Raw genomic sequence first — 144179 nt, forward strand, 5'->3', positions numbered from 1 at the left:
CATTACCAGATTCGTCGATACAAAAGGGGTGCTCGTGATTACTTTCATACCATATGTTCGGAATAAATTTCCTTTTTATTTTCCGCAATGTCTCTCGGAAACTCGTGATTATTCCCTACTAACGAACACACCGAGGAAAATTATAGAACTAAGGGATCGCGCCAAACACCACACTATTGTTGGCGCGAGAAACACAAAACACACTGCAACAATACATAAAACGTATAGTACTTACGTCAGAAATGAATAATCCTTTCTGAACGTAAATGTCGGTTAAATTTTCAGCATTAGGATAGACAGCACATATCACATATTAAGTTTCTTTCCTTTTATCATAACTTGACACTATTTCTTCCATATAGAAATCAGGGAACGAATACGTCCCTTTTTCACTTAACACCAAACAAATACACACCACAAATATTAGTTGTACAGATCGGGTCATACATTTTTGGCGAGCTGCGGTAAAAGTGCAGTAAGGCAGTTGGCGCAAGGCAACTCAAATACCCGGCGCCGAAGACACCAATTATATTACGGAGGCCCGTAACAGTAAGATAAAAAAAATTAATGTGTCGTGGTGACACGTGGCGTAGCTTCTTTAATGCCTGGGTCAAGAAACGCCCGGTATATCTCGATTTTAGCCGAAAGCTTGGCTGAACTCAAGCGGTCGAAATGTATGGGATCTTTTACTGGCCCCGCGTTTATTATTCACCATCGAAACCCAGAAATGGTAGAGCATTAAAGTTAATTACTAAACTTGGCACTTACGAGAGGTGGGTGTTTGAAACACTGGTATTTGAGGATAGCACTTTTATATAGCATGTCTTCCAGCATAGGAAATAAATTGACCTCCCTACTACACGTCATTTCCTAAGGATTTTTCTAGAAATTAAATTTATTTTCTCAATTAAATAGCTTTATTAAAGAATTTGAAAAAGAAAAAAAATACAAAAATGTATAAACAACATACCACTCGGCTACGACTGAGAATGATCCTTTCGATTTTAAATTTCCGGTTTACTTACGATTAGGTTTTTACATAACGTTTGTGCTGGTCATGAGTTTCCCAGGAACACTGGAAATAATCACAGAACAAGTTGTTTAGTCTTTTCGTCGATCTCGGGCCACGGTTCACAAAGTATTTAGAGAATTTTAGAGAAATGTTAATAATCACCGTGGGTGGTTATTGCTCCCAATAGTCTCCTATTGATGAGAATTACCTTGAATTGAGATCAGTTGATCACGATCCAGTGTAATTCTCCGGGGGAAGGATTGCTACTCGAAAAACCTAAGTTTAAAAAAAAAAAAACTGGAAAAATTGAAATAAATATCCAAAGGAACCAAATTTGCTCGGAACAACACGGTAATTATATGCTTGTTGGGTGTTATTAGTATTGGTGCTAATAGTTTTAATTTAAGCTGTCAACAAGGGACGAATACGTTTCAGCTCGTTCCGAGACTATTGCATTAAAACAGAATGAAAATTTATAAAGTTGTCAAAGTTATTTTTAACTTCTTAGGTTTTTGAGAAATTTAATTTAAAAAATATTACAACATTAAGTTAGACTATTTCTGCCTAGTTCGCTTTGAGTCCAGAGTGCATGGACTTTTATACCATGCCTAGCTCGGATAGGTTCAGTTTATGCTTGCTGACACAACCGACCAACGCGGCCAATTAAGAGGGGAATAGTTTAGATTTTTTTAGTCTGCCATGGGCAAACAGACACTAAATTCGCTTTTGCAATCGCCTAACTGTTAAAAATTTCTAACTTGGACAAAGTTCACATTAGAACTGCCGTTTTTGGGACGAAGGACGAGGTTATTTATTCTCGGTCTTGTTCCTAAGCTGGCTAACATGGGTATATGCGACTACCTTACTGTACTTAACATCCGCGCGCGAACTTTTATTTTCCTTACATGCTTGCTAGTGTTCTACTCACCGTGTGGATTCAGAGTAACTTTTAAACAGCGCGTATTGAGTTTAGATATACACAGTGAAAAAGCTCCTGTCGAACCACGCGGGGCTCTGAACTCGCGTTTGTACACCGTATACTCGGGAAGTAAGGTAACCATAACCTTGGGTCGGCCCATAAAAGGAGGGATAGGATTTTTGAACCTTGGACACACCTCTTTAAAGTGAGATGCAAGAAGAAATAATAATAGAGAGAGAATATATTATTTCCGTATTTGTCTGAATACCCGAAATCGTATTTTTTTATGAATTCCTGCAAAATCCCATTTTTTTCTTAACACAAAGATTTATATGAGAAAACAGATGGAATTTCTTGAAGAGAACAACGATTTAGCAGAATGCATTAAAGTAAATTTAATAGGGGAGAATATTCTCCATATCGTCCAGATCAGGTACTTATTGTTCCCAACAGCGTTTTTCCTCCTTATCGCCGTTAATTCTGCCTGCCATCAGAAACATACCAATCTCTCTTTACCTAACACGCCATTGTATTGCGTTTATTACACTCCTAACGCAAAAGCCAGGAATCCAGATTCAAAACAAGTTTACGGCCTTTTACGGCTTCGACAGTGACTTACTTTGGACCCAGGATAGAACGTTTACACATTAGGTATGATCATGCATACAGTCGGCCAGGATTCCTGTTGCGTTCAGCCAACCAAGTACAACTCAATTAATGTTATACTTCGTTTTCCTATTGTTTAATTACATAATCGTCTAATGTGTACCGAACTCGACAGGAAATCGAACCAGGATACCTCTCATTTGTGTTTCAACCCAGCAGAGAAACGCTGTTTTTTTTTATCATGGTGTTACTGAGATTTTAAGGTGAATATAAAATTTATTTGCATTATTGACTCCTTATTATGTTTTAAATTTTTATTCATATTTATCATTCTTTTCTTTGCATATAAGCACTGCTTATACTTAAAAAGAAATAAATTTCTTGTTTGTCCGCGCTTCCGGTGCTAAACTCGACTACAATTTCGCCAACATTCTATGTTAATGTTTATCGTTTGTAGTTTCCTGAAGTTCACTTATCCATGGTACGTGTGTTTGGTGTCTATTCACGAATCTAGGCAGGGCCTATCCTAAAAGTATGAGGGCTTAAAACTTGTATCGTAACAAGAGAACAATATCGTCGCAAACGATACGTAATCTGTTTTGTAAGTCCCTTGTACTTAAAACTTGCTAGATGTTATCTTCCAGAGAGTCGGGAGAACAAAGAGATCACTAATAGCGCTAGAGATACTCAAGATGCGAGGCAACCAACGGCCTTCCACATTTCCGAGTAGTGACGCTTCAGATCACGGGTTGATTCACAGCGGGGGTATTAGCTCTAGACACAAATCAGAATAGTAGTTCGGATTCCAGTTTAAACAATAAGTTTTGCCTTATAAATCCTCACTGCTAAAAGTTAATGTTAAATTCTGATAAGGCCAATTTAATTTATATTTCTAATAACTTTTGTACTTCCAGTTAGATTCCTAGTAGGGGTACTCAGTCGAAAATGTGTAAAATACTTTTCAGGCCAACAATCCAGAATGAGGTTTTCCTCATTTCCACCAGGCAAATATTGGGATGGTACACTCATGTCTAAAATTACTGTCGCATGTCTATAAATATGTTGTTATAGGAATATATTTTGATAACCAATTCGCCCGGTATTTCTAATAATGTTAGTATGTGTATAATCGGCAAAGACATGTATGTGACAAATTTCAGTAGCAGTAAATACAAACAATAAAATGAAAATAAAACTTTCTTATCGTTTTAACATTTTGTTTTACTCATTCTAATTTTTGTATTTATAATTCTTTTTCTATAAATTTACCACAAATATACATTTCTCGATTATACACGTAGTATCAGTTTTAAGAGAACCCTGCAAAATCAGTATCAAATTATATTCTTACAGGAAAGCTGTTATAGATATGCGACAATCATTTTGGACATGAGTGTACCTAACATATTCGTCCCAGGCCACTTCTTTCCTCCCTCATTCCTTTCTTTCTCCCCTATTTATCCCAACAGTCTGATCATAGTAAAATGTCATCCCTCATACGTCGCGGGCTAATAAATCCATGGATGCAAACAACTTAGAAATTTTATTCCTAATTCAAATTCTTACTAGTTTGTAATATAATCGGCTGTGTATTCCGGTTCAAATCATAGTCCTCCATCTTTCTATTACTTGTCCTTGCTGTACAATCAGACACGATTATATGAGTTAATTAATACGTAGTTATTTTTAGCTATTTGTGTTCACATATAACAAGTCGGTAAGTAGCACATGCGTACCTCACAAGAATATTCGTCTGACTATTAAGAGTGTGAGTGTCAACCGTTAGAAGACAATCGAAAGTAGATTCACTTTCCTTCAGGGAACAAAAACTCTCATTGCATAATGGCAATGAACGACATACATTATAAAAATTCGTTTTGTGTTATTTTCTTAAAAAATATTCAAGAGAATTTGGTCTCAGATATGTCATTTCCTATATTTTATTAATTGATAAAAAACAGCTATCAAATAGTAGAAATAGCAAGAGCTGTGACTGTGCTACATGTATAAGTTGGCTACGTTCAAGCGGCGACCAGAGCGTCGGGCTGTTGTTGGTGGTGTTTTCGAAAAAACTCAGTACTATGTGAGGAGCAGCAGAACGGTTCCATGCATTCAACTGAGCAGTCGATGATAGTCTAACTTTGTGACTTCTTTCATTTCCAAAGAGGGCAAAGTTTTGCACTCAGTTACATGGTGCGAGTGGTTTAGGTAGGCAGCAACGAACAGTGTCCAAGATGATAACAGTCTACGAAACCACATCTGTAAGAAGGAACGGCGATCAGAGGATAACACATAGTGGCAGGTCCCACCGAGCACTGAAGCAGATTGTCACTCAGAACTGTCGTGCGCCTGTAGTGCAAGTGATGTAAAACTCAATGAGTGCATCCTATAGCCTTTGTAGACAATCATAGTCTGTCACGAAAAATGAAATGAAATCTTTCGTTTTTTCGTCTCACGATTATGTCGGCTAGGCTAAAGGAGACTGTGATGATGAGAAATGAATGCGATGGTAGAATGAATAAAGAGGAGAAACGGGAGAAACCCACACTCACGGTGTTTGTCCACCACAAAGTCCTCTTGGCTCCAGCTCGGATTGAACCAGGGACCTCTAGATGAATGGTCTAATACTGAGCCACTTGTGGCCCCATTCTGTAGTGAGTTATATGATATAAACATACGGGTGAAATTGTATAAGGAATCATAATGCTCCAGCATGTCGCCATTGGTAATGCAACCATGCAAGATGGATCGGAGATGACTGGGAACGTGTCATATGGTCGCATGAATCATCGTTCACCTTATGTTAAACTACGAATAGTCTGGTTTACTGTGGGCCCTATGCCGATGTTTTTAAATCACGTCGCTACCTCTGCTTATGTCACCATTTTAGGGAACCATGTACATTCTATGATCCAGACGTTGCTTTGCTGCAATGATATCACATTACAGGATGATAATGTGCTCATTCATACTACAAGGGTTATTGTGGCGTGGTTTGAATGAAGTTGAACATTCTTCTGACCCTCCCAATACCTCAATCTGAATATAGCTGAATATCTGTGGCATATTTTGGGGACACGAAACAATTAAAAAGTTCCATCTTCATTCTCTCTCACGAACTTGAGTGATGCATTGCGCGTGGAATAGTGAAATATTAAACTTTCTATCATTCATGACCTCAGTGACTCCAATCCCCCTCGCATCACAACTATTTTTAGGTTGAAAAATTTCTAATACCATATTAATCTGGTAAGTTGTAGTTTTCTTTAGATGTTTACATTACCTTGATAAGTACTTTAATGTACACTTCCCTTTATGAAAATCGCATCACTCAGAACGAATGGCCCGAATGAATCCAAACATTTAATATGTGTAATGATGCAGTAGGAGGAAGTGATTAAAATTTTACACACACGGCGTCCACGTATGGCCGGGTGCCCTCTCGTTTGTGATCGGAGTGATACCACACAAGGTGAGTGTATGTCGCAGGGAGGCAATGACTAATGATCAATCAAAGAGGAAACACTTAGGCAAGTGCCGTATGCCTTGTCGACACCAAAGGGCGCAATATACGCAGTGGAGTAAGTTCGACCAGGGCAGAATGATCAGTCAGTGGAAGCGGGTTTGTCGTACCGCGAAATTGCTACTTGCACAGGACATTTAGCAACGACAGTGATGCGTGTGTTGTAGCGAGGGTATTACAAAGCCACGAGTAGGGACTGGAGCACGCAATGTGACCACAGCATGGGATGACAAACATCTTGTTTGGATGACCATAACGGACAGGCCAGCAGAATACAAAGTGTTGGCTCAAAGCTGGAGCACTGTCTTGGGTACTTCCATGCCTGCGTCGACTGCTCGACGTTGTTTGCTGAAGGCTAGACTGGTAGCTCGATTATCGTTACCTTGGCTCAACTTGACCAGAAACCACAACCGTATTGGACTGAGATGGGCTCGTAAACACTGTTACTTGCGTGCTTAATGACAAAATGTGGTGTTTTCGGACGAGTCCCTTCTCAGAGCTTCAGGTATCAGTACTTTCTGGGCCTGCCGCGTCGTCTGACATAAAGCTCATTCAGAATGTCTGGAATATTGTTGGGCGCAAACTTCTACGTTACGATTCGTCACCGGCAATAGTGGATGCCTTGTGGACCCGTGTACATACCGCGTGGCAGAATTTTTCCCAGAAAGATATCCAGCATCTTCTTGATTCCATGCCAGGAAGTATATAGGCACTGATCTCAGCACGTGGTGGATTCATATAATTCTGATCTTTCAAGGTCACTAGTGATGCACAGTTATGTAATTCTGATCATTTTGTATCTTATCATGTACTTAGTCTCTGGAATAAACATTGTTTTAGCATAGGTCCCTCTGGGTGTTACAATTTTCATATTAGTAGTGTATTAGCTTTGAAGAGCATTTTAATAAAACAGAATTGAAAATTTTTGGGGTACTTATAGTTTTGGTCTATGTTTCAATAACCCGACCTCTTGTTAGTTTCATATAGAAACAGCTTGATGATAGTGTATATCAACATCAGTCTTACCTCAATAACTGGTATAGCTCTTGTACACACGGAAAAGAAAATATTTGACAGTTGACAAATTTTCTTTTGTCAATAACTCGGAAATAAATGAATTAGATTCAATCATTTTGTTGTTATTCATAGAGTGGTTATAATTTGATAGCTTGCCATAATCAGTACTGTAATAAGTTAATTTATTCTTGAGTTATTAGGAAAAGAATTTTGTCAAACTGAAGAATACTTTCTTTCGTGACTGTACGATGGCAGTTTTAAGTTCACCAATTAACTGTTTTTTCTCCATTATCTCGGTAACGACGCATGAATTTTTACACTGATGTATACCGTTTTGTTAAGGTCAATAGGATCCATCGTTTTTTACTTTTTCCCCATTTGATTATTAACAAGCTTTTCTCATCGCTATTTGTTAACTTATGTACAAAACTCATGCGCTGATTTCTTTTTTATTTAATTTCGTCTGGAAGTTACACCAATCTTTCCACCTCATGAGAGGTTCACGGAAGGTGTGATATAAAAACATTCAAACGCTATTTATTATCGCAGTATATTGTTCAATGACTTACGTATTTTTAAATGCTGATAAATGTTTTTCCTATATTCGTACTATCACTTTATCAATTTATAAGTGTTTTACTACGAATCATGTAACATTAAAACAGTATTTGAGATATAAGACTTTGGTGGGCCAGTGTTACTCTCGACACTCGAACATTTTTTCGTTCCGTCTTGATTCTAGTCTCAAGAATAGGACGATAATGGTCATATGTCTTTACTCTTGTCGAATTGGAGAACGTACTCACCGTCTTGACTCTAGTCTCATTTTGGAAGAAAGAATCGAGAAAAGACTTCTTGTCTGATTTATGAGTATACAGTTGAGACAATATTTCTCCTGCAATTTACGAGAAAAGTATCGAGACCAAATTTGTCGTCTCATTTACAAAGAAAAAAAATCAAGACAAGATTTCTCGTTTCGTGGCCACAGTAACCAATTGGTATGTGTCTTATATACTTTGGGTGTTTTTTTCTTTCGTTAAGTGCTTATGATATTGTAGAATTTGTTTTCTTTTAAATTTACTTTGTCAGTTCCAAAGTATTATTTTGTCGCAAATGTTCACTTACGAGTACAAATTCAACTTCACTTTACCAATGTAACATTCAATCGGTGCCAATCCAAACAACCACGTATTTATGAACATAATTACAAATAGGAAGTTTACTGATTAGTACTTATGTGCTTTGTGAGCAGCGAAGCTACATATTGTCAAAACTTTGAATTTAAAATGGACTCTGAAGCACTGAAGTGCATTCGATGCTTCCCAAGGGGTAACCGAGCCCGGGACGTTGTGCACTAAAGACAAGTGCGCTCAGTGCTGTGCCGTTGAAAATCACCGCCCGGGGTGAGAGTATACGACGATGCCCCAGTACATATGAGTCAGGTTGACAGACCAGCCACGAAGCCCCAAGAATGACGCGAAGTATAAGAAATTTTTTAAAAATAAAACCTACTTTTCTTTGATTTTGAGCAGTTTATATTGCTTTTTCCTTTCTATTTTATACATGTGCACATGCATTTTCCTAACATGAGACATTTTTCCCTTTTCTTCTTTCCTTTTCTTTTTTCCTCACGAATTTTGCGCTCCTTCCTTCAGCATCCGGGGCCGTCTCCTCGCTCGCCTCCTCCCTCTCACGATACGGTACTGAGTTCTTTAGCTAATAAACCAACAAGAAGGGTTAAATACAAAATGATGATATCCTTATTTTCATTTGAATTCATGTCGACCATTTTTCAAAGCCAAAAGTTGAAATATTTATTAACCATAAGGATTGAACATAAAATTCCCAGATTGTTCTCCTCAGAAAGCATTAATTGTAGCTTGGATTCCTCACTATAGGTATAGTGTCACAGTATTATCACTATCTGACCCCAGCAAATATTGAGCGATACGTGCCTACTTCGACAAATGCATCATAGTCCTCTGTGTCACACTTGAGAAATGTTGTCCGACTACTTCAATAAAGGCAGCATAGCCCTCAAACACCATACCTCTACTCACCGAATATTTGTTCGTGTGACATTTTGTTTTCTCTGCAGAAATTTTACTTTAAAAGATTATGCACCAGTATTCTTTTAAAATCAGGGAATCATATGTTGGTCGAGATCATTAACCACTATTAATTTACTTCTTAGTTACATCGTCTTTTTTTTCTTCCACCACCTTTACTCGCCACTGGTTGTAGAGTTAGTGTTTTCTTTCGAGCTAGATTTTTATCATGTTACTTTTACTAAAGGCCATATTGCAAGGAAGGTGGCAAATTAAAAATTTATGCCAGAAGTAGAATATCTGAGAAGCTCCTCAAGTTAGGAAGATACAACTCTTCATGACAAATAAGTGGCAACTTATCCCACTGTTTTTCTTAATTCCGAATTTAGGGGGAAAAAGGGGGCAATTTCAATACATTCTCTTCATATTAAAACCAACGTTAACTGTAGTTAATGAATGCATCGTGAGAAAATGGTTGACCAGTTTGAAACGAAATTTGGAATAAAGCTAGTGCCTACATCACGCTAGCTTTTTAAGATGTCTAAATATCGCAGTTTTATGCAGATGCATATTTTGTTTGCTTATATGCATTTCTATTAAACTTGCTAGGGCTTTTAGTGCACGTAAATGAATATTTCAAAGGTTAATGCATATATTAGTGCTTAGGAACATACTCATCATATTCTATATTTTTTTTATTTCAAATGTATGCTTGTATTCTATATTTTTTTTATTTCAAATGTATGCTTGTATTTCAAATGTAGCATGCAATTAAATACAGTTTAATTTGTACGTTTAATGTATTTACAGTATATCTTTATGCAACGGAATGACTTTTGCATGGGAGGACGAAAGAATGCCTAGTTGATGGAGAACCAATAGTCCTAGCAGCCAATCAAGAGAGCAAAGACACTTATGATTGCAATACTTCAAGAGAAATCTAAAGATTTATTGTAATATCATGTTGACATCAATTCAGAAACAAGAGATGCAAGGAATGATGTTCAGTGAATGCTTAGCTCTACGTAGCTAATGAAGTTAAGCAGAACTCCAAACAGTTTTTGGAAAATTCTGGCTTGCTGTCGAAAAGAAATTGAAGGTGTTCTTGCCAGAAACTCAGTCTACAAAACAATTGAAATCATGAGAAGATACATTTAAGAGTTAGATTTCAACTTGCCAGAAAATATAAATACTTAAACTTTCTCCTCTTTATAAATATTACACCAGTAATTCTCAAAGTGGGGTCCGCGGCCCCTCGTGGTGCGCGGCACGTAGCCAATGTGTCCGCGACGCCTAAAAATTGAAATGTGTTGTAATAAAATGGAACTCACAGCTTTTTAGAAGAAGTATTTTTTTCAATTATGAAAAAGAAAGCAATTAGAAATTATACCTACGTTTGTAAATTTAAATATTCTCCTACTTTACTAAATTTCTGCTCTGAAGCCGGTCAACCGTTATATAGGACTACTTCAAGTGAGAGAAATTCTTTCTTTGTTAGGACACTTTTTCAAAAGCAGTTGTAACTGCACGACGCATCGGAATTTCATGGATTTCATCTTCAATTTCCAGAAAGCTCCCACCACTACAACTAATTCCGGACTTTCTTTCTTTCTTTCTTTCTTTTTTTTTTTTTTTAGAAAAAAGAGAGAAGTTAATATTAGTCAGTCATTTGCTTATAAACATCAAGCCTCCCACTAGGAAACAATCATGTATCCTTTGAACAAATTACTTATTGCATTATTTCTCTTGATAGTGGTAATTTTAATTAATATATTTTTAATATCTGTGAAATTTCAGATAGCATTGCAAAAGGTCCTAAGATCATTTTCCGAATGAACAGAGGTTCCGCGTTATCGGAAAGTTTGAGAACCACTGCATGGTACAATGACATATGTTGATATAGAGCGGTTATTTTTTAGCTGCAGACGAAACAAAGTGACACCAAAAAGTTTAAGGGAACATCTCTGGTATACTGTAAAGCTAATTATGGGAAAGTGTAAATCTTTAAAAACGAAAACAATTTCTCTTTTCTTTTTTGTTTATTTATTTTTGTGCAGTGAAACACTCGAAGGTACAAATATGAAGGGAAAAACTAGAGATCGTGTTCTCATATCACTCTGTTCATTTTAATTACAAAACTTGTATGTTTTGAAATGTTAGAAGTATATAAACTGTTACTACCATAAAAATAAATTGTAAAGAGAAATCCCTGAAAGATAAAGTACATTTTCCATGTTATATTTCATTTACAAAACTTCATCACAATTGTGCTGCATGATTGAAAATGCTATTATTTATTGCATGGTTAGTACATATTAAGTGCATATTTTAACATATTTAACAGCACACTTGCATGCATATTTCATGAATTTGAACTGCATAAAAATCTGATGTCTAAATCATGTCACTTTAGTTAAAGAGAACATCCTAGGGGAGGTTAGGGGAATTAAAATTATCTGCAAAAGATAATATATTTCATAAGTTTTTCAAGTTATACTTTCATTGAAATTCATAAAGAAACTAAGTCTACCTGACGGATAACAATAAGAAAAATATAAAAAGCAATGAGTACGGGATTGTATACCTACTATTGGGCCATCCTGTATATTTTTCAACACATTAAAACCAATGTTCTCTGTAGTTTCTGATCACATCGCGTGGAAAAGGATGAAAGGTTTGAAATGAATTTGGAGTAGTCAGTTCCTACCCAACTGCAGAAAATAAATCAGCCTTTGAGCAAACTTTGAATATATATATATAAACTAGATTGATACTTGAAACTAGAGTGTCCAAAAGAGTCCTGAAGTTTATCAAGATGTAGCTGCATGTGTCCAATAAGCACACGGACAAAAAGGACTTTCCAATATACTTATAAAACACTTTACACATTATCGCTACTATTTGCACAATGCCATACACTTATTCACTTTCCTTTTTTTAAAGATATTACTGGGCTCCTAATTAGACATGTAAATCAAAGTTTTTGTTTTGGGTAGGGACAATTGTTTAAAAATGAATGTTATCGTTTTGTCATTATATATGAAAAACTGACAAGAGGTGAGAGCTATGATTCGAACGAACGACTCCAAACACAAAAGTTGGGTACTCCAATACCTTATTTATGTGGCTCGTGAATAAAAGTAAAGATTATAATCATGGATGTTGTGCTGTATGGTTTGAAACATGGTCGCTTACCCTGATGGAAGAACACAGATTGAAAGCATTTGAGAATAAGATCCTAAAACGAATATTCGGACCCAAGAGGAACGGGAATGGGGAATGGTGGAAACTTCATAACGAGGAAATGCATAATTTATACCGTTTACAAAATATTGTCAAGTTCATCAAGTCTAGGAGGAGGTAGGCAGGTCATATAGCCAGGATGAATAAAAGTAGCTTTTTGGACTGAATGGAATGGAAGGAAGTTTTCACTTGAAATCCAATCGGAAAACATGCATTAAGATCAGAAATAAGAACTCAAGTGAAACTGATTCAGTTGGCTAAGAGCAGAAGTCAAGGCAGGGCTTTTGCGAATGCAGCATTTAACCTCCAGGTTCCGTAGGCCATAGAGTTAGTTAGTTAGTACTTGAATCTAGATGGAATTTTATGTCACTTTTAATAAAGTGTATATTCTGAGAAAGTAGGGAAATTCAAAATATAATCTAAAAATAGAGTATTTTATGGAATTTTACACTTTCACTGAAGTATGCAGGGTTAGTATAAATGATTAAAGCGATTTCATAAATTCAATATAGCTCTAGTAAATGGGATATTGTAACAAACTCAACAATAACGTAGAAAAACTCAAAATGTCTTGTTGTTCCCACGAGAGTGCAGCAGTGAGCAGTGAGGCAAGATGGCGATAGGCGCCAACAAATCATTTCATGTCATGGCCTCCACGCGCTTCAGACATAACCCCATGTGTAGACCTTTGTTTTTTGTGTGGAATTACGTGAAAAACTCAGTGTCCATATCTCGTCTATTGACAAACCTGCCAGAACTGCTAGCCTGCCTACCTAAACCGCATCAACAATGCTTTTGAACTCATTGATAGGGACATGTTGCGCCGTGCGCCGGGAAGAACTTGGTTTTCAGCTTGATGTCTGTCGAATCACTAAGGAGGCACATATCGAACATTTGCAATTGTTAACAAAAACTTTCTGAGTTTATCTTTGTGTGTTAAAAAATATCGCAATGTATAGTAATGCAGTTATTGTTATTATAAACTCCAATCGTTTGTAATAACAATGTATATCCTACAATACGATGGAGAAGGGGCCAAATATAATCTATTCTATCCGTGGAAAGGGCGGAATTTCAGTTACTGTATTAACAAATGCTATCCTACTTCTGTTTCTTATACCACAGCCAAACGGTTGAATCAATCGACATGAATGTTTAATGGTATCAAATTAAGTTTAATCACATCATTGATTAAAACGTATATAGTAATGGAACTATTGGAGCTTCAAAGTTTATACCGAAACAGAATTTTCTCATTGTATTATTGGATTAATTATTTCATTGAAATGTTATCCGCTTTTCACTGTTAAATGTCATAAAATATTTTCCATTCTCCCTAATTTAGAATTTGATAATAATCCAATGCAATGCCACCAAAAAATGAACAAATTTAGGAAAGAAAACCAGACTTGCTAAATCCAACGACTAAATTAGAACACCATAGGAATAGGTAATCACAGGGAGCGGTTACTCAACAAGCGAAACAAATGAATAAAATCATCACTCACATCAAACTCTCATCATTGAATTTCGATTGTAATTCTCATTCTAACGAGGGAAGGGTTCATATATGCCTTTCAAATATTTCCTGTAAACTTATTTCTCCCGTGCATAGAATGGGTATTTAGATAGTATATGTGTTTACATCTATAATGCATTTTAATTGACATTTAATTACATTTAGTACGTCTTGCACTAAATAGTAGTATGCAATTTCGCAATTCAGTTGCTGTACGTTTTCCTTTGCAAAATTGCCAAAAAGAAGGGAAATGTCTTGCACGTGCCTTTATGGAAGTTCAGTGCCTTTTACACTACACTTGGAAGGATTTGATCTGAGGTCTCTGCTGTAAGAGATAAAATATATGTGAAGGAAATTACATTTCCTGTTGGTTTTATTGTATACATCTAGTGAAAGGATGTTGTAGATAAGCATCCTATGAAGACTTTCTTCATAGGATGCTCATTTAATAACCGTTTGACTAATTCCTAAGACATTGGCACGGATTTTCCTTCTTCTTCTTCTTTTGCGAGATTACATTCTGAAAAAAGCTCTGATGAGTATAATGCTAAAAGCAAATAAGTGTAATGTTAAATGCACGTGCATCAATATATAGCCTCTTAAAACTCTTAAAAATAATAATAAATAAGAATGAGTAGGTATACGTAAAAATACGCAATAATGGGATGAACTCTACAATATCTATATTCATGTATAATAAAAAGATAAAGATCTCATTGAGTTGTTCTAGTATGAGATATTATTACATAAACACGGGGATTTACGTCGATTTACAAAGATGATATGCATGTGCGTAAATTTCCTTTCGTAATTTTTGGGATATTAGAGAACTTAAAACTTGATGCTGCACAATAACCACCTACCTATTAGGAACAAAAATAAATTCAAGTATACTTCCATAAAGTGTTTCACTACAACACTCGCAAGACGACAGTATACTGTAATACGGTTAATGGCACATAGTCAGGAGTTATGATTAAATCATAAAGTTCAAGGACTATTGTAAATGTTCCTCCCGATTTCCAAATTTAATAGCTTATGCTTATTCATTCAAAATGACATGCAACTTATGTTCAATAAGAGGAACTCAAAATAAATAAATAAATAAATACGTGTTATTTTGTATATCAAAGATGATCAATATTCATATGAATTCTTTTCTAATTTAACAAACATCATTCCTGTAGTGCGGGCGCTAGCTCGTCACGTGTGCTTTTTATATATGCCCTCATTTTGACTGCAGGTGTTATTACCCAGTTAAAAGAGAGTTAATTGCTTCTGGTCACGTGATCTGGTTCATGGTCATTTAGACGCAATATTGCTTTCAAAATGGCGGATCATGACCTTCTTTAAACACTCATAACTCGGCCATTTATGGACCGATTTTGATCATCGTTTTCCTTTGAAAAGGCAAAATTTATACTCTACAATACCACACTCTTGCACTTTCGCGAAATCTGAGTCGTTTTCCCAAAAGAATTGGAAAAGTTAGAATTGAATATAACATTTTATTCTATTTTCGTAATTTTCTCGAAAATGGTTAATAATTTATGATTTTAATAACATACAAAGAATAAGCAGAATTTAACATGATTTCAAACGGCATACAACATGCTGGATTTAATTTAAAACTCGGCTATATATTAGAGGAAAACTAATAGTTTGAATGATTTAAATAGCTTTCCGGCGTTTTTACTTTCTAGCAATATATCGGGTGTTGCAAAATAAGTGTTACAACTCTTAGGAGGTGACTCCTGCCACTGAGACAAGAAAAAAAGTTCTCTTCAATTTTCTGCTATCGGACATAGTTTCAGATCTACAAGGTGCCGAAAGCGTGGGAAAATGACTTTCGGACGCCAATAGTTCGGAAACTATCCAACATAAAGAGGGCGGGTAAAAAATTCACTGAAGAAGTCATACCTGCTCTATTGAATTTTGCATGTTTCACAATCCTAGAGTGCACGCGCAAGGGATTCCCCAAAGGAACGTAGGGAGTCCCGGATAATCTGCCAAATGAAACTTGGTCTAAATGGATATGAATTGATAGGCTTTCTACCAGGTAACAATAATTCGTTTGTCTTAAGTCGATATCTGGAACAAATACAAAATGGCGGACACCTTTATGCCCGTTGTGTGTGGTTGCATAATCGCCAGGAACGGATGCTGGCCAACAGTGACGTTCTGAGTATTAATTATAGCGAATTTGTACTCAAATGCTCTAGAAAGACATCTGGAGTGTCGGTAGAGCATAACAGATGAAGCAGGGTGATTCACATGTGTGGAAACACTTAACGAAAAATGCGAAGAAATGCACTCATACTCAATAAACGTGAGTTCAAAGCGTCGGAAATGTAAGGATTAGCGTCAAGAATATGAAAGCCATTGCCAATTCACCAATAATATTCCTTCAAACCGATGCAATATGATGTGCACATTTGCATACCAATAAGGATGCAACAACTGAGGCCAAGTTCAAATTGTGCAATGGACTCAGTAAGAAACTGGGTAAACTAAATGAATGTCACTAGTGGGATCGCATGATCGATATTGAAATGTGGCCAATGTGTGTGTTGATATCAACATGTATCTAATGGACAAATGTCAACAGGTCGCACTACTGCTTCGACACCATCTCACGTGCGAAAACTAAGAAAATAACGTTGTACATTCTGCTATTACATCTGGTGCACCTTTTGGTAAAACGTAACTAGAACACGATTGTATCAATGTCCTTCTTTGTTTCGGACATTGTCCCACAGTCGACACATAGGAAATGAAATCTCTTAATGCATAGTTCAAATTCTGATAGAGCATGAAAATAACAAACTTGTATCATGTTCCACGTCTTCTGAGACATATGACATAGTCGAAATATAGTAAAATACCTCCAGAAATTCGTATCTTACACACAGTGCACATGCCAAGACAAAGACGAAAATGAACCGATTTGGCACATTTAACACTACAGCTGGAACACCATACATATGGAAAATAAAACGACATGAGAAATAGGAAGAAACGTCTTAAAGCTCTGATTGTTTACAACTGTGCAGTAGGAGTAACAAAATGAAACACACAAGTATGTCGGGAGGCTGTACAAGAGGGCTTGCCAAACAAAGTGGGTACTCCTCAAAGAAATGAATACAGAGAAAGTGAGGCTCCTTCGAACCTCAGGGATAGAGCGCTCGCTTTTGCCCGCGTGTTCGCAGTTTCCAATCCTACTGGGAGCCCACGGCCTTAAATTCAAGACCCGAGTAGTTATTTTCCTATTTTTCGCACGTGCAGGGACGTAGCCAGGATTTCGTAATAGGGGGGTTCCGAGACATGAAATACTGTGGTTATCACACCAGACTTCGATTATTCTAAACTATTTTACCGGTAACATATATTGGTTCGTTTAGTCAGGATTCCATGATTGGGGGGGGGGAGTTTGATATGAAATATTGTGGTTATCACACCAGGGGCTTGATCAATTTAAACTATTTTACTAGCAACATATATTGGTTTGTTAGGACTTTAAAATTAGGACATATTAGCAAGGGCGCCGATTTCTATGTAAATTTCGGGGGGTCCATTCAGATTCAGAAGGCATATATGAGGATTTTAAAACAAATTGCATTCAAATATGCTAATATATTGTAGGCCCTATATTTATAAATACAACAAGGGGGCCCACATGACCCTTGGGGGGCCGGCCCCCAGGACCGGCGTCCATGCATGTTAGTAAGTATTTTAGTAACAAACTATGAAGAAATCTCGAATAAAAGAATATTTATAAAAATATGTTCTTTAAAAATTACAATATCTACGTTCCTTCTTCTATTCATCCAAGTATGACAATTTTCCTTTCACTATGACCTCAGCTATTAAAAAAAAAGTACGTATCCAATAATGTCTTGTAAAATATTTTATATCTGCGTTCCTTTCTCTGTTGAATCAAATGTTAACAGGACTTGCTTTACACATAACTTTTTTGTTTTTATTATTCCGTCAATTACTGTCTGTTCCAAATGACAAGTTAAAGGAGCAGTAGAAAACCGTTTCTGAAATAACATGTTTGATTGTACAGGGAAGCGATGATAAAAATTTATTTTTATTTTAGCTTTATTTTTATCTTTATTTTTAACGCTGATTCTTCCTATTTCTTGTTTCTTTTTGTTTCGTCCTTCCTTAATTTTTTAATTCTGGTCTCGAAGGGGGGGTCCGGACCCCCCGGAACCAGCCCTTGGCTACGTGCCTGGCACGTGGGACGATGTCCCGGCAGTAGTGGCACATGTTGACATTTGTTCATTAACTACATGTTGATATCAACACACACATTGGCCACATTTCAATATCGATCATGCGATCCCACTAGTGACATTCATTTAGTTTACCCAGTTTCTTACTGAGTCCATTGCACAATTTGAACTTGGCCTCAGTTGTTGCATCCTTATTGGTATGCAAATGTGCACATCATATTGCATCGGTTTGAAGGAATATTATTGGTGAATTGGCAATGGCTTTCATATTCTTGACGCTAATCCTTACATTTCCGACGCTTTGAACTCACGTTTATTGAGTATGAGTGCATTTCTTCGCATTTTTCGTTAAGTGTTTCCTCACATGTGAATCACCCTGCTTCATCTGTTATGCTCTACCGACACTCCAGATGTCTTTCTAGAGCATTTGAGTACAAATTCGCTATAATTAATACTCAGAACGTCACTGTTGGCCAGCATCCATTCCTGGCGATTATGCAACCACACACAACGGGCATAAAGGTGTCCGCCATTTTGTATTTGTTCCAGATATCGACTTAAGACAAACGAATTATTGTTACCTGGTAGAAAGCCTATCAATTCATATCCATTTAGACCAAGTTTCATTTGGCAGATTATCCGGGACTCCCTACGTTCCTTTGGGGAATCCCTTGTGCGTGCACTCTAGGATTGTGAAACATGCAAAATTCAATAGAGCAGGTATGACTTCTTCAGTGAATTTTTTACCCGCCCTCTTTATGTTGGATAGTTTCCGAACTATTGGCGTCCGAAAGTCATTTTCCCACGCTTTCGGCACCTTGTAGATCTGAAACTATGTCCGATAGCAGAAAATTGAAGAGAACTTTTTTTCTTGTCTCAGTGGCAGGAGTCACCTCCCAAGAGTTGTAACACTTATTTTGCAACACCTGATATATGTACTGCAGGCGCAAGCCCATCTCAGGTGCGAAATTTTATCTCCCCTAAGTCTTGTTGTGGGATTTGTCAAACACACTTATACGAGTATTAAAACGATCACGTGATCCAGATTTTAGTTGTTTGGTTACCATACTTAAAAATGAATGCGAAATTACTAGATTTTTGTCTAATCAGGGATGATATCGAAACTGCACCTTGAATTGGGAGACATTCTATATATTTCCTGATAGGACATCTCGAGCAAGTTCCAAAACAGGCGTTCGTTTCTTGCTCGGAAGTGACCCTTTGCAGGGATAAAATATATAGAACATTTTGGCCTATTTTCTATAGCAGGTGTAAAAGTACGTTGCTACCCCTAAAAGTTGAAACCTATGCTAAAACGCCAAAACACTTGTTTCATTATTGTAAAAGCATAATTTAACGAAGTGAAAATATTTGTCCCAGGGTCTCCGCAGGGTCCCAGGTGGGGTCCAACTCAAAATTTGCAATTGAAAAGAGGGGCACGTAGCATATCGTTTGAAAGCTATCCCGCTACAACTTACCGAGAGCCCGTCTGGTAGAAGCGATCTAGAAACCTCTAGACCACGTGGCTGTTTTGCATTTACAAGTGTCGTTTTGATGTGACATTCCACATTTATTTCAAAGCTTTAGGTGTAAGATGTGGTCATGGACTTTAAGATTCAGCATGTAGACCTAATGTAAACTCCTCACCATTTTGCACAGGATTGGCGTAGAGATAAAAGATTGGTTCCATACGCTGTCTGTTTTGAGAAACTTTGAAAGAAAATACTACTTAACCCATTTGAAAATGTGTAGTTTGGCCGCTGCCCGCATATAGGGACTCCAGGACATACGTTTTCATTTCTATACATTGAACGTTTGCAATGACAAATTTAGAAAGCCAGCAACATTGACCACAACATTCGACGGAGCCATATCTTCTAGACTGCTTCTACCAGACGGGTCGTCGGAAAGCTGAAGAACGATAGCTTATAAACGATATACTTTTTGAAGCCTTTCCAAATGAAAACTTCGAGGTAGACTCCGTGTGGAACCTTACGAGGGCCCTGGGGCAAACATTTTCATTTAGATAAATTGCACGTTTTAAATACCGTAACAGATGTTTTAGAATTTTGACACCTGTATCACCGTTTTGGAATTCTAGTGGTGGCCATGCACAGTTAGCTGCAGACTGTTTTCAAATTTTGAATCTTCCGCCATTTTACACAGAGTTCGCATTGAGCTGCGAATCTTCAGTTATCGTTTTTCTTTTAACACTAGCTTTCAAACGATATGCTACTTGCCTCTCTTTTCAACTGCAAAGTTTGAGTTGGACCCCACCTGGGACCCTGCGGGGACCCTGGGGGTAAACATTATCATTTCAATAAATATAACTTTTCACATAATGAAACACGTGTTTTAGAATTTTGATACCTGTATCACAGTTTTGGAATTCTAGTGGTGGCCATGCACTGTTAGTTGCAGTCTTCAAATTTTGAATCTTCCGCCATTTCGCACAGAGTTTGATTAGAGCTGTGAGACTTCTGTTGTCATTTTTCTTTTAACACTTGCTTTCAAACGATATGCTACTTGCCCCTCTTTTCAATTGCAAATTTTGAGTTGGACCCCACCTGGGACCCTGCGGAGACCCTGGGACAAATATTTTCACTTCGTTAAATTATGCTTTTACAATGATGAAATAGGTGTTTTGGCGTTTTAGCATAGGTTTCAACTTTTAGGGGTAGCAACGTACTTTATGTACACCTGCTATAGAAAATAGGTCAAAATGTTCTATATATTTTATCCCCTGCAAAGCCGGGGTCACTTCCGGGCAAGAAACGAACACCTGTTTTGGAACTTGCTCGAGATGTCCTATCAGGAAATAAATAGAATGTCTCCCAATTCAAGGTAAAGTTTTGATATCATCCCTGGTAAGTATATCTCCGTATCCAGTGGTCCGATTTTACAGCCTGATTGCTCATTTTACTACTTTGTAAAGTAAATCTCATAGTTCTAAATTATAGTGTAATTTGGAAAAATTTAAAAATGAGTTATTTTCATATACAAGTTAGAAAACGTAGATTCAAAGAGCATTTTTTTCAGATAGAAGAAATATGTACTTGTAAACAACTATGTCTTTGTAGATAATACTGATGCAAAATTGCAACATAGACCTAAAAATTAAAATGAATATTGTAAATCTTTCAGAGTCGAGTTAGAGACTTAAACAACCTTATTTATGAGGGTTTTTGCATTGGCCCAAACTGTACTTTTACATTTACAAAAGTCACAGCACAATATTTCAAATTTTCTAAAGGAACTTGTAGTTTCTCTGAAGAAAATCTGAAAATACATTGCTTAGGAAAATCTTGAAGTTCCGATGGGTCATCTGTCACTTGCGGAATTAAAATACCGTTTTCCTTTAGATAACCATAGTCCAACCGATAGACGGTTCTAAAGCACGAATCCATTAACAGCATTGCAATTAGCTTCTTTTTGTGTGAAGACTGATACATCTTGAGGTAATGACCAAATCTTAAAAGTTTCGTAATTTTTAAATTAGTTCCTACATGTTTATTTTTGACGAGAAATGGATTTCTGCAAAACCGGAAAAATCACAGTTGATTCAGGAACTAGGAAAAAACTACAAACACCGCCAAATTCCGAATTTCTTCAATCATCTGGTAAAGCAACAGTTATAGATCTTATGGCGGTTCAAGGAAGGTTCCAACAAAAACTTTAAACTTGAAGACATATGAAGAGTTTGTAAGAAGGATTTGGGAAGCTATCTGCCAAGCTTCTCACACAAGTGAGTGCATCAACATTGTTTCCGACGTTTATAAGAAGAAAATTGTGAAAAAGATTGAAAAATCAAAGTGATCACGAAAACAATCTGTAGAGTATGGAGCCCCAAATGACAGCACACCGCTTTCTGTAGATACTGACACTTACTGCGCCTCATCTAGAAACAAACAAATGTTGCAGTCATACTTTGTTGATTGGATATCCAGGGGAAAGAAATCTGTTACTCCATCTGTTCCGATTTATCTTGGTTTTGTAGTAAAACATGGTCAGCTAGGATGTGTTTCGGTGAATAAGATGCGATGAATAAGAATGAACTTGGTTTGGAATCTGGTTATGAAAAGCAGGTGAGAGGATCCCAGCCGATATATCTCACACGACACTGACTTCAAAAGTAAGCAAGAAACGTAGATATTTGTTCTAGTAATACCCATATTTTTTCTTGATGCTCTCTATCACTACCTACAGAAGTGGAAAAGTTTAGGACTGCAAGAACTTGGATTTCCTTTGGAGTAGGAAAATCTCGCGGTACATTGCACTTTACTCATTTGGAAACAGAGTAGTGCTTGTTGTTTTAACTGCTTTGCTAGCTATTCATTCTTTAACCGGCTGCGATACTACAAGCAGTAGTTTTGAAAGCAGCAGAATCATGTGCGGAAGACCTCAAGTTGGATTTTATAAACGGGCCACTAAATGAGAACATGACAAAAAAAATGAATAAGAAGTTCGTGCACTTGGCTCAAGCTTAGGTACAATGGATAAACTACGTTTCCATCAGTGCCATAAAAAAATTCGAAACTTTCAAGATTTCACCTCTACTTCAAGATCTATCAGTCTTCACATAAAACGAAGCTACTTGCAATGCTATAAATGGATTCGTGCTTTGGAACCATCTGAGGAACTCAATCTGTTGGACTATGGTTACATAAAGGCATACGGTATTTTAATTCCGCAGGTGACAGATGACCCGTCGGATCCTGAAGAGTTTCCTAAGAATTGTAATTGCCAGAAGTGCTTCGGAAAAACTGTATGTCAGTTTAGAAAATTGGAAATGTTGTGCTGTGACATTTGTAAATGTGAAAGTACTAGTTTGGACCAATGCAAACATCCTTATAAGTAATATTGTTTAAGTTACTGTGTTATAAATTTGTATCAGTATTACCCACAATGACATATTTGTTTAGAAATACATACTTCTATCTGTAAAAAAAAAAATGTTCCTTGAATCAACTTTTAAAAAAAATTTGTATCTGAAAATACATCATTTACCATTTTTTCAAATTTAATGATGTATATTTAATAAAGAGTGTTAGGAGAACAATAGGAAGAAATACAGAGGTCCTATTAAACGCTACCAGGGACATGGGTTTAAAAGTAACTGCACAGAAAACTAAATACATGGAAGTTCGTCCGGATCTTAACACGGCAAATTAGGGATGCGTTAAAATATTGAATAATAAATTTGATATAATTAGTGGATGCTTTCAAATATCTAGAATCAATATTAACAAAAGTAAGCCATATTTAGGAAGAAATTAAGTGTCGACTAAATGCAGTTAATTGGTCTTATTATTCATTTCAAAATCTCTTAACATCAAGGAATTTGAAGCTTAAAATATATAAAACGATAATCATGCCTGTTGTTCTGTATAGTTCCGAAACATGGTCGCTTACTCGGAAGGAAGAACATAGATTGAAAGTATTTGTAAACAAGAAAAGAACATTTGGACCCAAGCGAAACTGGAATGAGGAATGGCGGATATTTCATAACGAGGAACTACATAATTTATAGGGTTTACCAAACATTGTTACGGTCATCAAGTCTAGGAGGCCCAGGTGGGCAGGACATTTAGCCAGGTTGGAAGAAAGTAGGAACGCTTTGAAAGTCTTAACTGCAAGGAGAGTCGGAAAATGACAATCAGGAAGACATAGGCGCAGATGGGAGGACAATATTAATATGGGATCTGGCAGAAATAGGAATACAAAGTAGAAACTGGGTCTAGTTGGCTAAGTACAGAAGTTAATGGAGAGCTTTTGTGAATTCAGTATTGAACCTTCGGGTACCATAGGCCATAGAGTTAGTTAGTTAATTTAATAACCTACCCATTTCTTGCCTGATGTTCTCGTCCGCTCTGCAACGATGAATCCTCTGATCGATTGGTGTCCTTCCTCTGGTACGTGTCCTCCACGCAGTCTGTGATCAGATGAATTGAATGGAAGTCCGACGCGGATATAGGAAAACTGGAGTTTCAGTGACGATGAACTTTAGCAAAATACGGACGCTTTTCTAAATTTCGTAACATTTTCGTTAGATGTTAAACATCATATAAACCCTTTTTTACGTGAGTAAGATTTGGACTTCAAAACTGAAAACCGTAGCCCGGGCGATTACATCTTCGTCGTAAGAAATCTAGTATTCAACTCTTTGTCTATACATCACTCCGTTGTTTTTATTTGGTGACCTCGGTCACTAGCAGCTCAGTTCAATGGCGTGTCACATGTAACAATAAATAAATAAATAAATAAATAAATAAATAAAACGATTGTTGGAACGTGTATAACGGAAATAATCTGCAATTTTATTGATTAAGAAATACACATAGACCCCAAAGAAACAAGTCAAAAGAAAATATAAATTCTTTTATGTCTGAGAGGTAACTGGACTGTTGGTCTCGGTGAAAAGAAATAGATATTAAAATATAGCTTTAACATTGATATAATGAGAATTCAGGGTTCATGATTTCAAATAACTAATGTTTATCATTTTCGAAGAATTTTTAAGTCGAATATGTTGTGTCCAAAATTTGTAATTATTATACACAATTCATCATGTCCGTTATGATACCTTCACAGTTCTACGACGTGCACATTATAAACTTAACTGTCGACAGCTATATCGAATGGTATAATAGAATCTTAATAATAGGTACAGGGATCTCAACTCGATCAATCTACATGAACGTGAAAAAGAGGAGTCGGCTATGTATTCATGACTCGCTCTGTATTAGCGATTTGGAATGGAATGGAAGAATTATAATTTTCAGAAAAAAATCAATATATTAGATTCAGGTATTAAAATAATTTATTACACAGTTCTACATAATGTTGATATAATTACATTAATTATGTTTAAAAAAGAATAGAAAACTAAAATGTGAGTTTCACAAAATTTCGTGGTTGTAGTTTGTTGACTCGAAGGTCATTGATCTATGTTTACACAGCGTTCATTATAAAATAGTTGCCCTTCCCGACGCTGACAAGAAGGAATACACGGCTTAAATGAATTCGAAACATCATCTTCCATTGACGAATTATTTTTGGTTTTACATATCGGCAGAAAAGGAGAGTCGCATTCGTTGACCGCCAGACCACTGCTCTCAGGACATTTTATATCTAAAACGAAATGTTTCTCAGCAAAAATTAAAATGTATTATCTTACTATATAATGTAATTACATTAAATTAGAGGAAGAAGTGCTCTGAGGTACAATAGTATAAAATTTTGTTAATATTATCGTTCAAACACATTATGACTGTCCACAAAGAAAATAAAAAGGTTTTGAAATGTGAGTTTGTGCTTGAAATAACAAACAGAAGTTCTGATGTGTAAGGTGTCCATCATAGAGCGTTAGGTGGTAGGTGGTAGGTTAACTGGGAACATTCTTCTCGAGAATATCTTGTCTTATGCACTACATTTCCAAGCGAATTAAATACTGTGTAATGCGAACATTTAATGTTTATAAATAAAAATTAAAGTGCCTATGTTTCTGCCCTAATAACTCTTGAACCATCCGACCAAATTCGATCAAATTTTGAACCTAGATGAGATTCGGGCCTAGAATGGATTGTATTATGTCATTTTGAAGGTGCAATTTAGGGGAGGGAAATATATATATGATCAAAAATGAACGATATTAATTCCAAATCGGTAGTTTTCTGGGTCGCTGATATGAACACTGATATCTTCCGTTGCCGTTTAAATTCAAATTCAGCTCTATAAATTGGAGGAAGGGAGAGTACAAAAATGATAGAAAATTACTGATATTAGTGTCTAATTCATAGTTCTCAGCACAAATGTTTCTAATTTTAACCCAGCAAAGCGGGTAACGGACGCTAGTAGTACGAATAGCCAATAATGCATAACACAATAGACAACCTCTGGAATAAAAGCTAGTAAATAAAACCATAAAGAGCCTATAAAGTATAACAGTAACCTTTAATGATACATAGCACGACAAACAAATCACGATGTATAAGAATCACGTCTAATGATAACAGCATAAATAGCTTATTTATGAGTGCTATACATATATAAGAGTGAATGTGACTTTTTGTGTGTGTACTCAGTATACAATTACTAATGAACCAATTAAAATTATACCATGATTATTATATAAATTACTAATGAACCATGATTATTAATCTTAGACCTCCTAAAGATCTTGCAATATTATATTGATAATTTTAGGCATGGAGATTAGGGGTAAAGCAGGAAATGACATGTCAAAATAATTAAAAAATAGCGGATATTACTGTTCAATCCATATTTTACGAGGTCATTGAGATGAATAGTGACAACTCGATGTCCAGGTTGTTTAAGTTCAAATTCATCCCCCATTAATATGGGGACTAAAATGGGTGAGTAGTGAGGATGGCATGTAAAACTAGGCTAGAACGACTGTTGTTAATTTCCAATGCATAGTGCTTGGAGTCTCTGACTGATAGTGAGATCAATAGTGACATGCAAGACGCCGTTTAAGTGCAAGTTCAGGCCCCATATGCATAGAAGATGAAAAGGGGTGGCATAGCGGACTTTTGTCATTTCACTTTCATTGAAATTTGTATTCTGAGGGATGAGGATTTCAAATGTTTGTATAACCCTTCACGTATTCTCCCGTAAGAGAAAGGGGCATTTCAGCTAATATAATGCGCAACTTTCACTCCTTGTTTGGGCCATTTGAATTTATGATCAGCAACATAATGTTCCAAATATTTCTGGTTTCTTTCTCTTTCTGATGCGATCAATTCAGTATTTATTGCTTAATCAGAGAGGAGATTCCTCTATGATGAGAGGCACCGTTTTCTTTATAGTTATGTATAACCCTGTAACACATATCTCAACACACAAATTAATTTAAACCAAACAACTACAGAATACGAATCGACTAATATGTAAGCAAACATGAAAGCATCACACCCCTAAAATTAGATATTCGCTAACACAAGTTTGAACTAATTAGTCTAATTTAGATTATTTGATTAGATTGTTTTGAATAATCCAATTGTTCTAACATTTCACGAGATACCGTATTTTACTTACATTCATGGAAATCAATGTGTTACGAGATTTTACTTAAACTTATAGAAATTTTCTCTATAGACCTCAGTCCTTACTCCATTGACAGCTTTACCCTATGTCTTTTAAGTTATGTGCAGCCAGTTGTAGGGAAGCTCGCAACAATTTAACTGTTAAAAGAATTACACTCCGTGATTCATCAGCCTGATTTTTAGAAGTAAAGTAATATGATATAGGGGTTAGACAAAAAAAAAATCTAAAGCGTTTGCTAAAGTATAAAAATCATACCTAGTATGATGTGGGGACTTCTTTTGCGTCCAAACCAGCGGAATGGACGTATACAGCTCACGATTCGTGGTGTGTAAAATTCTGTACCATCGTTCCTCCAAAATATGCTCCAGTTCCTGAATGGATGCCGGTAGAGAGTAATGAGACCGAACACACCTTTTAAACTCAGACCACAATGGCTCAATGATGTTCAGATCTGGTGATTGTAGGAAAAAGGGGAGGTATAATAGCTCTTGGTCATGCTCCTCAAACCATGATTTCACCGTCTTTGAAGCGCGACAGGGTGCCAAATCATCTTGGTAGATGCCATCACCTTCAGGGAACAAATTTGGGCCATGGGTAGAACCTGGTCTCCCAAAATGGCCTCATACGCCTTAGTATTCATCATTCCATGCAGGGCTATGATGGGATCTGTAGAAAACCACGATATCACTGAATATAGTGTAACAGAATACACCCCATGCTTTACGGTTGGGAGCAGACAATATGTATTATAGGAATACGACGGTGTTCTCCATACGTAAACACGACCGGTTGTTGCAAACAAGGTCAAGGTCGATTCATCGGATCACTGCTGATGAGTCCACGCCTTGTGTTCCTTGCACTAGTGCATACGACTCTTCGCATTTACTGTTGTGACCAGGGGTTTGGCGATAGCGGCCCTGCCATGAATTTTCATTTTAAGAAGTTCCCGTCGCACTGTTTTCGATGACACCGATTTCTGTAGGCATGAATTGAGTTCAGACGTAATTTTCATTGCAGCCATAATCTTTTTAGCTGCTACAATCCGTATTAATGCCCGCCGGTCCCTATCTGACCAGATTGTCTTTCAACCACTTTGCAGACCTCGTTTGCCCACGAATTGTGTATGAACTCGTGACATTGGACACAGTACCTTTCGATACCCGCACAATGTTTACCACTGTTGTCACTGAAGCTCCAACCATACGGGCACCAACGATCACGCCTCTTTGGAAGTCTGTCAGGTCGCTCATTTTACCGCGCCACTTTCACACCACCTCACTCACAGGTGAACTGGTTACTGGTGACGGAATGGTAACGTCTACATGACACATAAAAACAAAACAACGATCGTCAACTCGTTGTACAGCACGTGTTGTACAGCGGAGGGCCAAACTTACGTGTTCTGTATGAAGTGTTTTTATATTTTCTTGTCATGCCCATGTTTTTGTCATTTGTATCTATCTCTTGCTGCTATAACGAAAGTTTGAGGACTAACTGGACTTATCATCATCATCATAGATATTCTATCATTATTGGTTGGGCACTTTCAGCAACTAAGAAGTTACCGTGCCTCATGGTCTTCGGGTAACATTTTCCCTTCACGTACATTTTTCTCTTTTGACAGCGGTCTTCTTCGTCTCTCTCTCTTTCTTGCCAGCATAACCTCTGTCACGTCCCTCTTGATTCAATCCCTTCTTACAAAGTTCCAACCAGTTTCTCTTCCTCTTTTCAGTAATATTGAGCATTGTTCTTTTCTCCTCAACTTTTTGTAACACCCTCTCATTTATTTTCTGTTTGACCCAGCTAATTTTCCCTATTTTTCTCTATACAAACTTTCGAAAGCTTTCAGTTGTTTTCCATCACTCTTGTGTAGTGTCCTCGTTCCACCCGCATACAATACAATACTCCAATGAAGCACTTTACGAATCTTTCTCTCAACTCTTTCTTCAAGGTCGCACAAAATAGTTTTGTTTTCTCCTCCGAAAGGTTTCTCCGCACTTCAAATCACTATTAATAATACTACCAGGGTGTCGAAAACTAGTATCCTTCCCTTCTATATTTGACACCGACCCCTTCGTTTCCAATCACTGTGGTTTCTGTCTTAACATTTATTTTCACCTTATATTCTAGAAAGCCCTTGCTCATGTTTTCTAACATTTTATTAATTTCTTTTTGCAGATTCCGCAACAAGCGCTATATCATTTGTAAACCGTATACACTTGATCATCCTACTTGCTACCGAAATGCGGTCTTCATAATGTAGGTTTATTTTCACTATTTCTTCTAGATAAATATATAAAGATAATACGTGTAAGGAAATTATGGAAAGATGTATGGAATAACATAATATTCATATTAGGGAGGAACGTATACAATACAATTTTATTAAAGTTTATAAAAACATATTTCATTTGGTGCTGCCTGATTGCGATTTTCGAAGACAAATATTTTTACATAAAGATTTTTTTACATGGAGTGTACACGAATTCTGATAAATAATTTTAACCTTTGGAGGAAACTTATACGCATGCACAATAATTAAAAGTCTGTGCGCATGCGCAGACTTATATATGTAAAAATAGGAAAATTGCTTAAATAGTATAGTATTCGTGAAGATGTGTAGCAGACGAGTATTTGCTTGTGCATACATTTCCCCGAGAGAAAGACAGATCAAACGCGAAAATCATAAGAATATTACTTCTCAACATCCATATGATCTCGATATTCCTGAAGAAGAACAAGATAAAGTGAAAATATTATATACTATGCAGGAAATAGCTGAATCGTTTAGAAAATTTTTATCGATATAGAGATGAAATCCGTTTTGTAAAATTGTATCCTAATTCACATGTTGAAATCCCAGAAGAAGACTATGTGAATTGTAAGTGCAATCGTTTTAAAATAAGGGAGTTGTGTGTGAAAGAACTTTTCCAGAATTATAAACTGAGTTAACATTTACTTTCCATCCCTGTGACTTATGGATTTCATACGAAAATCTTCATAAATGTTGTTATTATTTAATATTAGTTTTTAAATAAACTGTGTGGGAATTTGTAATTAAGAAGAAAACTCGTGACAAAGTGTTTGAACTTTACTTAAACAACCACTTTAATTTTTTGGATAAAGATTACAGAAGAAAAAACGCTTTTAAATAGATTTAATTTATCATATGAATCACTTTCATTTTCAGATTCTTATATTTGTGATCTGGTTGAACTGTTTTTAAAGGAAGATAAAAATGTGTATGGAAAACAACAAATGTATGTATGATTGTATTTCTTGTTCTCTGAATCAACAGTGTGTGTTGGATGTATTTCAAGATGGAAACCACAACATAGACTTTTGTGTTAAAGTTGTTTTGCAAATCGTAGTATTTTAGATGAACATGAATGTATCACTTTAGAGTATGAAGTGTTTTGCTATAACGCATTCCGTGCTATGGTACAGCTAGAAACATTTGATGAGCTGTATGGAATCTTTTCATCATATAATGATACTGAAATAGACGACTGGACTTTTACTTATGCTTTATATATTTTATTAAACAAGGAATACATTCAATTAATTACAGAGTACTTCTTGGAAAATGATTTCTTTTACTTTATTTAATTTGTTTGTGTTAGTGAATCATGTAAAATTGAATGAATATAAATGTAAAATAAAAGTTATAAATTGTAAATACAGTAAATTTTATATTGTATAATGCTTACGGGAATTTCAGACTTGGAGAATTTTTATGATAAAATCGCTTACATTTGAGTAAATTCAAAATTGCAAAATTAAAATATAACATTGTATATCTCTTCACATTAGATAAAGTTACTTTATTAGAATTTTATTCATGATATATGGAATCACTTTCAGCTTATCTATAAAGGATTCTTAATTTTATATTATCTGAAAATTTTTTGTAAATAAAATATTAAGCGGTTAAAAGTATTTTTGTTAATTTTCTTTCTTAAAATTATTGTACCCTCGTTTCTTTAAAAATTTGATTTTCTATTTTCAAATATAATCTCGTACTAGGCTGGACTTAGTTTCTAATCTGGTACACAGATTCTCTTAGTTCCTAATCTCGTACTCAGATCCAGTTAGTTTGTAATCTCGTACTCATGTCCTTTGAAAATTAATGTGAAAATATCTTCTCGAAAGTAATTAGTATAAGTAATATTACGAAGAGTTGTTATTATATTAAATTGAAACAAACACAAGCTGATTTGATGAACATTATATCACTTATAAAATATGTTGCAAAACTTTCAGCGAATCATAACGTTGTTACTTGCTTTAGAGAAAAAACTTTGCAATATACTAGATATAAATGAAATCTTTAAGCTTTAGGTCCCACTGTTATTCCGGTTAGGCTAAAGGGGACGATAATGATGAGAGATGAGTAAATCGTGGAATGAAAAAACTGGGAGGAAACGAGTAAACCCACGAGCACGGTGTTTGTTCACAACGAAGTACACACGATGCGAGCTGGGATCGAACCAGGGACCCCAAGCACCGGATGCGATCGCTCTACCACTGAGCCACAGTTCCCGTTTACAATATTAAGTAAATATGTACCAATATTAGTTTGTTCGCTTCCTATGGAAACTCTGCTTACTTTTCTTAACAGATCACCCTTAAAGTTTGATTATTGGTACGACCAATTTTAAAGAAATCTACCAGGAACTATGTTCCAAAAATACTAATTATGTTACGGATTGCTTCCTTAAGAAGCCCTGCTTTCGTATTCTCTCGTTTCCTTGAAAACTCGTTTTTAAAATTTGATTCCGAACTTACAAATAGTTCGTTTCCTGTAGAACTTGTAGATAATTTGATTCTTATAGAAGCTCGTAAGAACACTCGATGAATGTGGTTATTTTAATTGGTTCGCTTCCATATGAAGCTCAGCTTATTTCTCGTGTCTTTTTGACCTTTCGTAATAGTTTATTCGATGAACGATCTAAGATTGTAATCGTACCAAAAAGGCTCTTTATTAATTTTTATTAGATAGTATGCATAACACACTCCATTGAATGCCTACGCTGTGATTATTTTAATTATTTGCACAATCGCTTCGATAAAGAGCGCTGAAAGAGACATAGTAGCGTTAAATAATTGTCACGTGCACTCCTAAGAGCAAACTTCATTTGGGAAAGAAGAAAATTTGTTACAGAAACTCAGCATACCTATTCTTTCGTTTTTTATAGAAACTCGTTCTTAAAAAGTGCAAACTATTAAATAATTTCATTTATAAAATTCGGGTTATTTTTTAACAGAACAATCGTAGAGTGTGAATATTTTTATTGGTTTGTTTGCTGCGGAATGCTTACTTTTCTACACAGAAAACTCCTACTGTGATAATCTTTAAATAGTTGTTAAACAAACTAGTTTTTAAGTTCGATTGTAAAAATAATTCAAGTTTTAAAATTACTTATATTTTGAAAATTGTGTTCTTTCAAGAACAACAGTTTTTCAGTATGCTACTTTGTTCTAGACAACTTTTATCTTAGTTAAACAGAAATTGTACGTACGTATACCATATTATTTTTTCTTGCCGTAAGTGAATACAGAAAGTAAGCAACACACCAGAGTAAAGTTTGAAAAGAATTTCTTGTCAGCTAGTACCAAAAAGGAACTCTAATATAAAAGAAAAGTCTTAAAAAATAGGTCAATCCTATTGAAGTTAGAGAAAAATATTTCCTGATGGCACGGTAAGGAAGCAAAGGAATTGCAAGGTAAAAAAATTAACACCATGATGAAAGTAATAAAAAAATTCAGCAGGGAAATTACATTTATGTTGATGTGAAAAGAGGAAAACTTTGCTATCGATAAGGGAGCAAATGAAGAAATACTGTAGAAAATCAACATTCATGTTGTCGTCAAAGGAAATAAAAACTTTTTAAAGAATTCTTAGTTCAAAGAATGGTCTTAAGAATACTGTAGTAAAGAGCAAAGTAAAAATGCCTTTTATAAAACAATAAGAGAAAGAAAGCAAAAATGAATTGCAAGGTAGAAGGAATATTAAGACAGTGTTCTAAGTAATCAAATAAATACCGCAAACAAACAATATTCTTGTTTGCGTCAAAGAAAACAGAAACTTTGAAAAGAATTTCCTATCGGTAAAAATGAAAGAAATGTTAAAAGGAAAGGAGAGGAATTTAAAACCACGTCGCTCCTGTGAGAGAAATTTAATGTTAGACAGCTCTAGTGAGAGAGGAATTTAAAGTTAGACCACTCCAGTGGGAAAGGGATAGTGATGCCGCCTGCAGTGAGGGAGAAATTTAAAATCATTCCGCTCGTGGTAAAGGAACTCAGTCATATTGCCTGAAGTAAAATTATAAGGGAAGAAAAGTGAACATGTCCATCTGGACATCAGTAAAAAGAATGCTAAAATAGTATGCTAGAATCGTCATACGAACTGTTGAAAATTGGAGAAACCAAAAAGGAAGAAAAAGGAAAATAAACATGTCCATCTTGACATCAGTAATAAAAATACTAAGATAGTGTACTTAAAATCACCATAGGAAATCCAGAAAAGTAGAAAAAGAAAAATGTAGAAAAACAATGTGAACACGTTCATCTGGACATCAGTAGTAAGAATATTAAAATAGTATGCTGAAAATCATCATAGGAAACCCAGAAAATTGGAGAAAATGTTCTAATCTTGGTAATCGATGAATTTTAATACTGTCGGGGAAAGTTAACATTTTATTTTATCGGACAAGGACAACGATACTTCCGTCAACATTTTATTCCGCGTTGCCGTAAAGCATTTACATGGATTATTGAATCTGCATCATAAGTCAAATAATCATTTTCAATATATGTACTACATATGTATAACGTATGTAAGATGGGAAATTTTTACATTTACTAAGTTTTAGCCACTAAGTATACCGTCCACGGCACATGTTGCCTATACAACGCATATACTAACTACTAGCCCCCATATATGCTAAGCACAGTACGGCACATGTTTTACTTAGAATATTGTACTATGTTGCATATTACGTAACAACATCCGTTTAGTACTCGCTATACATTCATATGCACTAATGTATACTCTCTATAACATAACCTCGCTTGCCGGTTATGTTGTGTTATTCTATAAGCTTCTTAAAACAGTAATGTATGCTATATGCAAGATAACAATCAATTACTACCCGTTGTGCGTCTGTTTTTCTATTCTATATGTACTAGTGTACGCTCTGTATAACATAACCTCGCTTGTAGTTCAGGCTATGTTAAAACAGTAATGTATGCTATGTACAAAATAACATGGCTTCCCGTTGATAATGTGTCATTTATGCAGAAAAGCAGAGAATATCTACAATACTGAGCACAACCATTATTTTTTCAATCAACGCCATCTGTTTTCCAATACTCGAACCTTCATTAGTGTCACGTCAAATTCCCGCGCGCTTTTAATGCTACGTGCCACACGCATACTGGCCGCTAGGCGACTACGGTTATTTCGCCCCTTGCTGGGCCTAGGCTATAAACGGATGCTCGGAAAAATGGCAGGCAAAACGGTTTCACATTAACATATGCTTGTTATGAAATAACACGCTCTATTTCCTTCTTGTACACAAATAATTGTATTCCACATGTCTTAATCCTGTAATCAGTATACTGTGTCTAGTGACTTTCAAATGTTTCCCGAAAGTAGCCGGCAGTAGGTAAGTTAAAACTTTATAACACTTATAAACATCAGTATATGTATGAAATGTGCAAAATATAAATGAAAACGTTTACATTACCGTACACATGACCTATTTATAATTTCCGTTTATTATCTTCTCATAACATTGATATAACCTTTTTTAAAAAAAATTTGAGGACATTCTGTCACAATTCTACTGATATGTACGATTTTTTAAAATTTTGACCACATTTAGTTAAAATTCTACACATATGCGTTATTTATGATTTTGATGTTATTATTTCATAATTCTAATCATATATATTATTATTATTAGTTGGTACTAGTGATATCATTGGTAAATAGAGAAATTAACAGGATATAAATTGTAAATTCAAATATTTTTTTTTTTACCAGTTAAATTGTTATAAAGTATGTTCCGTATACACTTTAAATATTAGGTGAACTGCCTTCACTTCTGCTCATTTTATACGGAAAAGAAAATTTCCACTTTGGAATCTTTTATCATGTTACTTTTGCTCTTTCTATTCGTATTTCATATACGTAGACCCCATTAGGGCTATATGTCAGTTGTGTCCCAATATTTACTATAGAGTATTTAATATACAAATATGCTCCTCTCTATCAAACTAATGGAATAATAGCATGACTTACTTCCTTCATATCAGTCAACTGATTAATGAACTTGTACAGAGACATGTTAGCAACAAGAAAAACTAAGCTCAGTATAGTTTATTTCAAACACTAAGTTATATCTCCAAACAGAACTGTTTTAACACTTGTAAAAATATTCTAATGATCTACCTTAAGAAGCAAACATTATATCATACAGCTATCCTTACCTAGAATATAGGAAAATCGTCTATACTTCTAGTTCTTCTAGGTATTTACCCTTGTAAAATACTATAAAAAAAGTAACCCTACAATGCATTGAGGACACTTTCACTTATCTCTCTCTCTCTCTCTTGCTCTTATTTACACTGAGAGCCTACTTTTTTGTGATCTCATAAAATAATCTTGTCCTAAACACGGTTACAGTCTTCAATATGATAATCTCAATGCACATGGCGCTTTCATTCTCTTCTTTGTAACAGGTTCGTATCCATCGGGGGGCCCACTATGCCCCTAAAATTTTCACGGTATGCTTCCAAATTAACTACAATATGGTTGGATTGCCGACATTTTTTGAGACGGCTACCGGTCCGGTGTGACACCCAAGAGTTACAAATGAAATCAGACTTCATGTTCAACTGTAGCTGACGATTCTTGTAATTTCGCTATTATTATTACGTAATGTTAATCCGAAATAAAAATAATCTCTAACACAGTTTATCTTATTCTTTTACCACACTAATTTTCTATTATTAATATATATCACTGATCACGAAACAATGGTATTAAAATTAACTAACTCTATTGTTATGGAACACAGAGGTTCACAAATATTCTGTACTAACTTCTATTCTACGTCATTCTACACTTTTATACGTATTTCTGCGAAATCCAACTACGATTAGGTCTTTTTCACGAAGCTACCTAATCAGTATATATGTTATGTTATATAGTTTTCCATTTCCTATTCTTCTGCCTATATTTCATAACAACAGTCATGATTTTAAGCTTGAAGTTCCTCGACAGAATTAGTGACAAGATTGTTATCAACTGAATAATAACTCAAGTTTTCTGCTTTTAGTCTACGTTTACGTTCTTCGTGCATATGATTTTGCTCTGTTCTTGACATTTCAAAATATCCACTTTATCAAAATTACGTATTATTCGATATTTTAACGTCTGCATAATTTTCCATGTAGTGTTAGAAAAGATACCATATAAAGTTTTAATCGAAAATAAGTTCATAATCTTTTCTAAAGGAAATAGGCAAACTACCTTTCTATTCGTTACTAACGACACTTTAAGATATTTTAATTGAAAACTTTTATTTTGGTATTCCAACAGACATATGTTAAGCTTAAAAGATTTATTTATTTAACTCAATCCTATTAACTTCTTCACAATGCTACTTTTAGACCACAAGTAACTTTTGCTCTATTTTATTTCGGTATTGCTTATCTTTCAATGCAATGGCGCAGTGAATCAGTGGTACAGCGGTTACTTGTGCTAGTTGAGGTCCCTCATTTAATTTCAAACACGATCACTCTCTGATACAGTGCTCCCTTGTGATCCATCATTCATACCCCACGAAAGTAAGTTTCCGTATATTTTCTTCGGGGTTCCTCTCAGTTTTCAGTTTTGTTCCTCTTCTTCCCCTTTCACATAAAGCGAACCATTATAAAAAGCCAAAGCCTCTGTACGAAACGCTAAAATATTTTGTTTTCTTTCAATCCTACATCAAATAAGTATTAGTACTAGTACTACTACATGGATCCAACGTAACTTATTCCATAACATGTAAGTCTACCCCAATCGTTTTCCATGGATAATATACTCTCTCCCTCCGTCGAAAGCTATCTTCATAAAAGACTTAAGCAAACTGCAGAAATATTATAATTTGCCAATAATGTAGTTGTCAATACATCTTAAATTTATTATAGAATCACATTCCTTCACTGTCAAGATATTTGTGAAAAAATGACTTGAATACTGTCAACACAGTATACTGAATTTTCTGATAATCAACAGTACAGGATACCATTTCCAAAATATTCAGTTACATATCATTGTACTTGTACGCTAAGACAGACACACGATCAACGCTCTGTGTTAACCTAGCTTTATGAAATTTAGTGATTCCTAAGCTTACTTCACAATGCTAAGTAAAAATCAAGCTAAAATTAATTTCAACGGTTATAGTATTCTTAACTGTTATAGTATTTTAACAGACATGGATTTCAACAGTACGTTCTTTTATCCATGAATTTGCTCCTTGTAATTTCAAGCATAGGCTATAGCAATGGATAAGTCTCAAGAACAAAATACTTACCTTTATTTTTAGAACACAACAACTCATGTATCAGGAACCGAGATATTTTTACATAATTACTAAATAAAAGGAGAAAAAGCTTCACATTAAATATTAAGGTCCCTGTGCGGTATGCTTGAGTTTCAGCTTGCACTAACCATACAAACTCCGTGTATGTGACTTTTATTGTTATCATTATTTAAATAAATCCGTTTTCTTTACCGAAAAAAGCTTATTTGTGAAAACGACAAGGCTACAATTTTTTTTCTAATAACGCAACAAGTGTGATACGACAGCTTGTGTTCCACATACTTTATCTAGAAAGAACTATTTTCTATGCATCATTTCCAATACTAGGTGAATCCCTAAAATTACAGTGAAGCTCTACAATTTCACTGCAGTTGTAATTTAAACGCGTTAGCAATCAGCTTGTTCTCTATCTCGACTCTCCCTTTCCTAAGAATTTCAACCTTCACACATATAAATTATCAATTGACATATACTCTGTAAAAATAGGTGAAGGTCCTTTCAATCCTTTTTTCTCATGAATCTCAACACGCAGGTGTACAGTTCAACCCTATAACGAAAAAAGTTAGTTCTCTAATTCGACTCCCCTTTTTTCTAAGAATTTCGACGTTCGCACCTATAAATTATCATTTAGAAGACAATTTCCATTCAACAGTTGACATGTACTCAGTAAAAAATGGTCGAACAACCTTCCAAATCATAACAATAACCCTTTATCTTCAATTTACTCCCGTCTCGTCCCCAATGACCTCGTCTCGAACCCTAATTTGCAGAAGAATCAGCTACCATTACGTCATACCACTACTCAACGCCCTGTCCAGAAATGGCTCCTTCCTCAGACGAGACAGCAAAAAACATATGCCAGCTTGCGTTGCATTCTTGTCCGAAGTCAAATCATAGGGACCTATCGACCCAACTTGTAGTGCTTTCAAAGTTGATGGACGTACTGCTGAATGGTTTCTCCATTCACACTGAATTGTAATCCCAGTTGCTCACATGTCTGGCCACTGTTTACCTCCATTGCTGCTTGAAGATCTTCATTTTGTACATGCGTTGGTCTACCAGCACGCGGTGCGTCTTCGAGTGTTTCGTCAGTTTCCTTAAAAATGTTAAACCACCGTGCACCATCCGCGTAGTTACGACACCCTCACCAGAGGCCTGGCATAACATCCGCCCCGCTGCGGAGGCGCTTGACCCGAGTTTGTTCTCGTTCAGCATACTCGACCTTATGACGCTCTGTGGACTTCCCATGTTTACTCTGTCCTTACGTAAGTTCACAGTTGAACCATAGCAAGTAAAAGAGAAAGTGCGAGCTCTTGGTCTATTTCTCATAAGATTAGTATTTTTAGTTTATGCACCCTGCAGCAGAGGGCAGCGTTGTAGATTGAGCGGTATATTGTATCTGCTGGAAGTCCGCCCGGAGAAGTGTTTTGTTGTGCTTATTTAATTATGACTGTGTTTGGTGATTTTCTGTGACAAGTATTGTTTAGTGAAGTGTTTTAATGTAATTAGAGTGTGTTGTGCATACTTTTGACTCGGCCGTAAAAATTAAATTGCCTACGTGTTTCGTTAACTGGTGCAGATGTGGCTACTACAGGTCTGCAGGCTAGCACTTTTTAGACCGCCAAAACACCCATTGTTTTTTTTTCTAAATGGGAGAGAGCTATAACTAGAAAAGACAGAACCTTATCACACAAGAGCTTTGTGTATGACACACATTCTCCAGAGAAGCTTCTGGTGAAAGTTGATACTTTCGTGGTAAATGGTGTACAACCTGAGATACCTAGGCAGAGATGGAAATTAAAGACACGTGGAATTCCACATTTGTTTCGTAATCTTGGAAAATATTTTGCAAAATCAAATCGCCCCCTAAATCTCCAACCAAACGGACAAAAAGCAATCCTAAATCTAAAATTCAAAGCTCAAATTCTCATGCAGACTCTTCAAAATTACGTCACATTCAAGGTCTTGTTATTGACGTAAATATTGTCAATAATGAACATAATTACGGGAATGCATCTAAAACAATCTCGTTTTTAAAGAAAAAGATAAATCATTAGTAACACAATATACTTAGATTGCAGAATAAATTACGTGCATCTAACACAAGAGTTACTGGTCTTAAGGGGAAGCTTACTGAAATGAAATCTAGCACAAAAATATCTGACAGCTTTAGTTTTCTCAGTAAAAAGCAGAAAATGGTCACTGACACAATTCTTTAAAAAATGTCAGTTACAATCAAAAAAAAAAAAAAAAAAAGGAATTAGATACAATGAGGACTTTCTTTTAAACTGCCTACTCTTACACATTAAACCTCCCAAGAGATACAGACTTAGTAAAAATCACGATCTTCCGCCACTTCCATCAGAGACGTACTTAAGAAAACTAGTTAAAGGTCTCAAATGCGCTTATGGTGTTAATAACCATGCTGTAAATGCCATTTCCCAATTTTTAACCGAAAAAATGACGTGGAACGTACTGGTGTTCTAATATTTGATGAGGTAACACTGAGAAGAAGTTCAATTTAACTTAAATTCGTTGAAAGTTGATGGTTTTGTAGATGTGGGGGATTTCAAACCTGATCAGTGTAAAAATCAATTGGCAAATCATGCTTTGATGTTTATGTATGTTCCTTTACTGTATAATTGGGTACAACCTGTCGCTATTTACGCAAGCCGCAATGCCACACCTGTGGAAATTTTTAACTAAAATTTTGATACGAATTATAATTCAATTAGAACAAAAGGGCACCAGGGTCATTGCATTTACATCAGATGGCAGCCAATCCAACAAAAAAGTATTGAAGTACCTGGGAATAAGTGGAGTACGAAAAAAATGTTCGGGACTCTTTACTTCACGAAACGTACCCAAGTAGGCATCTGTGGGCATTTTGAGACGCCGTGCATATAGTAAAATGTATAAGAAATAATTGTCACGCCAATATTGAAGTTTTTTTACAAGAATAGTAAAATTTGCTATCAATTTTATCGACGGTTATATGCAGTCGACGCGTCCTCTGGATTTCATTTTATGAGAGTTTGTCCAAATCTTACCCAAACACATATAAACCCAATTTGTTTCCAGAAAATGAACGTAAATCTCGCCGTTCAACTCTTTAGTAAATCAGTTGCTGACGGAATGAAATTCTTCAGGGACTTACACCTCGAAGGGTTTGAAGGCAGTGAGAGAACCAAAAATTTTACCAGAGATTTGAATTCCCTTATAGATGCTTTAAATTCATCGACACCTTTAAGGGCACTATACAAAGATTCGGAAAGACATGAGACACTGAAGAACTGGAAGACCATCCTCAACAATTATGACAAAACTTTTGCATCTGAAAAAAAAAAAAAACTTTGCAGTCTTTAAAAGTTACTGTGCAGAGTATTTTGGAAGTGCCAGAATATCTATGGAGTATTGGGCTCAAGTACATATTGACAGTAAAGTTCAATCAAGTTCAATCAGTAAAGTGCAATCAAAGACATTTTGGTATCCTACGCTCTTTGAGTTGCGATGACCACCCATCTACAATAGACTTTCCCCATTTACGCATGTTACAATCAATATATGTGCCCTCCAAAATAAGATTGTCGTCCGGAGGAAATTGTGATTACAAATTCTAGTCTCCACTAACATCACTCGCCAATCAAATGCGCTCATTAGCAAGGGCATCTGTGACACACAACAGAAATCTTAAAGAAAGTGTGCAAAACAAAATTAGGTACACAATAGTAATTGACGAACCATTCATACCAGATTGGCAGAAGGAATGTTCCCGATATGAGTGAGAAAGACGTCGCCTAAGAGTGTTTGACATATCACTTGGTTGGATATATGGTGCGTAATACTGAGAAGATAAATTGTGAATCATGCTCCTCATTTCTTTGTAGGACTTCCTCAGATTATTCACTGATTTCAAAGTTAACGTCAATTAATGACCGCAGCTCCATCAAGGACAAAGTTTATCTAGCCTATCCATCTAAAGCTGTGCATAGAGTGCTATCTCAAGTGGAAAGAGTTATTGTGGAAAAGTTATCTAGTGAGAAAAGCTTTTGGAGTGACCTGTTTTTTGACAGCTTAGGTGTGTGAATTGAATATGGATCCTGAAATTGGGTGTTGTAAGGACAACATACTAGATATTGTGCCAAAACTACTTGTGCATTACAAGAAATATCGATTTTTTTCCGCACAAAGGAAATCAGAAAAGAGATATGTTATCCTCCAAGACAGAGGAGTCATCCCGAAAAATCGTAAAACTGGCTGACTACGAAGCTAATTACTGTTGGTGAGTACATTTCATTTTATGCTACAGTAATTTGAATAGTACATTACTAATATCGTATTCAATAATTTTTTATATTTATGTTAAATGGTATTGTAGTCATCGACAAAAAAATCTATAATTAATTTCGTTTTTATTCGGAAAGAAGCCAGAAGAAAAAAGGCCGAAGTCTCAAAGAACACGGGTAATGAATTTATCACACTATACTTTACGAATTACTTTTCCAGGATAAATTAATAAACTTTTTGTTTACGACTCTACAATTAATATTGAGTTTCTAAACGGTAGCAGAGAAAATGTAACATTGATTTGTTTCGTGCGATTTCTGCAATCCAACTGTTAAAAACGTAAACGTAGTGACAAAACTAATTCTCGCTTGTAGTTTTGTCCGTCACAACTGCTCGCACTGCCATTTTTCTACTACCTAGAGTGACCTCACTTTCTCTTCTACTCGCTATAATTTAACTGAACTACCACAACCAGTTAGTGTGTTTGACAGGTAGTATGTTTGACATATCTAACAACTGACATTCACCTTATCTCAATTCACATCTAACTTATGGTGTGATGGCCAATGGAACACAGACCTTCAGAAAAAGCGACAGAACTTTTTTGGTTTCCTTTAACCTGCAACAATTTCAGATTACTACATACAGTATATCTTTGTTTTAACTTTTAAATCTGAAAGACATAAATTGATAATTCCAAATGATTTATACTATTTTTTAGAATTACCCTTGTGCAAGGGTCCCTAGTTCCATTCCCGATTGGAGATCCTTGAAATTTGAACGCATTATGGTGGTTCGAATTCCACCTTAAGTTATAGATCTGCGTCTGACATTGCCTCGGTGCTGAAAGGACACTGAAGTGGAACTACCAACGAATTTGAACAACATCGGTCTTTGTGCAAATTTGGAAAACAATACAATTGTAGATAAGTAAATAGAGGAAACTTGAAAACTTTATTCTTTCTTATTTAGCATAGAGAAGCATGTTTACCTCCCAATTCTCTCCAAATTCTATTGTTGAGTTTGCTGTTTGTCCATTCTTTAACTATAAATCATCGTCATATTTGTTATTAAGATTTTCACACATGCCACATAAGTGTTTTATGTAGGAACCTGGAACAGTTACTTGAACGTTGCAATCACCGTGCCATTTTACCTATAAAAGAGCAATTAATCACACTAGATCACAATTAATCATAGTGGAAAGTGCATGCGCACAGAAAAAAGTATATATCATTATTATTGTTATAATATGATTGCTATCATCATTAGAAATCATTTGTAAAAATACAAGCTTTTTATGCAGTAGAGCTATCCGTTTATTCTTTAGTTGCATTGTAAGAATCGCTGTATGTAATAACCCCATTAATTATTCAAGTAATAATAGCTTTTAATAATGGATATTGATTGTAGTATTCTTTTTCCCCATATCTTACGTTCTACCATACTTTCTATTAACTCATGATGTATGACGATCTTCTACTATACAAGTGAACAACATGAATCAATGAGATCCGTACTTTAAAGCTAGAAACTATACTAATTGTAAAATTACTTTTATTTGAGAATTATAATTATAATTACATATTATAATTATCTACTATTTCTGGCCTGACGCAAAAATATTGTCCCTACAGTTCGTTTTAGGTAGTCATTGGAACCAATTGTTTCCCATTGAGCTCGCATACTGCATGGGAACGTTCCAGTTCACACGAACTTCAATGCTAAATCGAACTGTAGGATGCGTGCTGAATATTCTTGAAGTCACAGTCTTTCACGTTGTTGAAGTCAAGATCCAGTTAGAAATGCTAGTGCTATAGTTTTATATAATTTGAAGGCAAATAATTTTATTTCACATTTACACGGAAGTACCATTTTATCAGTTTTAGTAAGAAACTGACGTATTTATATAGTCATTAGAGCATATAATCCCAGTCTTTTAATACGTCCTATGTATTACTAGTATTAGTTTTTGAATTAAGGGCATTTTGTCGTTATTGCCTTAATTCTATATGTTTCAATGCAGTCATGCCTTTCAAACGTCGAGAAAAATGATATTGTGAATTGTTGATTTCATGTGTTGTGACCGATTTAATTATAAAATATACTGTATCACTACATTGAAATTTGTTGTGGTCGTCGACTTTTTACTCGTCAGTTACGTACTCTGATATGTAACGTTAAGTAAACGACAGTACTATTGGCAGTTTAAAACACTGTATATTTAATTTTTGTAATATTTCTAGATATATTTTCGGACTCTAAAAATAAGAAAATACAAATGCACAGGGTCTTGTACTAATACAGTAGTTCCTAACCGGTGTGTCGCACTCTCATACAGGATGTGTCACAAAATGTTACAATTTGAAATCATTAAATAGATATTTAATGATTAGTTAAAATCAATTTTAAAGCAATTTTGAGACATACTGTCCCAGTCAACGCTTGCTTCATGTGCAGAGAGTGTGATACAATGATTGATATCAGGATGAATAGTACTGCGTTTATATTTTTTATATTATACTCTCTTTATAGGTCAGGACAGAGGATCTGTTTTGTATATACAGAGTGTATTGGTATACAAACATCCCCTCATATCTATTTCGTTTATAAAAACAAAACTTGGTCCACTCCTTTCTTATCCCCTATAGTATGGTTTGAGATACATCTGGATTGTGTGCTTTTACCCAGTGTCACTTCAGAAGGGGCCAAAGTTGATGGGAGGAATTTCTGGAGGGAATTTTCCGACATTCTCCCAATTTTCTTTGTTCTAGTACGATATGGCCACCAATACATACCGCTTTGGAAAGTTTGTTTCATGCTGAAGTGAATGAACTATAAGCTATGATATGCCAATAAACAGTGTTCATACTATAGCTATTTCACTGAGAGTCTACGATTTTCTTTATACTAACAGGGTTAATGATCCCAGAAACTTATTCCGCTGCCCATGGCATCTATCTTTTTGTGGATGAACATATTTTTGTTATGTTTATCGAATGTACTAGATTTGATTCGGATGTCCAGAAGACACATTCACGTCAGTTTCTTATGAGGATTATTTCTGCCACTGGAGGCTTTGACTGTTACAGTATACGTCAATACATTAACATGATAATGATCATGATTATTAAACTCTAAATTTCACAACAGAGCATATGAGACTACGACGTGCCAGTATGTCGGCGCGGGAGACCCAGGTTCGATTCCCAATGCGAGATCACGTAATTCGGATCCCACGTTAAGCTATAGGTCACTAGGTCCACATCTCATAGAGCTTCGCGACTGAACGGGACGCAAAACTTCAAATCAACTAAATAAATCCTAACGGGGAACGGACATACTGACTCACCCACCTGCAGAGTTCTCTTTCTACAGTAACTTCTGTACCTAGGTATATGCAATATGCTTCTTTCTGCAGAGAAATATGTTCATTGGTACCATGTCTCTTGCTCTCTCTCTCTCTCTCTCTCTCTCTCTCTGTGTGTGTTTTTTTTATTTCTCTCTCTTTCTGAGTTCGCAAATCCAATAAAGAATTATGCTAAACGCTACATAAAAGGTTCCCAATGTTTCTCTTTTTTTATTTTCTTACTTTTTCTTTGTAATTTTTCAGATAACCTAAAGATTTCAACGTTAGATTAATTTTATTCGTACCTGTATATTTAAGCTTGAGTTTAAGACAACATGGGCTCCTTGTTTAGTAACAGAGACATCAAATTCATTGTAAGGAAAATCAACAGCACTTCCATTTACGAATGTTTTTCCGCCCTTACCCACTTCAGCTTCCAATTTGCCAAGATACACCCACTCTGTATGCGTGTACGATACACTAGAGTTTGTCTCTTGTTCCTCATTCTGAAAAATAAAGCGAAATTGTATAGTGTATGCATACTCTTTCTTGTAATGTACTTCTGTAAGGTTGAAAAATACCGTACACATCAGTAAACGTTTCTTTTCTAGAGACCATCAGAAATTTGTATCCGCAAATTATATAATGTAATAGACTAGGGCCGTACTTTCTAACCCTTCCTTACAGGAACACCAAGGATCGTATCCAGGGGGACGCGTTCCCGTACATTTTAATGGCCTCCATTATTTTTTCACGGTAGGCTTGCAAATGAACTATAATATGATCATGTAGCGTCATGCGCAAAAAAATTGTGCGTATACTGTAACCCACGATTTTTTGCAGTTATTCCATTTTCCTTACGTTTATGGGTAAAATTACTAAGTGGAGATAATAGAAAGACATACATCTAAGAAGATATTTCCAAAAAAGATAATAAAATAATAAAAATATAACCAATAAATAAAATTACGCTCGGTTTGGTGTATACTGGCAATAATGCTTTCAAGCGAATTTTGCAGTAGCAGAACACGACTCCAGAGGGAATTTCACGATTGGTGCTATCGTAGTATTCAGAAGTTGAATCAAGGAAATAGAAAGTGGAGTAAAATATTGCATTTATTGATTTAAACCTAGGATGTAAATTGTCTGCCAAATATAAATTAGCTTCTGTAATCAAGATGTTGTAAGGAAATATAGAAACGAAGAGGAAAAATGTTTTCTCAAGTTTGGAAGAGACATGCTTTATAGCCATGAGCATTTATTTGTTAAAAAAAAGACAGGCAACAAATCGTAGTCTTTGTGGTCAAGTGGGAGAGTGGCGGACTATTAATTCTTATACAGTTTTAACACCAAATCGAATCCCATACCGTCCCATCCATTTCACTTTGTTTTTAGAAAACATTATAGAAAGTGTATAATTTTTATGTTAATAAGAACCGAAACAATATAATAAGAAAATAACTTTTTGTTTTCTGTAATGACGTATTTATTCAGAATTAGTGTACTATTAGTAATAGCGATTAATTTTATTTTAGGATATGCCATGTCTATTCCTCTCCTCTCCGTTTTTGCACAGCAGAAGAAATTTCAACTAACTTCGAGTGTGGCTGCGAGTCAGGAACAGAAAAAATAAACATGCGCGACTTGCAGCCTGATAGTCACAGCGAATGAAGTAGAATTGCTCGTTTTCATAATAAAAGGCTGACGTTAAATTATTGTTCTAGTGTTTGTGTGTGTGTGTTTCTTTTTAAAGTAATGACTTTCTGTCTCTCCTTTTTTTTCATATCCATAAGTGCAAGAAATGCAATCATAAGTCTGTGTACGGAATAAAGAATGATTTCTTCAAACAAAACTAAATTATACAGCTCTATTTATGAGGAACACGAATGCTTCCAAAATATGCCATGCATATTAACTATAAGCATACTGTTCTTCCGAATTATACAGTAGCGTGAAAAACTGATAATAAAATAATGTAACAGGCCTAAGTTTTTTTCTAGCGTGACAAGACATTAAACATAACAAATAAAATTTTTGGGATTACAAATTATCTCTACGTGTCGGTGTAGGTCTATTCGTTTTCACATTCGAGCGACGAAAAAAGAAAGTATGGGGATTGTTATAAAAATCGAATACAAGATTTCAATGAATTCAAGTTACATGGCCCCTGCATTACTAGAAAATGATTTTTCGATATCTGCCCATCTATCCGTCTGTCGGTTCGTCACGCTTTTACATGCACTCAATTAGAGGCTATACTGTTCAACGTATTTGGATAGAATTCTAGACATAATCGTCTCGAATTTTATATCCTTCGAATAAGGGTAAGGGTAGTACACCTAAAAGTAAGGGTAGTTTACTCAAGGATGAAAATTTTAAAAATAATTCAATATTCTAAAAAAACGCTGTGATCATTTTATTTATTTTTTATAAATATATATATTATTAACAACTCTCCATCGTAGTATCAATCATTTTTCTGAAAAAAATACACATGGTGTAATTTTCTGTATGGTATGTTTTCTTTTTGCACAATTTCCGCAAGCACATTTCATAAATTAACATATCATTAATAACCTAACAATATGACAACTCGTTCGTCATGTAAACATTCAGAAGGGTAGCTTCTCCGCGATGATTTTCAGATTAACGTCTCAGAAAATTTTGTTCATATTTCGCAAAGAAATGTTTCATTAATAAACTAGCATACAGCATAAAAAAAAATTATCCCGATAACATACAGAAGGAGACGCTTTTTCAAGTGTTGACTTTTTTACAATCTTCTCAGTAATAACTTAAAAAATTTTGTTGCGATTTCAGTAAAAATATTTTCTGTAGTAATGTTACAATATGGTATAACTCGCTTGTTCCGAAAAGAAAAATCGAAAATAGATAGTTTATTTTGAGAGTGAAATTTTTCCCGACGATTTGCTTAAAATTACTCGATACATTTGGTCTAGATTATTAATAATTTACAATACGGCATAAATTGTTTATCCTGAAAATTACAGATAAAATAGTTTACCTTTGGAGGTAAGTTTTTCCAGATGACGTTCCGAAAAACAACTCAGGAGGTGTATGTTTTACATATTTCATAAATGAATGTTACATAAATAACCTCGCTATAAGGTATAATTCCTTCATCCTGAAAATCTTGAAATGCCATACTACTTTTGAAAGTATGTTTTACCCGGCGATTTTCTCAAAAACGACTCAGGCGATTTTGTTCGTTTTTCATAAAAAATGCTATATGAAAACACTAACAATATAGCATAGCTCGTTTGTCCTGAAAAGATCTGCGAGGGATAGTTTAATCTTGGGAATGACTTATTTCATGATTTTCTTAGAAATTACTAAGACGCTTTTGCTTATAGTTCACATACAATTATATCCTTAATAATTCTAATATATGGCTTAAGTACTTATAACGGTAATATGAGGAATGATCACTTTACTTTTGGGCCTAAAAACCACCTTATTTTATTCGCAATTTCCCAAATAAATGTTTCAATAATAGCTGCAGCCTAACATGAGTCAGTGTACAACAGTACGTTGTATATCTTTTTCCTTGTAAATGATTATTTTCTTGTAATTTTGGGCCGTAAGGTATTTTAAATATAGACTAGGCTCATTTTACTATTAGAAAAAGAGAAAGAAAAAGAAATAAGTTAGTTACAATGTCAATATAAAGAGATATTCAAATGTTTTAAATAATATGATATTGGACGTCGTTGTCAGGACAACCGAAAATAAATAGAGCTAATCAGTTTTAACGAGGTAGACATATTAAAGAAAAAGTGTGTAAACGTAAAATCTACACTTCTCAGTTATGATTATTAAACAAAGTGGGAAAACAGATAAATAAAATGTTTTAATGGCTCAATATTAAGGATAAAGAACCAGTGATAGTTGTAAATTTGGTGCCGAAACACCAAGAGTGGTTGTATCGTTTGGAAGTACAGTAAAAGCGATCAACATTGAGCCTGATATTAATCGTACTATTTTGAGAAGTGGCAAGATTATATATAGAAACATCATGAGTGCTACAGATAGTGGAACGATTGACAATCTAACTATTCCTATTGTAATGAATTCTTCAGACAACATGTTTGATATCTTAAGAGAAATATCACGACAAATTAAGGACCAAGCTCAGGACCAATCTCGACGTAGTGAGAACAGTTTGATAAAATGAATCAACAATTTGAAAAGCTGGACCAAAAGGTGAATCAACAATTTGAAAAACTGGACCAAAAGGTGAATCAACAAGCTCAACATTTTGACGAAAAATTAGAGTAATTGCAGGAACGTAATGATGACATACAACAGCAATTACAATAGATGAATCAGCAAATTGTAGTCAAATTTGAACGCTGTGATGAAGAAATAAAAAAGATAGTACAGAGATGCACCGAGGTTTAAGACTGTAGATATTTTAGAGACTATGGCAAATGAATACGCCAACCATATTAAGCAGTTGCAGGATGAAGTGAATTTCATCAAAGAGAAGTGTATACATGAAAGTGCAGTGCGCACAGGGATACTGTACACCCTATTTCCATCGGTTTGGAATCTACACGTCATCGTCATCCCAGAGCAACTCTTGAATGTAATGAATCTTCAAGCTGTACTGAAGATAGTACCGAAGGAGAAAGGAGAACGAGGCAATCATCCAGGTAGAAACGTGACCACAGGTATTTGAGGGTTAATACAAGTAAACCTTTGCGATTCAGTGAAATAAAATCACTTACTAAATTTAGTGATGTACCAGAGGATATACCAGCGAGGGGGTTCCTAGTAAAATTTGAGGATGAATGCGAATTGATGGGTGTAGACGAGTCTCAATTTTTAAAGTTACTACCACATATATTATTGCCGCCTTGTCTAACATGGTATAAGGCGGCAATACCTTCCTACATATTCTGACTTTAAGAACGCTCTGCTATCTAATTACGAGAACGATTTTATGATAGCAAATAGGGATGCCATACTGAGAACAAAACCATTCAATCCTAAGGTTCATAAAAGTGTGACTGAATTTGTAGTTTCTACATATAACGAATTAAGATCATTAAATCCTAGTCATCCAGAATCCCGGATCATTGCCTCTATTCAAATCTTACTATCTTTTAGATTACAGCAATTATTAATGTTCGCACACTGTCAATTTTAACCATTTGATCATGCTTGTTCAAAATTATGAAAGCTAATCTGTAATGCAAAATGGTAATAGTGGGTTGGATAGAAGTCAAGGTAATTCTGGTCGTAACCATGTACAATATGCTCCGGTTCGCAACTTAAATGTACAAACTGAGAATACGTCTAACTCGTATCGTTTTAATAGTATAATAAATGATCATAATGTAAATGGTAATTGGTCGTAACCTAAACGCAGAAATGGGAATAGGAATTTTAGAAATAGTAATCGAAATTTTAATAGGAACAATAATCCTCGCCTGTTTACACAAAGTCGATTTGCAGATGGCAGAAATTTCTTTGATAGGAATCCGAATGCTGTAACAGTAGATAATCGCCAAGGAAGGACTCAAGATTGTGGGATACAATGTAATTTAACTTAACAGAGGGAACTTAGTCTTCAAAACAGCAAAACGAGGTATTTTATGGATATGTAACTTGGTTTAATGCATTTTACTTTATGTTATTTAATCTTTGAGTTTATATCTATAATAGTAATTATTCAATTTATGTCAACAAATGCCTTAATGTTATGTTTATTATTTGATATTGGCATTTTGTACTATTCAGGTGTTTTCCTCTGATTGCAAAACGCAATATTAATGGCATTATTCATGTTTCATGTTATAAAGTATATTTGAAAGCATCTTTGTAATGCGAAAAATGCGAGGATATATATTGAAGTTAATAATTTATGTTTTCTATAAGAAATTTGTATTTAAACAATTCTTACTTTTGTGTCCTTGTTATATTCGAATTATATGCTAATAATAAAAACGTTAAAGAATAAAAGATTATATTTTCAATGTAAACATATGAAAGTAATGACCATTATGTAAAATTGGTGTCATGTATTTCATGGAAAGAAATACGAGTAATGAAAATCAAAATTTATACGTTTTTCAAAGAAGTTCGAAATTAAATGTTATTATGGATTCAGTTTTAATTTGCCTAGAATATATGTATATCAACATCTTTAGTTATTGGCCCAAAGTCAATGATTTAAATTTGTTAAAAAATAACCTTTTTATGGCCCATAACTGACTTAAAATTAAGTGACCATAATTTTTTGTGTGTCTTGTAATCAACGATTATAATGAAATATAATTAATAATAGTGTTTTTAATGTAAAAAAAGAAAATGCATGGTATTATGATATGGTATATTTTGTATGTACGAGGGGCACATAAAAAGTACCTAACGTTAACTGTTCAGAGTTCTTTTTCTTTTTATTGACTAAATAAATAAAAAGAAAAGTCCGTTGAGCGCCATAATATACAACAGTACGTTGTATATTTTTTTTGCATGTAAATGATTATTTTCTTGTAATTTTGGGCCGCAAGGTATTTTAAATATGTACTAGGCTGATTTTACTATTAGAGAAAGAGAAAGATAAAGAAATAAGTTAGTTACAATGGCAATATAAAAAGATATTCAAATGTTTTAAATAATATGATTTTGGACGTCGTTGTCAGGACAACCGAAAATAAATAGAGCTAATCAGTTTTAACGAGGTAGACATATTGAAGAGAAAGTGTGTAAACGTAAAATGTACACTTCTCAGTTATGATTATTAAACAAAGTGGGAAAACAGATAAATAACATGTTTTAATGGCTCAATATTAAGGATAAAGAACCAGTGATAGTTGTAAATTTGGTGCCGAAACACCAAGAGTGGTTGTATCGTTTGGAAGTACAGTAAAAGCGATCAACATTGAGCCTGATATTAATCGTACTATTTTGAGAAATGGCAAGATTATATATAGAAACATCATGAGTGCTACAGATAGTGGAACGATTGACAATCTAACTATTCCTATTGTAATGAATTCTTCAGACAACATGTTTGAAGTCTTAAGAGAAATATCACGACAAATTAAGAACCAAGCTCAGGACCAATCTCGACGTAGTGAGAACAGTTTGAAAAAATGAATCAACAATTTGAAAAGCTGGACCAAAAGGTGAATCAACAATTTGAAAAACTGGACCAAAAGGTGAATCAACAAGCTCAACATTTTGACGAAAAATTAGAGTAATTGCAGCAACGTAATGATGACATACAACAGCAATTACAACAGATGAATCAGCAAATTGTAATCAAATTTGAACGCTGTGATGAAGAAATAAAAAAGATAGTACAGAGATGCACCGAGGTTTAAGACTGTAGATATTTTAGAGACTATGGTAAATGAATACGCCAACCATATTAAGCAGTTGCAGGATGAAGTGAATTTCATCAAAGAGAACTGTATACATGAAAGTGCAGTGCGCACAGGGATACTGTACACCCTATTTCCATCGGTTTGGAATCTACACGTCATCGTCATCCCAGAGCAACTCTTGAATGTAATGAATCTTCAAGCTGTACTGAAGATAGTACCGAAGGAGAAAGGAGAACGAGGCAATCATCCAGGTAGAAACTGACCACAGGTATTTGAGGGTTAATACAAGTAAACCTTTGCGATTCAGTGAAATAAAATCACTTACTAAATTTAGTGATGTACCAGAGGATATACCAGCGAGGGGGTTCCTAGTAAAATTTGAGGATGAATGCGAATTGATGGGTGTAGACGAGTCTCAATTTTTAAAGTTACTACCACATATATTATTGCCGCCTTGTTCAACATGGTATAAGGCGGCAATACCTTCCTACATATTCTGACTTTAAGAACGCTCTGCTATCTAATTACGAGAACGATTTTATGATAGCAAATAGGGATGCCATACTGAGAACAAAACCATTCAATCCTAAGGTTCATAAAAGTGTGACTGAATTTGTAGTTTCTACATATAACGAATTAAGATCATTAAATCCTAGTCATCCAGAATCCCGGATCATTGCTTCTATTCAAATCTTACTATCTTTTAGATTACAGCAATTATTAATGTTCGCACACTGTCAATTTTAACCATTTGATCATGCTTGTCCAAAATTATGAAAGCTAATCTGTAATGCAAAATGGTAATAGTGGGTTGGATAGAAGTCAAGGTAATTCTGGTCGTAACCATGTACAATATGCTCCGGTTCGCAACTTAAATGTACAAACTGAGAATACGTCTAACTCGTATCGTTTTAATAGTATAATAAATGATCATAATGTAAATGGTAATTGGTCGTAACCTAAACGCAGAAATGGGAATAGGAATTTTAGAAATAGTAATCGAAATTTTAATAGGAACAATAATCCTCGCCTGTTTACACAAAGTCGATTTGCAGATGGCAGAAATTTCTTTGATAGGAATCCGAATGCTGTAACAGTAGATAATCGCCAAGGAAGGACTCAAGATTGTGGGATACAATGTAATTTAACTTAACAGAGGGAACTTAGTCTTCAAAACAGCAAAACGAGGTATTTTATGGATATGTAACTTGGTTTAATGCATTTTACTTTATGTTATTTAATCTTTGAGTTTATATCTATAATAGTAATTATTCAATTTATGTCAACAAATGCCTTAATGTTATGTTTATTATTTGATATTGGCATTTCGTACTATTCAGGTGTTTTCCTCTGATTGCAAAACGCAATATTAATGGCATTATTCATGTTTCATGTTATAAAGTATATTTGAAAGCATCTTTGTAATGCGAAAAATGCGAGGATATATATTGAAGTTAATAATTTATGTTTTCTATAAGAAATTTGTATTTAAACAATTCTTACTTTTGTGTCCTTGTTATATTCGAATTATATGCTAATAATAAAAACGTTAAAGAATAAAAGATTATATTTTCAATGTAAACATATGAAAGTAATGACCATTATGTAAAATTGGTGTCATGTATTTCATGGAAAGAAATACGAGTAATGAAAATCAAAATTTATACGTTTTTCAAAGAAGTTCGAAATTAAATGTTATTATGGATTCAGTTTTAATTTGCCTAGAATATATGTATATCAACATCTTTAGTTATTGGCCCAAAGTCAAAGTTATGGGCCCTTTTTATGGCCCATAACTGACTTAAAATTAAGTGACCATAATTTTTTGTGTGTCTTGTAATCAACGATTATAATGAAATATAATTAATAATAGTGTTTTTAATGTAAAAAAGGAAAATGCATGGTATTATGATATGGTATATTTTGTATGTACGAGGGGCACATAAGAAGTACCTAACGTTAACTGTTCAAAGTTCTTTTTATTTTTATTGACTAAATAAATAAAAAGAAAAGTCCGTTGAGCGCCATAATATACAACAGTACGTTGTATATTTTTTTATATGTAAATAATTATTTTCTTGTAATTTTGGGCCGCAAGGTATTTTAAATATGTACTAGGCTGATTTTACTATTAGAAAAAGAGAAAGATAAAGAAATAAGTTAGTTACAATGTCAATATAAAAAGATATTCAAATGTTTTAAATAATATGATTTTGGACGTCGTTGTCAGGACAACCGAAAATAAATAGAGCTAATCAGTTTTAACGAGGTAGACATATTGAAGAAAAAGTGTGTAAACGTAAAATGTACACTTCTCAGTTATGATTATTAAACAAAGTGGGAAAACAGATAAATAAAGATGTTTTAATGGCTCAATATTAAAGATAAAGAACCAGTGATCGTTGTAAGTGTAAGAAATTGGAGCGAGAAAGTACATTGCGTTTGCTCCGTAATTACCCTTTCTTAAATATATTTTAAAATGTTTCCTAATCACAATTTTTTAAACAAAATAGAAACTTCCTTTAAATGCCTTTGTTGTGGTCAAATGATTCAAGTGCATTGGTACTGGATTTGATTTCCAGTGAGAGCTAGTGTGTTTTCGTTCAAGAGATGTAGCACGTCGGTGCAAAGAAAAAAAGTGTTTAAATAAACCTAACCAAGCTAATGAATAATACAAAGAAATAATACAATGCTACGAAATTATCAAAGAAACGTTGTTAACATTCGGTAGGTGCGACTGAAATGTTCAAACGATTATTGTCAATTCCAAAGCTAAGAAAGTTAAAAGTACAATTCCAGGTTAATCAGTGGCCTCTAGATAAAGCTATTCTACTAAAAAGTGATTGAGATAACAAAAAATGTTGTAATCGCTGGGAAACATGTTAGGAGAATACAGAGGGTGAGAGAGAGTTTAATACTGCAAATCATGGATAGTCTGCACCTTCGTTTGAGGGCTGGTATTTAAGTCCGTAGGCCTACATAGGTTAACATTGAAATGAACATTAGAACACAATACCTGTTTAATATTGATAGGGGTTTGCTGACAGGTTTGCAGTGTATTTGACGGGGTTTGATATTGTGACGATCCTTGCGAACTACTTAGCCTTCCCGACTGTAGGATTACACTGTAAGTTAAATTCGTGCTTAATTATTATAAAACTATATATGTTTAAATTTAAAACTGTTGACCCTTATCACCCGTGCATCACGAACTTCAATCTGTCAGTAATTGTTTGCTACCACCCGGCGGGAGCTCATGTGGTTCGGATTCCATGTTAATCAGTAGCTCCACGTCTCATATAGCCTCGCTGCTGAAAGGGACAATACACTCAAAATCACATCACAAATCTTTGTTTTCGCCTTTGTTTTAGCCCATAAGTATCTTTGTTCATGAGCTCCGTGGCTAAGCGGTTAGCGTACGCGCCTTTGGCGTGGGAGACTCGGCGATAGCTCACGTGGTTCGGAGTTCACGTTAATCAGAAGGTCCACGTCTCATATAGCTTCGTTGCTGAACGAGATGTTAAACTCAAACTCAATGTCTTTGTTCATAAATTTCTTTCTGTGTGGTTTCGCATATACGTGGCATAGACATTAATTTCTACGCAATATGTATCTAATTACATACACACCCATAGAATGAACACAACAAACTTGGAATATCTATATTGTTTGTATATGTAAAATCATCACGCGGCGCTGCATGAGAGAGTAGTGTGTATGGAATTCCGTAAACATGGCAATCAACGTGTTAAGAAATGTGTAATAATAAGAAATCATAATAATAATAATAATAATAATAATAATAATAATAATAATAATAATAATAATAATAATAATAATAATAATAATAATAATAATAATAAACAGAAAACTATACGATGACTTTACATAATTTATAAACATAAATTAACATTTATTAAGCATATAATTGCAATGGAATTGAGTTGTTTGTTTCTCTCACTGAACGCAACAGCCCTTATTGTGCCAAGCCGTAGAACAGAACTTGTGGCGGTGTGTGGTCAGAACATCGAATCCCTTTGTTGTTAGTCCTAACTTTCTAGACGGATGCAGTTATTCCCGGTAGAATATAGAAGAAAATAGACTTTTCTATTACTATTAAATAGAAACTATATTCTATTACTATATCATTCCCTCAATGTGATGCTTGTGGTTGCTTAACTTTACAGACAGCTGATCCATGGAAGAATCGTTGATAATAATAATAATAATAATAAATAACAGAAACTCGACAAATATTCTTGCAAATAATAGGAAAATAATTGCGTCACACTGTTCACTTTGCTGGACACACCAGTGTACCGCGTTATACCGCATACTGGATTATAGGGTATGGCTTTTTAATTTTTCCCTACTATTTCAACTGCTTCAGTTGAAACGGATCTATAATAATAACAGAGTGCCTTTAATCATTTTACCCTATGACTTAGAAATAATGTTCGCTAGAATTTCATTTTTTTTAAATAATATACTATAAAATAATAGTAGTTTGTTTTATTCGAAATTACATACTTCCTGCAACGGTTTTTTGATAGAAATTATTTGAAATGAAGTTTTACGTTCCACGTTAATGCCGGTTAGGTTAAAGGAGACTGTGATGATGAGAAATGAATGAAATGGTCGAATGAAGAAAGTGGGAGAAAACGGGAGAACCCCGAGAAATCCCACGCACACGGTGTTTGTCCAGCACAAGGTTCACTTAGAGCGAGCAGGGATCGAACGAAAGACTCCACGCAGCAGAGATGAACGCTCTAGAATTGAAACAACCTCTGAAATTATTTAAAGGAGAAAGAGACTACTTTATGAAAACTTGATGACGAACACATTTGTTAAAAAATACCAGATTTTCGTGAAATATTGCTTATAGACAGGGGTGGATTAAGGCTTTTGGGGACCTGTAGCCCAATAGTTTAAGGGGGCCCTATGTTACGAATAGTTCTAGTGCAAAAATTTTCTTTGCTGCCTTACATTGCCTCATAGGCTTATCGAACCACCGAGAAATATGCTATAATATTTTAATGTGCTCCAAGTTTACAATAATTAGTTTAGTCACATTCATTATTAACAGTTAAATAATTATATTTATTATTAACAGTTAAATGCTGCTGATGGGAAGACTAAAATCTAGAGATAACGCGATCGTAACGAGCCGAAAGAAATTTAGCATCGGTCTGAAGCTTATAATATAATAAGTTGATTGCTATATTTTAGTATTAAACAGAGGGATTTTAAGGGGCCCCCTAAGCATGGGCTCCGTTGGCTCCGCCCTTCATCCGCTAATGCTATACATTGAAGGGGCTTGGCCGGGGCCGAGCTAAAATTCCGACCCTTGCAGACCTCTAGCCCGTGTGTATATGCTATCTTTGGAAATAGAGTACAGTTTCTCTTTTCCGACATAAAACAGGCAGGCAGAACGCCGAAATTTATGGATGTGTTAAGAAAATAGCTATTAAAAGTCAAACTATGATATAATTTTACATACTACGCATCTAATAATCATGTTTTTTAAGAAATAAATATAATATATTAAATCAGGGACGTATCAAGCGTGAGTTTCTAGAAGCTGTCCCCTTCCAAAACTGAAGCATTTTTTAATAAACCTCTTTTTCCCTTTTGAGGTTATTTTATATCAGATTACTTTGAGGCAGTATCCAAACTGCGGACAATACGTTGTTGTTATCATTCTAAGAAGATACCATAATGCCATTGATACCACGTGGAATTAAAGAACACTTTTAAAGGGGATTACAATTACAATTTCGTTCTGTTTATAACTTTAATGTATTAGAACGATACACTCATTGCAATTTGCTATTTTTGCTATGTGATATACATAGCAGACTGTTGTCCTTACATGTGTCTCAAAAATTTTTTTTTTATTTCGTTTGTGCTACAATGCAGTTTGTTTAAAGTAAACTGGTTCATAAACGAAAAGTAAGAAAAAGTTTAAGAGAAATACAGAACTGTTTTATTATTATTATTATTATTATTACTATTATTATTATTATTATTATTATTATTATTATTATTATTATTATTATTATTATTATTATTATTGATATTTTTGAAACATTAGAATTACGTGCTTACGAGGATTCGTGTTGGACCCCCTCCGAAAAGAAAACCTGGCTACGGACCTGCATTGAATGATAGACGTATGAGTGATGTTGTAGACGTGCGTGCTAGGCGATAGAGTCCAGAGCATCAGAAAAAACTAAGATCACAACTTGCAGTTCTTCTTGCCGATTGATCCTATTTTTTACCTGAAATGATATGTTGGATAATACGGTGTGTGGAATAAACGAAGGTCAGATAAGCGAGACCATGGACTATTGGTTTTTCATGCACCTAAACCTGTGAAATATTTGTGCAGAAAACATCTTTCACTCACTAGCTAAATTTGTCGGTATGATCGTAGATCTTGCCTTATAAAGTATAGTCTTATAAAGTGTATATATATATATATATATATATATATATATATATATAATCATCAAAGGTATTCTGCTTAATTGGTAGGTCACTTGTCGCAGCTAAGAAGCTTCTATGCTCCACGGTCCTCCGCTAACTTCTTCGTCTTCGCGTATATTTCTGTTTATATATATATATATATATATATAGTATGCTGAAATCCTAAAGAAGATCAACTTCAATAATTTTCTATAGCTTTCTATAGCTTTCTAGGATGTGTGTTTCTGTGTATATATACTTTGCACAGTTTATTCGAAACAAAATTGTTTTTTTTTTTTTTTCAAGAAAAGAGGATGCTAGAAGTTATTAGGGATGGCCAGAACCGGTTCCTGCTGGAACCGGTTTTCGGGTCTGAACGGATCCGGTTCTGGAAGATCCGGTTCCGGAACCGGTTTTTCGGATCTAGGTTTGGAACCGGTTTTTCGGATCCAGGTCTGGAACCGGTTCTTCAGATCAAGGTCAAGAACCGGTTCTTCGGATCCAGATATGGAACCGGTTCTTCGGATCCAGGTCTAGAACCGGTTCTTCGGATCCAGGTCTGGAACCGAAACTTTGTGACGATCCCTACGCTAAGCCCGAGCTGCTGGAAGGCTGTGAACAGTGTGCTAGATGAAATGGTGGAAGCGGCAGGCAGGCGCCAGGTGGCGGCCGCTTATTAGATTTGGCTAAATACACTAGGTAAGTGGCAAACTCAATGGTTAAACAGGCAAACTGGCCAACTCATTTGGCTAAACACCCACTGGTAGACCAAAATAAAAAAAAAACACTGGTGGCCCAAAATTTATTTCTCGGGGCACAAGAGAGTCTGAGCGGGGAGAGCACAAGCGCGTGGTCCTCTTTGCAGTGTTTTGAAGGTGAAATTTGTGCCTCCTTTATGGGTCTTTGGGGGTTTTCGGATCCAGGTCTGGAACCGGTATTAAGATCCGGTTCTGGAACCGGGTTTTCGGATCCAGGTCTGGAACCGGTTCCTAAGATCCGGTTCTGGAACCGGGTTTTGGGATCCAAGTCTGGAACCGGTTCTTAAGATCCGGTTCTGGGACCGGGTTTTCGGATCCAGGTCTGGAACCGGTTCCTAAGATCCGGTTCTGAAACCGGGTCTTCGGATCCAGGTCCGGAACCTGTTCTGAAACCGGATCTCCGAGAACCGGTTCCTCGCGGAACCGGTTCCCCCGGAACCGGAACTTTGTTGCCATCCCTAGAAGTTATACAATAGCATAAACTGAAAACAATCGATATTACTAATAGTACACTAATTCTGAATAAATTCTGCATCAGAAGAAAAAATGTCATTTCCTTATTATATTGTTTCGGTTCTAATTAACATAAAAATTATGCGCTTTCTATAATGTTTAGTAAAACAAAAAGAAAATAAATAAATAAAATTTATGGGATGGAATTCAATCAGGTGTCAAATAGTATAACAAGTAACAGTCAGCCACTCTACCCACTTGACCACAGAGATTACGTTTAGTTGCCTGTCTTTTTTTCTACAAATAAATGCTTATGGCTATAGAGCATGTCACCTCCAAACTTAAGAAAACAGTTTTCCTCTTTGTTTCTATATTTCCGTACAACATCTTGGTTACAAAAGCTAATTTATATTTGGCAAACAACTTAAACCTTAGATTTAAGCCTATAAATGCAATATTTTACTCCACATTCCAGTTCCTTGATTCAGCTCTCCCCCCACCAATCGTGTTATTTCCTCTGCACTTGTGCTCTGGTACTGCAAACTCCCGCGAAAACACTATTGCCTGTATACACAAAACGGAGCATAATTTTGTTTATTGTTTATATTTTTCATTTTATTATCTTTTTTGGAAATATCTTCTTAGATATATTGCTTTCTATTATCTCCACTTACTAATAACTGAATTTTACCCATAAACGTAAGGAAAATGGAATAATTGCGAAAAATCGTAGGTTACAGTATACGCGCTTTTTTTGTGCATGAGGATACTATAAGATGGTTGGATACACCCCGCTTCTTAAATTCTCGCACCATCATACATTTTTCGACTGGCTACCGGCCTGGGAACATCCATTTTCATACATCTTTACACAACTCCCATTCGTGCGCGTCCTTGGTACGGGAGATACAATTTCGATTCCCAGTGGTAGATAATGTGGAAAAGATGCTACATTAGACAACAGGTCCACATCTCATATAACTTCGCTGCTGAATGAGAAGCTAAACTTCAAATCAACTATCCTGTAGCTCCAATTTTCTGATTATTAATTATAACGTACAGATTATATTTCAACAATGATTGTTTATTTTGAAGAAATGTCTTTCTCTGTGTTGTTGAGAGGGAGAATCTGCGTATGTAACAGAGTATAATCCTTATTCACCAATTCAAATCTTTACGTTCACATATTCACAACAATCTCGAAAACTTGTTTTATTCTGACAGTATAAAAACTTACTATGTCGCCCTTTCACGGTTCAGTAGCGTCATTTTAGACCTTGCTAAAGGAAGATCGTCCTTTATAGTAAGAATATCATGCGTTGTTTAGTACATTAGTACTCAATTTATTACAAAGGAAAACAAACTTGCTTCTCAAATTCAAAGTAGCCAATTTGCCCATTTTCCCCCAAATTACGCCCATGGTACGTAGCCTGGAAAAGAAAATTTTGTGTGTGATCCAGAGTAATACTAAATTTCGCCTCTTAGGATATTCTACGCTAAAAATCCTCTTTTCTGTCTTTCTCTCTCTGTGTGATTGTGAAAGAATTTTCAGGATGAGAATGCGAAAGGAAACAAAAGAAATCAAACGCATTTGATTCTTACTTACTGAAACAGAAAATCATAATACTCCAACAATTAACATTAAAAAGCAACCATTGCACCGTGGCGGACATAAGGCTTTGACCAGGTAATAACGACTGCGTTGAAACAAATGCAGAGTATGAGAATTCAATCTGTCATATCTGTTGTTTTGTGTGGAAAAGAAACAAATTTGTGAACCAAAGGTTTAAGAACAATTCATGTTATAAATATAAACTTTGCCGATGATTATTAACTTATATCATCATAAAAGATATACGAAAGACTTTTTTAAAAACGAAGAAAAATAACATACAACTTTGCAAGCGGACGCAAAGAAACCTAACGTAACAAGACTAAAGACGAATCATTTACAGCGTAGTGATCGTGTTTCAGTGATCAGGGCGCTTCGCCAGTATTCTGTCGGTTCTTGGATCGAATTCACGTCGGGCAATTTTTCTTTTCCTTAAGGAATTTTGATGGGGATTGATCGACGATGATACGTTTATTATATTCAGATATTTGAATACTCGGATGTTTCAATATTTGAACTATCAAATGTTCAGGAATAATAATAATAATAATCTCCAAGAACATTAAAAATTAGAATCTTATTATCTCTCAGTTCATACCATTACATGCAGAAACGTGATATTAGGTTAAAAGTATTTCGGTTTTGCTAAATGTTGCCCATGAGAAGAATTTCTCATCTCGATTCTAAAAGAAAACAAACAAAATCGAGTTGAGACTTAACATTTCCCATTCGAGACGGGACTAGGCTAACTCAAATTATCATCTCGCTTTGGAGATGAGAATCGAGACGAGACGAAAAGTATTCTAAACATTTCTCGTCTTGTCTCGATTCTCCAGATAGTGTATGCCACTCTTTAAGTAACTATTGCTCCGTAGACTGAATCTTATATGTTATTCTGTTAGTTTGTATATATTTTGGAATACATATATACTGAATTATGGTCTGTGTATATATTTTGTAGCAAAGCTTTTATAACTACATCTGCATATTCTACAAGTAACTTTATTATATGCCTCACTGTTCAATGGTATTTAGTTATTTTTGTTACAGTTATTTTCCTTAAAACGTACAGTAGAATACTTTCTACATGAAACTTTAGAGGAAAGCTTTCGTTTAACTTTGGATAGTCGCAGAGGTGTCTTTGGAAAGTACGGAATCCCTTCCCGAAATTCCCTACGCTTAAGTAAGTTTTGCCAAATTTTTGGGCAACTTTAAACCTTTTATTATTATTATTATTATTATTATTATTATTATTATTATTATTATTATTATTATTATTATTATTATTATTATTATTATTATTATTACTTAAGCGTTGTTAATTTAATGGTTGACTCTGCTCCACTCAGCTCCCGCCTAGTGGGCATTGTATTGAACAAACAACGTACCGGTATGTGTAGGTTTTCTCCGGGTTCCGCTTCTTCCCACTTTCTTTATTCCAAAATATCTTTCATTCTCATCTTCGACGTCTTCTGTAGCTTATACGGCATAAACATTACTTAAAAACAAATTTTTTAAGGGCTCTTGTGAGTTTGGTATCCGTACTTTCTACGTGATATGTGCCTGGAAATTTTTCGTTTAAAATTTAGCTAGTTGTAGGACATATGCAGAAGATACGTCCTCATGGTACTGACACTTTTCTCCAATTACGACTATTCTGTAACTTTTGCCTAAGGCTAGGGTCGATTTTACAAATTTTAACACAATCTGTCCTCATATAGAATTTGTCTTCAATATTATTATTATTATTATTATTATTATTATTATTAGTAGTAGTAGTAGTAGTAGTAGTAGTAGTAGTAGTAGTAGTAGTAGTAGTACTGAATATTTGAGACCTGAGTACTACCTCAAATGCAAATAAGCATACTGAAGTTGAGAAAAATGAAAACAAAATTTTTGGACGCTCTACAAGGACGAATTGTCTTGCAAGAAATACTTTGGAAATAAGAGAGAGGGAAAAAGGTGTCAGCTACTGGACAATATAAAAATCGAACCTTCGGATGCCTTAACAGAAATTAAGTAGAATTTGTTTTCATCACGATACATACTAACCCTTTCTTTAGGTAAAAGATATTGGATCATGTATACGTTATATTGATATTTTAACAAAATATACATACAAATTAAAAAAGAATAGTTACTATTTATCAATTTTGGTTGAATGAGTATATGGAACGTGTAGAAAATGGAGAACGAAAATGTTATTATTATTTTTAGCAGGAGGGGGAGAACTTTGAAAGAATTCCACAATGACGTATCAGATAATTTTATGTCTCAAACTAAGCTGACAGATGGCTCGTTTGTATGCATGAACTGTTTGCGAAACATGGAAAGGTTCCAGACAGTAGGAATCGAAGTTGTAGACTGTGACGTCATGTTGTTAGTTTTTCCCCTCTGAAAGAAATCGTTTCAACTCTAACTTGTAAGAACGAGAGAAATTGACTATTTGTCATGTAATTATACTCCAGAAATATCAACATTCTAAAATATATTTTTTTCTGAATGTTCTCGTAGGGAATCGAACCGCGGACCTCTAACTCATGAAACGAATGTTACCCTGAGTTTTATTGTACTTACATAACATACAGAAAATTAACAATAATCGGACAACTGCCATAAGAAATTAACTCAAGAGAGCTGCTCTAACAGAAGCGGAACTTATTAAACATCAACACATAAGAAAAAAGGGAAAGAAAAAGAAAGAAAAACAAACAAAAATAAACTAAACGAGGCACACTGAAGGTGGCTCTTACACACTTGCCTAGATTCACACATACGAGAAGGAAAGAGTCTATAGCAACACCATTTCTAAAAGCCGACTGAAAAGACGCCGGTCCACCTCGGGAGGGAAGAGCTATCTATGAGTGCGTTGCAAAAAATCATAATACGTACATGCATCTAATAAAGGTATGTAGCGCTGAACTTGAATTATCGTACAGGCAATTAGGAAGAGCACCGCATGGTGGACGGGTGCTAATACTACCTAACATCGCCGTCAGACCTCTCCAAATTGAGGAAGCACCAACGTACAGCGAAAATAGATGATCCAATGTGTCTTCGTTATTGCATCTTTCACAAATCGCATCAGGTGCGCGTTGAACAGCAAATAAATGCGCACGACTAAGAATGAGCTGATGGACAACTTTAAACCAGGCCTCCTGCAAGTAAGAAGGTCACACTGAATCAAACATATTGACCCAGACTTTTGGCCAAATCATCTGCGGGAAATGGTGGAGTATTCTAAGCAGCGTCTGAGGATATGTTAGCTCTAAAAGGAGACAATATAATGTACATGCATTGTGACAGGCGGGGTCTATGATCATTACGAAGTAGGTCATAACATAGGGCGGACACTGGGCCGCAATTTGTATAAAAGGAGGGGTCAGAAGATATTCATAGCTCGGCAAGAAGTAACGAATCCATTGCTGTGTTACAGAGTCTCCAAGGAGAAGAGCATTATAGAAATCACACATGAACAATGTTTGGCATTTAAGGCGAAGGTGAACGAAACTTAATCCCCCACATGCGTACATTTCCGGTAGGGGGTAAACCCTCGCCCGGTACTACAATTTGGCCGAGACATAAGCGTTAATAAATTGAATACGTCTAAGAGATGTAGTCTTCGAAAACGCATGGAACATAACATTTGACGTACCTGTGATAACAATGGGGGGAAAATCTCATCATAATTCTGAGTTAGACATGACGTAAACGGAATTCCTAGGATTGTGAAAGACGTGACATGAGGTGAGGGTGGTGTACCAGGCACATTTGTAGGTAAGTGAAAACCATGAACCTGTAAAACACGTGTCTTACGTATATTATAGTGGAGACCGACACAACTCTAAAATGGCTGCAAAACTGGGAAACATTCCATTATAGCTGCGGAATACACTCCGGTGAGATTCAGATCGTCAGCATACGCAAATATATTTTGGCTGCGAAACATAGAGGGGCCAGGAGACGATAATGTGGCCAATCGCCAAAGTAAAGGGTCTAGCACCATGGCAAAGAGCGTGAAACCGAAACTACAACCCTGGCGCAAGCGCGTCGTTTTAACTGAATAACGGGGGATAAATGGCCATTAATCTGAATGCGAAAGTTCGCTGTAGAATACAGATTAGAGATGACCTGGCGGAAGGCTAAACGGAAGCCTCAGGGTTCGAGAGTTAACGCTAAGAAGTCATGATCGACGATAGGGGGAAAATTTGTCTGAAACGTTATTGTGGAATTGATACTAAGTTCTTTAACTCTGACTAGAAATAATAATAATATTTTCGTTCGCTATTTTCAACATGTTCACATTCAACAAAAATTGGTAAATAGAAACTATTCTTTTTTTAATTTCCATGTATATTTTGTTAAAGTACCAATATATCGCATACATAATCCAGTGTCTTTTACCCAAAGAAAGGGAGTTACTATGTATCGTAATGAAGACAAATCCTACTTAGTTTCTGTTAAGGCATCCGGAAGTTCACTTTTCATATTGCTCAGTACCTGACACCTTGTTTACCCCCTCTTTTTTTCCAAAGTATCTCTTATGAGGCAATTCATCCTTATAGAGGGTCCAAAAATTTTCTTTTAATTTTTCTTAACTTTGGTATGCTTATTTGCATTGGAATACGATGTAATATTCAGATCTCAACTTTCACTATACTACTACTACTACTTATAATAATAATAATAATAATAATAATAATAATAATAATAATAATAATAATATAGAAAATAAATTCCGTATGAGGACAGATTGAATTACAATCTTTAAAATCGCCCGTAGCCTTAGGCAAAAGTTGCAAAATAGCCGGGATTGGAGAAACGTGTCAGGATCGTCAGGACATACCCTCTGCATACGTCTCTACAACTAGTTAAATTTTAAAACGGAAAGTTTCCAGGCAAATTTCATGTAGAAAGTACAGATACTGAACTCACAAGAGCAGTAAGAAAATTTGTTTTTAATTAATGTTTATGCCGGCTAAGCTAAAGAAGACGTCGATGATGAGAGTGAAAGAAATATTGGAATGAAGCAAGTGGAAGGAAGCGGAACGCGAAAACCTACACACACTGTGTTTGTGCAGCACAATGCCCACTAAGCAGGAGCTAGGTGGAACAGGGTGAACAATTAAATTAATAACGCTTCAGTAATAATAATAATAATAATAATAATAATAATAATAATAATATTAATAATAATAATAATAATAATAATAATAATAATAAAAATAATAATAATAATAATAATAATAATAATAATAAAAGTTTAAGGTTGCTTTAAAATTTGGCGATTTCGGGGAAAGGATTCCGTAACTTCAACAGACACCTCTGCAACTACCCAAATTTAAACGAAAACTTTCCACTAAAGCTTCATGAAGAAAGTATTCTACTGTACGTTTTAAGGGAAATAACTGTAATAAAAATAACTGAATATCATTGAACAGTAAGGCATATAATAAAGTAACTTGTAGAATATGCAGATGTAATTATAAAAGCTTTGTTAGAAAAATTTATACACAGACCATAGTTCAGTGAGCTCTGAAACACAAAGTAACAAAATAACATATAAGATTCAGTCTACGGAACAATAGTTACTTAAAGAGTGGCATACACTATTTGGAGAATCGAGATAAGGCAAGAAATATTTACAATACTTTTCGTCACGTCTCGATTCTCATCTCCAAAGCGAAGAGATAATTTGAGTTAGCCTTGTCCCGTCTCGAATGTGAAATGTTAAGTCTCATCCCGATTTTGTTTGTTTTCTTTTAGAATCGAGATGAGAAATTCCTCTTCTCATGGGCAACATTAAACAAAACCGAAGTATTTTTGCCTAATGTCACGGTTTTGCTTATAATGGTATAACCTGAGCGATAAGTTTTTAATTTTTAATCTTCTGCGAGATAATAATAATAATAATAATAATAATAATAATAATAATAATAATAATAATAATAATAATAATAATAATAATAATAATTATTATTATTATTATTATTATTATTATTATTATTATTATTATTATTATTATTATTATTATTATTCCTGAAGATTTGATAGTTGAAGTATTTAAACATCCGAGTATTCAAATATATGAATATAATAAAACGTATTTCATAGTCCGATCAATCGCCATTAAAATTTCATAAGTAAAAAAAGGAAAATTGCCCGACATGGATTCAATCGAACAACCTTCAGATTAGTGGCCAAGTGCCTTGACCACTGAACCGCCATCACTACGCTGTAAATGATTCGTCTTTAGCCTCGTTACGTTAGGTTTCTTTCCGTCCGCTTGCAAAGTTTTATGTTATTTTTCTTCGTTTCAAAAAGTCTTTCATATATCTTTTACGGCGATATAAGTTAATAATCATCGGCAAAGTTTATATTAATAACATGAGTTGTTCTTAAACCTTTGGTTCACAAGTTTGTTTCTTCTTCACACAAAACTACAGATATGACAAATTTAATTCCCATACTCTGCATTTGTTTCAAAGCAATCGCCATTACCTGGTCAAAGACTTATGTCCGCCACGATACAATAGTTTCTTAACTTAGCACAACTCTGACAGTGTGACCACCCAGTAAAAATCTTTCGTACTAATGAAAAAAGCACTATATCTTGTTAAAAAGCTAAAATTTTATCTGCTCCCGTTTCACCCTAATTATGATATTTTACGATATTAATATCTTATTAGAAGGTTTTCGGCAGTTCTCCCTTGCCTGCTGGTCGGCATGTGACGCCACATTCTTGAAAAAATGCAACCTTTATTTCTATTTATTTATTATTTTTTCACAAAGTCCGATACAAACCGTACAAAGCACTTAAACGCTTGTTATTTTGTCTTTACACTCCCAAACTGAAAATCCTGGTAGTGCCGTTTCTTCATATTGTTGCCTGGCGAGATGTTGCCTTTCAAAATTGTAAATCGTAATACACGGTTCATTTTGTTCCCCCCATCATAACACTTGAGCCAAAAGCATTTCCGCGATTCATAAATAAGCACTAAGTATATCATCCCGTTTTCCGAACCCTATGTGTTATCAAAGAAGGAACAACTAATCACTACCAAAATTCTTTCCCGTTGGAGGAGGTCACCGGTCGTCACATGTCCCATTTGTGCTCTTGTAAATACCACCGTTGAAATAAAAACTGGCAGAAAAAAGAATTACCAGGAACGTGAAATTTTCGTACATTGCCATACTTTTCATGAGATTCCTTTTTCTCTTCCAAATGTATCTACCAGAAAAGAAGAGGAGAAAAGTACTAGCGGACGTCACACTGAACATATCTGTTGGCTATGAAGCGCCAGCTATAACAAGTTGTATATACAATAATCCAAGCTTGTTGTAATCTTGTATATACAATATATTTTACTTTGGAGAATACAAATTAACTCAAGAAGAGTTATAAATTTATATAAATAAACTTTGATAAACTAGTTTATTACTAAAAAATTTCTGTCATTTCAATATATACAGGGTGTACCGAAAGTCTTTACCATAGGCTAATTCTGTCGTGCGTAAAGATAGAAAATAGGCTTAAAAGATAATACGGAAAAGATACAAACGCTTCAAGTCTGTTTCCGAACAATGCGTATAGTTGGTACGGTGAGCGATCAAGGAAACAGACTACTCTATTGACAACGTTTCTTTATCATTTAACATAGGACACTCACCCAAACCCCGCGGGGATGAAAGCGTGTATTTCCCTTCCAACCTTGGAACTGGGGGCTGTCCCCCCAATAATCCAATTTGAAATGTGTTTTGGGGGAAACTTTAATGATATGTGTCCGATTGCCACAAAGGAAAGTGAGATGAAATTGATGTCCCCCAGAACAAGCCTCAAATCTGCCCGCCTCCCAATGTTGAAGACAACTCTGCTCCCTTGATCCACCACAGCATTGTTTCTCAACTTCATATGTTTACCACCGCTATATATATATATATATATATATATATATATATATATATATATATATATATATGGGGATGATTCTACATGTCCCATCTAAAGTTGAAGACAGATTTGCGCCGATGACATAGGATGCTTTCATCCTGAAACCCAAACGGCTATTGATGAGCAAATGCAAGACGAAGACCAAGACCCGGGTGGCCTTGGTCTTGGTGTTGGTCTTGCGCATCCAGTCTTGGTCTTGGTCTTGCATGCAAGAGTCTTACAAGTCTTGCTTTTAAGAAATATTATGCTTTTCATAGGTAAATTTTATTCTGGATATAAGGGATAATCAATTCTCCAATGCGCCAATAGTAACGGAAATACAATGTATGTTTCTAAATGCAACATAGTTTACCTTCGTGCAAGTATGATGATAATGTACAACATAGCTGATGATCCTACTTTTTTTTTAACGTGTGCCCACGCTTCACTATTTATAAGATAAATCACAACGTTTCGTAATCTTTTTATATTTTTTTAACAGATCCAACACTCCGCTGGTTCTCAAACTGATTGGCTCATCTTTGTATTGAACAAACTTCCAATTAAATATTGAGATCTTGTTTTAATTATTCCAATATGTACTCTATGGGGCAGAAACATGGACATTACGCAAAAGCGATGAAAAAATTGCAGGCTTTCGAAACGTGGACATGGTGAAACAAGGAGAGAATTAACTGTGTTGAACGGAAAACGAATGAGAAGGTGTTAGAAATAGTAGTAGTAGGGAACGAAAGAAGAATTTTAGATAGGCCTATTGTTAAAAGAGGAGGTAGAGGAACTGGTTGGATATTGACTGAGGAGGAACTGTATTATGAGGGACGTGCTAGAAGGTATGGTGGAAGGAAAGAGAGGGAGGGACCGAAGGAGACTGTAGTTGAAGGAATGTATTAAAACAAAAAATTGCTACGTGAAGACGAAGAGACTAGCTGAAGACCACCGTATACCGAAGCTTCTCGGTTCCAGCAAGTAACCTGCCAATAATGGCAGAATAGCTATGATGATAATGATGGTGATATGTTTAGCAATATTGACCAAAAAGAGAGAGAAAAAATTAAAATAATAATTATTATTATCAAACCTCCTTAATATTTTAGAATAATCTGAATGAAAACTCAAAACATTTTCTCTGTCTTTTGTGTAAACTCAATTTATATAAAACTTTTTACCTATATTAGAAACACAAAATAACGGCATCAAACTCCAAGTTATTTGAAATAACTGTCCAAAATCAGTCTCACTTGTGAATATGGATTACTAGCATCCATTACCCACTTCGTTGGGTTAAATTGAAAAAAAAAACAGTAATATGTTTCGTTAGTCACTCACTTTTTACTATTACTAAAGCCCTCTCTAATATCGGTCATTGTCGATGACTTTTATATTTCTGTGCCCTCTCCCTCTCCAAGTTTTGTTGCTGAATTTTGATTTTAACGGCATAAGAAGTGTCACTGCTCGCCTTACCGTCTCTGGAAACTATTGATTCGACACTAATATTTTTCTTTTTCGATCAATCATTTATATATATATATATATATATATATATATATATATATATATATATATATATATATATATATATATATATATATACACTATCCCTTCCCGTCAGCCAAGCTACGGGGCTGAATTTTAAATTAAACAGCATCGGAAGTGTCACTGATTATCTCAGTGACCCCCAAAACTATAGTTTCCACACTAAGATCGGTCATTTTCGATCATTTTTAAATATCTCTCCCCTCCACTTCCCCTAAGCTGCATTGTCAAAGTGATATGACAGAAAGCATCTCAGGTTCGAATCTCATCTACTTATGGTATGTTGAAACTATGATTGAAATCGGACGAGTGATTCAAGAGTTATTAAGTTTTATTTCTTTTTGTACATTTCCCCTCTCCTAAGTTCTACCGTCAAAGTAATATGATAAAAACCACCACAAGTCCAAACCTCATCTATGTTGAAAATTTGATCGAGATCTGTCGGGTGGTTCAAGATACTAGGAGTCACAAACATACTCACTTTCAATTTTATGATATACAGTAGATTTATTGTAGTACGTGTAATATCATATCGCTCAATCCTGGATGTGTCGTATACCTAAGGAAGCTAAAAGTTATACTGACAAACAATTATTTAACGTATGGGCATTCGGCCATAAAATAAAGCTTGCGGTCACATGCATTAATTTTTTCCAAAGTCATAGATGTTGTTTCCATATTCATTTTATGGGCACACATTAAAAAATTCCAACGGACGCTTGAGACTCGGAGTCAAGACTATAGTCGGCACCTATAGTGTACAGAATTACCCATATTCAATACTACATTTCTTTTTAGTTTTAGAAGAACACCATTAATATGTTTTGAAATGAAATACCTAGTTTAACGTTACACGATTATGAACCAAGGCTCAGACAGAGACGACGAAAAATGATTGAAATGGTGGAATGAAGAAAGTAGGAAGAAACGGGAAAACCCACGCACACACTGTTTGTAAACCAAAAAAGCTCACATAGCGCAAGTTGATGTGTGACTTGAAAGCGAGCAATATCTACAGAAAACGCGGACAACCAATTCAGGAAACGACATACTGTAACTATATGCTACAGCGGTAGAACGACTCGCACGGGTTGCATAAACTACTGGTAACACATTCACTCCAGCGGCATTTTTACTGAAGCCAAGAAATTCAAGTAAAAGATGTAATAATTTTTCCCGTTCTTTTTTTTACATTCTATAAAAAATTCAAGTAGTGCCGGTACTTGTGCAAGACTCTTGCGCAAGAGTCTTGGTCTTCGTCTTGCATCGGGATTCTTGGTCTTGGTCTTGCATGTAAGACTTGCAAAAACTACAAGATCAACACTCTTGCGCTCATCACTACAAACGGCTGGTGTGATTGGAAAGATTCTATCACTTTACACTGAAAACCACATATTTGCAGCAAATTATTCTTTTTTCAGTTTTTTTTTAAATTGTTCATCATAACAGAGTTCCCCAATGGCCCCAGACGTTTGATGCACCCTTTATATATTCTAACGATAGAAGTTTGTGAGCAATGGAAAACTTTATGCGAAAGTTTCATTTAAACTTTTGAAATAAAAAATCTCACTAATATTTTCCAACAGACATGCGAAAGCGTATTGAAATACATCATATTTCATGTTCAATAATGCGTTATAGATACAAATTATTAACAGCCCTAATAATTATTAATTAGAGACGGGAATATGAACAATTATTTTTCTTTAACCTCAACAAAAGCTAGAGCCGCAAAATAGCTAAAATCATTCCAGTGTACTCATGGAATAACTCGAAATAAAATACTTATACACATCTTACCTCAACTTTAACATGGAACCTACTAGTTTTACAATCACTAGTCATTAAATAGCGACATACTCCCAACAAATGAACCATAGACCAATCGTATGTATTGTAGTGCGGGTCTCCGAAAGCTGTGCAAGCTCCTGAAAAGGAACGGAAATGGTTGATTTATTGCTTTATTAAGTGTTATTTTTGAGTCTTTCAGAATTTCAAACATGATATTTGGTGCACTAAGTGCTCAAAACTTTCATTAACGTTTGTTCGTTGTTTGTAATAGTCAAGATCTGTATAGGTATGAAATGTTTATCATTAAGTATAGTTCCTTTATGAACATAAAGTACAATACAAAGTGTTTCATTTATAACCAGTCTGCGAATTAGATAATTTGTATTGCGGGGGATAAAATTAGGCCAACAGGACGTGAGTCTGAAGATGCAATAATTCAAAATGAGACCATGATGTCTTAACCCCCCTCCACATACATAAATGCATGACATCTGTAATAAATAAAAGATTTATTAATTCCATAAATGTACCGACAATCACTATGCATATATTATCTGACGTGCACACACCACACCTAATCTTTCTGAACATGTTTAAGTGTTGTACTTACTCTAGTGCACGTAACTTTGTAAAATTTATTTATTTAAGAATTCGGCCCGAGCGATACCCAAGATCGCAAACATGATATTTTTCCCGCTCATATTGAAATCTCCCACTTTTCGTTATTACACGCAGCCTTGCAAAAGAAAACCTACTTCAGTATTATGAAAACCATTAAAATTATCAGTTAAACCGGACTTTCTTTTGTAGAAATATCATGTTTTCGAATCCTAATGAAAAAGTATATAGGAAACCACGACGAAAAAATATAGAAGGTTACGTAAAGTTGTGAAAAAGAACATTTTTCAATTATTTCTTGAAACATTTTGAAGGAAGATTTGTGCATTTGGAACATTTTGAAAGAACAAGGAACAAAGGAATCATGAATATTTCTATCTGCTGGAAGGAACATTTCAGTTATCTAATAGTTAGAATTTTTAAAAAAATCACATGATAATTACACCAAATGTTATATAAATATATTCTACTCCAAAAATAACTAAATGGGTGATTATCTCGTTGCAAAATTTTATACGAGTTTCTTCGTGTTTTCGTACGTAGCTCACCAGTAGGTAAGATTTCACTATGTGTAACATATTCTCTAATTATTTAATTGCAGTTAGTGTAGAGAGTATTGATATACCTAAATAAATGATTTATAAGTATTTACAGTCACTATTCTATAGAAAGTTTTAGTGAATATGACAAACTAGTTTATTTTTTTGTTCCATCTTGGAGGTGTATGAATACTTTTGCGCTAACTGTATATTGTTTGGTGTAATTATCTTTAGACATTAAACAGGAAAAGAGGAAACACAGAAGAGCCTTCATTTCTCTGTGGAGACAACAGGCCCTCCAACCAACCACACCTTATTTCCTTATGTTATTTTTACAAGTGGAAATAGCAATGCTACAGAAATATAAGAGGTTTTGTTAAAATGTAGGAAATATAGGAGTTTATAGGAAGAGATGCAAATATTTAGGAAAAATAATAAGTATAGGATCAGTGGCGGCGATTGAATGTTAAAAGTGAGGGGGCAAGACATGATTTGAATATTTGTATATCAATCTTAGTTTCTGTGGCTCTTTCTAACACTTTGTGTTGACTGAAGGTTGTATAACTAATAGGATATTATATTTTTCAGTTAAAATACCATATATCGTATTTCATATTTTATTAAGTAAATTGACAAGACCAACGCAAGTAGGTAGAAGGTACTAGACATTTGTACTCTTAAACAACGAAAGAATAAGAAGAGATTTGATTTCTTGCTCATGAACATCTTAAAATTTGGCCTGGAAAATTGTGTGATCAAATTATTTAATAACAAATTTACAAAGCAAATAAATAGAAAGGATAATATTAATCATAGCAATGAATAATGAGCCTTGTTTTGTAAAAGTCATATAAGTGAGGATTAATGAACAACTTATATTTTTAATTCTACACATGCCATTAAATGTATGTTATTACTCTCAGAAAACGAAAGACAGTAAATACTACAAGCGTATGCTACGACATTTCAAGAGATATTTTCTTTTGCAGCTTCCCGAAATATGTTCGTTGCCATTAGGTGCAGTTTTCACTTTCTTGGAACACGTCAAAATACTTCGAATCACTCCACACTGCAGTTACACAAAATAATCTTAAAATCTAGAATTATGTTGAATCATTAAATTTAATTGTATGCACACTTACACCCCTAAAGACACACCACTTTACTTGTATATTACATTACAAAACAATCTAAAAGGTATAAGTTGTTTCTTACTACGCTCTTTTAATCAATATTCCTTACTTTAGAAAGAAGAGAAGACATTTTAGGAATTGTCAATTTTTGTGCAATTAAAGAATAACTTTTTTTTTTTTTTTTTTTTGCGAAATGTTCTCTGAATTAGTTTCAAAGCAACTATCTAACATATTGAACCCTTGTAAGAAAGGAATATAGAAGAAAAACCTACTGAATCCATTTTTGAATTTTGTCTGGGAACGAAGAAAAAGTGACGCCTTCATGTTTTCAGAATTGTTTAACAACTTTTTTTTTTGTTTAGAGGTTGATTTCACTCATTTGTATTAAGTAGGGACCACTAAACAAGAAATTGTTCAACAATTCTGAAACATAAGGACATCACTTCTTTGTTTCTTGACAAAACTGAAAATGGATTTGGCAGGTTTGGCTTCTATACCTCTGGATTGAAAATATGCTCGAATTTTTGAATTGTTTTCCGTCGCACTTAAAACCAATTCCTGTAGCTTTCTTAACTTTAGGGGAAGACAACCAATTCGTACTCACGCAACGGCAAATATTATATAGTACCATTTTTCTATGAAACACTAATACATACGAAAATTTCATATTTCCAAATGAAACATACATTAATGGGTTGCTTGGAAAAATGTGGGGGCAACTGTCCCCCTTTGCCCCCCTAATCGCCGCCCATGTATAGGAGCATTGGAAAGTCTCAAATATTCTACGTATTAGCATATTATACGAGAAATGGATTGTTGCCGCTCCCGATTTCAATCATTAAGGTTAAATCGAAGTTCAAATATTTAAAAATTCTCAATTGAAATTTCGAGCCTCCGCTTCTACTCTCCGCTAATGCTGCGCTCTTCACGCATTTTTTTTTTTTAAATATGAGTTCCGTGATGGAGCTCAGGAGGTCAGCAGTTACAAGTACTTTACTGTTAGGTTACAACTGAATTGATTCACTACATGTTGAGTTAGCAAATGAAGTATAGAATTACATTGAAGTTTCCCAGGCCGCATTATTGGTTTGGACAACAAACTGTACAGCGAAAATAAAGATAATAAATCAATTAATTTCTTTGGGAGGGGGGGACAAAATGTGATTGAGGGGAAAATCCCACTCATCCTCCACGGAAATTTGCACCCTTTTTATAACATATTGTTTAAGTAGGAATTATACTGTACTTGTACGATATACGTATTTGCTATCTAATTTCGATCTTGACAAATGACGTAAGAGGCATTGCTTTCAGAGGGGTTTCTTTTATATGAAATTACTTGAATGTTCATGTGATTCTTCCTAGAAAACAAAAATTATGAACGTAATCATATTTGTGTGACAGCAGTCGTATACAAACTTTAAGTCATTTTGCGTTCAATAAATAAAACTATTTAAATTTGGATCAAACTTAAACCACCCAAGTGGCTTCTAACTGAATTACTTCATTTGGAAAAAAAATGAATATTAATGAATATATTTGAAATGATAATAACTTTAATATGTCTGCAATCAAGTTTCTGGGATAGGTTGGCAGCACCTGGGGACAATTACCAAAACTAGTAGTCTTGTATTACTAGTGTGAAACGTTTCAATATAAGATACTCTACAATTGCACATACCATAAAATAATGTCAAATTCAAGGTATAATTAACATTAGTATTTAGAAATGTATTTTACTTTCTTTTTTAGTGTTTCTGCTTTGTAATATTTACACTTCTAATAATACATATTTGAGACATAAGCTTCAAGTCGTTTCTAAGGTGTTAAATGACAGTCAAAAGGAATAGAACGAATGCATGCCTTGAAGTAGGGAGGCGGTAATTGTGATACAAAATGACAGACCTCATTATGTTTCAAGGAGATACCAAATTGTTGGTTGGCAGTTAATCGATACAAACATATCTAAGATGGTCAGTATAGCATGTGTGTCACGAGGAATGAGAATTGTCACGAAGGATTGTAGAGCAAATTGCAGCAAAAGTGACTGTTGAACTCAATCAGCAAGTGGAATGACCTACCCAAGTAGAGCAGATCGTTGGCCCAACGTTAGAGAATGCCGAAATCGTGGAGGAAATGCTGGGTCAATGCTGTGCAAGGCCTAAAATTGAGTGGAGTACTCCACACTTTGTGGAACTGTAGGAAAGGAGTGTGGAACTGTAATTCTTAAAGTGTGGAGTGGTATTAAAAATGTGAGTACCTTACTTTTCTCGGATTATACATTTCAAAGCGTTTAGTTTGTCAAACTAAGTCTTACTGATTCAATACATTCATTATGCAATGGGGGGGGGTTACTCAATTCCATATAACTGCCAGTATATGACATTAAGCAAGAGTTAATACGTATAGGTGTCTCCTAGATGGCAGGGAAAACCATTGCCAATTTTGAGGTGAAGGAACTTTTTAACTATATTAGTTTTCAAACGTTTTCGGTTGCATTCATATAGTTTTAAAATATGCAACTAACTGCACGTTTATCTGTTGTTTCAATAGGACATTACACTTTTCCGATATAATGAAATGTGTTGTTTTGTAGATAAAAATTACACGATCCTTTGAACCCGTTATAGAAATATGTACTACCAGAGATAACATACATCAATAACCGCCAAAAATTTAGCCGAAGCACAGCGTTACGAAAATCAGTAGAAAGAGTAATGTTTCCCAGAGTGACTTCGATAGTTACTGATAATGAAAACATAAATACAGGAGAGCACAAAGGAATGTGGAAATTGTTAACTGATGAAAGAGTTGCTTCAGGTGAAACGTTGCCTCTGTTGAAAATTTGGTGTGCTACCCATCGCATTAATTTAGCATGGAAAGATGTCACCAAGAATGTCCAAGTAGTTTCATCTCTCATATAAGCAGCATCTGGACTGTGTGCTTTCTATCACTCTTCAGGGCAGCGAACGAAAGGTTTAACGATGGTAGCTTCAGAAAATAACTTAGAAGTTTTGTACTACTCAGAATATTTTGACGTCAGGTGGACCAAATTTTCATTCAGTATGCTCACTACTCTCCTAAGAAATTGCTATCCAAGCTGCCTTTACTTGTAAACGGAAAGCCATGTATGTAATGAAGCCAATGGTCATCTGCATAAATGGATAGAAGTAGATCGCCTTCATCTTCTGTGTCTTGTGACAGATGCTCCATATGTTTTCAAGAACTGCCAGCAGAAGTTTGAGAGTGATGAAATGTTTCTTTTGGACATAATAACAAATAAAAATAGAACTATAGCACAATTGGAGAGTATGAAAGAGAAACATCTGTTAGGCGGGTGGGAAAAAACGTTTTTAAACGAACGTGTGCAAGAGAACGTCAACGGAGAAATACAGCACTCATTACATGGTATTCAACTTCATCGCAACACACGTTGCAATAAATCCCATAACAAATATGTCAGTGAGAAAAGAGATTTTACTGTAGTAGGCTACGAAGTCCTGGATTCCATAATTAACTTTGTTAGTCAGCGTTTGCTGCATGAAGACAGTATTGTTGCTTTGGAGCCTTTGCGTGTTTTGCAAGAGCATGTAACTTATGATGCCCTAAGAGAATGCCACAAAGTTATTTGTCTTGATACAGATCTTTTGCAGTTTGCAATGCAATATAGAGAGGCATCATCGTGTAGTATGTTGAAAGGTCTGGACGCTAAAAGCCTTCTCATGAAAATCTGTGGAAATCAGACATTTCATGCTCTGTCAACAAGTCTAGCCCTTGTTGTTGCTTTGAAACCATCTTCTTCCGATGTTGAAAGACTTATAAGTGACTAGAACATATTGAAAACAGATAACAGACTGTCTTTAGCTCCCGCTACTGTGAAAAATTACCTTCACATTAATATAAATATGGGTCCGTTGCAAGATTTTAGCCCAACCCCTGCTGGCCAGAAAGTAAAGGCGTTTTGAAGTTGGTAGGAAGTCAAAGGAACAGCCCTGGTATAACGGTGTGTTTGCCTCGGCAGAAAACAGACTGAGACAGCGTGATGATCACGGAAAAATGACAGTGAAATTCTTATGTAAGAAAAAGTGACTTTTTTCTTCCAGTGTGACTATTTTTCTTACCGGTTTGCTTCCTGTATTTTATGGTTTAATGCAATACAATTAAATATGTATCCTAATGTGCCTTTAATTTTGTTTGCTCTGGATGCCAAAATTTTCCTAAATAATAATAATAATAATAATAATAATAATAATAATAATTTTTTGGGTGTCGCAGGTAAACATGATGTACTGGACAGAACACTGATTATATGTCTGAACAAATGCTGACTAAATTAGTGTTACTATACTATATACAATTTTGCCAGTGTGGAGCTGTGATTTCGTTGAATTTTAGGCCCTGATGCTGTGTCAACATCTGTGATAATTAATTATAGTTCGACGATGCTAGTTGTGTAATTCGAGCATTAGTGGTTGGGTTGCAATTTTAAAATTTTGGTTACCGCTAACATTTTAACACAAACAAGATGGTACCGAAAATATGTCAAGCGAGCCGTCAATGTATATACAAACACGTAACGTGGCTCAATGAATTCTATTTCATCTTATTTATAATAAAATATTATTTATGGTGGTACATGCCAAGAAAAAGCATCGGAATGTTTTCTCTTGATCATGAAATATGGAAGGAAAGCATGCAACATACCTAGGTAAAATATGACATAATAAAATCCTAGAAAAGAAAGAAAGAAAGAAATTGGTTTGATTGATTTAGTCGTTAATGCACTAACCAAATTACACTATATTTGAATAAAATGTGTATTTATAATTTATATGCGCCACTGTAGTTACAAAAAAAGAAAAAAAAACCTTTGTAAAGAACTGCATTAAAGAAAGTCTGAAGAAAAGTTCCTGTGGAGAGCACTTCAAATATAGTATAACAATATATGAAAGGGACACTATTTAGCTCAGTTTTTAATTATTGGTAAAATGTAACTTACTACACTCAGGGCCTTCGTCGCTACCATCTCTGCAATCCTCTACTCCGTTGCAAATTTTATCTTTGGAAATGCACTCCCCAGAGGTACACCACATATCATCTTCGTTACATCCTTTGAATTTCTCTATTAGTATATAGTAGTGTTATGTTAATTAGCATATGATCATACAAGCTTGATAGCAAACAAGTTATATAAATGAAAGATTAAGAGTAAGGAATGAATTGTCTACTCAACTCTTATATTTTAATAACTTATAGCTAGACTTTGAGATTATTAAACTTGAAATTTCTAAAGGAAAAATCAACAGTACGTATATGGAATAACTTGGAATGAAGCAAAATATTACAATATATAAATTTTAGAACTTGCTCTTCCTTTTTATGCATTTACATGTTTTATACATTTTCCAGCTTAGGACTTCAATCTACAATTTTGTTTTGACCACTGGCTCAAATCCCGATGAGACGAGGCACACATTAAATCTCCAATCTTAAAACTGTTGGGATTGTGCCCCCCAATAATCCTATAGGAAACGTGTCCTTTGGGAAAAATGTGAAGATTTGTATTCCACTGTCACAAAGGAAAGTGAGATAACATTGACGTACCTTATAATATACAACATGTTCATCTCAGAAATCGGATTCATCTATCGTAATATGAGTCTCATCTCTCTCCCCCAGAAAGAGATTCAAATATGCTCGCATCCCAATGTTGAAAACAAATCTGCTCCACTGATTTTCCGCAGCATTGTTTCTCAACTTCACAAATATGTTAAACATCGCTTCAAAAAATATATATGTGGAATTTTGCTTCCCCTGCAATTTTGAAGAGAGATTTGCGCTAACACTTTTGACTCATGTAACATCTGTAAATCTAAAACATTTCCGACATGTTTTTTATTATCACGACTCGGACTTTAGAGGTGTAACATTTATCGTTCTTTTATAAAATCTAATAACTATATACATATATAATAGAGTGGGTCGAAAAGTAATAGTTTTCTTCTTTTTTCAAAATGCTCTAGTCCAAAAAGTTCGGTAATAAGAAGAAAATCGACATAAAGAAAATTAAAATCGGTTAACATTGGTTAACACCTCTTGCATTGATTGTAGAAATGAATCCCTTCATAAACGCAATACTCTAACTGAATATTTTCATCTTGTTCTCAAATATCACACTTAATTTTTCAATTCTTCTAGTAATGCTTTGGGAACATCTTTAAATTTCGGGGTAATTTTTTCTTCTCCGAGTGCTTTGACCATTGCTACCGAACATTTTTTCACAAATTCACCATGAGATAACCGATTAGTTTTCGCTATTTCTGAACTTACAACAAAAGAAGCAAGAAAAGAACGACTTTGAATTGACGTGGCTGTATGAAAAAAAAATCTTTTGAACATTAACCCTTTTCTTCAAATCTGCGATAATTGTAGCGTGTGCCTGACCACAGTAACTCCTGTATTTTTCTACATGGTCCTGCTTGTAATGGCGGCTGAGGCTGTATTCCTTGTAACAAGAGAGAACTTGTAAACACACAAGACACTGTGGTTTATTGTCTTGATTGTTCACGCAAAGAATTTCACTTTCCCTTTCTTACTCATACTGAAGTGGCACAGACAAAAAAAAAAAAAAAAAAAAAAAAACTTTTTGAGGAAACATCTTGGAATTCTGAAGTATGCTGATAATGAGTCACACACGGACAAATGCCAGGTTTTTTGCGATGAAATCTCGCCAATGAGTCTAAAAACCACTTTTACTCAAAAAATATTCTTATACTCTCAAGATTGGGTGAAAATATCTTGGATAATTTCTCAACCATGAAAACATAATGTAAGTAATGTAAAAGAGATCTTACATCACAAATAACCTGCCCTCAATGGAACTAACGTTTAAAAGTATTCACAATTAATTATTTTCCACGCTGCAGCGTAAACACAAATAGTATGCTTAAATTTTTAGATATGTAACGTACCTAAATAAACGAAACAAAACACTAAGCTAACTAATGTTATCCTAAAATTTATTTTTTTGGTTTGAAACATACGTTCACCTTGTGTGTGTAATTACGTCTTTACTATTTTTAAAATTTTTATGTACCCAATATACTATATAAAAAATGTTAAAATTGATCTTCTCGAGGGCCGCACGACGGCTGCACCATGCATACCGCATGGCACCCGAGGACCTGTAATTGGGCATCTCTGTACTAACATGTAGAAAGTCACATTTTATTTAAACTTGCTTGTGCCATTACGTTCTGTGTTAACCTCTATCAAGCTAGAATGTCAGGTCTAGTTCTCCTTTAGATCAAACCTGAAAGTGTTACCAAATATTTCGAAATTTCCTTCAAAGTTACAATTAAATTTCGAATGAAATTTACAATTCCACAAAGGCTTAACAGAAACTGGTAAATAAATAAATAAATAAATAAATAAATAAATAAATAAATAAATAATACAATACATGTTCTTGTGCAATAAGAATAGAAAGATATTACTTTTTTCCTCTGTTACTACCCAACTATTCCAATTATCGAGTTTATTTTACTTTTAAGTTATAATTATGTCAGAAAAACAACTTCCGTTTGAAAAAATTCTTACGTTTTGCAAATAAGAATTCAATGGACTGAATTATGATTTATGAAGCAACAAAGCTATTTAAAAACATTTTTGGTACAGTGATATATGTCCATCATCTTGAACACATAAAACTGTGGAAGGGCGACGATACATGTCAAACGTGATATACCAATGGTACCACACCTTACTTGTTGAATTAGAAGTTTTATCTCTGAATTCTAGAGTACTAGGTTCACTCATTCCCAGACGCAGATTATTCGTATGGTGATTTCTATTAAGGTAAATTTGAACACCTTTAAACTTTTAATTTGAAGATTTTGGAAATAAATTATATATTTTTGTGTTATTTGACACAATGTTGGAAGTTATAAACATATTTTAACCTTCAATTCTTTCATTTTTAGAGTAGTTGTAAAACTTAATTTTATGTCGTTCTTCTTTCTCACCAAGTTATTTATCTTATCCAATTTGAAGGACGATATTATTTCTAAATGAAGTTGATTTTAGCTTACTATTTCAGGCTCTTGCAGGCGGTGTTCAGCGTTTATACGTGCAGTGTATTTAAATAATATGTTCATTCCTGCACACAGATATTTATCAATTTAATAGAAATATCCAAAATATCTGGGTCATGTGGCAACAACAGCGCTGGACTGCTAGTGATGGTGGTGTGGTACGTCAAACTCCGTACTTCATGAGGAGCAGTAGAGCGTCACTTACAGTGAATGAACTGAGCTGTAAAATGTGCTATATCTCTGATTTCTTAAAGCTGAAGCTCTTGTAGACTGCTTTTAAGAATGGACGAAATCGATCACTTTCCTTGGAATATCCAATCCCCGAATCTGAACATAATTTAATATTTCTGGTCCGTTTTAGAAATTTCCATCATCACCCTTTCTCATAAAACTAGGTTATGCATTGCACCCTGAATGGTGTATTCCGCTTCCTGCCATTCATCACTGCTATGACTCCATTCTACGTCACATCAGAGCTATTATGAGGATACAATATGGTCCAACGAGGTATTTACCTAGCAAGTAAGACTTTTTTTTTTTTTTTGTGGCGGGGGGATTTTCTACTAAACTGATTAATATTATTGTATACGTAATGAATTAATTATTCGAAAATGTTGAACCGTATTCATACACGCTAAAAACACTTTGTTGGCTCTCACTCTACTGAATTTAAAACATATCATTATTTCTACCTGGACGTTTCTCAGCTTTTTCTATGTTCTTTCCCCTCCTTTCTCTGAATGTCTTACCGCTCATATCTGATGAACGATATAGCGAAAGGGATCATAAAGTATCATCTTTAATCTTTGTGATAACGAAGAAACTGAAAGAGACAGAGAAACGAAACTTTGCACAAAGCAACTAGAGAAAGGGTGACATCTGCTCGTGTATTGATAAACAGCACCAGATGGACAGTGTTGCCAATCCAAGACAAAGTTTTGTTTTTGTATGTAGAATGACCTAAATTGAATACCATCATTGGTAGCAGCAATGAAAGTAAAGACAAGAGAGACTGAAGAGGCAGATATGTGTTGCAAACGTTTCTAGCAATAACGTGTTGGGAATTCTAAATTATATTATAATCTGGAAACGCTATTGGATGACTTTCTCGTCAAGTCGGCACGGGTTATCGTTCTCGTAGAGAGCTGCTGTTTCACTAATGCGTGTTTGTGGTCACACATAATAAATTTGTGGGATGTGCGTGTCGCAACACGAAATTACCCAAAATAAGGGACACCCTAATATATATATAAACAGTGGCGTATTCAGGATTTTGTTTCGGGGGTATTGAGAACCAGTAAGAAGCATTTGTGTTGTACTCATAATGCAAAAAAACTAAGAATTATATTATTTCGGGAGGTGCTTGAGCCCAATAGCAAGCCCCTTAAATACACCACTGTATATAAAAGTACTTACTACATAACTGAGGATCCTGGTCGCTTCCATCTTCACAAACTTTGCTTCCAGTACAAGCTCTATTACTGGGAATGCATTGACCAGATAAACACTGGAAACAATTTTCTTTGCATCCTTGTTGTTCTTTTGAAAAAGGAAATATATCAGAAATTAATATTTAATACAGTTGTGTCTTGCTTAGTACTAAATTTAAAAACCACATAGTAAATTATTTGAATGCTGAATCTACGTTTATTTTTCAAATACCCTCTGTGTAAGTTCGAGCTTCAAGAGAAGACTAGTTACTGTTTCTGCAGAACCCAAAGCAATGGATAGCTCAGCCTGTTCGACAACTATACATTGAATTTTTAGTTACATTTTGATATTCTGTATTGACTATACTGACACAAACAAATACTTTCGAAGTGTCATGTACGTTTTTCAGTTACTTGTTCATAATAGAATTAGACTACGGCATCTTTCGGCCCTAAATAATTTATAACCGGCAGCCTCTCGCCAACCACTAATAACCTGACTGAGCGTGTTCACTCATTCGTCAGCTGTAGTGAACGTTCGATTAGCAGTTTAGTAATCTCATTAGGCAATGCTTTCTGAACAGTGTTGAGTGTGAACCATGAAGTCGTTGACAAAATTTAAGTTTGTTATTTTCGAGCAATAATGAAATGTGACGAACCAAACAAAACGTAATTATTAAAAAAATATTTAGAAAACAGAAAAAAATATTTATAAAACATAATTTGTAAAATTTTAAGAAATTGACTGTTTTCTTTCTTTTGCGACCCTTCTGAACTCTAGGCAGTTTTCCTAGTCGGAAATCCGACACTGCGTTCGTACCCGTGTATCAAAACACTTCTTTTAAGAAACATTAAAATTGTTTAAACCTAGCTTCTTGCTTTTCAAAGACCCAGAATAGCTTATCTCAAATGAATAGTTATTGAATATAAATTAGAAAAGGTAAAACATATTCGAATAATGTGTTCATGGTGCCCCTACTTTCCATGTATTTCTCCTTTCCAAGTCTCTAATATGGAAGTTTCCGCATACATTTAAGAATCCCACGTAAAAGAAATTAATCATCATACCCTTACTCGACAATCTAGCTGATTTCGCTTAATCATACGTTAAACAAATTAGAGTTTGAATAGGGAATTCATTTTTTGTAGCCCTTGATACGTCTGCAAATCGAGTTAAACAAATTCTTTCCAGCTAGTGTTCTAAACAGACGAAAATTTACATTCGAAAATTTTGAGTAATTGAAATCTCTACGAAAATTTTTTAACTCTCTCTCTCTTTTTTTTTTAATTTATCGCAACTCTCTAGCCTTTAAGATATGGTTTATTTTCTAATTTTGTTAAATTTTATTGATTGACCGTAGCTCGCAGCACAATTGAATCGGGAAAATTATAAACTATTAGTTTTATTTTGTAATTTAATAATTTTTCAAACCTCAACACATGTTCATCGATATCACGTAACTGTCGAGAATAACAGAGTAATTCACTGCAATTTTCGTATTTTAGTTTCCAGAAATCTCATTAAATTAATTTCTGCTTCAAAATATCTAAGAAGGAAATCTTACAAAATTCCAAATTATATGCAACATAATAACCCAAATAATTATCAAAAGTTTTTTTCGTTCGGGATAATATACAATATATACCTAGGTATTGTTTGCAAGGTATCGAGCTAATAGGTATATATTTTAGTTTATTTTTCTTTATTCTCTTTTCCTTCTTTCTTACAGCCAATACGTAAGATATTTGATTGAGCACATTTGTTTCATACTGAAAAACCAGGTCGTTTTGCTCGTAATACAAAACCTTCTTGTAAATGATATTTGTATCAGATAGGAATAGTGTTTCTAGTGAAAAATTTCAAAAAAGAAAGAAAAAGAAAACATATTCTTTTGTAGGAGGAATTGATCTAAATTTGCTCATTTTCAAAATTTCGATCAACATTACGCACTAAAAATTAAGACAATTAATACTTTATTTGGTACATAAATACAATCTCTCATAATGAAGAAAGTCACCAGGTATAATATAGGAAAGTAGGAGAAATAATATATATTGCAAATTTGTTGTCCGCAAAATAAAGAATAATATTGTTCGGAGTCGTCGATTGCTTCAATATCCTCTATTTTCGAGTATCCCCGTCCAGTTTATCTCAGGATGTAGTGAATATTCACATAGGTACATTCTAGAAACTACAAAAATCCACGTTATAAATTACTTCGTTTTCAACTTTGTAGAAATCGTACAATCCACTTTCCCAATCTCACAGGCCCATCTTCTCCAGATTCAGAAAGAATAAGTCTTTACTTTCATACATTTCCTATATCTGCTAGCTAGGGCTTAGCCCTGTGCTTCACTAGGCCTCTCACGCTGCACAAATCATTCAATGAAAACATATCGAATCATTATGTGTTCCGTATTCCCCTTCCTGTTGACATTGAATTGCATGTCATGTTACAAGTTAATACCAAAATAAACAATTAAAAAGAAAGCAATAATTCAAGCATGACATTTAAATGACAACAGATCCTCTTGCTCACTACAAGATACTGACTAAAATACCTGTATAAGTTCCGTAATTAGTGATTAAAGAACACAAGCACCAGTTAGGGATTATTGCCAAATTTCGTACGAGTATTTTATTGCGGTACAAATCAGATATCGGTATAATGGCACCAATATTATGCCCGACTGGGCAACTGCAAGCAGATCTTCGAGCAGTACAGCAAAATCTACCAGTTCTGTCAGAATTGCGAAGCAACTGACAAAGAACGGACATGAACCTGTCACCCGGACATTCAAATCAAACCTAGTCCATTCGATAAACATAACAAAGATATGTTCATGCACAAAACATTAGGTGGCATTGACAACGGAGTAAGTCCTTGGACTCCATTAACCTTGTTAGTATAAAGAAAATCGTAGACTCGCAGTGAAATAATTATTACATCAACACTTTTAATTGGGAAATTTGGCAATAATTCCTAACTGGTGCTTGTGTTCTTTGATCACTAACATAACCGGGTTAATGAATCCCAGGGTCTTACTCCGTTGTCCATGGTACCTAATCTTTTGTGCATGAAAATATCTTTGTTATGTTTACTGAATGGTTTCAAACGGATGTCCAGATGACACATTCATGTCCGTTCCTTGTGAGAATAAATTATGCTAGCTACCATAATTCATAATTTTAGTGGTAGATTGCCGACAGTAAAAGTGGCTGTAATATGAAGTATTGTGTTGGCTCTTCCTCTGCGTAATCTTGACTAAGTATGCTGTCCTATATCCCTGTTCTAGTGCATTAACGTTTGTACAATTATCAAGCCAGGTGGAAAGAAATAAAAATGATCAATCAGCTCATAGGAAGAGAAACACTCTTTTACTTTCACTGTTGATATTTCATGTCTCTTGTGCAGTGAATTCATTACAATAATAATCTAGCAAATTCAAATCAAAGACTTCTTCAGAGAAAATCAACGGAACACTTTCTCAGAGTTAATATGATGTATGTATTATTGGACGGGGAACGTTTAAAGATTTGAAAAGACGTGAAAACAAAAGGTGATTCAGATATTCTATAGGATTATCAGTGAATTTATTCACAATAGATAACAAGTTATGTGAATAATAATAATAATAATAATAATAATAATAATAATAATAATAATAATAATATAAATAATAATAATAAATGTACACAGAACATTAAAGATAGAACATCTTCTATCATCGAGAGAAAAAATTCAGAGTTCTTGCGCGATATGACGTCACGCTTAAGAGGTTGCGAAACATTCACATTGTAGTGGATTACGGTGCCTAGTGGCTGTTGCGTAAAACTCATTGTTTAGTATATTATTCCTAAAACAAAGAAGAACCTTATTTATATTATCCTTTCTACCTATTATTATAGATAGATATCTACCTATTATTATAAAATTAATAATAACCGTGCTGTTGACGAGTGTCCGAATTGGGAAAACAAAACGCCAAATGAAATATATCATGGTTTTCCAAAAGAGTTGCTGACACTCTGTTATACTGATATTGGAAACACTGAATTATACATAAAATCAGTGGTGCCAATTTAGCCTGTTTTTGAATAAATTTATCCTATTTGGAACATCATTGTGATATATACATTTGCGAAATGCTTATAGCTTTAAATATAGCTTATTTTGTGAAATTATTATGCCATTTATGGACTTTTTACTGACCTTAAATTAATTCTAAAAATACATTTTCTTGGAAAATAGAGTGTAATTTTTAAAAGTTAACCTATTTGTCTTTATATATTATCGTATTAATTGGTTTCTGTGGACAGAGGGTGTTTTATTACCCAACTAACACTTGTTTTGCATCCTTGTTCCCTCTCCCCACTCACAGATTTAAAACTATTAAGAATACTTATCGACTAAGAAAGAATTTTGATTTTGCACCCGTAACGGCCCTGTTTGCTCCTTTTAACATTTTATTTCAAGAATGAAATTTTTCTAATATAGATTTAGTAAACTGTTCGGTTCTTCAAGCCACAAAATGGTTTCTGTTTATTAAAGGAAACAAATAGGATGTTTAATTAGCTTAAAAACTCTCAATGCAATCATGATTATTCACGTGGATGTACGGAGAAATAAGAAGTGTTTATAAAGACTATGAGCTGCCCAAAAAATGCCACTGAAAATTGGGACAATGGTAGTCTACACAATCACAACCAATCCACAATCCAACGATAGTGCATCCAGTTAACGCGCCTCGGCTAGCTGCGACGTCATTGATGATGAATTAATTCAATTCAACTCAACTGGTAATATGGCTGTTGACTTTCACAATCAGGTGAGTTGTTGATGGATTTTACTGTAATTTAAAGTCATGTAAGTAGCTTGTTAGTTTTTAGCGTATAAAAGTCAACATTCCAAATCTTACTATAGCTCACTTATAATCCTACACACACAAAAACGGAGGTTAAAAACCGTTAATGTGGCTTATAGGTGAGCAATTCAAAATCTAGTCATCCTTTGCGTAAAAAAGCTTATTTCTGAAGGCCATCTAGCCTATTTTCTTCAAAGGTTGCTGGCAACACTGCATAAAAGAGACATGTTAAAGGGTGTTGCTGTGCTACCTGCTAGGAACATGCTCACAGCTTGTAGGGCGCCAAAAATGAGAGATTTGCCGACCACTTCTATAAGAAACATAATATTGCAGATACTTACTACATAGTTCAGCATTCTCGTCGTCACCATTTTTGCAATTCTGAAAAGCATCACAAACTAAAAGGTCCTCAATGCATTCTCCTGTTGAACAAGAAAATTTATTTCCTTCACAAAAATTTGTTGTTTCTGTTTCGTCTCCTGTTCCTCCTCCGGTTGACGCTTGTCTACTACGTCCTTCATGAGCTCCTGTTGATTACACGTTAACTGAGTTAAATTATCAAATCGCTGTCAAGTAGTAAAATGCAATGCAAACCAGAAGTTTAATTTTCATTTACATTATAAAAAGTAACTTAACGATAACTCTATGGAGCCGCCTGCAAAAATAAATGTCCAGCTTCTTAAAACTATAATAAAAACTTTCAGCTACTAAATGAGTCACTTATGAGTTATGTGGCATATAATTAATTTGTACCTAGGTATTATATAATTCAAAAATAAAAATTTACTACACTATTTATCGTTCGGTACTAACTAGGAATGAATCCAAACTTGAACCTTGAATCTGAAGATAACCTATGGCTAGGGGCGTGAAATTTTCGTTTTATTTTATTCCTGAAATGGGTGTTATTTTTGTCCAAAATCGGTGTCATTTTTCAGGATTTAACCCTGCTGCTCTGTTCCCATTTACTATACACATATACTGTTCGGGTCAATATGACCGATAATTAAATTATATTGGAAAATGACTAGGTTTTCAAACAATGACTGGTTTATTTAATAGTCTAGTGCTAGGAAAATATTTTAATTATCTTTAAATATTTTACAATGCATTACATGTACATTCATGTCCAAAATGATTGTCGCATATCTATAACTGTTTTCATGTAAGTAATATAATGTAATATTTTTTCATGTAATATAATTTGATAATGATTTTGCAGGGCACTCTTAATACTGATACTAAGTGTATAATCGGGAAATATATATTTTGGTAAATTTTATAGGAAAAGAATTATAAATACGAAAATTAGAATGAGAAAAACAAAATGTTGCTAAATGGACAATATTTTTTCTTTTCTTTTTATTGTTCTTATTTACAGCTCTTTTGACATGAAATTTTCCACATACATGTATTTGCCAATTACACACATACTAACATTTTAGGAAATACCGGGCGAATTCGTTATCAAATTATATTCCTACAACAACATATTTATAGACATGCGACAATAATTTTGGACATGAGTTTACATACTTTCCCCGGTGGATGAATGGTTACGCTCGCTACCTTATAATCAAGGGATATCAGCTTCGACTCCCGGTGGGGACACAAGTGGTTCGGATCCCACTTTGAATTGTAGGTCCCGTCCTTAGGATGTTCCATCATCCCATGGATGGCAATAGCAAACCGTCGTGGGTTCACCTTGCACAGGGACTTTCGGGTCAAGACCTACCTTCGAGCAGAACATTTCATCATCATCATGATGTGTACATACTCTTGAAACCAAAATGTAAGAAATTTTGAATTAGACACAAATATTGGACATTTGCTGCATTTTAACTTGAAACATTAGTTATTTTCAACTAAAACAACATGGCTTATGGTAGTCAGAATTTTATTACTATGCAACTGTTCATATTCGTAAAGGCCACATGTTTTACTGGTTTTAGTCTTCACAAGATTGGTAATTAGTAAAGAGAATATAACACATTAGACACGCATAACACTTGTTGGTAAATTTGGTAAGCGGTACTATTGGCAAGCTTCCATGAAACAATTTGGTAAGCGTTAGACGCGATCACACCACTCTTTATTTACAGAGCGGACAGTAATAAGCAGCATGGGATTTCATGATTCTTGCAAATAAAGCAATCCAAATATCTTGTTGTCGTTAGGTGATGTACAGTATCTGCACCTTGCACGCTTGATAAGAATTTGCTTCGGGTTTTATCACTGTAGCTTCAGATCCACCACTTCTTTGTGCTCTGGTTACAATCCTTAGTCTCGTCACTTCTCAGCATATATTGTCTAGATTGTATCTCAGGTAAAATGAGAGATTTTCCAAGTTCTTCCAAATACAATCTTCTTTTGATGAGATTTCCTACTTCTCAGCTTGGATTGTTTCAAGTCCAGAAAATAAATCCATTGTAAGCTGATACATCGATCATATTATAGAACAATATCATTGGTCATCTGTTAGTTTTGCGTTTAAATGTATGTGTGTTCACAAGTTGATATAAAGTGTCTACAGCTCTTTTAGTTGAATTACAATCCAATATTATGTTGGGTTTCTTGTCAACTCAGTTGCTGATTTCTTCTGTGTAAAGAGTACTCATGAGCACAACGTTTCTAATTTTGTTAGGGATATAATGTACAACGCTTGTATTGTTTGAAAAAAAAACGACGGTGGATGCAGTTCATTGTTTGACAAAATTTTTGAAAGTTCAGGTGTGTTTTTCCTTATTGTCCCAAGCATAGTTATTTTCTTTTCAAGAAGATGCTGTCCTAAAGTAAACGAGATGAAAAAATTACACAAGTTGCATTATGGCCAATTAGTTAGGAAACAAGATCACTTACAACACGCATACCTTGGTTCATCTCAAGCTATGCACCGGGTTCTCTACATAGACCCCCTGTATATACATGTTGCTTGAGTACGTAAGATGTTTTGCTATCATATACAGTCCAGATTTTTATACCGTATTTTGCCGGTTTACTTGGTATATATTGCTTGAACGGGCAACGTACTCTAAATTCTAATATTTGTTCATTAACAGTAACGTTTGGATCAGGATAATATAGCTTAGGAAGAACTTCCATCCACTTTTCCCACTATTACGAAAGTAGATACACAAGTTCTGCGAGAAATATAAGACAGCAGTTGAAAATTCACATACACATCACATTAAAAATTCTTCGGGTCATATTAACCCGAACAGTACATTAGTAATATATAGAAAAAATTCGAAAAACGTTAATAATAAAAGTTTGAGATTTTCAGAAGATATAATTTGGATTGAATGAAACAAAGTCACAAACTTGATCCACATTACAAAAATTATTATAAATTTTATGAGAAATCAAAACCCATTTCGGGTCAAATAGACCCGAACAAATAGACCCAGCAGGGTTAATACAAGCAAATAAGGGTTATTTGCTTTATTCTGTAATAGTTTTGAAAAGTAAGTATATTGTCAACATAGAGAAAGTGGTCTCTGAGAGCTAATTAAAATAAAATATAATTTTAAAATTAGACGAATAGTTTTCAATTTTGACATATTAAATTTAAAAGAATATTTATTTTTACTGTGTGGAGTGTGGAATGTGGAGAGAATAAATTATATTTTTGGATTTCCATCTAAAAAAAATGGCTCGATATCGCTCCTAAACCAGGATTTATTTAATATATGATTTGAATACACATAACTAACAACTAGCTAACTCTATGGCCTATGAAACCCGGAGGTTCAATGCCGCGTTCACAAAAGCTCTCCACTGACTTCTATCCTTAGCTAACTGCATCCAATTTTTACTTTGTATTCCTATCTCTGCGAGATCCATCTTAATATTGTCCTCCCATCTGTGCCTAAGTCTTCCTAATGGTCGCTTTCCGATTGGTCTTCCAGTCAAGACTTTGAAAGCATTTCTACTTTCTTCCATTCTAGCTACATGACCTGCCCACCTAAGTCTCCTGGACTTGACGACCCTAACAATATTCGGTAAACCACATAAATTATGTAGTTCCTCGTTATGAAGTTTACGCCATTCCCCATTCCCATTTCTCTTGGGTCCGAATATTCGTCTCAGGATCTTGTTCTCAAATACTTTCAGTCTATGTTCTTCCCTCAGAGTAAGCGACCGTGTTTCGCAACCATACAGAACAACAGGCACGATTATCGTTTTATATATTTTAAGCTTCATATTCTTCGATAGAATTCGCGACAAGAGATTTTTAATATTTTAACGCATCCATAATTTGCCGTATTACGGTCCCGACACACTTCCATGTACTTAGTTTTCTCTGCATTTACTTCTAAATCCATGTCCCTGCAAGCCTTTTATAAGATCTCTGCATTTCTTTCTATTGTTCTCATATTATCCCCTATTAAATTTACATCATCAGCATATGCCATAACCTGGTGAATACCGTTTAACTCTAGGCCCTGGTTGCTATCTTTGGTTTTCCTTATAGCCTATTCGAGAACAAAGTAAAATAATAATAGCGACAATGCATCTCCTTGTTTCAGGCCATTTTCCACGTGAAAGCTCGTGTACAAAATTTTCCTACCCGGATTTTACGTTGGGATTCATTGGGATTTGAATACATATATTGACTAAAAACCACACTATAGTATTTGTTAATATTTTCTTCACTTCAAACAAACAATCAATTCACAATATACTTATCTAAAATGCAATTCATAGCATAACGTTTGTTAACATTTGCTACACTTAAAAAATCAATTCACAATATACTTATTTAAAACGCAATTTATATCATTATCAACACACATTTACACTTAATGGCGAATTTATGGTTTCTTGAATGTTTCTTATATTTTAAAGGGGAAAATTGTCAATATTTCCACATTTTCTTCTTTAAGGGTTTGCCTGCTTACCTATCTACGGAGTTGTATTCAGAAAAATATCTTTCAGAATCAACGTTGGAAGCTGGGAAAAAGATATAGCTTCAAAAGCACAGATAGCAAACTATCAGGGGCAAACTTTCACTAACAAACCGGTCTGAAAATAACAGAACTGATGGTCTTCTGTGAATCACGTTTTGTTGCAAAGGAAACTTGTGTTATTTTGTTAGTATTACAAGCCAACAATGTGATTTCACGAATCTACCTCTTTATGTAGTGCATTTCGGTGTTATTTTGAAAAATTACCAAATTCGCGTTATTTAGCGATTTAAAAACACCAAAAACGGCCTTCTATCATATGTTTAGATATATCTATATACTTTACTTTGCCTTTTGAAGTTATCGTTAAAACGAAAGCTTCACGTCTCTACCTATAGCTTTATTTCCTGAAAAGGTTTTGTGTAGCAAGCTCAAAAAAGTTTTCAATTCCTTTCCCGAAAGTGACCCCACCCCTCCAGGGCTGGAAATACACAGAACAACATGACCTAGATATATGTCCTATATATGAAAGTGCTCCGCAAGACTAGAAAAATAAGAATATAATATGCACAAAAAATATATCCTATATCAAGGTAGAAAATTATTATTTCATTATAAATGTCCTATATTAGTGAACTTATAAAGTTGAGAAAAGCATACTCATAATATCCAGTCAGCAGTAGGGTCTAATCATTTTGGAATCATAACTAATGTGACTAATCGATTGTTATGGCTAGATGTGGCACATTCGGTGTACGTACTTCAATTTTTTTAAATTTCCATAATTTCACATGTATACGTTGTTAGATCAGTATGTTTATTGCATATTCGTCAACTGCTCATCTAGACAAGTTGTTTGATATTTTACACGGAATAAAAGCGTTCAATAGATTTTGGTGAAAACTAGTTTTGGTGGTAACTTGAGCTCATTTACTCCATTCGAATAACTCTTTCTTTTTAGCTATATAAATCCGATTATTCACCCTCCAGATTTAAGCCATGTATCCACGACGAGACCCGGGTAAAGAGAGGGTAGAAGGCTCTGGCTAGATGTGTTTGCCGGAACTTGGCTTTTGTTTTTGGCTGTGTATGAGAGCCATGTAACTCACACGACACGGTCCTGGCAAAATGGTGCTGCCAGGCCCTGGCCCTTTTTTTAAGGTGTGGAAGCTATATAACTCACAGTGCCTCACGATCACTCTACGATGTGATAGTGAGGTTTATTAATATCGGATACTTATAGTGAAATAATCACTTCTTTTTGGTTTGTAAGCTTGATATAGGATGTAATTGGGTAGTGCATATTATATTCTTAATCTACTAGTTATGCGGAGCATTTTGATATATAGGACACATAGATCACATTGTTCTATATATTTCCTAGTTTGAAGAGGTGGAACTACTTCCGGGTAAGGAATTGAAACCTGTTTTGGAACTTGTTCGACAAACCATTTCAGGAAATATATAGGTTATCCTTAGATTCAAGGTTCAATATTGAACTCATCCCTTCTACATCATAGTGTATTAAGTGTGATAGTTATTAATTATGTGTTATATAAATTAACATTTTTATATAACGTAACATGGAGAACAGAAATTCAGTTTTCAGAAACCACGTACTTTCATTGCCTCTATATATGGTAAGGTTGTTGTTAAAATTCCAATTGATACTCCTTCAATTCCACACTTTTAAAATAGATTAAATGTTAGTTACATGGCAGGGAAAACTATTGACAAGAAATTGATTCTAATTATCATAACTGAGTATCTGTCGTAGGCGGTGGGGGAGGGGAAAATCGTAATTTTAAAGTTTATCATAATTTTGTGTATTATTCTTAACAGCATTTACTCTTTCCCGTTTTTCGTAATAACTTGCCAGCTTTTTTTATATTGGTAATTTTTTATATTGGCTCTTCATTTCATTACTGGAACGTATGTCCACACTATTAAAAGAAAAGGCAGTATGCTTGCAGGAGAACTGATATACCTCGAAACGATGAGCATTCTTAACTGAACTTAAGCACAAAACTAAAGTATGGAATAATTTGATATTTTGATAGTTCCCCTGTTCTCCTGCTAATAAACATTTAAGACAATCCTACAAAAGTGTTCTAATACACAATTTAATTTTCCTCATTTAGGAAAAAGGGAAATGTGCTAGCCTCTAATCTACCTGCAATGCAGGCCTTGGAAGGCCTATTCTTATACCGCTCATAGCTGTTAATAGTGGAAAATCTTGTACTTTCCTCTACTATCAATTGTATTTCGAAGAAATTTAATTTAATTTCTGATAGTTGTTACCTTATTATCATTATTATTATTATTATTATTATTATTATTATTATTATTATTATTATTTGTAGCTTACTCTGGGGTATACCCACGGAGTTGCAAATTGGGACCCGGCCTTCTTAAACAACTTCCTGGCCCCCAAATAGTGTTCGTCTGTTAAGTGTTTATTTAATCATGCCTACTGCAGTAAATGAAAAATGTTTATCATAGAAGAAGTAGATGGAAAAGTACCTACTTTTAGCACAGAAATATTAGGTTTAATAAAAACAAAACCGGAAATTTGAAAATTGTAAAGTTACCCCACTTTTCCCTTATAGACACGAAATTTTTGGAATGAATTCTCGAATTACGCATTTTCTGAATAAAGAATAAAAAAATTGCATACTAAAAATTGTTCCGTTTAATAGCCGAATTTTTAAAAGGCTAAAATATATTCAAATTATTTTCAGTGAGGAGTTTACAGTATGCACGAGACTTCATACCTTCAACAGAAGATACTACCCATATGAGTACGTTTTATATGAAAGATCAAAAATTTGCATAGTATTCTATAGAGATTGATCTCTTTTCCCCTTTAGAAGCAGAATTGTCGAAAGATGTATGCTCTTACTTCTAATTTAAGAGTTTAAATACTGAATTTCACGCATCTAATTTAAGTGAATCATCACATTAGGTAATTTCACAATAGAAGATTCATAATTTGTAATAAAGAAATTGCAACTCTTCGAATAGAAATTTGTAATATGCTAGCATAATTTTGAAAGAAAAGAGAAAACAAGTATCCAATCATGATTCAGGGGAAGCTCATATGCCGAATTCCATCTTCCTAACGTGAAATACTTTAGTCCTGAAAAATAATTATCTTTCTTTAAAACCTACCTTGGAATACGCATTTCAAAAACGATTCTTTTTTCTCTTGTTTCCATGGCTAATGGAGTTTCGTGTTCAAGTTTTTTGTTCCTAGTTATAGTAGTATAGTCTCTATGTTGATGAATGAGTCGCTTTCAATCTTTAATATAACAGTATAGGTATGAAAGGAAAATATATTCTAAACCACGTCATCTTGTAGTAACAACGAACGTGCCACATTAGTTTAAAAGTGATAAGTAGAATTACTAGAATCTCGTCATTGAGAGCTCTAATAATTTCCATAACGAAGAAGCGTGCTTGCATACACACGACACATTATGTGGTGTCACCGGCTGTAATATGGGCCAGAATTGTCGGTCAGAATGCTTCATGGGCTCTTGCGATACAAAGCTTATTAAGCTCATTATACAAAGATATTACTTTGAAATATTGCCGCACCCGCCTTATTTTCCTAATTTGGGACCAAGAGATTTTTCCCAGTTACTATAGATTAAGAATCTATACTTTAAGGTTGCCATTTTGACGCCAAAGATGACGTCATAATAGTAGAGGTGAAACAATGGTTTTCTATGGAATTTGCAGAGCTCTGCAATGATTGGGAGAAGTGCGTAATTATACCCGGAGCATTTATAAAGAAGCCTTAAGAAAAAAACGCGAAAGTTAATACTTTGTCCTTATTAATTCACGCTTATACTTAAAACTTCCCGATAGTTCATAGTATGCTTTATCTTTGTTTAATATTATATTTAAACAAATGTTACAGTCCGTAACCATAATATAACTGTCATTTTGCTAGTCACAATGAAAAAGCTTGATTAGTGCGTATACCTTAGTATAAGTTTCATCTTAAGAGGTGACGTGGTTATTATATATCATTAGGCTAAATTTTTAGATTCAGAAAATAATTCGTTTTCCTCGATTTTCACAGAAACTACATATGAAGATCTTCAATCACCTACACTGAGAAAAATTTACGGATAAAAAGTACGTAAATTACTATGATTTTTAGGAAACTGCAGAAGAATAACTTTTCAACACTATGGAGAATGATAATTGTTCTCGTCCGTTTTACGTATATTTTCTCCTTACTTTCCTAGATAAGAAATGACGTCAAAACTTATGAAAGATATGAAGTCATAGATAATGACAGTAATAATGGAGCGACGCCATTACTGGCCATGTTAAAACTCAAGTGTAATGGAAAAAACACAAAACAGGAATGTTAAGTTTCCAGCTGTTGCTACACATTCGCCGAGGCAAACATGAAAAAATCACATAAAGGAATGGTAAAAACTCCGTCCTTAGCTGCGTTTAAACCTATGTGGATCCTTAAGCACTGTATATTCCAGCTAAATCTGCATTCCCTACTATGAAAATCCCATGGCGAATGGATACGAATACATGCTTTGACTGCATTGTAGTCCTTATGCATACACTTTCGTACCAAGGTGTAATGAAATGATTCCAATCAGTCATTGACGAAATTAATGAAAGGAAGACTAAAACCCAATCCAGCAATGTTTTTTCTCATGCGCATAGAGACTTTTTCTCCAAGCACCGTAGTAAAGCTTGCTATAAGTAATGCACAAAAATACTGATGGAACGTAGACTCCACCACAGAGGACTAAAATACAATGCAAGCTCCTCCGTGGCTAAGCGGTTAGCGTACGCGTCTTTGGTGTGGGAGGCTCGGGTTCGATTCCCGGCGGGGGCTCATGTGTTTCGGTTTCCACATCAATCAATAGGTCCCCGTCTCATGTAGCCTTGCTGCTGGAAAGGGACGTAAAACTCAAAATCAACTCAACAAAATACACTCCTTTGAAATATGCAAATTGTAGGCACCCATTTAAAGCAAACGAGAGTTTTTTTTTTAAACACGACTATCTTTTCCGGCTAGATTCATGTTAGAGGGTTGCTCCCTCTCTTAGGGAACCGAAGTGTGATAATAGTAGATGTGGGCGACTTCAGAGGATCTCAGAATTCTTTACTAAATCTTGTTACTATTATCAAAGACTTAAGAACCTTTGCGGGCCTTAACATCAGGCAGGGTAAGTGTGAAAAAGCAATTACCTAGGTACATGAAGTACAGTAACGTTAAGTTTGAACATGGAGAATTATAAATAAGATACAACTTAATTGTCATTATATAAGTGTATATACTTTCTAGATGAGGATGATAGATGAGGCGAAGTGCATGATTACATCACAACACAGGGAAAATTTAGTTGACGAGTGAAGTTATCTTCTCGCCTAGGGGCTATTCTAGGCATTAATGAAGACAAATGGAAGCCAATGTTGGTTGTGGATGGATTTGTTGTGCAACATAGGCTGGAGAAATGAGCGGAAGATTGTCATGAACTTGATAGTCTGGAAGTAATTCCAGATCAGGGCATCAGGAGGTAGTGTCTAGCAGTACAGAGTATATAGGAGTGATAAAGGGAGATGGAAATATCGAAATGACAATGGATGGAGTGCCATATTCATATTGTCAGAAGTAGAGATGGTGTGCTTGAGAACGTTTGCGTGGGTAGGTGAGAGGTAACTTTTCTAGATGAAACTGTAGAGATGTAAACTCAATACAGTGTGATACAGCTCTGCTGTTGGGCTAGGCAACTTGATTCGAAATGCAATACGTACTGCATGTCTCTCTAGAACTAGAAGCTTTTCGTAGATGGAGCGTGTAGCAGCAATCCATGCAGTATAACCGTATGTTAGAGTCGGGCGTAGAAAATATTTGTAGGTAGTAGCTTCGTAGCTTTGTAGGTTTGTAGCTTCAATTCTGTAGTAGGTTTCAAGCTCCATGATGTTCCAGTTAACCTCTTTAAGAGGTTTAGTCTATTTTATGCCTTGATGGTGATTGTTTGAAGATGAGCTTTTAATGCTAGATGTTTATCGAAGATAATGCCCAGGTAGGTCACTGTCTAGAGCGCCTCTATAGGTGAGTGATTGACGTGAGGTATAAGACCGTTGGGATATCGACGAACTCGTGAGGTTTTCTTAGATAGAATGAACATAATAGCTTTAGCGTTTGTGGCATTATTGTGAGTTGCTATTTACTTCACCAGCGGAGAACATTATCAATTGCTGTATGCAGAGATGTATTTATCGATTGTATAGTCGATCCCAAGGCGAGGAAGGCAGTGTCGTCGGCGTATTGCAAAAGATGGACTTTATCTGGAAGTGGAGGCATAACGGCAACATAGAGAATGTAGAGAAGTGGGGACAAATCCGATCCATGAGGTACTCCGGACAGCAAAAATATAGGGTGTGATAGACAGTTACTTATGGAAAAATCGGAGAGACGGCCCACTAAGAAGTTGTACATCAATTGGATATATCTGACTCGAAAACGGAACAGTATTAATTTATAGGTTCCACACTTTGTTAAACTCTTTCTCTAGATTAAACATTGAAAAACATGATGGTTTGTAATGGTGCTTAACGAATGTGGATAAGCCAAACAGTTGAGCATTGATGAATTAGCCTGGTCGAAATCCTGCTTGATGGATGGGAAGAAGCTGGCGACTTTCGATGTATGTACGACTCGTATGTAGACGTCGGACAAGAATAAGTTTTAAGATCTTACTGAAGTTGAACGTTAATTGATAAGATAAGATGATACGCTTTCAGGTGGTTTCTGCGGCTTTGGAAACATTAACGTCTTTGAAGACTTCCATTGGATAGGATAATAGCCTGTTAGAAGATTGAAGGTAAAGATGCACACAAGTAGAGTAAGCAATGGAAGCGGAGTTTCTTTGATATGTCGATAAGTGATATCAAATCTGGTGCACGATTACGTTTATTTCGAACAACAGTAGTTATGTCCTGAGCTGTTATTGGTTCTGTTAGAGGTTAATTATGTAGAAGAGTATGGTACTTGCGAGTTTGTAAAGAAGGAGATGAAGTATTGACTGTGTCTGCAGGATGGCGATAAGTATGCGTAGACCCATTAGGTGTGAATATTGTTTGAAGAAATGCAGAGAAAGCATTGGCTTTGTCTGTATCTGTTTGAATTCGATATTCCCCTTGTGATAGTGGGTAAGGCGTTTTGGTGTACTTTTCACAAAGAGTGTTAAAACGTTTCCAATACTTCGTGGGATGATTGAAATCAGAGAGAGAGAGAGAGAGAGAGAGAGAGAGAGAGAATTACATGTTTTAACCCAACAGTGTAGTTTGTAAGCACATGTGCAGCTTTTTTTACCATCCGCTGAAGTTGCTGATAATGACGAAGTTATTCAGATTGTCGGTCCTTTGAAAATCTCGATAGAACTGTCGGGAGCAGGTAAGGAATGTGAGTTATTGCGGAAGTAATGCTGTAAAGAAGCTTTAAGTTTTACGTCCCACGCTTATGCCGGTAGGCTAAAGGAGACGGTGATGATGAGAGATGAGTGAAAATAGTGGAATGAAGAAAGTGGGAGGAAACGGGAGGACTCCAAGAAAACCCACGAGCACGGTGTTTGCCCACCACAAAATTCATACGGCGCTAGCTGGGATCGAACCACGGACCCCAAGCACCGGAAGTGAACGCTCTACAACTGAGCCACCGCACCCCCAAGGAAGTAATGCTGGCCGGTATTGGTGGAGGTAGAAATTGGTATGAACAGAGAATTTGCCTCCTGGATTGTGGTTGTGATAGTGTCTATGCAAGTGTAGAGTTCGTCTTCTGTAGTGAGTGGCTCTAATTTCTCTACAGCTGTCATTAGATGAGCTCGATACTGATCCCAGTTTGCTTTGTCAAAGCGGAGACTAGTGCTCTAGAAATGATTGGAGGAATTGATAGTAGTTGTACGGAGCTGAAGTTTAATTGGAACATGGTCACTGGCGACTGGATCAAGAACATCAATATGTACTTGGGATACTAGATTAGTTGAAGTAATGTCGATGCCCGGAGTAGTTTGTGAAACAGGTCTTGTATGTTTAGGCAGATTGTGAATGATGCCAAGTGTATGTGTTATAATGAAGTTTCGGAATATGGTTCTGTCTTGCTCTAATCTACTATGCATGTTGAAATCGGTCATGATTATAAATTGTTTATAATTATCAGAAATATACTGAACAAAGGATTTAGGTAGTGGATGTCCGGAGCTGATGTAAATGGTGGGAACAATGATGGCTACGTTATGGAACTATAATGTGAGTAGTAGGTACTCAGGAAGACGAGGTAAATTTATTACAATAATGTCTGCGAGATGGAACACTATGAGGAAAACGCACGGTTGTTCCCCCATTTCCTCGTTTGGGCGGTGCAGAGGAGCGAGAGGGTTCGACACGATGCTTTCTGTTATATATTTATGTGCTATTAGTTAGGAGACTCTCTATGATGCATTGCAATGATGTTAAAACTCGAACCATGAATCTGAGGCCTGTAGCGTTATGGATTCTCAGAACTTTCTGAAGAGCGTGTCCTTCGTAGGTTAGTTCTTGTTCAATCGCCTCATTGGCGCAAAAAGGATCTACACCCGAATAACCGTGGGAAGCAGTGGTATACGTCGTGGAGGAGACATTTGTTTTTGTTTAGATGCATTAAGACTGCTAAGCTGAGCATCTTTGCCAAATATATCGATAGGCACTTTGTTCTTAATAGTGGTGAGTAAATTAGGATCCTCAGCTTTAAAAATATATGCATTGCTAGTCTTGACAATTTCCTTTAACGAAGCTCTAGGGAGACATTTGCGAAGTTGTATAACGATGTGCTTTTCGTTCAAGAATTTACTGTCGAATTTTGTCAATAGAAATGAGTAAGTTTTTGCAGATGGTAGGCTGGAATAATCAGAAACTGGGGATGGTTCGGTTTCCATGTTGTTAGTACCTATCTCTACATACAAAGTTTTAAGCGGCGTTTTAGTAGGTGGTGAAAGTTGCAAACGAGTAGCATAGGTACCATGGTTTGTTGAAGAGTGTAAAGCTACAGAATGAACGGAACTTTGAGATGCGTTGCTAGTACGAACAATTAGTTCTTCTGACCGCTCTTTTCCTTTATCTACCTTAGTCGAACAACCGGAAGGTCCACGAATGAGACCAGGGAACATGTGTCAACCGCTTATGGATTTGCCAGTGTCTACGCCAGAGTACGCCATTTGAAAACCGCCTAGTGGGATAAGATTGAGTATGAGATGATGAGAGATGCCGATGAGTGATGTTGATATTCCCAAAATATAAACGACCCTCCAAAATTGACAACGTCCGTCAATCACCTAAATAACGTATGTCTGGGATGCTCACAAATGCGTATGATCAGGTACAGCCAGATCAACAGTTGTAAGAGAGGCTTGGTTCTGCTCAAAAGTAAAGATGAACAGCGAGAGCTTTTTTTCTTTGTCGTCTACCCGTTTAAAGGGTTGCCTCCTTTCTTCGGGAAAGTGTTTCATCATAATTTCTGATGCTATAAAAATAATTGTTGGTCTAAGAGATTTTCTCCTTTATTCACCATTTTAGACTAATTAACGCATATATACAATAGACATAAGCTCGAATAAGTATCATACATAAATTAACAAATAATAACAAATATAATACAGTATGTATGTGTGCATGAAGGCAGTTAGAAATATGAAACGAGAACAAAATGAATTTTTATGAAGACATGAAGGCTAAGAGCTTGAACATAATAACAAAAAAGAAAATAGTAACAGGAATAACAATTGAATGAAATATTAATATTTTGAAATGAGGTCGAATTGTACTGGACACCACAAAACTAGGAAGACGTAGATTCTGTTAGTGAACGTATGAAGTTATCTTCTGTTCCTGGGGCTATTCAGGAACTGATGGAGATAGGAGAGGTCAATGTTAGTTAGTTATTACTGTGCATATGGTGGATATATGGAAGATGGCAGATGGCGTGGATTATATATGGCAAAATACTTCTGGGTCTAGATTGGCAGGATCCATGTGCAAATGGTACAGTTAGATAGTGTTGGAGCAGAATGTCAACGTATCGTGGCGGTGCATCATTGTCTCGCTCATATCGTAGTATATCCTGAAGCATTGTGTGTCGTAAATCAAAACGTTTCGTAATGTAGCTAATGCTAAGCTGTTCTAGATGGGTGAGCAACAGTGGAAAATCTATGAGATCGTAGAGAAGTGTGGTTGTGCTTCCTAAGTAAATTCGATAGGCCAATCTAAAAGCATGCCGTTCCATTATAGACAATTCTTATAAAATTTGTCGGAGCTGCGGCTCAAAGTGTATGGCCATAGGTTAAAGTACTTTTCATAAAAGCTTTGTAAGTGTGGAGGCCAGTAAGTGGCCGTAAACCCCAGCTGGTGCGAACTAAACGTTTAAGTAAATTTAATCTGTTCTTGCTTGAGTAACGATTTTCTTAAGATGCGAAGTCTACGTAAGCTTTGTATCAAATATCACCCCAAGGCAAGTAAGAGATGACATAAGAGGAATTTATTAAATATTCACTGGACAACACGCAAGAGGAACCTGCGTGTTGTCCATGTGAATATTTAATAAATTCGGATTACGAAACACTCTGGATCGTCTGTGTGGTGGTAGAAAGATGACAGATTGCGTTTCCGCTGAGTTAATACTGAGTCTCCAGACCAGCGGACGAATGTATCGATAACTGGTTGCATGAGTCTTGTGTGAGGTATTGTGAGAAATGCTGTGTCATCAGCAAACTGACAGACATGAACGTGAGGACTGAGTCTGAGATCAGTAACGTATAGTAAGTATAACAAAGGAGACAGAGAAGAATCTTGAGGTACGCAAGATTATATGAAAATTGGGTGTGATAAAGCGTTGTTCATAGAAATTTACGCAAGACGACCTGCTAAAAAAAGTATTGATTAATCGTGTGTAATATATGGTAGCATATAATTATGTAATTTGTATATCAAGCCAGAGTGCCAGAGTATAGAGCGGATTTTTCGCTCTTTACTGTGTATGAATGCGTAGGTGTTATTATCATGACAAACTTTCATTCCTGACGTAAAGTTTGTACTTTACAATAAACGTTTTCACATTATTGAGCATTTTTTAACATTATAATGCAAAAAATGCATTGCAAGGAAAATTTGTTCTTTCTGCGATACTTTCTTTACTCATATCAAAAATCACGTACCGGATAGGATAGCGTGTAATATCTTTATTCTTGAAAGACACTTATCTCCTTGGATGACCACGTTTATTTGTTCAGTCTGGAATATATTCTGAGCATTACAGAAATGGAAAAGTTTCCTATCGTTACGGACCTACGTTGTCGTTATCGTTTATCAGGTACTACAAATGTTTCTGGAAAGGATAAAATACAGCATATTGTATTTTCGCTTCGACAAATTAAACATATAATGCTTTTAAGTGAAAATTTACATAATTAAGTACGGGATCAGGAAAAAAATCAACTTTACATGTCTTTACTGTTAAATTTTCGATGACAGTTTTTCTCAGTGTATATAATTTTGTTGAGCATAATGAGATATATCTGTTGGTATATGTATTTTCTTTGGTGCTTTTTTCGTTAAAGACTAATAATAGTAGAGGATTCAGGAATGCACTGACTTTATTTTAATTCAGTAAATGAAGATATATTAATTCAGTAAATGAATAACTTATCCCTTGTTCTCACCTGCTCCAACAGTTCCACTAAGATTAGGACTACAATCCTTACCCTTCGTCTTATGGATGCACAAAATGCATAAGATCATGCATATAAATGAAAATTTCATTAATACCATCTCTAGCCGTATTCTGCAAAAAGAAAGAAAAAAAGAAATAACGTTTCATATTTATGTTCATTAACTGAATGAGTCGTTTCAGCAGCTGGACTTATCGAAAAGCAAATCAATTTTAATTTTGTGATTTAAATATCATCTGTCAGAGCAAATTAGCTATGTCAGAAAAACTCAAGTAGTGCGGCAGTATGAAAAGTGTTCATATAGTGGGTACTGAAATTCAGAAACTAAGGGAAAAATACAAAGGAGTGAAGATAGATTTTTTTAATGAATCGAAAATAGACTTTTACGCTTTAATCAGATTTCAATTACAGTTTGTTTTGCTGCATAATACATTTCTTTCAGCAGTACTTTTATCCTAACATAACTTTTTTGTTTGTTTTGGCATTATATTTCTTCTCCAGTAAAAGAAAACTAATACTTTTGAATAAAGCTTGTACTTATTTATTGGCTGTGTATAGCTACAGCTACCATATTTCTTCTATTTTAAACTGGAACATTTTGGTCAGAGTAAATCTTGTAAATCAGAATACAGTTCTCCTATCGGTAGCAAGTACCTAAGAGCACAAGAGACATTTTGTTATTTCATTACTGTTGGACGTATCAGTAATGATGATTAGGAAAGTAACACACATCTTGGATCCTAGGATTATAAGTGAAATGTTTGACGTAGTTATGTGCGCCATATCTATATTCAAGTGTAGCTTGCTACATATTAAAATTACATATGTTGCTGCTAATCTATAAAGACTTTTTCAGAAAAACAATATTAACTGACATCAATAACACAGCTAAACAGCAGATGATACGAATAAGATAAAAAGCGCTTAAAAGAGAAAAATAGTTCGTATTATTTACAAACATTTTTGGATTCTCTGTGAAGCTTACAAATTAATGAATCATAAAATTAGTATACAATCTTATTTTATGTTAGTTATTAATTTATTGACTAACAACAGACTTCAACATATTTTACAGATAATAGTTATGAATTATTTTCTGCTCGTAAGCGTTTTATTATAACTATTTTCTGTTTTCATTTTTCTACTTTATAGCTCTTTTGATGAAGTCATTTAATAGTGTTTTTCTAATAAAGATTTTATTATTTGCTTTTTAATGTGTTTTTGAAGTCGGATGTTTTTCTTTTAAGTTTGACTAAGTTCTCGAATTTTCTTCATCTGAGTACTTTAGTTAAATACCTGACCTAAACATAGGGAACTAACTTACTATAAAACAGGTCGCCTACGAAACATGGATGAAGAAATATATTTTTAAAAATCGGTCTACTCGTTACGGAGTTACACTTTAATTCATACATAATATTAACTATGAGCTGTTCAGAAGTTTCGTTTTCTAGATCCAAAGACTGTGATTAGACATTGATGAAATTTACGTAGAACTTGAGAGAATATGCATTCTAAGAAACAACGAAAGAATAATCAAAATCGGTAAAACTATGTTGAAGTTATGTGTTGCTTTATAAAATGGATAAGGAATAATTTGGCTATTGTTAGTAGCTTGATTAAATTTAACGTAATCTATCCGAAATCTTATTTGCACTATAAATCAAACACATGTATACTATATTATATAACCTAAATTCTTTATTCCTCTTCCATTTAACTGTATCCTTGTTATTATATCTTTAGACAATTATCTCCTTGAATCTTTCTCAATTCATATACTTATAATGTTGCTAATCCTTGTCCTTACGACATATATTCATAATCTTTCAATACATCTTGTTTATCTTAATCAACATAACAACCACAGATTATAAATCTTACGCTACACTGTATGTGTAGTCTACCGTGACACTTTCTACCAACACTCTCTCCCCTTTACATTTTTGTTTTTATATTAAATCCAACCACTGCTCTTTTTAGGAACTCTTGGACTGACTTCAATCCTTTCTCTTAGCTGTATCTTCTAAATGCAACTTTGCCAAAGGCTTCATAAACCTAGGCATTAATAAGATCCTGGTCTTTATTGTTTTATCACTGGCAACGCTGGAAATTATGCCTTCACTGCTATCCCTGCTGGAAACTTTGCCGTCACTGGCAACTCTGGGAACTAAATTCGAAACTATGCTTTTATTATCCTCCTTATGTACGCTTTTCCATTTAGAGTTGTAATCCCGAATTGACTTGTTGAATCTAAGCTTCCTTCTAGCAATCTCAGCTCCAACTTTTTCGTTGTTCTGCTTATCTTCCCATGGTTCCTTCATCTTCTTCTTCTCCGCTTCTTCCACCTGACCACTTCTAACCTTTACTGATGACTGATGGTGATTTCTAGATTTCTATCTTAATTGATCATTGGCTTCTAGACTTGCAACTAGATTGCTGGCTTGATCTGTTGAAATTTGCGGCTCTTACTGGATTAGATTACACTTTGCTCGAGGGACTTCTGAAATTTCTGTGGTTTTAATTTTATGCTTCCACTCGAACTTGGGATTCAACCCTTTGCCAAACATGCCCTTGCATAATGACCTATAAACAGGCATGTAAAACATCGTTTAGATGTAGCTCGACATATCATATTGTTATGAACTCCTTTACATCTTGAACGCACCTTAAACTTTTCACTAGTGTGGACGGTGAAGTTATAGAGTAATCATATTGCTGTTCAATTGTTGTTTACCAGCTTCCCCTTTAGTTGACACTTTAATGAACATATTTCGGCTTTTAATGCAGTTATCTCCAGATTTTCTCCGTTGAAATTCCTCTGCAATCCAAGTTGTAACTTTTGCGCCAACCATAATCTGTATCTGCTCCCACCAACTTGAGAGCATAGATTGCTTAGGGTTTGACTGCGCCATTTGTTACTTTACAAAATGCGAAAGGAATAATTTGGCTAGTGTTAGTAGCTTGATTAAATTTAACGTAATCTATCCGGAATCTTATTTGCACTATAAATCAAACACATGTATACTATATTATATAACCTGAATTCTTTATTCCTCTTCCATTTAACTGTATCCTTGTTATTATACCTTTAGACAATTATCTCCTTGAATCTTTCTCAATTCATATACTTATAATGTTACTAATCCTTGTCCTTGCGACATATATTCATAATATTTCAATACATCTTCTTTATCTTAATCAACATAACAACCACAGACTATAAATCATACGCTACAAGTATGTGTAGTCTACCTTGACACTTTCTACCAACATTATGCATGTACTATTACATCCTCATTACATTTTTATTTGATCAATGAGGTATTACACTCCTTTTTTATGAAAAGAGAAATAATCAAAATTGGTTCATTTATGTCGAAGTTATGCACGAACATCCACACAACACACACACACACACACACACACACACACACATATATATATATATATATATATATATATATATATACTCTTCTATGATAAGCATAATTTTCTACAGCACTGGGAGAAAATGAAGTTTGCACACACAATAATATAAAATTTGACATTCCTTTGAAACATGTCTGAATTTTTCAAATTTTAAAATTAAATAAGAGAAAATCACTGTTTAGCCCCTCTTCTCGTGACGTAAACATAAAAAGTTCATTTTCCTTATGCAAGAATCAATCTTAGTTTTTGGAAATTTATGATTAATCTGATGCTCACTGGCATTTCCAGAGTAAAACTTGGATTTTTCTATAAATATTCACTATTTTGCGATTCCTCCCTGTGCCTCTTAATACGGTTCGTTACCAAAATAACACTCCATATCAAAAAATACAGACCTCTTTACTACAAAAAAAAATAGTTAATTTTTAGATTTTTGTAACACACTACTCACCACTTTTTACGCTCACTGTCCCCAAAACGAAGAGCCTTTTCCAAAATAATGTTTGATGCTACTGCACTAGTATTGCGGATGAGTGTTATTGCATTTTGTAGCAAATAATACCCATTTGCTCCAAAATATTTAACAGTAATTATACTGGACAACAAATTTTAACTTTTTTCATGCTTCGGAAAAGAAAAGTACATTTTCTTATGCAAATGAGGATGTTGAATACGAAAATTAAAATAAAAATCTTGAATTCGTTCGCCTTTAAGCGTAACCGACAGAAATATGTGTTACGTAGTATTGACACTTTTAGTCTTGAATTGTCTATCTGGCCTTCCACTTAAGCACCATTGCTTCAATCTTGTCACCCGAGTATCGTTGTACATACGTCATTAGCTTCAGAATAAAGAAAGTTTCAAAATGCTATTATGCACATGTGTGCATGATGTGTAACAGGAGGGAAATTTAAGTAAACTTGGGAATTTCCCGTCCGAATTCCCGTTTTTTCAATGTGGCACCCCTGCTACGGAATCTGCTAAAGACACGCAACTATATGATAGTAGTTGGGTGATCTTTAAAGCTACTGTAGTTTATACGTAATATATGTGCCAAGTATCATTGTAATATCTACAATGGGTTTGATGGAAAAATATTTCTCAGTTATGCTTGACAATACCAAATTTCATATAAGGTAACGTGAGATATAAAACAAAGAGAATTCAAACTTTACCATTTATTTGAGTATCATGAACTATACGTCATTCTTTTCAGAATAAAACATGTTTTCAAATGATACACTCCGCATAAAAAAAAGCAACAGCTAACGCTTGCAGCTAGGCAACCCAATATACACCTTCTTGTCCCATAATCGTGTCTGGTAAAGGTAATCTCTCTCCTCCTTTCTTCTCTCTCATACTAAAATTATCTAACAGCATGAACGCATAGTAACGATAAAACGAAATAACAAAACAGAGACGAAGCAAGACTCACAAGTTGATTTAGGAAGAAACTGAAACACACACAATGAAAAATTGAAACTAATGGATGTATATTACACAGAGATTCAGAAATGAGGGAGAGAGAGAAGGCGAGAGAAAAAGAGAAAGAAAAGGGAGAACAGATGAAAATGTAGAATTTTAAACTTAGTAAGAAAAGAACCTAGCATTATAAAGTTCCGTTACCAGAAATCCAACAGTAATATAGAAATAACGTTTGTTTTTATATTTTTTGCACGACTATTCAAATATATAGAGGATGCTTGAAACATTCATTAAGTCTCTTTCATAAATAATAGCATATTCAATATCCAGTAGAACTGTAGATCTAACAGACACATCTAAGATAATGTCAAAAATTGAATACACATGCTTTCTTTCCGCGTGATTCGGTTGTAAATTCAGTAGTGTTGATTGGGCGTACTGATACAAACTACATTCTAAAAAACCCATATCTTCTATTCCAGACTACTAATGCAAAGTGAACAGAAAATAATAAAGAAACGAAGGAGAAAGAAAGAAAGAAAGAAATAGTGATATAATTGAATGAATTCTATTTTACTACTAAATTTTTTATCAGAAATATCCTATATTAAATGTCCAAACCGTATCATAATGAAAAGTACAAATGTTAAAATGGAGAATTGGATGTTTCTTATAGATGTAGCAGACCTGGCATATTTCAAATTTAACGTGAATAAATCACATTGAGTTATATTTATAGGATGGAAGCAAATATGTGTCGAACTAGTATAAATGAAATTTTGTTTTCAAATAACCAAAAGGGTTGCGATTTTTTGGTCTTTTTCGAAGATATATCTGTTCCGAACATCCACATCACTTTCATCTCTTGCAAATATAATGTTGTAATTTGCACAGAGAGAATGAGCACGCTAGAGCTCAAACAGATTATAGTGTCAGTCGAATGATGTTGGGTAGCTCATGGACCACTACTGGGTCGATTATTCAAACCCCTAGTGACGCGGTAATACGACTGAGACTCGGTAACCCAGATGATAAAAAAGATATTTTGCTTAATCCGTTGCATTTAAACAGTATTTGTTTCAGGACTGGAAATGTTATGCCCAGAACACGAGAGACTCGACGCTGGAGTTGCCAGTTAATTACACTCTCCAGATTAGGTCTATCGGTCTCTTGCACCGTTTCAACTTCGGAAAACGCACACGCACATGAAGTGCATGTGTGAGAGAGCGAAGAGAAGTGAAAGGTGCAACGACAGGATAGGGAAACGTGAAGAAAGAGAGAGAGAGAGAGAGAGAGAGAGACGAATATAAATATGAAACATACTTATCATTACAGTGTATGATGAAGAATGCACACACTGTTTATTCGAATTCTCGCCAGTGATGCTTTGTAAGTTCTAAAACAGAGGAGAAATCTCTGTTTGCAGCCATTATTTTATGCGAAAAAGTTGTTCTATCTGACGGGGAATCGATCCCAGAATTACCGCGTGGAAGTTTGGTACTTTACCAATACACCACAGATTGCTTTACACGAACTTTGTTTAACAAATGCCGTAATATTTGCTTTCTGAGAACGACAACACGAAAAGTGTATACTTCAGATGGATGAAGTGTTTCGAATATCCTGGTAAATCCCTTGCCCTTTCCTAACCAACATTCCTAAATCGTCTCTATCATGATAAAGGTGTTTGCTTCGACATTTTTGATCATTGCATATCGAATATTAGAAATCTATTCTTCACTATCACTTTGTAAAAATTGCAACTTTTACGTGAACAGGTTCGAACGTATGCTGGACATATTTATTAATCATAACTCTATTACGTTACCGCTACACTTTCATGCCAACTGGAACTAGAAGCCAAATATTACTTACTTTAGCCTTGATCTTTTCATCTATCAAGCTTCCTCCTGTAAAGTTATTTCCACCTAAGTGCACAACGAAATTCATTTATTCGACGACCTAGAGAGAAATTAATGCCCACTAATAGAGGAAACCACATTTAATCCAGAAAAAATACAGAAATAAATGCATATTATGAATTAATTTCGCAGTGCAAATTCAAAAGCACGCGAATAATAATAGTAATAATAATAATCATAATAATAATATTAATATTACTAGCATTAATTACAGGCTTCGCTTGTTAAATTGAGAAAAATAGTGATATGTTCCGTTATTCAGTCGGTTATTACTATTCAGTCGGCGCTCTTTGACATCGATCATTTTCGATGAGTTTTATATATCCACTCCCCTTCCCATGTTGCTGAGCACGGCATCTTCAGTGTCATTGTTCATCTCAGCCACCCGGAAAACTATGAATTCGACAATGCTATTGGTTATTTTGATCATTTTCATGTCCCCCGTTCTTCCGTGTTGCGGGCTGAATTTGGATTTAAACGGCATCACATGTATCACTGTTCATATCAGCGACTCCAAAAATTATAGATTCGATACTAATATTGGTCATTTTTCTTTCTCTTAAATGTTTGCTATCTTTTCCCCTTCCCTTATTTACACCATCAAAATGATATGAGGAAAACCTCTCCGGGCTCGAAGTTCATGCATGTTGAAAATTTGATGCTGATCTGTCCGGTAGTTAAATACTTATTAACTCATTAACATAGTCACTTCTATTTTTGTATTGATTTATGTATATCTCCACGTCCTTCCCCTTCTCTACATTCCACCATCAAAGTGAAATAATTAAAAGCATTCCATGCGCAAATGTTATCTATGTTGAAAATTTCATCCAGATTGGCCGTTTCATTCAAGACTTATTAAGTTTTCCTTATTTTTACAATTTTTCCATTCTCCCCCACCTCTAGGTAACACCATCAAAACAGAATTGATAAAAATATTCCCAGATCCCAACATTAGCAATGTTGAATATTTGATCGAGATCGGTCGGGTAGTTCAAGAAACTATAAGTCACAGTCACTACCAATTTTATAATACAGGTTATTATTGTTATTATTATTATTATTATTATTATTATTATTATTATTATTATTATTATTATTATTTATTATTATTATTATTATTATTATTATTATTATTATTATTATTATTATATTATTATTCGCGTACTTTTGAATTTTCACGGCGAAACTACTGACTAATATGTTTTGATTTCTGTATTTTTTCCTGAATTGAATGTGTTTTCCTTTATAGTGTTCACTAATTTCTCCCTAGGTCGTCGAATAAATGAATCTCGTTGTGCACCTAGGTGCAAATAACCTTACAGGAAGAAGCGTGATCATTCCAATAATCAAGGCTGAAGTAAGAAATATTTGGCTCCTAGTTGCAGGTGACATGATAGTGTAGCGGTAACGTAATGAAGTTCCGACAATTAGAGCTGTCCAGCATAGGTTCGAATCCTGTTCGCGCCAAAATTGCATTTTTTACAAAGTGATAGTGAAGAATCTACATTTTCGGGCCTATGGTACCGTGCGTCGAGTGGAAACGCAATATTGGACTGCCCCATTTCCCACTGGAATTGACAGTGGTGTTAGAATCATACACATGGAACTGACGAAACACATCCCTTCCCGTGTCATCGTACAGGGCTACAAAGTGAGTGTCTCGTATGAGGGACAACCCATTACCGGTTTTTTTTGCCAGAGTTTTTCCCACACCGTATCCTGCTGCCCAGTCAAGAAAAAACCAGTTGCACAGGGTGTGAAACCTAACGCTGTATCAGTTCAGATGACGGAAATAGGGAAAGTGCTGCGTCCTTCTTCTTCCTCAGATTTTGTGGACCGCGTGTCGGGGGCCCCCTCAGACCTCTCGCCCGGCCCCGCGCAGGATAAACCTATCCTTGATGTTGATGACTTCCCTGAGCTACCTCGCCGATCAGATGATTCTACGTTATACAAATCATTGCAGCCCGAGATGGAGGAACCCACACTCCCTGCGCCCCCGCAGGAACTTACCGATCCGCCACTGGAAGTTTCGAAGATGTCAGTGCAATTTACAAATCAGAATATTACAACAATTTCAGCCGAGTCTATGACAAGTGGTAATGAAGCTTTTATTCTTCCTACTTATTCCCAGAGTGCTAATTCCGAGGAGTCTGATTCTCTCTCTCAACAAAAACGCCGCCGAGTTTCAAGGTCAGCAAATAAAAAGAATGGACAACCTGTTTCCCAGTGTGTTCCACCACGAGCCAAACAGCCAAGTTCCCGAGAACCTCCCCCACAATTTCGTTCCACGTCTGATTCTGAGTTATAGTGAGTGTTGTTTATTTGCCTTCTTGTCACGATACGATAACAGCTGTGTTTTTGTGTCGATACATATTCGCATGTTATGCGTGTTTTTTTGTTTTCTCTATTTTTCCTCGTTTGTTGTTATCAAGTGTGCCAGAATAATAGTTTTTCTGCGGTCTTATCTACCAATATTTCTACGGATTTTTCAAGTAAGTACTGTAATGTGTGTGTTTTCATAGTGCCTCAGAGCATGCCCATGTTAAATGCTTTCACTTTTATAACTCTTAATATAAATAGGGTTAGCTCTGCACCGAATCTAACGTCGTTAAAGCAGTTTATCAAGCGTCGCCGTCCTGATGTATGTTGTCTCACTGAATTGACTTTTCATTCTTTCGATTTTCTCCCTGATTATAACGCTATAATTAACTGTCATAACACCACAGGAGTCGCGATACTTGTAAGAAAAGGTTTGGTTTATAATCGTGTCATGCTATCACCTGATGGTAGAGCAATTAGATGTTATATCTCAGGAATATGCATTATCCTATTGTATGCTTATTCTGGATTTCTTAAAATTAAAGAGAGGGATGAGTTTTTTTTGCAACGACTATACCATCTATGGTTCCTCCTGGTGTCGATCAATGTATAATGTTGGGCGACTTTAATGCGGTGATAGATCCCAGGGACTCCCTCACCTCCCTGCCCAGCACTAGTTGAGCTTGTGCGTGCCATGAAGCTACATGATGCTCTTTTTGTTTCTAACTCACCGCATGTGATGACATTTCCTGTTTGTTACCTCAGAGCCGCCTAGATAGGGTATATGTCACAGATCCTTTATGCAAGGCAGTGCTTCACGTTTTAACCCTCTTGCCCCCTTTGTCAAATCATGCTGCGGTTGAAGTAGCTTTTAAGCTTCCTTTTTCTCTTCCCGCTGGACGCGGTCCATCGTATTGGAAGATTAACAATACCCTTTTGTCTCGTGAGGACGTGATAGATGAATTTACGACGCGCTTTGAGTATTGGTGTAAGATGCAACGACATTTCCCCAATGTTGATACATGGTGGCAAGTGTACGGTAAACCTAAAATTCGCAGTTTTTTTCCAATGGCGCGGTAAATTGGCACAACAACAGGACCGTACGCTTTCAGAATTTTTCCATCGTGCTCTCAGCGAGTTGTGGACCCCCCCCCCAACCTTGGCCAACAGGATCCAAATTCAGGAACTTAAGAGTAGGTTGCGTCAACTAGATTCACATGCATCAATACAAGCCTATTTCTCCGAGGATTTTTATCATTGCTTCCCAGAAGAAACTGCTTCCATCTACCAAATTGATCTTCTGTTTCGGAAGCGGAAAGCTACGTACATTGACTCCCTCACAACGGCAGGTGGAATAGTAGTTTCTGACGCGCTACAAATACTTCAAGAATTCACAAGGCATTATACAGCTTTTACAAGTTGACAGACTCCGGACCTCTCTACCGCCCCAGAATTCTTGTCTGCTCTGCCTCACAAGTTCACAGAGACTGATTCTCATGCCTTAACACGTCCTATCACTGCGGATGAAATTTTTTCTGTTCTACGGGGAACCAAAGGCCGTAGCTCCCCTGGGATTGACGGTCTGAGCTTTGCTTTTTTAAGCGTTACTGGTCCTTTCTTCGCCGTACACTGGTTTCCCTGTTTAACGCATGGTTATCTGGGGAGCCCTTTTTTCACAACGTAGCTATTGTGGTTCTCCTACCAAAGTCCTCCAACGCGCGAGTCGTGACCGATTATAGGCCGCTGTCCTTATTACCAGTGGATCTTAAATTATTTACAAAAGTTCTCGCTGCCAGACTTCGTCCCATTATTCGGAAATACATTAGCCCGTTTCAAGCTGCGCTGCATGACTCGCATAACATCCAATACACGCTCCGCTCCCTGCGGGACTTATTTGCGTATTATCACCTTCGTCATGTTCCTGCTCGCGCACTCGCAGTGGATTTAGCCAAAGCTTATGATTCAGTAGACCATCAGTTTCTCCATCAGACGCTTGAATCTTGGGGTTTTCCCACTGTTTTTCGCCGGGTGATTCATAATCTATATGCTAAAGCTCAGTTCCGCTTACAAATAAATGGACATCTATCCCCAACCATCCCTTTACGACGCGGACTACGCCAAGGGTGCTGTCTTAGCACCGTTCTTTTTGCTATGGTTTTAGACCCACTTCTCCATCGTTTGACCATGTTGTCTTCGAATGGACCCTCCCTGTTCCGCAGTCAAAACATTTTTGGGTATGCTGACGATTTGACCATAAAAGGAGTTGATCCTGTCTCACTACAGGGCTTGTTTCCTGTCCAGACCCGTTTTTCCCGATGCTCGGGTTTGCAGTATAACGATAACAAAACCCAGGTGTTGTCCTTTAACGGTTTTCAGCTCCCAGAGGACCCTTCAGTTTCTCCTGCCTTACCGCATGTCACCTCACTCACTATTTTAGGCATCCCCTTCACGTCTAACCCAACTCCCAACTATGATGAAGTATGGGCTCCCCTTTTAACGCAAATTCGTCAGTTGTTCTATTCACAGCGCTTCCGTAGGCTTAATTTACTTCACCGTATTCATTTTATCAATATTTTTGTTGTGTCTAAACTGTGGTACAGAGCGCGTGTGTTTCCGTTCCCAGAAATTTATGCCAAACGATTTGAATCCTTATTCCTATGGCATATTTGGCGAGGTTTTTATTTTCGCATTCCCCGTCAAGCCCTTTATCTGCCTCGTTCCGCTGGTGGGCTGGGCTTAGTCAATATTCGTATCAAATGTCAAACGTTGTTTATGGCTGACACTTATGCAGCGCTCTCATCACACAGTTCTATCACTAACCATTGGGTAAGTTGTTTCTGGAAGGATTATAGTCAACCGCAAAACCCTCCTTATATTCAATTCGTTGATCAGTGCCCGGGCTATATCAAAACGTTTATCCGATATTGGAATTATTCCGGGATGGTTCTCCACCCTCAACAACACAATGCGCGCTCGTTATATAGGACACTCAACGCGCACTCTTTCTCTCACACTACTTTACGCGTACCTCAAAAGTACCCACACGTAGATTGGCCGCAGGTGTGGTCTAATATCTCAAAATCTGTCATACCTGAGTACATGCAGGTTTTGTGGTTTCAGGTAGTACATCAACTTTTCCCGACACGGGCGCGTCTTTATGAGATTCAACGAGCCCCAGATGCTTTGTGTGAGCATTGCCAGCAAGAGGACACATTAGCCCATCGATATACACAATGTGTTGGCTCGCCATTGATTTGGCACACCATGCAGGAGGTGTTGGGCCGCATTACCCGTCGCCCGCCTTCATATTCACGGTGCAATTTATGTTATTCCCAGATTTTCATTTTTATCCCCCCACTAAACATCGAGCGGTGCTGTTTCTTGTTGCCAGCACTCTCCTATATTTTCAGCGCTTCACAACCTTGTTAGATGCACGCACGTATTTTGAATTTTTGAAACGTACACGTCGAAAGTTGTACACCCCAGACAGGGACCGGCAACTTTTTAGCCGGTTTTTGGAAGTGGTTTTGCAATAACGCACATCCCTCTCTTTCGGAATAGTTTTTTTAAAAAATATCATAAGATATTTTATTGTAATATTTAGTACAAGTATTATTATGTAATACAGTAAACAGGCTTCCGTGTCCTTTAGTACAATTTTCCCCTTTTTTCTTTTATTATAATTATTATTATTATTATTATTATTATTATTATTATTTATTTTTTTTCTTTTGTGATGATTAGTATATGTGTTATGATGTAATATAGTAAACAGGCTACAGCCTCCTTTTGTACTTAATCATGTTTGGCTCCTGTGGTTGTGTGCTCAGCTTGTAATTTCTGTACGGAAATAATAAAACTCATAGTGTAGCGGTAACGTAATGAAGTTCCGATCATTACAGCTGTCCAGCATAGGTTCGAATCCTGTTCGCGCCAAAATTGCATTTTTTACAAAGTGATAGTGAAGAATCGATTTCTCATATTCGACATGCAATGATTAATAATGTAGAAGCAAGCACCTTTATCATGATAGAGACGATTTACAAAAGTTGGTTGGGAAAGGGCAAGAGATTTAACAGGACCTTCGAAACACTTCATTGATCTGGAGTAAACACTTTTCGTGTTATCGCTCTCAGAAAGAAATATTACAGCATTTGTTGGAAAAAGTTCGGGTAAACCAATCGTGGTGTAGTGGTAAAGTACCAGACTTCCAAACGGAAAATCTGGGTTTGATTCCCGCCAGGTAGTATATTTTTTTTGCATAAAATAATGGCTGCAAACAGAGACTTGTCTTCTGTTGTAGAACTTACAAAGCATCACTAGCGAGAATTCGAATAAACAGTGTGTGCATTCTTCATCATACACTGTAATGTTAAGTATGTTTCATATTTATATTCGTCTCTCTCTCTCTCTTTCTTGACGTTTCCCTATCTTGTCGTTGCATCTTTCATTTCTCCCCGCTCTCTATCACGTACACACGCACTTCATGTGCGTGTGCGTGATCCGAATTTAAAGCGGAGCAAGATACCGATAGACCTGGTCTGGAGAATGTAATTAACTCACAACTTCAGCGTCGAGTTTTTCGTGCTCTGGGGATAACATGTCCAGTTCCGGTCATCCTTGAAACAAATACTTTTTAATGCAACGGAATAAGCAAAATATCTTTTTTATCATCTGGGTTACCGAGTCTCAGTCGACTTACCGCGTCACTAGGGGTTTGAATCCTCGACCAAGTGGTGATACATAAGTTAACCAACATCACCCGACTGACACTATAATCTGTTTGAGCTCTAGCGTGTTCATTCTATCTATGCAAATTACAACGTTATATTCGCAAGAGATGAAAGTGATGCTGGATGTTCGGAACAGATAAATCTTCGGACAAGACTAAAAAATGCCAACCTCTTTTGTTATTTGAAAATTAAATTTTATTTATACTAGTTCGACACAAATTTGTTTCAAGCCTACAATTCAATCTGATTTATTCACGTTAAAATTTGAAATATGCAAGGTCTGCTACATCTATAAGGAACATCCAATTCTCCATTTGAACATTTGTAACTTTTCATTGTGATACGGTAGGGACTTTTAATATAGGACATTTCTGATACAAGTTTAGTAGTAAAATAGAACTCATTCAATTTTATCTATCTATCTATCTATTTGTCTTTCTTTCTTTCTTTCTTCTTTTCTCTTCACTTTGCATTAGTAGTCTGGAATGGAAGATATGACCTACGCTACCTACTGGGTGTACGTCAATGAACACTTCCGAATTTACAACCGAACCACGCGGAAAGAAAGCATGTGTGTTAAAGTTTTGACATTATTTTAGATGTGTCTGTGAGATCTACAGTCGAAATCTCTACTGGAAATTAAAAAGAAAGAAATGAAATCTTTGAGTTTTATGTCCTACGGTTATGCCAATTACGCTAAAGGAGACGGTGATGATCAGTAATGAACGAAATTGTGGAATGATGAAACTGGGTTTAAACGTGAGAATCCCGAGGAAACCAACGCACACAGTGTTTGTCCACCACAAATCTACTGGAAAGTCAGTATGCTATCCTTTTTGAAAGGGATTTAATGAATGTTTCAAACATCCTCAACATATTCGAATAGTAATGTAAAAAATTTGAAAGAACAAACGTTATTTTTATATTACTGTTGCATTTCTGGTAACGGAACTTTAGAATGTTAGTTTCTTTTCTTACTAAGTTTAAAATTCAATATTTTTATCTGTTCTCTTTTTTCTTTTTCTTCTTCTCTCGCCTTCTCTCTCTGCTCATTTCTGAACCTTTGTGTAATAGACACCCATTAGTTTCAATTTTTCATTGTGTGTGTTCAGTTTCTCAGTAATTCAAATGAATCTTCTTTCGTCTTGGTATTTGTTATTTTATTTTATCGATACTAATACATGTGTAGTTTGAAATTAGAACTGCGTTCATGTTGTTAGGTAATTTTAGTATGGGAGAAAAGAAAGGAGGAGAGAGAGGATGTCTCTTTACCAGACACGATTACGGGATAAGAAGGTGTATATTGGGTGGCCTAGCTGCACGGCGTTATCTGTCGCAATTTTTTGATTCGGAGTGTACCCTGAGAATTTGAAATGAAAATGAAATGAAATTTTTGAGTTTTACTTCCCACGGTTATGCCGGTTAGGCTAAAGGAGACGGTGATGATGAGTGATGAATAAAATGGTGGAGTCAAGAAAGTGGGAGGAAACAGGAGAACCCCGAGAAAACCCACGCACACGGTGTTTGTTCACCACAAAGTTCACTTGGCGGAAGCAGGGTTTGAACCCGAGACCCCTAACACCAGAGGTGAACGCTGTACCACTGAGCCATCGCGGCCCCCTCTGAGAATTTGTGTGTGTGATTTACGAGAAAAGGGAAAGTCGAAGTAAAATTGAGATTTTTACGTCAGAAAATATTATTTTTTTCAAATGTAGTGACCCCCAGTGCCGCCCCAGGTAAAGGTACCAAAATACAATATACCTGGTAACTACTGTGGTTCATTTGCAAGGCGTCTTCCAAGTTTCATTGCAATATCTACAATGCTTATGAAGGAAAACTATGCTTGAAAATACCAAATTTTATATGGGGAAAAGTGAGATATAAAGAGGGGAAAATGCATTTTGTTATAATGTTATATCCTCTATACATGAGATGAAAAAACTACTGACATATAGGTTATAGGGTATGATAATTGATTGTGTGTGTGCTTGGCACAGCGTTTGTTCCAAAGAATATAACATCTCTCTTTTTGCCTGTCTCTTGTAATGTGGTTTTGTAACATCTCTAGCGATTGTCCAACAACAATTCGCAAGCGTAGAATTGCCCAAGTGGTCCTAATATCTTTTCTCCATCGTAGATATAACTCTGTAGAAATTTTCCCCATGTTCATGACATATTACACCCCATTCCTTGGTAGAAGATATTAAGTGGTCCAATACTTCCTCGTGGCCCCGCGCAATGTAGTCGCTAAGGCTCTCGCCTTCGGTGCGAGCGGTCCCGCGTTCAATTCCCAGTGGGGTCACTCCGTCGAAAAAATCTAATACGCTTTTTCAGGCCAGAGACCCTGAATAACGTTTTCCTGGGTTTTCCTCATTCACACCAGGCAAATGCCGGGGTAGAATCTTAGATGCCAAAAGCCCAGAAATTTAAATCCTAAATCCAATACTTCCCTATAGTTCTGAGACCGCTCGTTTCCCAAAACATTCGTCAACACTTTTCCGAAAGAATCCCATGCAACTTTCTCCTTATTTACAAACACTTGATCCAATTCAGAATCATTGGCGAGTATGCGAATTTCAGGGTCCATAAGGATTCCCACCTGATTTTAGTTTCAGCAACTTGTGGAACTTTATGCAAAATATATTTGAAGAATAGTTTTCATACGTGTATGAATTGCCACCATTCATCGGGATTATCTTCTACGTTAAGTTTACTCGTACGACCAGTTACATTTTTAGAACATCCTATGCCACTTTCCTCTGAAAATTCTGTTCCAGAGGATTCTGACGTGTTCAAAATACGGACACTTTTAGATCTTCAGAATGAGCTACTCACTGCTTAAGTCTGGATGTCAGTAGTTCTGCACCACTTTTCGAAAACTCTAGGTGATTTATTTCAGGTTGAGTATTATATGGCGAATAGATAATGATGCGTTGCTTAGTGACGACAAGATCGTTGGACGATAATAAATCTGCAGCGGAATTTACAACCTGGATCGATTTGGTCACCTTTTGCTTTTCATTGGATGAAACACTTCGTTGTAAACAACGATATGCTCTACTATAAACACATTTACACGACATGTTTCTGCTTAGTACTGTCATAGAACGATTATTATTATTATTATTATTATTATTATTATTATTATTATTATTATTATTATTATTATTATTATTATTATTATTATTATTATTATTATTATTATTAATAATAATAATAATAATAATAATAATAATAATAGTATTAGTAGTAGTAGTAGCATACACGCACACAATATCTCATCACGACCACGTACGGAAGGGCAAATTGTAACTACAAAAGAATCTTACACTACACTTTTTTCTGGCAAACTCTTCAATACAAACTAAACCATGATGTGGTTGATGTTTCCTTGTCAGCGATCAATTGCGAGCAATAAGGATAGCCAAAGACTTACGTAGGAATTCATTTGGAAGGGGTCCTAAGCTTTTCGGTGCTCCAAATACAAGTCGACACTAAGTTATATTAAAATTTGTAAAAATTCACCTGCAGTTAGAGAAATTTACAAAAAAACAAAGGAATTTCGTTGGTTCAAGACCCGCAGGACCCACCCTCTGTGTACATCCCTGAAGATAGCAATGAAACTAACATCAAACATTGGAAGTTTATTGAAATAAGCAGACGAACCTGTTGCCACGAACCCTTAATTTGCCCACCCAAGCACATCCGGTGTTGGCGTATTTCTTTCAAACCCGAACCAATCTTCAAAAACTAATTACCTATTCCTTACCAGCACCCTAAAATAAGTAAGAATTGATTACTTTTATCACCGAAGTATTTTCACTGTTGACCAGTGTTATTGGAGAAAACGTCTTCCAAAATTTAAGATTGGTTCTCCCAAAACGAAAATGAACTTTTGTGTTTACGCCCACGACAGAGGGGCTGGACAATGATTTTCTCTTACGTACTTTTAAAATTTGAAAATTTCACTCATGTTTAAATAAGAATGCCAAATTGCACATTAATAGTGTGAAAACTTCATCTTCTTTCAGTGCTGTAGAAAATTAAAAGAATTAGGGAACAATCTCTCTCTCTCTCTCTCTCTCTCTCTCTCTCTCTCTCTCTATATATATATATATATATATATATATATATATATATATATGATCCGAACTACATGAGCTTGCGCTTAAAATCGAACCTTGGTATCCAGCGCCGTTCTCACTATCTCTCTATCGTTTTTTTAAAGTCAGTTAAAAAGTATGTACATGTTATACAAAAAATAATGCTTTAGAGTACTATAATGAGGATAGATCAAATGAAAAGAGGCAAAACTGTTGTCACAGCAGAAAACCGAGTAAACTAAAAAATGGTGGGATACCGGGAAAAGAGAATTCTAACCAGAATTTTCCTGATTAAAACAGGACGCATGGTAACCTTGTGTATAGAAATAATATCACCTCTTTTGTGTGGAGATACAAATATATTTGCATACCTTTATTGTAATATATATATATATATATATATATATATATATATATATATATATATATATATATTATACAAATATATGGAATCCTCTTGCTTAATACAGTAATCAGTACGGAGTGTACGTTATCCGTATGATACATAGGCATTCCCCTTAGATGTTCCAGGATCTCTAACATCTCACAGTTTTCCGTATATCACATGCATATACTTAATGTTATCTTCGTCTACTTGTTATATACGTCTATTTGATATATGTTATATACGTCGGTTCGTATGTTAGATCCTGATCGCCTATATTGTTTCATACGGAAAGTATGTACAGACGGAACACTTATACAGAAAGTATTATAAAACATACGTTTCCAGTTATACGTTTGCTGAATTTTAAGTCCAAAATCTGCAGGAATTACGCATGCAACCTATCTTTTAAAGTATGCCACCTACATTTTTTTCTCAGTATGTGTGTGTTTATATTTGGGTGTAACAAACGGTTCTGCGAATTCAAAATAATTTAGCCACTGGTTCTAGGGAACCGGTCCGAACCGGCTGAATAGCACCACTAACCACATGTCTTCCCTAACTATTAGTGTGGTCAAACTTATATTGGTTATCTTGAGTGCATACTATATTATCGTCCCTTTATTTGCTAAGTCTCGTATGTCAGTGTTTCACATTTTTAAGGACAACGATTTGAAATTTTGCCCCTATTGTACTCTTCTGTTACGCTCGTGTTTACCAACAAATATTTAACAATTTCTGACACAATGTAATCGAAAGTACATTCGTTAATCCTACCCATTCAAATTATGTAATATTGTAATATTAAGCCATAAGAAATATGTTATTTGAGATTCGTCACTTTCCAAAAAAAAATGTTTGTTTTAAGAATGAGCTACGTCACTGTACATAGTTTTTGGGATATAAGAATAATGAAAAATTGAAGTTGGAAAACTGGAAATATGTCCATTTGTGTACATCGAAGTTGCTGTATTCATCTTTGATAGAATAAGCTATAAAAATAGTTTACCTGTTTAATTTGTAGAAGTACAGGTTCACCATTAAGGAATGCCGTATGATAGTCACGTAGAAGCTGGGAGTAGTAATTATATTGTTCATGGAATCGCTGTGACCGATCTCTGCCGTATTCTTTACAGATTTATGTCAAAGCTAGTTTGCCGTGTTGTTCCCACCATTGGATTATGTTGTTCCGTCGCAAAAGCTGCTGATTAATTTCTCTCCATCGCTGGCGTAGCAACTGCTGGAATTCTGGCTCAGAAAGGATGTCGGTATTTAGGTGTCATAAGCTATTATGTTTCAGGAGTTTTGGAAGTGGTAACTGGATAGTCATAACTAGCCCCATGTGATCCGAAAAACAAACTGGAGTCATTTCCACACATTGAACATGTGGAGGTAATGACCGTGACATGTAAAAAGAATCGAGGAGTGAAGATCCAGTGGCGTAGCAAAATGTGTGTTCAGTATTGTGGGGATGAAAATGGCGCCAGCCATCACATAAATTGAATTGGTTAATCACCCGTAATAAAGTGGGGGAGAAGTTCGAAGTAGAAGTGGAATCTTGAGCGGAAGCTACACTCTTATGATTTCCGCCCCATATAATCAAACGAGAACTGTCATGTAAGACGGAGGCTACCACGAAATTAAAGAAATTATGACGTTCGCGCCGTCTGTGTGAATATGCAGGGGCATATGAGTTACAAAACCGAATATTGGTCACATTACCAGTAATAATCCAGCCGGTGGGATGTTTGTATAACTGTTCAAATTCTAAATCATTGCGAAATATAAGTGCAGTGCCCGTGCCTTAACGGTTTTGTTAGAAAAAAATGTGCTGATAAAGGTCTTGACGTTAGGTCAAGGTCACTTCCTGGGCAAACAGTACATCAAGAGAATAACATTTAATAAAATTCAAAACAGCACTTCGCTTTTTACGAGATGTGAGATCATTAAATTGACGATTCCCATTTTAAAAGAGTACATTGAGAGCTGCAAGGAATGGCGCAGTGTGGAGTGGAAGATACACAAAAATACCAGAAGGCACAAGGAAAACAGCAAAAGATGCAATATTAACAAAAACAAAAGTCCCAAACGGACCAGTACCATATTCTCACTGCATAGCGGGGGTGTCCAAAGTCTCGGCACAACCTCCTCATCATCATTACATATAGTAGCATCTAATTGAGACATCTGTCGTAATCTAGTATCGGCTACTCTACTGGTCGTGTCATAGGTCTTCCTGGTCATTTTTAGAACTGTCGGGATAGAGTCCATCCAGAGTTGTCAGCGCGGTACTAGTAGCGGGCCTGCTTTTTGTCGGCAAAACCGGGAACACACTGTAGTTATGAATAGCAGGCGCATCCTTCAGTTGTAAGATAGGTCGAACAATTCGGCTACCCAAAGTAGAAATTCAAGAAGGGTCACTGGACCAATGATCTAAACGGGTTCTAAATGTCCGGCAATCACACTGGCACACAAAATGGGTTTCTCTCTTACACCTTGGTTAAGTTTTTGTCTGTCCGGGATATGTCATCCAACAACGAAGTGAATTGAGAGTAATATAGAAAAGGATATTATTTTTAAAAATCATTTTCACAACTTTGCAGCCAGTACGTACTTTATAATAATGACCATCGGTATAAAGTTTGTCACTAACACTAAGAATTTCAAAATAAACTTGGAGCACATGTTTCACTTGGTTATCAGTAATTTCCATAAGTACCGCGTGGATACGTACCAATTTAACTGTATGAGAAGCCGAGTTAAGCGGAAGTTTGTAAGTACCTTCTGCATCTACATATGTCACTTTTACTGTCAAACTTATTAATGATCTGTTCACATAACTATTGAGCAATTAATTTGATATATAAAAGTTTAAGTGGAAAGTCTAGTTCGATACTTAATACTGCATCTTGTGCCAGTTCAAAAGTAATTTGTATCCACTCGTGGAGCGGGATCAAATTGGGGACTTTGGAAACACTTTGAAAACTAATGCGAAGAGTGTTAAGCCTAAAATTGGCCATCATATTCAGTCGTAATCTTGCACTGCACTTAACAAAAACGGGGAGAAATCACCCAAATTAAGTGGGAAGCTCACTCTTTTGAAGTCCAAAAAGCACAGCAAAAACTTGCACTAAAAAAGAAATACTATCACCACTGGCTGAATCAGCAAAGAAGCATGAACAACACAGGACGTGTTGCCTCTAAGGCGTAACTGTACCTAACCACGAAGACTATCTTTTAAACCTTAAGATAAGAGTTTTTCTGTTTGATTCTATATTTTCATACATCTTGGTTACAGAAGCTAATTTATATTTGGCAGACAATCTAGACACTAAAGTTAAGCCAGTAAATTCAATATTTTACTTCACTTTCCAGTTCCTTCTGCCAGGTCGTTCACTGAATATTGTCAATTTTCCTTCACAATCGTGCTCTGTTACTGCAAAAATCCCTCGAAAGCACGATTGCCAGTATACACAAAACCGAGGATAATTTTGCTTTTCGGTTATATTTTTATTATTTTATTATATTGTTTTGGAAATATTTCCTTAGATGAACTGCTTTCAATTATCTCCACTTACTGATAACTGAAGTTTACCCATAAACGTAAGGAAAATGGAATAAATGCGAAAGATAATGAGTTACAGTATACGTGTAACTTTTCTGAGCATAGGGGTACATACAGCAGCAGTATTCATGGATAGCAATCTATTGCAGTGTATTCTACTGTCGTCTACATGGTCGGGAAGTTAGTAGATTAACGCAGGAACTCAAACAGTGTCATAATGTGTATATATGTCTGTTATCTTAAATATACCGTAAACACTCTGCTTAATAGTATCAAATAGAAGTTACCATCACTTGCGGATGGTGACATTTTTCATCGTACTTACAGTATTAAGATTCTGGTGAATCTTCCAAGTGTTTGTACTTTTCAAATGTTCGTTTAGTTTTTTTCGTAACTGGCAGGCTACTTTGGACAAAGGTGTAAGAAATAGGAATTCCTGAACTAAAACAGAGTAAATCAAGTAAAGGCACGTTTAGGTCTAGTCGTGAATCTCGTACACGTAAACATCTGATACAAGTTTTCTAAAATTCTGGTGTTGAATAACTTATCATGAAATTGGTTTCAAGGATCATTGGACTGAAATAAAAATCATATACTTTTATTCGTTACAGAAAGTCTATTATGAAGAAGGATTTACAGTAATTTTAAACGAATCAAAACCTCGAAATGCCAAGAATTGCAGCTTACTAATTTCGAGCAATCGTTTGGCTAAACGTCGTATCAATAAATCGGGCACTTCGCCGTAGAGACTCCAGTATGATTCTTACTTATCATTCGCAAATTTTACATTAATTATTCGTTTCCTTGCATCGCATCTTCACTTCATTTAGTCGACGAATATATCTCTCACCACCGTTTCCAAAAATATATCAAAAGCCCTTTCTCTTGGTCTACTGGGACAATTGGTAGGACTATTATTATTATTATTATTATTATTATTATTATTATTATTATTATCATTATTATTATTTTAGTATCCAGTGAACACTAAAATAACGAATTAGCTGGTTGTGTTACTATAGTCTTAGAATCTGATATTTTAATACATTTTTCAGATGAGCTTTCAAGTTATTTACATTATCTCAAAGATTAGATATTTATATTTATCCCAAATTTGAGGTGTCATTTTTTCTCAGAACCGTACGAATGCATTCAAAAATTACTTCTACTGGATTCTGCATTCTTAAATTACTTGTAATATTAAAAACGCACTTAGAAATTTGCCCAAACGTAGCCATTGAGGCATTCTTTAATATGATTTTAATTTTTAATTAGTTCACCTGTACATTATCAAAACTCTACAATGTTACCAAAACGGTAATAGATAAGAAGAAGGGGTATCCTGGAATCGATTAATCGACTAGTGAATAATTTTGTCTCCACTGTCTTTCTACTAGAACCGGAAGTGGTAGCAATCAACTATCATTTTCGGTTTAAATATTGATCTCCATAAAGCAAAAGCGGCAAGACAGAGGAAAAGAATTTCTGATTTGACCTCACCAAAAGAAGAATAAATTCTATTTAGACAAGTATCTGTCTGCTCAAACAAACCAGAAGTGGTAGAAATCCACAATTTCCAATTTCATCTTTAAACTGCATATTGCAAGAAAATGGTAAAACTCTTTCAGAATAAGATAATGTAAAAAATGTCAAATGTTGCTCATACTTGAAAAGTATTCCTGCACCTTATTATTAATAATAATAATAATAATAATAACATTAATAATAATAATAATAATTATTATTATTATTATAATAATAATGTCTTATCGTAACCACCAACATGAAAAGAAAAGAGGGATTCAATCTGTAATCAGCACGGGGGAAGACAATAGTAGGATATATTTTTTAACTTTCTTCTAAACTGAAAAAGAAAATTCAACATTTCCGTGCTTTGCAATGCAATTACACATACCAAACAAGTTTCTCCTGTTATCTGCAAGGAATTTCGACTTTAACTATCTGCATACTGTTCTATGATGCATCTTACTCCATTCCGACTAATATATCAATTTCGCCGGATGTGTCACTTATCATTATCTTTCCCCGAGCCATTGATTTATGTTTTGAAAATTGTTGCTCTGTCTGTGAGATGATGATATTATAAAAACTAAATTATAACTAGCAGAGTCGTGAAATAATGGCTGATAATGCCCTAAACAGAGTCAAATTTCATAACTACCTAATCGTGTGGTTGATAATGTAGTAAAGAAAAAAATAACTGGATGTGAGTGAAGTATTCGCCTCAAATGTGTCATTTTCAAAAGAGGGAAATACATGTTTAATGACAATAGTGATCATTCGAACCACACACTTTTGCTATCACTGTACCAATCATCAATATTAGCAGACCAAAATTATATACATGAATAAATTAAATATCGAATAAAAGGAGGGAATTTGTGTTATTATTCAGTTCAAAATCTTTTGTGGTCGCGAATTGTATAGAGGAATTTAAAGCTCGAAATTTTTAAAACGATAATGATGCCCTTTGTTCTGTATGGTTGCGAAACACGGTCGCTTACTCTGAGGGAACAACGTAGACTGAAAGTATTTGGGAACAAGTTCTTAACATGAATATTTGGACCCAAGAGGAACGGAAATTGGAATGACGTAAAGTTCAGAACGAGGAACTACGTAATTTATACCGTTTACCAAACATTGTTAGGGTCATCAAATCTAGGGGGCTCAGATGGACAGGTCATGTAGCTTGTAAGAAAGTAACAATGCTTTTAAAGTTTTAACTGGAAGTACAATCAGAAAATGACCATTAGGAAGACCTAGGCACAGATGGGAGGACAATATTAAGATGATTCTCGCAGAAATAGGAATGCAAAGTAGAAACTGCATCTAGTAGGCAAAGGGTACATGTCAATGAAGAGCTTTTGTCAATGCGGCATTGAAACTTCGTGTTCCATAGCCCATAGAGTTAGTTGGTTAATTATGCCAACGATTTGATTCCGTTGAGAAATAAGTCTGGAGTTTGCGATGTGGAGAAGTCCTCAACCGCAAGTACCTCTGCTCAATCGTCAGGAGATGCACGAGATGTCAGGAAAAATTTTAATCAGTTTGAGAGACATAAAGAGTATATGGTGAATGAGGTAAGTTTCATGCTCCACCTCAGGAGAAGTCTGCAACGTCCCTTGAACGACGTTTGCATTTACAGTGTTATGGAACATGACGACAGCAAGCAGTGACTCCGCCAGCTTAAATTTCTTAGGTGGGCAAAGGAGGGGCAGGTACATTTTTAGGAGGGGCGGCTATTGTTTATACCAAAAACGATAGTTTTATTATATTTGACAAACGTAACATTACAACGTACATATCGTTGTTATTTTCAAATTGTATAATTATAAATTATTTCAAGTAAAATTTGTAACTAACAAATAAGGTAAAGTTTGCACATGAAACAGTTTTCAATGGAAATTTTGATAGCCTAAACATCAATTGAGTGACTTTTGCGTATACTACAAGTAACACATTCGTATATATATATATATATATATATATATATATATATATATATATATATATATATATAGATAGATAGATATATAGATATATATATATAATATATAGATATATATATATGTGTGTGTGTGTGTGGGTGGGTGTGAGTATGAATATATAGTAAAACTTGTATTCAACGGACCCCTTATTATTAAACTGAAATTTATGTTAAACGGAAATATTTCACTGTCCCATGAATTTACCGGAGAAAATCGTTTTAAATACCCTTTGTTAAACGAAACAGCATTACACGGACAACGGAAATCAAAATAAGCCTCCTAACGAAAAATTTCAAGTTTTGGACTGTAGCATTTAAAAAACTTTTTAGACATTCTATCAGAGATTAAATATATTTGTAGATATATGAGGTGTGGCAATAAATATCGAGACTGGTGTCATAAATGTGATGTATTGCAAAGAAAGATACAATTGACTGTTATGCCCTTCAATATTCTTCCCTCCCCTATCTATACACCGCTGCATACGTGCCTTCCATTGTTCAAAGCAATGCTGGAGATCATCAGAAATCATCCTGTTCAACAACTCTGTCGTTTTTCGTTTCACCTCTTCCACAGACTGAAAATGTGTTCCCTTCAATGGACTTTTCACTTTTGGGAATAGATAAATTTCATAGGGAGCCAGGTCTTGGGAATACGGAGGATGGTCGAGCACAGGAATGCGCTTGGTTGCTAAAAACTGCTGCACAGAAAGCGTATTATGGACAGGCGCATTGTCTTGGTGGAAGATCCATGCAACGATCCACAAAATCCGGTCTCTTCTTCCTTATTCTTTCTCTCAGGTTGATTAGGACTTCTTTGTAGTAGGTCTGATTCACCGTTTGACCCTGAGGTACCCCTTCAGTCATGATGATACCCCTGATATCGAAACAACGATGAGCATTGCCTTCACTTTCGACTAGCTCATTCGTGCTTTTTTTCATTCTTGGCGATGTGGGAGGCTTCCAATGCATGAATTGACGCTTACTCTCGGAGTCATACTGGAAAATTCATGTTTCATCACATGTGATGACCCGTATTAGTAAGTCTTTTTTTCTGCTTTGAGTCCTTCCATGATGTAACAGCAAATGGTCTTTCGAATGTCTTTATGTTCCTGAGAGAGGGATTTTTCGGGACAATTTTTGCACAAACTTTTGTCGTGTTTAAATTGTCATGCAAAATTTGTCTTACTGTTCTTAATGTGTGTCATGTCTGCGATCACCAGAATGCTCAGACGTCTGTCTTTCCGCACAAGTTCATTAATTTTTTGAACATTTTCGTCCGTTCTTGAACACAAAGGGCGGCTGGGTCGTTCATCATCTTCAACCTCATCCTTACCTTCTGGAAATCGTTTGTGCCATTCGAAAACTCGCGCACATGACATAGCATCATCACCATACACCTATTTTAACATTGGACAACATTCCGTCGGTGTTTTTCTCTTAATTTCACCAGCAATGTGATGTTAATGCGCTGCTCTACTTTACTGTTCACCATGATTCCGGCACTACTACAGAACACTGACCTCTTCATGCAAGGCTGGAAAACAAAGAAACGCTTTCAGAATCTTGAAACAAATAGTGGTTGCTCATGAAGGTTCAAGGTGAACAACCCATTATTAGCTACCTCCCCTCACAATCGTGCGCGACAGGAGGTGGGCAGACTCGTTATTTAATTGCCACACCTCGTATATTTTTAACAAAACAGACAGTGATGTGTAAACCAAAGCAGACATAACGGATATAATGCTTTAATTGAGAATTACACGAAATGTCTGAAAGGAGAAAAGCAAGTGGAGTAGAAACAGGGATATGGTATTGAGTTGGAAGAAGAGTAGGCTAAGATTTATTAGGATGTTGTCAAAAGTTTAGAGGAACTGCAACATTTGCCTTACGTCGAAATGACACTGATACGCTTAGTGAGTTTCTCAGGATCACGTTTTTGTGTATAATTGAGCAGACAAGCAGCGATCTGTAGAGAAACCCCACCTTGACTATTAAGAAATAAGTTAACGTGTGTTCACTATTTTCCTACTCATTGTAAGTTTTGCGATTATTACTTCGTAGTAGACAAAATACTGGAAATTGACTTAGGTATGTACATCATCATATTTTATCTCAGTATGTGCATTATATGCATTATTTTTTAAAAATTATTTTGCAAAGGCATACCTTCGTTAACCGGAAACCTATCTTTAACGGAAACTTTTGCGAAACCCTTTCAATTCCTATAAAGACAGCAGTGAAGCCATATCTGGCATCTTGGTGCTAGATCTAGCATAATTTACATGCATTTAGCATCTAGCATCTTGACTTTAGCATCTTGGCTAAATCTAGCATAATTTCATTCTTTCCTCTGGAGAACAGAAAAAGAACGAAAATATAGATGGTTCAAGGACCGTCGGGAATTATTCTTTTTAGTTGAAGCGATGGTTGGAGCAATGAAAACCAGTCAGTATTTCCACAGTTGGAATTTATTGTTGAATTCAGAGAAATGTTCAAAAATAGCAAAATGTGACCCTGCAAAACATATTTACTTACCTATAGTTTTATTACTGTCAATTGAAACCTGAATGTGTGGTTATCTGGAATGTTTCTGTCCCTTTCAGTTTACAGCTTGAGAGGGGAGGGATATGAGCGACAGGGGACAGCTAGTAATACACTAAAAGAATGCTTCAGGGCTGTGTCCGAAGCGGCATGTTGTGCATATATTTCTTAAAATGTTATCCATTCATAAAATATAAATTCGACCTTCCTTCTCTATAATGTGTCATTTTCCAATTTATTTCATTATCATTCCTGACAGCGACATATTAGCTTTGTACTCGAATAAGTTAAAACACTTTGTTAAAATAATGAAGATAAGTAGGGGGTGGGTCTTTAAAATTAATTAGGAAAGATAATTTGAAAATCTGGCATAATTTACAAAAATGTAGCATAATTCAGACCCGTGTTTGGCATCATCGCGACTCTCGAGTGTGGCAACCCTGAAAGACAGCCTTCATTATATATATCAGATCACAGTCACAGTTGTCATCGAGATCACAGTTGTCATAATTTTTTGTTACACCAAGGAAAGTCACCGAAGTAAATTCATGGGTGAATTAGTGATACACTACGAAAACTCTAATCCGTTATATACAGTGGTGAAGAAGTAAGTGACACAGTTTAAACATGTCGATTTCCCCATGACCAAAAGCATGACTGTATCCGAAATCGTGGATGCAGTTGCTGACATTATTCTTGAAAATTGCAGAATATAAGCAAAACGTGTGTTAGAGGTTGTGGGCATTTCACTAGAATACGTCGGTAATATAATTCATAATGGCATAGGCATGTGAAAGTTCTCGGCATAATAGTTTCCCAAAAACCTGTCAGGAGATCAAAAGAGTGAAAGAGTGACGGCATAAAGGAAAGTCTTCTCTCATTTAGACCGTAATGCCGATCGGTTTCTTTTAGCAATAGAGACATGGACGAAATATGGTTGTTAAACTACGATTCTGAAACAAAACAACAGTCAATGGAATAGTCAATGAAGTGATAGCATTCATTTTCCCCTCGCCCCAAGGAGTTAAAGAAACAGAAGTAGGCTGAGATGGTGTCTGCAACATTCTTCTGGGATAAGGATGCAGCCATAGTCATAGACTTCCTGCCCAAGGGTTAGACATTTAATGGAAAATCTCCGTATTACTCACAAAAAATTGAAAGAAAAATTTAAAGTGCAACTCCACAGGAAATGAAAAGAAAGGAATTCTGTTTCTTCAGGAGAATGCACCTGTCCACCATCAATCACTGAAAACACAACTGACATTGCATGAACTAGGATTTCAGTGTGTAGATTGTCCTCCTTATATCCCAGGTTTAAATACATCTAACTATTACTTATTTTCCAAACTCAAGTAACACATGAAAGAACGAAATTCTAGATCTGATAAGGATAGTGCTACGAACAGTGGTGCGACGGAGTCTCCAGATTTATTTAACTGGTCTGCAGAAACTGGAGCACTGTATGAGAAAGTGTATTCAATCTCGGGAGGGAGTATGCAGAATAGCTAAGATTCATTATACCTCCTGCACTCCTTTTGGGTTGGGCTACGAATATTTCAGCAACTCCTCGTACATTTCTACTCAATATTGTAGTTCTTCGAAGCAAAATAACCAAGGATGCACTAGTACATACCAATTACTAATTAAAGATCAGCACTCTGACAATATGTTTAAGTGGAGAGCTAATCAATTTAATTCCATACATTTATTATTAGCATTAGCAGTACTGCAAAAATTAAGCTCTGATACTCGCAAATTAAACTGTTATAAGCCCTACCCTATGAATACTGACTGAATGCCGAGAATGTTTCAGAAAAAGGTATACAACATTTAAATAAAACAAAATGTTAACTGAAAATTTTAAACGTGGATAAATATACACGAGCTATTTAATGTATATAATATAATTAATGGTTTTACCTTTCGTTTCCAATCGAAGTTGATCCAATGCGAAGAAACCAAATCAACCAACTCTACCATTGTTGTTTACTAGGCATAATGAAAGTTCTGTTTTCAGTTTAATCTGATCTACAATGTACCCTATTCTCATTGTTGGAAATTAAAAACCACGAGAAAGAACTATAAAAGTTATCGGAAAAGCGCTAAATTAGAAAACAGAAATATACATGTAAAGCCATACGCTCAAAGAAGAAAGCTTGAACCATAGAGTAAATACATGGATAGTACAATTTGACAATGAGATTGACTATAATAATGACGAATAAAATACTGTATGTAGAATTTTTTAAGATTGTTGAGTCTGGGGAGGGGGGTCTGGGTGGCAGTTAGGGAGGCAGGATTACCCAACAGGGAGGCGCTCGCTCCCTTGCCCCTCCTCTGGCGTCGTCACTAACAGCAAGTCATTTAAACATTTCTTGATGCTTATAGACACATTTGCAGTGCATTTCATGGAGTTCACCAGTGTAACGATCTGCAGTAATCCCTTGACTCCACAAATACATGATGAATCAGCTTCTCCCCCCCCCCCCAAATACTACCATATCAAGAACAACATCAGGGATTTTAGAAATCGTCCTAAACACTGATCAAGATATTATTGTTGTAATTTCCAAGTGCCTTAAGAACTCACCAGAAACAAATTATGCCAGGACTGGCAGAAATACTTTATGCTTAACTCATCTATATTTTCATTCACCTACTTTATTTCCCTATTACAGCCGGCAATGGTAGAAATTACTACTTTTTCTGGTTTCAATATTGACTCCGTTCTGGTGATATGGTAGTAGCAAACAACAAACTTTCCTTGGATATAGTTTAAGGAGTCAAGGAATAGATTTAATCTCAACTCTGCTCTACTAAAGTCAGAAGGCATTGATTGCTTTATAATAATAATTATAACAAATAGCAAGACTGTTTTGATGTGGATTAAGCGTTTCTGATGCGGAAACAGATTTTATCTTTGTCGGTGTTCTGTTGTTTTGTCTAATGTCCCTCTGGCACTTTATAGCATTTTTTTTTTATTTCGTTTTGCCTAATCTTTGCGAAACGAAATATTTAGATTTCAGCAAGATTTAACAGTAATTATTTGCTCTGAAACTAGAATTACTTTCCGAACTCTCATTTTGGTGTTATTTCAGTGTCTATAAAATTAAATTAGTTATTAATTATCAAATACAATACCCTGATACATCAACTATTTATTGATTTTAGAAAGGCGTACGACTCGATTAGGAGAGAATCATTATACAACGTTCTTACAGAACTTGGAATACCGAGAAAGCTAATTAGATTAATTAAGATATGTTTAAGTGAATCCCCAAGTAAAGTCCGGGTAGGAAAATTTTTGTCCACGAGCTTTCACATCGAAAATGGCCTGAAACAAGGAGATGCGTTGTCGCCATTATTATTGAACTTTCTTCTGGAATACGCTATAAGGAAAATCAAAGATGGCAACCACGACCTAGAGTTGAACGGTATTCGCCACGTTATGCATATGCTGATGACGTAAATTTAATAGCAGTTGATAGGAAAATAATAGAAAGAAATGCAGATATCTTACTAAACGCTTGCAGAGACGTAGGCTTAGAAGTAAATGCAGAGAAAACTAAATACATGGAAGTGCGTTGGGATCGTAATACGGCAAATTATGGATGTGTTAAAATAATAAATAATACTTTTGATAAAGTGGATACTTTCAAATATCTAGGATCAATATTTAAAAAAAAACGAAAATCCTATTCACGAACAAATTAAATTCCGACTTAAATCAGGGGATCCGTGTTATTATTCAGTTCAAAGTCTCTTGTCGTCGCGTATTCTGTAGAGGAATTGGAAGGTTAATATATTTAAAAGGATAAACATGCCTGTTGTTCTGTATGATTGCGAAACATGGTCACTCACTCTGATAAAAAGCAGTAAATGAAGCTCAAATTTGAATGAAGAAAACGAACAAATTAGTAACAAGCTGAAAATTGGTACATATGTTGGGAGTGATGTTCTAAACAACGTACTAACAGTCCCTTGAAAAAGGCACGTAGCCAAGGTGGGCCCGGACCCCCATCCTTCCAGACCAGAAATGAAAAAAAAAATGAGAAAGGATGAAACAAAATGGAATGAGAAAAAGAAGAATCATAGTTAAAAATAAACTACAGGAAGCTTTTGGTTACTCTTTTTATGAGGAGATTGTATTACTTGCAATACATGGTGGCGAAATGAGCGAGATATCCTGGAAGAGTCAGGTAATTTGAAATTTCTAGAAAAGTTGGCGATTTTTCAGAATTTCTAGTCAGGGAGATTTCAAGCTTCGGAAAGCATGCGCCGTTCTGTAACAACGTGGGCATTTTTTATCATAATTTTTCATCATCGCATCCTTGCAGTATCAAACATGTTATTTCAAAAACAATTTTCTACTGCTCCTTTAACCTGTCATTTGGAACATACAGTAGTTGACGGAATAATAAAAACAAAAATTTTTGTGGAAAGAAAGTTCTGTTAACATTTGATTCAACATAGAAAGGAACGCAGATATTGTAAAATATTTTACGACATTATTGAGTATGTACTTTTCATAATAGTGAATATGTACTTTTTATAATAGTTGAGGTCATAATGAACGTAAAATTCTTATGCAGGGGTGGACAAAAAATCTAAAACATATGCAAAAGTGGTCAAATCATACCTAGTATGGTGTGGGGCCTCCTTTTGCGTCCAAAACAGCTTGTGTCCGACGTGGAATTAACGTACACAGCTCCTGAAAAGTGGTGTGTGGAATTTTGTACCATTGTTCCTCCAAAACGTGCTCCAGTTCCTTAAGGGATGCTGGTGGAGGGTAATGAGACCGAACACGCATTTCTAACTCAGACCACAATGGCTCAATGATGTTCAGATCTGGTGATTGTCGGACCCAGGGGAGGTGTGACAGCTCGTGGTCATTCTCCTCAAACCATGATATCACCGTTTCTACAGCGTGACAGGGTGCCAAATCATCTTGGTAGATGTCATCACTATCAGGGAACAATATTTTGACCATGGGTAGAACGTGGTCCCCCAAGATGGCCTCATACGCCTTAGCATTCATCATTCCATGCAGGGCTGTGTTGAGACCTGCGGAAAACCACGATATCACTGCCCATACTGTAACAGAACCACCGTCATGCTTTACAGTTGGGAGCAGACAGTCTGTATCATAGGCCTGCGATGGTGTTGTCCATACGTAAACACGACCGGTTGTTGGAAACAAGGTGAAGGTCGATTCATCGGACCACATTAAGTATTTCCACTGCTCATGAGTCAACGCCTTGTGATCCTTGCACCACTGCATACGCCTCTTCGCATTTACTGCTGTGACCAGGGGTTTGGCGATAGCGGCCCTGGCATGAATTTTCATTTTATGAAGTTCCCGTTGCACTATTTTCGATTAAACCGGTTTCTGAAGGCCGGAATTGAGTTCAGATGTAATTTTCATTGCAGTGATCTCCTTTTTAGTTGCTACAATCCGTTTTAATGCCCTCCGGTCCCTATCTGACAGGATTGTCTTTCGACCACTGTTGTGCTTTGCAGACGTCTTTTGCCCATGAATTGTGTATGCCCTCGTGACATTGGACACAATGCTTTCGGTATCCCCACAATGTTCGCCACTGTTGCCACTGAAGCTCCAACCAGACGGGCACAAACGATCATGCCTGTTTGGAAGTCTATCAGGTCTATCTATTTTATCACACCACTTTCACACCACGGCACTCACACGTAAACTGGTTACTGCTGACGGAAGAGGAAGGTTTCCACATGACACATTGAAAACAAAAAATGATCAGCAACCGCAACACGCATTGTACAATCCGCGGCAAAAAACCTGCAACATGAGCATATAAGTTTATTGTGAAATGACGAAGTCTTTTTCTCTAAAATAAGTGTGCACGGGAGGAGGCCGAGGTTTATCTTGGCGTGATTCGTTCCACTTAGACGTTATGTTCATTCCCTGTGCTGTTAGGTATAGTTTCACAATAAACTTATATCCTCTTGTTGCAGGTTTTTCGCCGCGGATTGTACAATGGAGGACCAAACTTACATGACCTCTATGAAGTGCTTTTAGATTTTATTGTCCACCTCCTGTATTTGAATAAACAGAGGAAGGGCGTGAATATTGTATAATCTCTTTCAATATTCATTTTAATTATTTTACTCGAGATTTCTTTATAGTTTGTTATTGAAAGACTTACCAACATATCCTCATTTTATTGTCCTAACAAACCAATATATGTTTAAAGTAAAGTAGTTTAGATTAATCGAGCTCCTGGGACTTCAGAATTTCATGTACCTCCCCCCCCCCCGTTACGAAATCCTGACTAAACGAACCAATATATATTTCAGTAAAATAGTATAGAATGATCGAGACCTTGGTATGATGACCATAGTGTTTCTTGTCACGGACCCCCCTTCACGAAATCCTGGCTACGTGCCTGCCTGAAATCCCAGGTTACCTTCGCCGCCATATTGTAAAATGGTGGCTGGAAGTGTGAAATGAATAATAACCAGAGAAAAATAGCAATATCTTCGCTATGGTTGAACATAAAGAGATAAACTTAGTGTCGTTTCATAGAACATGGACAACACAACATTTTTTAAAAAGAAACAATTTTTCAAAGAACGCATACTTTTACAAATATTAGCTCTAAATTCTAAAATTCCGAAAAAAAGTCAAACTGATTTACAATTTTTTTTGAACTTAGGAGGTAAATATTAACAAGTTAAAACTTGTCATAGATGTTGACAAAGATTATTGAAATGACATACTAAAATCCCACAACATCTTCATTTGCCATATTGGAAAATGTCAAAATGTCCGAAGTAATCGAAAGATAATATTTGTCAAGTGAAATACAAAATCTGGTCCGGGCTAAATATTTGAGAAACTGTAAATGCAGTCGATCCGAAGTCAATTGGGATCAATCGTAATGGAAGGGGGGAAACATTATGACTTGTTTGAGGTTGTCCTCCGCCATCTTGGTGACCGCCATCTTGAAATCAAATTGTTTATTTTAAATGGCAACGTGGTATCGTGATATATTAAACAGCATCCTCATTCGAAGAGAAACGCAAAGATAAGGTTAGTTTTCCAAAACCTGCATCAGTTTTGAAGTTATGAATATATTTAGGATATGTTGTATGTGAAATGCTATGAAATGTGCTGTGCGAAGTTTCGAATTGAAAGATAAAATAGAAAGCAAACTTTGTAACATCTCACATTACGTATTCTATAATAACCAGGAAAAGAGAGAGCAAACACACATGAGACAATTGCAATCACATGACATGTTCAGCATACCCGCCGTTCTGTTCTATGCATATCCTTAACGGTAAGACTCGGTGCTTGTGCATTCTGCTAAGCATACTTTGTGATATTTATTCACAGGCTGTGATGATTCTCCTTTTCATTTAACCAATGTCAATAATTTTACACTTTCAGACAATAGGTTTAAAGCTCCCCAAAAGATAGAAATCTAAAAAAGGTAATCGGGGGACCTTGCTGACTATTCAACTGGTCCATGCCGACCTAACCAACAACCGGGAAAGTTTCCATTGAACCATCGATTACATTACCACGATAATGCGGCTGTGCCCATCTTTTTGCCGATATCGATGAAATCACCCTTGCTTTTCCAACAAAAGTGGCATAACAGTGTTTTCAAGCATATCTTCATATTGTGCAGCATCCCAGGTCCTATCAACGAAAACAGGTGCAATAAGTTTTCGCCCCATATTCCACATCATACCATTACCTTAACTGCATGTTGCATCTTTGATGCATCTATCTAATTAAAACTTGTATTAGCCCTTACGGAACATTTGCCCAATATCGAGAAATCGTATGGTAAAGCTTTTTTTTAAAAAAAAAATCTGCAACTGTTTTAATTTGTAAATTGATTTAGGCTAGAATATGTTATCATTTAGACTTAAATTTTGTTATGTGTGGAACATTGTATAGACGAGAACCGACTGTCTCTTTTTCTTTCTTCTTGTAGGTAGGACATGATGCTAACTCGAGAGGAAAGAATCGAAATTTTCCTTTCTGCTGGATGATGCAGTTCAGCAATAACATCTCTCTCCAAAGACCGACATCCTAATCGCGAGCCGGTGACAGACGGCGCTGTACGAAAACAAATCCGCACATTCATGGCAAAGGGAAATGTTTATGATTTACCTCAATCAGGGCGACCACTAAATGCAACTGATCCAGACACATAAGGAGTTGTGTTAGGGTGTATTGGTGAAAATTCCTATGAAGAGTGCGACGACTATCAAGTGAACATAATGTTAGTGCGAAAGGTGTTCAAAGAATATTAAAAAGGGAAGAGTGGCATCCTTAAAAATTAAAGTTGAAACAAAAACCGCCAGTGGATGATTTAGATAAACCAATGGAGTTTTGTGACTAGGCGTTGGCCCAGATAGCTCTTGACCCAGTGTTTAGTCATGACATTGTTTTTAGCAATGATGCAAATTTCTATGTAACAGGTGAGATTAACAACAAAAAATGTCCAATACTGGGCTAATATAAATCTTACTTGGATAGATGCATTAAGATGCAAGATGCAGATAAGGTAATGGTATAGTGTGTAATATGGGGCAAAAACCGATTGGACCTGTTTTCATTAATGGGACCTGGGATGCTGCATAATATAGAGATATGCTTAAAACACTATTATGCTGCTTTTGTTGAACGAGGAAGGGTGGTTTCGCCAATGTTTGCAATAAGATGGAGCACCGCAGCATTATGGTGGTAATGTAATCGATGGTTCAAAGAACACTTTCCCCGTTGGATGAATCCGTGCCAGTTGCGGACGCTACTCTTATCTGTTATAATCATTCCCAGTTGCGGACGCACAGGTGTTGGTTGGAATTTCCATGCCTCGATTACGATACAACCAGACTTGTTAGTCCCAATTGAGTACGCGTGCAGAATATGTAAGATGTATTGATAACAAGCAGCAACGTTGCCACATTTTTCATTTCATTACATTTACTACCCTGCCTCGATATAAAGAATTCAAATCTGTCAGTAATACATGTAAATTACATCAGAATTCCTGTAATTATTTTGCAGATTTGTGCATTATTTAATTTCATTTATCCCAGCAAATTTTAGTGAGGGAAATTTTTCTAGATGCTAGCCCAAAGCAACACTTCCATTTTTATTCATCCTGTCGAAAAAGAAGTTATTAAAGTTTTTTAGTTTTGCATGATAATTTACTTAGTTACTTATTTTCATACTACTTAATTCCTTGTTTTAGAAGTCATTAACAAAAGCTTGTAATCTGCAGAATATTAGTTGATTAAATATTTAATTATAATCGACCGTTTCGCATACGCTCATGTACGAGGAACATTTAGCGTCCGAGGAAAATTTCTTACAAAGATTCATTAAGAAGATCCGTTTCTCAACGTAATTGCAATCAAACTCCTAGCCTATACTTCCGTACGAGACTATATGAGACATAATTATGCATGTTAGTGTAGAATCAAAATCTTATGATGAATAATGAAACGAGAGTAATAAAATGAAATTTAGTGGAAAGGTTCATTTCCATAAACAAC

At 35.4% G+C, this 144179-nt stretch overlaps 1 protein-coding gene across 1 annotated transcript; it reads right to left on the bottom strand.

Moving 5' to 3' along the window:
• Positions 1-25141: 25141 nt before the first annotated feature.
• On the bottom strand, positions 25142-106797 carry LOC145681534 (uncharacterized). Its single transcript, XM_081753180.1, has 8 exons — positions 106680-106797; positions 90379-90564; positions 85158-85280; positions 80648-80770; positions 73368-73495; positions 45740-45940; positions 43077-43241; positions 25142-25259 (listed from the first exon to the last, which is right to left on the bottom strand). Exons 1-7 carry the CDS (start codon positions 106786-106788, stop codon positions 43131-43133), a joined length of 981 nt encoding a protein of 326 aa, XP_081609306.1. The 5' UTR covers positions 106789-106797; the 3' UTR covers positions 25142-25259; positions 43077-43130.
• Positions 106798-144179: the final 37382 nt, after the last annotated feature.

Source organism: Thermobia domestica, chromosome 3 (assembly GCF_964235325.1).
Source record: "Thermobia domestica chromosome 3, izTheDome1.hap1.1, whole genome shotgun sequence".
Classification (NCBI taxonomy): Eukaryota; Metazoa; Arthropoda; class Insecta; order Zygentoma; family Lepismatidae; genus Thermobia; species Thermobia domestica.

Excerpts from the sequence above, each read along its gene's own strand:
- LOC145681534 (XM_081753180.1), bottom strand. The coding sequence starts at position 106,788 with ATGGTATTAATGAAATTTTCATTTATATGCATGATCTTATGCATTTTG. Across the intron at positions 90,565-106,679 it reads TAGTGGAACTGTTGGAGCAG|GAGCTCATGAAGGACGTAGT; the intron begins GTGAGAACAAGG and ends TGTAATCAACAG. Across the intron at positions 80,771-85,157 it reads CCAGGATCCTCAGTTATGTA|AGAAATTCAAAGGATGTAAC; the intron begins GTAAGTACTTTT and ends ATATACTAATAG.